This window comes from Manis pentadactyla, chromosome 9 (assembly GCF_030020395.1).
Source record: "Manis pentadactyla isolate mManPen7 chromosome 9, mManPen7.hap1, whole genome shotgun sequence".
In the NCBI taxonomy this organism is placed as follows: Eukaryota; Metazoa; Chordata; class Mammalia; order Pholidota; family Manidae; genus Manis; species Manis pentadactyla.
Genome location: NC_080027.1, coordinates 120,958,073 through 121,079,776, shown reverse-complemented (window position 1 = coordinate 121,079,776; position 121,704 = coordinate 120,958,073). Strand labels below are relative to the sequence as shown.

Sequence of the window (121,704 nt, the reverse complement as noted above, 5' to 3'; positions counted from 1 at the left end):
GACATTCTAGAGCTTTATTAATTTATTTAACAAATCATCAGTGATCAGTGATCACCTGTTTGTTCCATGCAATGACAAATTTCCTCTCCTCTTTCTGGAGTTTATTATTGGAAAGGAAAAAGTTAATAACAGGTCTGTAATCCATCCCTCCCTACTGGGGATGCCTTCCCTCTTGTGAATAATCTTGATCAAAACCATTTACTAGGTAACAGTTACATGAATGTTTATGATAAAGGAACTTGGAACGTCCTTTTTAGGGTCAATAGCAGTAGAGATAGATGAAATGTTCATAGTAACAGTAGTGATATTACAGGATCTAGAGTCCAAAGGCTCTGATAGAATGAAAATGATTTATGAGTTCTCCAACCAGGAAATTGAGAGACAGTGGTTGTTAGTATTACTAAATATACTGAGCTTGAACTGTATATCTGGAAGAGTAAAATAATGAGGGTGTAATTTCCTTGGAAAGATTTCCAGCACTTTCTGAAGTGTTAACCTTATTCAGCAATCATGCCATCATTTGTAGAAGACTGGGAGTGTAGCATCTTTTACAAACAGGTGAATGAACACCCTTATTGAGTGACTTACAACACTGATGTTTTTGTCAAAGTCCAAACCTCGGAACAAAGTCAGTCTATAATATTTGTAATAGTGAGGGCCCAACAGACACATAACATACTGTTTTTAAATGTAGCTGGAAACTTAACAAAAATATGAGGATTAGAAAATGACTATTTAGAGAGCGCTCCAGTGTTGGGTGATGGGTATTCTGTGTTGTGTTTATGTAGCCTTCATCATTACCACCTCTTCAGGGTCTTCACTGGGGGCTCACTGTGAGGAGTGCCATCTGGCCCCCTAGCTTGCCCTTGGGGACAAACCCATGGGCACTTCCTGTGGTTGTCTGGCAGTAGCTCATTCCCATGCTTTATGGTCTTGAAGGATCTACACCATTCATCCAACCTTCATTCATTGTCCTGAAGTCATTTGAGAATTGGACAGAAGCTAAGGATTCTCTCCCCAGAAAAGGCAGGTAGAGGTTTTGCATACAGCTCAGGGGGGGTCATTCTGAAACTCATCCCTGGACCTCAGGCTAAGAATGCAGGAGATAGATGATCATCTACAAACACACACACACACACACACACACACACACACACACACCACACACACACACACACACACACACACACACACTACCTCCCTTTCTTTCCTTTGACATGAAAAAAGAAATCAAGAGACATCCATTTGATACTAACTTTTTTAAGCAGAGGAAGAGTACACAGAAGATTCTGAAATGCTCACTTTTTAAAACCTGGGCATTGTGGAATATATAAGAATTTGAATGGATTGTAATAAGGTAGCATCACTGATCATGGAGAATATTTTTCTTAAAAACTTCAAGGCATGAAGTCTTTTTTCTTTTATTCTCATTAAGCCATTGCTAGCTCCATTACTTAACAACTCCCTTCAGAATATCTTTCTGAATCCCCAAAGGCATTTAAATACCCTTTCTTGGTTGTACCTTACCTGTGAAAACTAGGTCAGGTTCAATCGGTGAGTTTCTCCTCCCAGTTAAGTGAAATAATTTCAGAAGCATAGAAATCCTTGGGAAAGAGCATTCCAAATGTAACAGGGCCCAGCCTCAAAGAGCACAATACCCTTCAAGCATCCAGGCTGCTTTCAGACACTAGTTTGGTTATCTCTGGGCTTTTTGCATTTGTGATATGGCCTACTTTATTGATTACATTTAACTTTTACTTCTGAAGTTCTCTTTTCTTTCATCCAGTGCATTTTTAGGACTTATGGATGGGATGGGAAACAGTCTCTGTACACAATTTAATAAGTTCTATTAAATATTCTTTTCTGAATTTAAATTCCTGGGTCATTTCATGCAAATGCTGATTGACTCTTATTTTCCTGCATTCATCAGAGTTTCAGAATACAGCTGGTTTCAGCTGAAGGTGTTAGCAAACTGAGACTCACAGCACTTTATGTGTGATGGGAGGTTATTCTCACCTGCAATCAAGTGTGGAGCTAAGAAGTCCAGGACTGGAATGAAGCGTCCTCAGTCATGGAGGACCCAGTTCCTCTGTCCTGTTTGCTCCACATCCTAATGTGTTGGATGCTACCTCACAGTACAATAGCTACCCGAGCTACAGGAATCGTGGCTACATTCCAGTTAACAGGCAAGAGCACAAAGGGTATACCAACTCCTTTTAAGGATGTTTCTAGATGTTGCAAACAACACTGATGCTCACACCCCATTGGCCAAAGCTTAGTCAATGGCTCTATGTAGCTGCATGGCTGGCTGGAAATTTTTTTTTTTAAACTTTTGGTGGCCTTGTGCCAACTAATATGGGGTTTAATTACTAAAGAAGAATGGAATGGATATTGAAAATGAATAGCAATCTGCTTTAGAAGATAGTAGAGACTTTGTAGCAAGTCTAAAAGGATACAAGGAAGGCAGTAAGTACTTTGTAGCTATGCTGCCATCATTTAAAAAGAGTATTTTCATTCATCATGTCTGATTTTGCCATAGTGCATGTCTATCTTGACATACAATCAAAGCTTATTCTACAGGGTTTCATGAGCAATTTAACCTTTTTAAAATTTGTATTACTTTTACCCTCTGTAATCTCCATAAAGACTACTTTTCTGGCCCAGGTTTTTCGTGGTGAGGCATTCAAGAACTACCAACGCAATACATAACAAAAATATCTGGAGAAGCAATTTAAATCTTCTGAATTATCTTGACAAAGACCAAAGGGAATCCATCCAGAGCATACTGTAGAAATTCTTAAAATCATCTTTCCCCCAAATTCTTAACATCTTACACAGATGCCACAGTAGGAACGTCCCCTAATTCCCCACAACTCTCTGCCCAGCCCAGGCATGCTGACTTTTGTATTTCTACTCCTCGCCCTCATCACCTGATCCCTCCCACTAATTACTGTCTGCCCAGTCCCTTACCAAGCAATTACACCAGTCCGAGTACAACTTCTGCACCTGACCTATTAGCCCAGTTTTCCAGAAAACAATCTGGATAGATCAAATTGTCCTTAATATTCAAAAGTCTAGAAGATCCTGTGAATGCTCTTGTATTAATTTATCTAGCCTTGGACACTCATAATAAAACATATAATCCTATATGTGCAGTTCCAAAATCCAAAAAGCTTTGAAAACAAAATTTTCTTCTAATTTATTTGACTGCAAATCCTGACCTGAAGCATGTGAGGATATTAATAATCTCTATGTAACCCACTTAGTATGAATATTTTTACTTAGTATGAATATTTAATATTTCATGGAGAAATATTAGCAAGACAATATTATAAGCAATATAGTACGTTTCTAAAGTCCTAATAATCAATCATAAATTTGAAATAAGCTGTTGAGATGAAGAATTATTTCTTGTAAAAGTGCTATATTTTATGCCTATATTTATGTAGAAATAAAATTTTATTTCACTTTTAATCATTTATTGTACAAACATAATGTACACTAGATCATGAGGAACATGTATTCCTCAAGAAGCAGAATATGTGGTGTGTTAAGAAAAATCACTCAAAACCTGAAACTAGGCACACAGGAAAAAATTTTCAGTGGCTCACTGAATATTGTCTAGGAGACCTTTCTGGTATTGGTGTGTAATTTTGATTGACTTTCTATTAAGTAGGCTTTTTACAACTCAGTAAGAGTAGAGGTTAAATTTGTAGAAAATGGCTAGGAATTCAAGTTATTCTTTCTGAGAGCAATACAAATGATTTCTGATCATAGCAAAGCAAATATATTTTGTTCAATAGAGATTCAATTAATTTCCATCAGTTAGAAAAGCTGATGCCAAATATTAGTTTATTGCCTTGTAGGATATTAGCCAGTTTTGCATCTATTAGAAAAGTCATTTCAGAATAACTTTGATTGACAGACTATATAAATCTGTTCCTCAAATTCTTTGTTGTATTCATTTTATATTTACCTAAGTGACATGTTAACTTTTTGAAAATTATACTTTAAAAGGTGCTTGCACTCATATCAGTTGAGCAAAGATAAGGTATGGAAAAAACATAAAAGCAGTAAACGATAAGTTATCGGTATGGATTTGAGGGACTGTGGTAGAGTTTCTGGCTGTGTTCTTGTCAGTTATCCTGTGTTGCTCTTCATTCAGCAGACATTTCTGTTTTGCATTGTGGAGTACAGAGGAAGGGAATATAAACACACATGAGGTGTTGATAGAATCAGGACCTGAATACCACCTTTCGAATAAGCCCACCCACCGTCTCAGAGAGATCTGGGTGTCATCGTCCCTAGGCTACAAGCATCCTCCAGAGGACACGTCAGCAAGCCACAAGCCCACCTTTCCCCTGACCCCTCCCCTCAAAGAGCCACCAAAGCCCTGGCCATAAAAAGCCTCTTGACCTGTTAGGGACCCTCTTTCCTTTGGTCTGCTGGCCAGGAAAGGGGGGGCCCTCTCAGGTTCAGCAGTAAACCTGCCTGGACTGCTGAGTTCGCATCCCCTCTCTTCTTCCATCTCTCCCCTTCTCTATCCCTTTCATATATGGCGCCGAAACCCCGGAGCGGGAAGCCGAGAGCAGGGGCTCTTCTGCAGCCTAGGAAGCAGCTCATCCCGGGCTAATGCCAGGTCCTGAGAGCCTCCTGTGTCTCGCCCCGTTTCCCTTCCCTCCCTCACCCGACACCCCCTCGCGAACTCCAGTCCAGGGACCATCCTGCCAGACCTCAATCTACACATCCACCTCCCGCTGTTAATCCACCGCCGTTCCCAGGAGGGTCACCTTTTGGCCTCTCATCGGCTTCGTCTTGGCGCCAGGAGAGTTGGTCTGGGTCCCCTTTCCTTCATCCTTTCCCTTCCTCTGTTCTCCGGTTCTTCCTCTCTGTCCCCTCTGAGGACACCAGAAGGGGACCTCCTGCACTCGGACTGGGGGGACGCTTTCTTTCGGGGTGCAGGAAATCTGGGTCCAGGAGCCTCCGGCTGGGAAAGTGATCGCGGGGAGACGTCCCTGCGGGGTGCTTCCCAAACCCCGGCCCCCCTTTCTCACCCTCCCACAACGGGCAATTCTCCCTCAAAGACATCGGGAGACACCCCCCCAGCTGTATCCTATGTGATCTTTCCCAATAGGGATTTAATGGGGACGTTAAACCAAAAACACTTGTCTCTTACTCTACTTCCATGTGGCCTCAATATAAACTTAATAATGACTCACGCTGGCCAGCTGAGGGCAATTCCTATTTCCAAATTCCCCGAGAGATCTTATAACTTTCTCCAGAGGCCTGGCAAAAGGTCAAAGGTTCCCTAAATCCAAGCCTTCCCCCTCCCTCCTCTCTGATGTCCGCCGCCCGGGTGCCTCTTCTAGCCCAAGCCCACCCACCCCCACCCAGCCTCAAACACGCTCCCGCACTCCCGCTCCCCCCCAGTACCTCCCCAGACCGCGTCCTGCCCTCTCCTACCCCTCTGTGAGGTAGCAGGCACCGGAAGGCCCGTTTGTGTTCATGTCTCCTTTTCAATTAATGATCTGGAGCGTATTTGAACAGAAGATGGGTCCTCCTCGAAAAACCCGGATAAGTTCAACTATGGGCACCTAGGGAAACTACCCAGGGGGCAGGTGAACACCCAGCCCTCTTTACAAACCGCCTTTCAGAGGCCTTGATCAAATACACCAGCCCTAACTGCCCTGAGGGCCTTATTCTTCTACACCTCCACTTCATTGCCCACTTCATTCTTACCCAGATATTCGTGACAAGCCCCAAAAATAAGAAATTGGACCCAAACACTCCAGAAAGAGCTTGTAGATCTTGCCTTTAAAGTTTTCAACAACCGAGATAAAGAACAAAAAACTCAGAAAAACAGGCTAAAGCCAAATATCAGATTCTGGCCTCCCTAGTTCGACCTCCTGTTGACAAGCCTGCAAAAGGCTCCACCCGACACCTGCCTGGCAACTATTTTCCGCTGTGGCAGTCAGGGCACTGGGGCAGGAGCTTGCCCTGACCCCAGGCCTCCCACAAAGCGGTGTCTGCACTGCGCACAGTGGGGTCCTGGAGAACGAATTGCCCTCTAGGGAAGTCAGCCCCTCCCTTGAGTTCTGTCCCCTCCAGGCGACCAGACACATCTAGAGAGGACCTGCGGCCCTCGAGGCCTTGTTTTTGAAGACGGATTGACACGGCCCAGATGCCAAGCCCCTGACACCAGCAGATCCCGGGGGAACAGTGGTGGTGGCAGGAAGTCAGGGGACAGGAGCCAACCTCTCTGTGCTGACTGAATATTCGGGGCCTTTGCTCCCTTCCCCTGTCTTGGTTGTTGGAATGAAAGACTTAATAGAAACAACCAGCCCAGACCCCTCCTTTGTATTGTTCCTTGGTCAGTATTACTTTCCCTCACTCCTCGCTAGTAATCCCCCACTGCCCCACCCCCCTCTGGAAAGAGGCCTCCATGTGGGGGCCGGTGGGCGGCCCTGATTGAGATGCTCCCAGAGGGAAGCTGCTACCCCGGAGGGGACCAGAGTAGAAAAATTCTTATGTTAATTTTGCAGATTTACCCAGAGGACTGATAAGATACTTTTCCACCTCCGGATGGTACTGCTAAAAATCAATTGATTTAAAGACAAGGGCTTGTAAAAACTGGGCATTCCAGAACTTCCAGAAATTCACTTCCACTCCAAATGTTTCCGTTTTCTCCCATTATTTCAATTAAAGTTTTACTATTTCTAGTCCTCATATTCAACAATTCATTCTTCATCTCCTTGTCAAGTTTATTTGCTCCAGAACAAAAAATCCAACTCCAAATGTTGCTCGGAAGAGGATTTCAATCCACGCCAACGCTGATGAAGACGCACACCAGCAGCCCGGCACCTTGGTCGCCGCCGCCCCCTCTCCCGCGCCCTCGTCCGTGTCCGCCTCTGCCCCCACGGCTCCGGGACCCCTCCTCTCCCTGACAGCAAGGCACTGCTGGACCCACAGGCAGGGACAACGCGCCTACTCAGCAGGAAGCAGTCACAGAAGAGTGACTGACACCCACTTTTCCTTGAAAGATTTCAAGGGTCCGCATTCCTTGAGGGGTGAATGAGGTGGGGCAGAGACACCGGACAAGCATCGTGATTAACTTTTCCTGCCTATGATGAAAAATGCTGAGTTCTAAACAGTATAGTAAGAACAGGAGGAACTCCATCTTAAGGCTAAGATTCCATTTTAAAAAGCAGAGAATTGAGAAGATTCCTAGTATATTCTCTGGTAGTCAGACAAGAGCCCAACAGCCTGTCTTAAGGCAGAGCAGGCAGTCTTAGCTGATAGGCCCCCACTTCTTCGGCCGAGCTCTACAAAGGGACCTACAATCTCTCAACCTTGCCCCTAGCTGCCTGCTCCAGTATGTTGATGACCTCTTGCTTTGCAGCCCCTCAAAAAATGATTCTCTGTCCCACACTATCTCCCTCCTTAGGTTCCTGGGGGAAAAGCGATACCTTGTCTCAGAAGACAAAGCTCAGCTAGTACAGCAGAAGGTCGCTTACCTTGGTCTTGACCTCACCCCTACCACTCACTGCATACCCACCTTTCAAAAACAACTATTAATCATCTCCCTTTCCCCACCACAAAGCAAGAGCTTCTTTCCTTCCTAGGGTTTCTTAGCTATTTTAGACTCTGGATCCAAAATTTCTCACTCATTGCAAAACCCCTTTAGGAGGCCTCCCGCAGGAATCCCCAAGAAAGGGTGCCAGAGAGAAACTTAATTCCTGCTTCTTTCTGGGCTTTTAAGTGAGCCCTCCTCAAGGCACCTGCTTTGCTAATTCTAACAAACCTTTCTTTTTTAACCAGCAAAAAGGGACCAGCATGAGGACTACTCGCACAATCAGCGGGGGACTCCCTCCAGCCTGTAGCCTATTTTATCCAAACAACTCAACCTTGTGATAAAAGGCTGGCCTCTCTGCTTACAGGTCCTGGCATCAGCTGTGCTCCTTATCCCCAAAGCTCAAAAATTGCCCCCCTCCAGCCCCTACAGGCACACTCCTCACACAACCTCTCTGACCTTCTCAGCCACTGGGCTCTAACCCTTCTCTCGGGGCGTGTGACACTCTCGGCTTCTACAACCCTCACCTTCTACCCCTTGGGGCCCCATTCTCCTTTATCACCCTCCTCCTTCTTTTCCTTCCCTGCTTAAGTAACTATTCCAAAGATTTTTACAGGATCGAATGGCAGCCATCTCCCGGGCAACTACTCAAGAACACCTCCAAATGGACTTCCTGCTTCAAAATATCAGAAAACCTCTTTCATCACCCTCCTCTCAGCAGGAAGTAGCCAGGAAAAGAACAGCGACCCGTCTCCCTATACCCTTTAAAGCAGGAATGATAGAATCCGGATCTGAGTACACCCTTTCAAATAAGCCCACCCACCATCTCAGACAGACCTAGGTGTCATCTTACCTGGGCTACAAACATCCTCCAGAGGACACGTCAGCCAGCCACAAGCCCACCTTTCCCCTGACCCCTCCTCTCAAAGCACCCACCAAAAACCCTGGCCATAAAAATCCCCTTGACCTGTTAGGGACCCTCTTTCCTTTGGTCTGCTGGCCAGGCCAGGGGCCCTCTCACGTTCAGCAATAAACCTGCCTGGACTGCTGAGTTCGCATCCCCTCTCTTCTTCCAGGTGTAACCCCTCTCCTGAAATTGTTAACAGTGTAGGGTGGGAGAAAGACATGAACAAATCATTATAAAGGAATAATAATGGATGAGAAAGACAATAACATTTGAAATCTTGCTGTGTCTTTACACTTTATTATTAAAACTAACATAATTTTGTAGGAATTTTGCCCCCAATTTTCTAATGGGAACATGGACAACCAGCTAATTGCTACAGTGCTCATGAGCAAGGTGCTATGGGAGCCCCGAAGCAATTTTACACGCTTTAATTCCTGAGATCAAAGCCTTGCCCTCAATCCTCTCTTAATTCATTTGGTTCACTCTAGACTCAGCCCAAATCCTACCCCAGGATAGGAAGCTGGGTGCAGGCCTGGCAAATGAGGACAATGTGTTGTAGGACTTGGGAGTTCTTCTCAGATTGGGCATCAGTCAGGACCAGGTCCTTGTTGGGAAGTGTGGGTAAAATTGCAATATTTCCAGAATTCTCTCATCTGGCTTTAGTGCACCTCCATACAATGGGTGTTTCCAGGGGATGGAGAGGCGTAGTGCATCTTCATGTCAATAGGTAATTACAAGGGCAATCAAGGGCTTAGCTGGACAGAAGAGGTTGGGTGGGGATTTTTTCATCTGCAGCCTGGTTGCAGAGACACGGGAGAGCAGAAGTGGATGGCTTGTAAGAAGTAAACGGGTTTCTCCCACTTTATTTCTCCCTTTGACAAAGGTATTTGCCCTGGGATTTCCCCCGGAGTTACAGATGCCATAAATCTGGAAGGTCAGAGACAAGTAAAAAAAATACTTGACCTTTCACTCTTCCATCTGCTTACAGCCTTAGGACATCTGGGACCTGAGAAAGGGGAAGGAGGAAACACCCACAGCTGGGCTTCATCTGGGAAAGCACCAGGGATTGGTAATTCCCTCCTCCACCCCCAGTGCTGGATAGAGTTGCAGAAGGTGGACTGCGCACACTAGCAAATATTGACAGAAGAGAAGGTCACGGCAAGACCATTTGGCCCACGTCTGCTGTGGAAGGATAAGTCTGCAGGTCAACTGGATTTGCGTGAACAGAACCTGGGCAATTTCTATAACTGAGTCTTAACCCTGGCAGCTCTTTTGCCACCTCTATGTGTTTTTGCGAAGTCCCTCCTTCTACCAGCTTCCTTACAGCTGTTCTTATTCCCTGTGGTGGGGTTTTTTTTCTTTCTTTCCAGGGAAGGGGAATCAATACAACCCCATCTCTAGGAGACAGGTGGTTGGTCTGATCTTAAGCGAGGACAGAAGATCTGTTTCCGTCCAAACCAGGTGTCCGGGTTAATTCCAGCCTGGGTCAAGCATCACAAGATGTTTTTTCAGTTTGTGTGCTATTTCACGGTTGTGTGGCTGATTCCTGCCTCAGATGGTGCGTATGCTTTTCTTAAGCTCAGTTTTCAAGGCACTTGATACCAATTTGTGGATTATGAGGCATTCTGCCTAGGGTTTTAATGATGTTAGATTAATGAAATGTATTTCCTTTATTGAAAAATCTAAAATTACTTGGCCTGATGCTTTGTTTTTAAGAAGGGCTTAATTTAATTTAATAATGATTCTGCCCTTTGAAGTGGGTGGTTACCTGCTCACTTTCCCCATCTGTTCTGGGGAAAGAAAAAAAAAATCAACTTCAAAATTTTGAGAGGTCTTAACTGTTTAAAAACTCCAGGACTGTTATTTGGAAAGGAGATTGTTTCTTTAGAAGTGGGCAACTTATGGCTGAATTTGAGTGAAATTCCTGTTGTCCTTTTGAAAACAAAACTTTTGGAATCCTTGGGAAGAGAGGGATGTGGATATATGAACATGGAAGATGACAAGGAATCAGAATCAATAATCCAGCAAGAACACATTAGGAATGGACGGTCCTCACAACAGCACACGATGTGCCAAGTGATCCGTGTTCTTTCTCCTTCCAGCAGAGAGCTGTACAGCACTTCCCCCAGTGGACAATAGCATTTTTTTTGCAAAGGAGGTGGAAGGACAAATCCTGGGGACTTACCTTTGTATCAAGGGCTTCCACCTAGTAGGAGAGAAAACCCTTTTCTGCAATGCCTCCAAGCAGTGGAATGCCTCCACCCCCACCTGCCACTGTAAGTTTGGTGTCTGCTGCTTTGTGCATCTTGTCATCCTACTGTATTCTTTCACATCCTACCTCCAGTAGGCCACATTAAAACTTCATAAGGAATTCTCAACTTCTAGGAATCCATTTTAAAGCATACTCGTGGTGAAACTTCTCTTAGAAGGTACATAGTCAGCTCTTGAATAGTCGAATGAATAGACTCAGTCACCTCTACAAGGAGAGAATTTCTTCCATACATTAAAACTAATTTTTTGGGACTGTAATTTTAATATCATACTGCTTTAAAATGTTTATATTATAGAACATTTTAAACATAACCAAAAGACAGAAGAGTCGAATGAACTCACATATTTATCCCCCCCCTTCAACAATTATCAACACATGGCTAATCCCTTTTCATCTAGAGTTCTGCTTTGTATTATTATTGTTTTGAAGTAAATATGTCATATCATTTGGTTGCATCCATCACGTCACTTTTGAACTGGGAAACATTTATGTTCTCAATTTACAAGTGTGCTATGATTTAAGTGATTGGCTCAAGGTCGTAAAACTCATTTGTGGTATATATATATAGAAATGCAGAGTAGTTAGTCCATATTCTCTTTATTATTTCTATATTTAGGTATAGCTAGGTGAGTTCTCCCTTCATACCTAGAGTAAAGCACACCAATGTGTTCATCCTTTATTCATACAACCAAATTCATATTCCTCTGCATTCTCTTCTGTTTTTCCACCTGGGAGAAACAAAACAAAGTAAAAAATGATGAGTAATGTGGATATGAGGCTGGCTGAAAAGGAAGGAAGCACTTGCTCAAACAGAGGCTCAAGAATTTTGAGCAATGCTTAGTGTAACAGGATGATGAGGCTCTTGGTAATTTCCAGCTTCATGCTTAGTTACCTTTAGTAAGTTCAAGTGCCAGTTGTCATTCCTGTGCAAGCCCAAGACCTTTTCTGCCACATTTAGACCAACCCAGACTCATCCTGCAGTGATATGGTTTGGCATCATGTCCAGGTCCCTATTAAAAAGTATAGTTTTACACTAATATTGTAATATCTTGGTATGGTAGCTGGAGGTAACTACACTTAACTATGGTAAGTACTGTATATAATTATCGAATCACTGTGTTGTACATCTGGAACCAATATAATACTGTATATCAACTATATTCCGATTTTTAAAAATTTAGCTCTAATTTCTACTTACTCAGTGAAGCCTAAGGAGGTCCAGCCTTCATGGCAGTGAGCTTCAACCTTGCACTTTCAGCTCACGTCCTGTTTTCTTCTGCAGTGGGCCACTGTCCTGACCCTGTGCTGGTGAATGGTGAGTTCAGTTCCTCGGGGCCTGTGAACGTGAGGGACAAAATCACATTTAAGTGCAATGAGCACTACCTCCTCAAGGGCAGCAATTGGAGCCAGTGCCTAGAGAACCACACCTGGGTGCCTCCCTTTCCCATCTGCAAAAGCAGTAAGTGTCAGAGAAACCCGCACATATTCCCGAAGTACTGATCAGCAGACACCCTAGGCGCCCGCCACATCCCTGTGATGCTTTCCTCTTTTTTGCGTGGGGGAAGGGCTGAGCCTCCAGCAGGCAGCCAACGAGCAGGGGGAGCTCCCCCCAGAGCCCAGCCTCAACTCACTGACGCTTTCCAATGAAATGAACAGCATCCAGACAACGAGCGGCACCTTTGTCTTTTCTCAAGTAGGATCCCGTCCTACTAGATCCAGCACAGGGTTGGTTTGAGGCACCTTTTTATTTCAACATAGTGACTTAAAGTTTTTGTTTGAAAAATACACAAAAATGGGAAAAAAGGGACCATACTTCATCCACTGCAAAATTATATAAAATAAGAGTTGAAAGTACCTCCTTCTATCACTGTAGTTCACAGCTCTCAGAGGTAATTAGTAATCACTCACAGTGTTTACTTCATAACTTTATGTTATGCAGACATTTTAAATAAACAAACACGTAACTACATATATAGTACCTACAAAAAATGGGACTTTGTCACACATATTTTTTAATTGCTTTTTTTCATATAACACCATACATGGGATTGTTGTGCATACCAGTCTGTACAGTTCTATATCCTGCATGTGGATATGTCATAATTTACTCCACATCTGTCATATTGATGAACATTTATTTTACTTCTGTACATTTGCTATTATAAGCAATGCTGAAATAAATGTTATGATACATATGTATACACATATGTTTTTTTATGTGTGTGCTATTATTTCTATAGTATAGATTCCTAGGATGTTTGGCGTGTCATAGGATATAATTATCTGCAAAATACACTTAAAAGATCCAAGGAATTCTACTAAAAAGCTTACTTCCTGGACACAAACTAAATATTGAAAAATCAGTAGTTTTACTTCCTAATAATTATTAGATGAATATTGAAATGTAAAAATAATTCCTTTCATAAGATCTATATGAAAATTTACTGAAGGACCTAAGATTGAATTAAAGAAAAGATATGCCGTGATCCTGGCTGGGCAAGCTTGGTATTGCAATGCAATCCTAATCAAAATTTCAAATTGAGAAATCTGAAACAAAAGAATTAATTTCACAATCTCATTTGGAAGGGTACATACATCTCTAACACTGCAAATTTATTTATTTAAAGACTTTATTTTTTTAAGATAAATTTTAGGTTTATAATAAAACTGAGAGGAAGGTACAGAGATTTCCCATATGCTCCTTACCTCCACACACATGCATAGCCTCTCCTGTTACCAATGTCATTCACCAGCATAGTACATTTTTTACCAAGGATGAACCAACATTGACACATCATAATCACCCACAGTCCATAGTTTATTCTTGGTGTTGTACATTCAATGGTTTTGGACTTACGTATGATGAGATGTATTCATTATTTTAGTATCATACAGAGTATTTTCACTGCTCTAAAAATCATAAAAATCCTATGCTCTACTTATTCATCTCTCTACTTGCCTCACCCCCTCTCAACCACTGATCTTTTACTGCTTCCATAGTTTTACCTTTTCTAGAATGTCATATAGTTGGAATCATACAGCATGTACCTTCTCAGATTGACTTCTTACTCTTGTAATACTGATTTAAGGTTCCTCCATGTCTTTTCATGGCTTGATAGCTCATTCCTTTTTATTGTTGAATAATATTCTATTTCTGGATGTACCACAGTTTATTGATCCATTGATCCTCTGAAGGACATCTTGGTTGTTTCCAAATTTTGGCAATTATAAATAAAGCTGCTATGGATATTGTATGCAGGTTTTTGTGTGGACATGAGTTTTCAACTCCTTTGAGCAAATACCAAGGAATGCAAATGCTGGATCATATGGTAAGAGTATATTTAATTTTATAAGAAACTACCAAACTGTCTTCCAAAGGGACTATACCCACCAGCATTCCCACCAGCAATGTATGACAGCTCATGTTCCTCCACATCCTTGTCAGCATTTAGTGTTGTCAGTGTTCAGATTTTGGCCATTCTTAATAGATGTGTAGTGGAATCTCATTGTTGTTTTAATTTGCATTTCCCTGATAACACAATGTAGAGAACCTTTTTATATGTTTATTTGCCATCTGTTTATCTTCTTTGGTAAGATGTTCACTTAGGTCTTCTAAGCAGGTTGTTTTTCTTATTGTTGAGTTTTGGGTTCTTTGTATATTTTGGATAATAGTCCTTCAGAAGATGTGTCTTTTGCAAATATTTTCTCCCAGTCTGTGGTTTGACTTCTAATTCTCTTGATATATCTTTCACAGCACAGAATTTTAAATTTTAATGAGTTACAGCTGGTTGTTTCTTTCATGGATTATGTCTTTAGTGTTATATCTAAAAAGGCATTACTATATACAAGGTACTCTAGGTTTTCTCCTATGTCAGATTCTAGGGTTTTTATAGTTTTTTCTTCTACATTTATGCTGATGGTCCATTTTGAGTTGATTATTGTGAAGGGTGAAGGGTGTGTGGTCTGTGTCTAGATTCACTTTGCATGTGGTTGTCTAGTTGTTCCAGCACTATTTGTTGAAAAGACTGTTGCCTTTGTTCTTTTGTCAAAGATCAGTTGACTATATTTATGTGGGTCTATTTCTGGGCTCATTGGTCAATTTATTCTTTCACAAGTACCATGTTGTCCTGGTTCCTATAGCTTTATAGTGACCCTTAAAATCAGATCGATTTAGTCCTTTAAAATTTTTTTCTCCTTTAATATTGTGTTGGCTTTTCTGGGTCTTTTGCCTCTCCATATAAACTTTTTTGTTGATATCCATAAAATAACTTGCTGGGATTTTGACTGGGATTGCATTGAAGATCTAATATAGATCAAATTGAGAAGAGCTAATATCTTGACAATATTGAATCTTCCTATCTATGAACATGGAATACTTCTCCATTTATTTAGTTCTGCTTTGATTTCATTCATCAGAGTTTTATCATTTTCCTCATATAGATATTGTATACATTTTTTTAGATATACACCTGTATAGTTTTTCTTGGGTGCTAATGTAAATGGTACTGTATTTTTAATTTCAAATTCTTCTTGTTCATTTTTGGTACACCGGAAAGCAATTGACTTCTGTGTATTAACTTTGTATCTTGCAACCTTGTTATAATTGCATATTAGTTTCAGGAGTTTATTCACAACCCTTTGGATTTTGTACATAGACAATCAGGTCATCTGCAAGCAAAGTCAATTTTATGTCTTCCTCCCCAATCTTTGTACCTTTTATTTATCTTTGTTGCCCTATTGCACTAGGAAGAAGTTTCAATACTGAGATTCAAAAGAATGTGCAGAGAGAAGATCCTGATAATTTATTTTTTGGGAAATGATGAATAATGTATATATTTGTCTGTATCAAAGACAAGGAAACATTTTATCAGATAGTAAAATGTTCCACAAAGTTACTATAGTGAAATAGCGTTAAAGTGGCAAACTATTCTTGCTATAATTAATATAGCACTAAAACAGTCAAGAACTGACATAGAAAAATAATTTAAAATTTATTTTAAATTAGTGGGAAAAGTCAGTATTTAATGGTAGAGGGATAATTATTTACAAAAAAAAAAGAATTAGAACTCTACTCACACCATATTAAAAATAAATTCCAAATGGATTTAAATATGTAATCATAAAAGACAAAATTACTAAATTATTAAAGAAAATATGAGAGAATATGTTTACTATCTTGGAATGGTGAAAGTCTCCCTAAGGAGTAACCAAACCTGAATTCAAGGTAATGGACAGATGTAACTAAATTTTAAACATCAAAACTTCTATAAAAAAGCATATCATTAGAACTGAAAGATAGTAATAGGATTGAAGAAAATATTCGCAACATATTTGATGGCTGAAGGATCAATATTTCTAATATACAAAGACCCCCTAATATTGATTTAAGGTTCCTCCTCCCTAAACTTAAGAAGGAATAGATAACCCAATAGAAAAATGTCATATTTTAAGGATAGGTAATTCCAAAATTAGCCCCAAATAGCATTTATATTCCTCAAATTTATGAAAGAAAATAGAATGTTACTAGTAACTACAGAAATGGATATTTTAAACATAGACACAGGTTTTTTGCTGATCAGATTAGAAAAAATTTTTAAAAATTGATTTCATCTAAAATCATTCAGGCTATGAGGGCCTGGCCACTTACATGAATGAAAGAAAGTGATATCACTGTTTGGATGTATTTTGGCAATAGCTGTTAAAATATAATAGGCAATTTAAAAGCACAAGCTAGATCTATTCTTATTTAGGGAGTTCTGGGCTACTTAAAACAGACAGACATACTACATACAGTTAAATTATAAGCATATATCATTTACATCATTAGCTTGACACAGGTTTAAAGTATTTATTCCTTACAGGTCTTTTCTAATTTACTTTCCCTGAATTCAGAAGTTCATAATCTGAGCTCTGAAATGCAGGATCTCTTTTCATGTTCATTCATCATGTAATTCTAGGTGAAGCTCCTGAGGTCCCTGAATAAAGCAGATTCTTTTCTGTTTGGATACAAGATCCATATCATCTCCTTCAGTTCAAAACTGTGCTCTGAAAAATCACCAGGAAAGCCCTATCTAAACTGGAGTTTTTTGATCCACTCACGGAACTTCTTTTTCCTTTCTTCTCTACAACTTTTGTACTCAGTTTTTGACCTTTAAGAAATTATTAACTGTTGGAGTAATACATCTCTGTTGTAGAAAAATACAGAAAATAAAAAGAAGAGAACATTTCATTCCCCACAAGCCTACCATCCAGGGGTAACAGAGTACTTTGTTGGAGTATATAATTTTCAGACTTCGTTTCTGTTGACATATATTTGTGGATGTCTGTGTTTTGCAAAAACAGTATATCACACATGATCTTGTATGGCTTTGCTGTTTGTAGTCAACTATTTGTTTTGAAGACCTTTATGTTTCAATAAATATGTACCTACATTATTCTTAATTTAGCCTTTAATCTTGGTCAGCATGGTTAGCCTCATATAATCTCAGCGCTGAAAGGGACCTTAGAGATAATGTTATTCAACCTGTTCATTTACAGGTTAGGAAGCTGAGAGGATGAAATGGCTTCTTTAGTGCCACATGGTACATAGCAGAGCCAGACGAAACTCCCAACATTTAGCACCTTATCCAGTTCTCTTTCCACAACTGACAGACTCACCCTCTTTCCTCCCAGCTCTGTCTTCCTTTCTTTCTGAAGCTGTTGTCAGTTGAAATCAACAAGGCCACTGTATAAAGACAGAGTTTATTTAATGTCAAACTGTGGATCATGTCCTGGGAGGTTGGAAAGCTCTGAGTGGCTGCTCTGTGACCCTTTGTTTGGAGACAGTGTATATGCAGTCGACAGCAGGGATACGTGCAGGGAAGAGGGTACATTAATCAATACATCAGAGCAATGATCAAAGCAGTGTGTCAAGCGTACATTTGGTTAGTGTCTTAAAAGAACTGACTGTACGTTCTGGTGCTATCTATGTGTGAGAGGAGGCAAGGGTTAGAGTTGTTATTTATCCTCTTGAAGAATTCTGTTAAGGACGTGAGAACTAGATTTCCATTCAGTTCTGTCTTCTTCGACCATTCAAGGCTGTTTCTCTTCTCAGCCGTGGGTGAGGGGCTGCAGTTATCTTGCTGATACAGATGAGAGAGGCTGTGTGGTGTCTTCACAGCACAAGCGTAGTTGTCCTGGCTGACTGAGGGCCTCTACAGCTTAGCTTACATAGAGCTCTCCTTTCCTGTGGGACCACCATGGGGGACCATAAAAATTTCATTCTATTTCAGTCTCACACTGCATGATTCTCTTCCACTGGGGATGTCAACCTCCATTTGAGTCACACCATGTATCTTCTCCTACCTCTGCTTATGGTCTAATTTTCTTTTCTTGTACACTGACAATTAGCATCTCTATGACTTCAGCTTCCTTTCTTCAAACTCCTGCCAATCAGAAAGAACTCTCAGATCATTAATAACTCAGAGGATGAGCTGGGAGAGGTGGTGTTTCCCATGGACAAATATGAGTTTGACCAGAAGGAAATGAATGAAAAATGTGTCCCCAAATTCCCTTGGGCCGCTGTGAACACAGCAGGTGCTCGTATAGACACTTGCACATAAGGGGCACTGTTCGCTGAGCATAACCGGATTTCACAGCTGTCATTACTATCCCCCTACCTCTCAGGAGACTGTGGGCCTCCTGAGAACCCAGCTCATGGCTATTTTGAAGGAAGAGATTTCAACTCAGGATCTACCATTACTTATTACTGTGAAGAGAGGTAAGTGTAGGCAGCCTTTCAAATAGATCTTGCCCATTGACTAATATCATTGCTTGGACGAATGACCCGGTCTGTCTTAACCTCATCCCCCGATTTCCTACTGCTCTGGGAGGCTGAGCTCATTCTGATTTGGAGATCTGCTGTAGCCCATTGCCTGCTCCCCCGAGTCCCTAGAGGACAGACCGATCTTACTATTTATCCTTCTTAAACTGTTGCCATCTCTTCCCAGTAATTAAGACAAGATAAAAATACTAAAAATGTATGTTCCTTAAGAAACTCAGAACCAAAAACGTGAAGAAATACAGAATATATGGAAGTACAGAAACAGGATGACTCCGAGTCAAGATCTTTAAAACATCCCGATTAAAGCCTAACCTTCATTTAGACCGCCTGGTCACCCACTTTACAGATCTCCTAGCCTGTTCTTTCCTTTGCCACAATCGTAGTAATTGAGCATCATGTAGCCTCGCTGGCATTTTGATCTCATTATATGCTTCCAGCGGACTTTGCAGTCAAGTCTCATGTTTTTCTGAAGAAAAGCTGCAGCTCCTTCCGTGATATTTATTTGAGAGTTGTCTCTAGCTTTCTATTCCTTTTTAGTGCATAGATGACAGATCCTTTTTTTTAAGTTATTTTATGATGACGTGCATCCTCACCCTCCTTGCCCAAACACTGTGTGTAAACACACATACTCCGAATTTCTCACTTACCTGTTCTGAGGGTTGGCTCCTCGCCTGGGTCCTCTCCAGGTCCCCAGAGGTGGTTTTCCTTGATTACTTCATTGTAATACTGACATAGCTTGGACACACAGTAAGGCTCTGGGGGCAGGGAGATGGAGCCTATCACAGTATGAAATACTGAAATACAACAACACAAAACCAGCCTTAGTTGCCCCATTCAGAAGGTGAAAAGGGTAAGTGTGTTGCCATTCTAATTTCTGCTCAGGTACCGCTTAGTGGGTGCGCAGGACCGCCAGTGCGTGGATGGGGAGTGGGACAGTGGACTTCCAGTCTGTGAGTCGATTCAAGAAGCTCCACAGACTGAGTTTGAGAAGGCACTTGTAAGTAGTAGGCTGTGGTCTGTCTTGTTCACAGCCTCTATCTCCAGGGCCTGGCATTGCTCCTGCCACATGCTTGGGAAATATCTCTTCAATATGGCATGTTTTTGAATGGGTTGGCTTTGGCCTGATGGTAGAACAGGGTTCATAAACTATGAACTCACATTTCATATGTGGAGGCTCCCATTCACCACCATCATCATGAATATCTCATGAGACCCTGTTGGTAGGAGTTGCCTTGTGCTTTATAGACCAAGGTATGTAATTTAGAGTTGGCAGTATTGCTTTGAAAAGTCTCTAAAATTCTTCTAGACACCAAAAACACTGAACAGACAATTTTTCATTGAGACTCCTCTTTAGTTTATATTTATTACTGGGGAAATAGTTAGTATATTTAAATGTAAGTAATTCATTATATTAAAGACCTAGATTCATGGTTAAGCTATCCTGGTATATGAGTCGTCATTCAGGCACCTAAGCCTTGCTCACTGGCTTCAGGGTACAGTTGACCCTTGAACAAGTTTGAACTACACAGGTCCACTTGGATGCAGATTTTCTTCAATAAACATATTGGAAATTTTTTTTGAGATTTCCAACAGGATGAAAAAACTCTCAGACAAAGCATATAGCCTAGAAATATTTAAAAAAAAAGTTATGTATGCCATGAATGCATAACATATATGTAGCCTATCCTATTTTATCATTTAGTACCATAAAATCAACAGTAGGCTATTAGTCAAATTTGGGAGGAGTGAAAAGTTATATGTGAATTTTCAACTGCAAGGGAGTTAGTGCCCCTAATACCCACGTTGTTCTAGGGTCAACTATAAAAAGCTGGGTCTCAGTTCTTAAGTTGTAACTTAAAAATTTTTTTTCTTTCTTCAGCTTGCCTTTCAGGAAAGCAAGGAACTTTGCCAAGCTGTAGAGATCTTTATGCAAAGATTAAAGGAAAATGGTTTAACAATGGAGAAACTAAAATATTTTCTGGGAGTGAAGAAAGCTGAGTTGGAGGAAAAAATGTTGCCCTGACATATGCTAGCTGAGCAGACCAGAAATAAAAATACACCTATGAGTAAATTTTCCTCTTGGTTCTGAAATTGGTTTCAGATTTTTGTCTCATTGGACTGAAATGCAACTTCACGGTAACCAACTGCAGTTATATATATATATAAAATGCATGATGTGTGTGTGTGTGTGTGTGTGTGTGTGTGTGTTTGAGACTCAGGATGTGGAAAGACCAAGTGTGGTGGTGGTTTCTTTAAAGCCAGAATTAGCGACACATTAATGGGGAGTCTATAAAGAGAATGGGGAGCTCACATCACAGCTGAGTGTGTCCATCATATTTAATGAGACACTATGAGAAGGCAAAAATTTGCCTCAAAGTAACCAAAACTTTTAAGGCAAAAAATTAACCTCTCATTTTGGGAAAATAAGTTCAGAACAGTTATATGCTGAAAATGACCTATTGAGACAAAAATAAAATTAGAACCCAAACTCTCAACTGGGTCTCCCCTACATCCTGTTTATGATACCAGGTTTCAAATCTTCTGCAGTAATATTGCTTACTGCCTTTTAGGTGAAACCCAGTAAATTTGAGATGGTGCAACCCAAGAGAATAAATTATCTTCTCTTTTTTTAGAAGGCGGAAGAGACAAGAATCTCAAGGTTTTCCTGTCAAGGTGTCATACTGAGCTAATATGACAAGCTTCTCCCATCTCTTCCTCTGAACTCTACTCCAAACACATGGGAAATCTGGGTAAAATGCAAACGAAATACATAGGAGAGCTTGAAGTAATGGAAAATCTTCAGGTGAAGTTATAAAGGAGAATAAGAAAATGGACTGTCAAATAGCTCACAGTCTATTAACAGACACAAGATGTGAATATATATATAGACATACACACATAGATAGTCATTAATTCAGGTGGTTAGGATGGGATGAACACCTTTAACAGAACAGTGTGCCACACTATCAGACGTGAAGAGGATGACTTCTGTCTGGAAGGAGGAGGAGGCAGGAAAATCGTCAATGAGACCTCATAGTTATTTGGGCATTTAAAAGTGGCTAGGATTTAGAGGCAAGGATTAGGTAGGGCATACCAGGTAAAAATATATTTGAAGAATGGGTAAGAGACGCATAAGCTTTTTAACCAAGTAAATCTGCTCCTAGGATTAATCTAACTTGAGCAAAATGATTTTTAATTGGGATCTATTCATTATAGTATCGCCTCTATGATATATGCCACAAGACCTGTGAGCATTTGCAATATGCAATCTTAGGAAAATTTGTAAGAAATTATGGTACCTCAAACGTAATGTAACCTTTTGCAGTGAAAATTCGAACAGAAAATCTTAAAAATATAATCTTAAGTAAAAATAGAATACAGAATAACAAATACTTAGGATTACATTTATGTAAAACCTTTATTTTTGTAGAAAAGCAGTGGGCAATCATACACACAAGTTCAAAACAGATATCTTAGAATGATGAGAGTACAGGTGTTTCTTCTTTTAAAGTTGTTTTATGTTTCAAATCGAGTTATTAATAATGTTTTTTATAAAAGGACACTGCACAGGGCCAAGAAAAGATGGGAGCATGTTTAGGGAATAACCACAGCCTGAACTGACCTGGATAAAATACGGGAAATGATAGGACAGATGTCTGGAATGATATATTAAAGCCAGTTTATGGAGGGCTTTAAAGGGCATGTGAGAGAATTTATTTATTTGGGGGGTTATTTTATTTTATTTGGGTGTATTAGAGAACTTAAACTTTATTTGGTTAGCAGTGAGTAAAGACAGAAGACTTTCAAGCAGAGAAATGATAAGGACAGAATATAGATGATTTCTCTCACAACAGTATGTAGCATAGGTAGAAGTAAGAAAAGAACTGAGACAGAGGAACCATTGAAGGGGTGACTGCAGCAGGCCACACAAGAGACATGATGACCTGAACTGGTTTGGTGACAGTGGAAATAGAAAAGCAACAGCAGACATGAGAGACACGAGAAAATCAGAAACAACTTGTCAACGGATTAAATGTCGGAGGAAGAGGGAGGGAAAGGGTAGAAAGAGGAGCCTGAAATTCTATTCTTGGGAGGCTGGATAATGCTGGGGTCAGAAGGAGAAGCTTCCAGCATGAAAGTTCCTCCTTGGATGTACTGAGTATAAGGTGCTTGTAAGATGTCCAAAGGGCAATAAGAAATGCATGTCTGCCCTGAGGAGAGTAATCAGAGGTAAAGATAGAGTGACCGGCTAGGTCTCTTTTAGGGAGGAGTTAAAGCCACGAGAGCAGGAAAAATTATTAAAGATGTGAAGAGAAAAATTTTTACCCAGAAGAACCCAGGATGTATCTATATTTAGAGATGAGAGGGAGGATGAGGAGGTAACAAGTAAGGAAGGAGCAACGGGAAGGTAGGGTAATGGAGGCCAAAGAAGAGAGTCCCGTAAAGGAGGTGATCGGCAATGGCGGAGGCTGCTGAGACAGGGTAAGAGACGAGCTAAAGGGAATTTGGATTGGGAGGTAAAGGCAGGAAGATGCCAAGTTGGAAGGCACGATGGGAGGGGTGGGAAGTGATTAATGACAAAGAGTGGGCGGGAGATAAAGAAGACTCCTGAGGGACGTTCATCTCATGACAGAAGAAAAATGGAATTTGAGGTTTTTGGCAAGATTAAGGGAATATTTCAGGATGAAAGACCCATTGAAAATGAGAAAGGAGAAGAACAAACATCTCTTCTGAAACAAGAGAGAAGAGAGAAAATTTGAGGTGGATAGAAGGTAATGTAGAATATTTTTTCAGTAAAGTAGGAGGTAAGATCATCTGCGGAGAGGAAGATAATTTGGTGACCTGGAGAGAAAAGTCTGGAACACTCAGTGTGGTAAGTAAAGAAAAGGACTCCAATAGATGGAGAAATGGTATTTTGAGGATTCAGCTTAAAAGGTTTATTTCCTCCAACAACGTAGCTCTCAGGACTTTGTGCAATCTGGAATCCTCCTCTGCTCTCACTCTTGCCAAGCCAGCAAATCAGTCCCATCTTTATGACAGCCCATGTTCTCTATACCTCTAATATCATCCTCATTTTCATCTAATAATTTCCTCTTTCCTTTCAAAGCCCAGTCCAAGTCCCCTATTTTTGTCAAAACTTCTGTGTGGTTCAACTCCTTTTCTAAAACCTTCATGGGGCCTTTGGTGTTTCTCACAGAAAAAGGGAACTTCTCAGGAAAAATTGCTCTTTAATAGCAATCTCTTGAGCAAACAAGCTTAATGCTGAGCATGAATAATAGCTGAATTGGATAATGTCAGGGTTTGGGTTCCTTCCTAGATCTATGTGATAACAAGCATGGCTGGCCCTTCACTTCATTGCTCTGACAGCACTAACTGATAGACCAACTTGGTGTCCAGCATGTAGTAACGGTGGTGTGGTGGTAGTTAACATTTATTGAGTACGGACTGTACATTATATTCCAGACAACTCGGCACACTGCAGAAACTCAGTAAGTGTGTTAACACCCCCACATTTTGTACTTCCTTGGGGTGGGATGGACACCAGTACAGGGCCATGCTATTAGTCACTGAGCCCCAGGAAAGCCTGCTGGACCAAGCATCATCGAAAGTGGACCACTTTTCTGGATGGATCTAGTCCAAAGCCTGCTGTATCTACGGTTTCCAAGCTAGCTGGATTGTATCTTGCATAATTCTCTTGTGTTTATGAAAAAAAAAATAAACACAGAATTCTGGCATCAAGCTCATATTATCTTTCCACTTAGGGGAAATGGTTGGCAGAGAAGAAAATAAACGATTACAACATGTTATCAAGAAAGGGCGCTAGTGAAGAGGAAGGAGATTAGGTAAACACTGCTTTATTTCTGCTGTTAATCATTCACTGGGCCAGTAGAGAGAGAGTCTCTGCCTATCCATTTCCATTCAGCCATCTCTGTCCAGCCAACCACATGGCTGGAATTCAGGGACTTTGTCGTGGCGCAATTACTAGCCCACTTCGAGGTATTCTGGTAAACTCCGATCTGAGGAGGAAGTAGGAGTATTAGAGATCAAAGCAGTTTTCTTCCTTGAGAAACTACCCAAGGCACCTTGATAGAGCTTTCTACTTCTTTCTCGGCTACCTGCAGGTCAGTGGATTACTGGGGTACCTTGGGCAAAAGGCTGCTGGTTTGGGTCAGGGATAAGACAGAGACAAAGGCTTGGAGGTATGTTTGGGGCTTGGGGAGTACTGTGTTAGGGGTAGTGTGACCTGGAAAGTACTTTACACCCTTTCTAAGACTCAATTTTTAAATTTTAAATGGGGGATAATAATGCATGTTCATAAAACAAATGAGAGCAGAAAAGAAGTAAAATGTTGTTCTTGTTATTTGTATCTTAAAGACGAGGGTGTTGGTTTTGGTTATTGATCCTTTGCCATCTCTAGACACAGCAGTTGAGGCAGGAGGTAAGCCAGACCTTCCACAGGGGTTCACAGGAGACCTGGTTTTCATAGTTTGCATTCTGTAAATGGATGCAGTTTCTTTCGGAGATTTTATTAAGCCTTCCACATCTCCAGTGAAAACCTTTAGATTTGATAATAAGGTGACATTGGTCAGCTTCTAGTTGGTTTCTGAAGCTAGAAGCCTTAGTTGCCCTCACCTTCTTTGTCTTCCTCACTGGCCCAACCTAGCCGTGTTAATGACCCCTTCTTAAAATTCCCTTCTCCCTGGGATGGGCAGGACACAGTACCATTCTGGTCCTCATGTGCATTGCTTAATCATGCTTCTCTTAGCTGACTCCTGTTCTGTTCCGAAACATCGGACTGCAAGGAGAGGGAACAGAATCCAGAAGACGCAGAGGCATCAAAGATTTGTATTCAGTGTGCTGATGCACTTGGATCAATATGAGCACAGAAGCAAAGAGCTGATAGGAGACAGGGGGATTCTAGGAAGAGAGGGGAGAGCGTGGGAGGAAGTTCTTTCTAGAGTCTCAAAGTGATATGATTGAGTGTGCAGATGTAAATAAGGAGACAGTCCACCTGAGACTGGAGGTACTGGAATTTTTAAAGTGGGAGTTTAGACAAAATAAATACAATAACCTCAGAAAATAAATTCTAATAGAAGGAGAAATTCAGGAGCTGAGGATTTTCCCAGAGCCTCTCAAACTGTACCGCCCTGGCCAGTGCTGATGGTATTTTTCACGAGAGACCAGCCATGTGGACAACAGCTCTGAATTGGTTTCATTTCTATAGAAATTTAAAAGGTGATGATGTCATTGAAATATGAAGGGCATTTGCTAGGGAAGTCTTAGCTTTTCAGTAGGCGACTAACAGAATTCTAGACTTTGTAGGGAAGGGAAGATGATCTAAGTTTAATGTCACCATTTTAGAAACAAGAAACTGAGGTCCAAGGAGCTAGTGCACCTTCTCCAAGGCGACAGAATTGAACTGTGGTATTACTGGGACTAAACCCAGGTCTCCTCAACGCTCAGGTCCTCGCCTCCCCACCGGCCCTCTGTGCTCTGCCACATCCTGTGCGGGATCTGCCGGGAGACCACGAGGAGCTGTGATGTTCTGCAAGGCTGCGCCTGGCCCACGGAGCCACCACACGTCCCGAGAGCTAGGGGGGCACTGAATCCCTGCATCACCTCTTCAAATTACAAAACACTTCACACGCATTATTTCATCTGTCCTCCGTGTGGCACTTAGTCATTCTCACTCTGAAGATAAAACTAAATTGAGTTTTGTAGTTTACATTTATCGAATAACTATTATATTGCTGGTTATAGGCAGTTGAATTAAACACCTGTGCCTACAAGGGACCCACAATCCACTTCAAGAGGCCAAACTGAATTGAGTTAAACAATACAATGTGGGGTTACAATTAAGGTATCAGCAAGGTACTAGGGGAGCATAGAAGAGATGGGTATTTCTTGGTGGAGTTGAGTTGGGCAATTCTTCACCAAGGAGAGACATTTGGTCTACACAGTGAATCAAGGGGAGGTTGGAGGTAAGGGCATTCCTGGACAAGAGACGTTATATACAAATGCCTGCAGGTGTTTAGAAAAACTCCAGGAAGTGTTTTGGGAAAGGCAAGCACCTTCGTGAGGTTGAGACAGTGTTTAAAGAAAGCAGCACAGGGAGAGTTGGGAGAAGTATGGGGATGTAGGGAATTGGGGATCTTTGCTTTTTCGGAATTTGACAGCATCAGCATGGAAGCTGGGTTACAAATGTTTGGAGGCTTTTGCAGTGGTCTAGGGTGGGGTAAGGGAAGTATGAGAACCTTTAACCTTAAAAGTAATATGGTCAGTTATTTTACCAGCAAAAAATGAGTTTGTCCTGGAATAACAGAGAATTGCAATTTCAGACATGCAAGCTGCTGCAAAACCACAGGCAAGTCCTATAAGCAAAACAGAGGAATGTTATTTTACAGAAAAGGAGGAAGTTGGGAGGGGTTCTTCTGAAGGCAAGTCCATGGGAGAAGAGCAGGAGTTCAGGGTGACGACCGTTTCTCATTGGCTGAGTTGTAGGATGGTTGATTTCACTTTATAGGAGATGCAATGTACGTCTTTTCCCTGTGGGGCTTGTAACCCATGATTCCTTCCTGTCGAGGGTTCTTCTGTCGGGCCTGTGATTGACGTGCAGTGGAATGGCTCCGCCTTCCAGCCCCCAACTCCACGTCAGTGGGGTTTCTCCTTCTTCATTTTCACAAACCTAAACCTGGATGGACTGCGGAAGTGGACTGCAGGGAGGGTGACACAGGCTGGGGCTGCTCTGGCCCACGAGACAGGATGTCATGACTCTGAATACGGAAAGGGGGCAAGAGAGAGGGGCTGGGCTGACTCAGGTTCTGGTTGGGAGGCTGGGGGGAACTATTACCCTAGCTGAGACAGAAATCAGGGTTCAAGTGTGTTGGAAGGAAGAGAGTGCATGTAATTTGGGATATGTTGGATTCAAAGTGTCTGGGAGATACAAATGAAGGAAAGACTGATCCGAGCCTTGGGGATCAATAATATTTTTTTAAAAGGTTTTTTGCTCAAATAAGAAATATAACAAGTGGTTGGCAGGAGCTCAGCTGGGCAGAGGGGGAAATTGGTGGGGGGTTGGTAAAGGACACAAACTTTCAGTTCAAAGATGAAGAAGGTCTGAGGATCTAATGTTGTAAAATATGATTACAGTTGATATACTGTATTGCATAATTGGAATTTGCTAAGAGAGTAGAACTTACATGTTCTCAGCAGAAAAAAATAAGTTCAGTATGTGAGGCAATGGATGTGTTAATCAACTAGATGGGTGGGGGGGGGTGAATCCTTTCACAGCATGCCACATCATGGTGATGTTCACTTTAAATATCTTACCATTTAATCACTTACACTCAGTAAAGTTGAAATTAAAAAAAAAAAGAAATCCAACAGAGTCAAAAGTTTCAGTTTACTTTCAGGATTGCAAGTGAAGAGGAGCATGTGATAATTTATCTTTGAATTTGCCAAGAAACTCACAAGTATTTATAACATTCAGAAACAGGAATGTAATTTAAATGTTCTTCCAGACAAAAAGCAATTTGCCAAGATAACTAGTTGGAATTACAGACTTTTTCAGGATGAAAGGTTGCCTTCAAGTGGCAGAGCAACAATATCTAAAGTCCAGGAGCCACTCCTTTGTTAGAAACAACATTTGCAAGGTCACTTTTATGATGCAGATTGGATCTGCATCTGCAGCTGCAGGGGAAGAGAAAACAGGTCCTCCTTATTTTGCTGAGATTTCTTTCACTGACTTTTAGAAAGGTCCATAGTTTGAAGGGTAAGCACTGGTATTCCACTAGTTAGCAACAAGAGTACAGCAGGCCTGAATGACTACAAATTTATGTGTGGGAGGGAATAGGGCAGAATATGATTTTTATGAACAACTGAGTATGTGAAACATGTAAGGTTTTGCACCTACAGGAGACACCTGGGCCCAGAGGCCTGTAAATGATTCATGGATGGTGGTCAAAGTCATGGGAGTAGATGTGTTCCTCCCAGGAGGAAGAACAGGCCCTGTGGGCACCAGCCTCTGCTCTGGGTGTGACCCTGGGTTTCTCTAGGCCATAGTGAAGTCCTGCCCCAGTTCATGAGCTTTCCTTTGCACTGGGGCTTCATTAAAGTCTCCTGGGGATGCAGCCAACCATTATTACCTTTATGTCATTGTTCTGATGATATTTTGACCCGAGGTCCTGGTCCTGTTAGCCACATGCCCACACCGATTCTCTCACTCTCTTCCCGAACATTTCTTTTGACTGTTAGTAATGTGCCATCCATGCATCAACCCAAGCCACCTCTCCGCAGTTCTGAGAGACATGTGTATTTATCATTTTCATTTTTTTCCAAAAGGAAATTGAAGCTTAGAGGAGATGAGTATCTTGCCCAGGGGCACAGCTCCCATGTCGTAGAACCAGAATTCAACCTTCATGACCTGAGTCTGATTCAGAGCCCAGGGCACATACTGTCCTCTTCTGTCCCCAGCACTGTGTCTGTGGCCTCTGTGTGAGGCTGAGTAACAGAAATTCCTCACCACAGTGTTAGGCTGACTTTTAAAAATCGCCTGCCATGACCTGTGGAGGGAGGAGAGCCAGTTTCTGTTGATGCGTTCCCTCTTTACTGCTGAGTGGTTGATGGTAGGATCATTCAGGTTCGGGATGGGGAAGAGCCTGGAGTCAGATCACCTGGGTCTGTTCTTATTAGAAACAGGTGTGCTTTGCTTTAAACTCAGTTACAATCTGACCTTGACAAAACAAACAGTAAGAAAGTAGATATGCACATGGAATAGTACTATTTTTCCCCGAAAGCATATTGTATCACTAGGTGCTTTTGAACGTGAATTCCACAAACATTTATTGAGCACTTTAACTGTGTGGGGTACAGAGCTAGGGACAGTGTGGGGCCGAGATGAACGAGAACTCAGCCTCTGACTTCAAGGACCTTATGGTCTAGTGGTGAGGACAGACTTCAGATGTTAGTTAGAAGCCATGTGAGTGTCAGGGTTATAAATGCTAAATTGTAATTGGAATCTGGAGATACGGAGGTTAGACCTGGAGGGTAGGAGGTGGTATTGGAGAAGGGATGGGCAGAATGAGGAGGAATTGAAGAGGCAGGGAGGAGAGGGTACATATGGGCTGTAGGGACAGGATGTAGGAGGTATTTGGAACTTGCAGAGATCCTGGTTGTCTGGGCCAGTCCTGGGCATGCAGGCTCAGCCCAGCTACTGAAGTGAGTCACCAGAAACAATATAAGTGAATGCCCACCCTGAAGGGTCAGTACATTGAAAGCAATTTGCTGAATTTATCAACCTATCAATTTATTTAACACTGTTTTAAGAAATACTCATTTTGAATGTATTCAGTGATTATAAGTATATTCTTTTTGAACATAATTACTGAATATGTTCTTTCTAGCAGCATTTGAAGTACTGTTATTTAATTTCTTGAAGGTAAGGAATTAATCTTATGGATCTATTTTTATAAATATACTTATGAATATTTTCTGAGTATATTTAATGTGTATATTTTTCATATGAATGTAAGTGCAACAATTTATATGGGAAAGTTTCACTTCATACTATTCTTGATTTTTTATAGTCAAATTCTATTTTGTCAACATATTGGTATTTTAAAAAGTCTCTTTCTTCAATTTCACTAAAATTCAATGAACATACCAAATCTACAGCTTATCAAAAGTTAAAAGAAATTCAGTTCCATAGGTTTTGTAGTTCATAACAATTTTTATTGTGTGTGAGAAATGTATCATAGTTTGCAAATTTCACAGATGATTTAGTGCACTGGTTTTCGTTATGTGGAGCTTGCCTTCCCCGCCACTGTCTCTAGTCTCGTCAGATTGCTGGGAGGGTGGGAGGTGATAGGGAGGGAGGTTCTAGGAAAAGAGGGGAGAACAGGAAAGGAAAGGTGTGTGTGAAGGCTTTTGATGCTGATCCTGGCTCCTCCCATACTCTGTAGATCTTTAATTTATTCAGCACAAATTCTATAAACATGTTTTTGGTAAGCAAATACATTTGATAAGTTGTTCATTAGTTTGAACTTACTTTTTGGCAGAATTGTCCCTGAAGTCATGTACAGAGCTCCTGGGATAGGATGTGGGTGAGATGGAGTTTCCCTCCAGCAGGTGGAAGAATGGCTTCATCAGAACTGAATTTGGGGAAGATAGGATCATATGAGTCATTCTCCACATAATGTGAAGGGCCACTATAAACCGTTTACCCCCATAATGTGGGACAGAAGCATCTTGGAGGGAGATATTGGGGAAGCTCTTTTTATTTAAATGGATATGTGCTTAGTATGAATTATGGTCACATGAGGATCATAGAATTATCTGGGTCTAACAAGCATCAGAATATAGGGTGAAATTCAATATTTCAGTGGGAGTTCAAGTCATATATTCCTTTAAGGAGAGTGACTATGTCTAATGTAAATTTAAGATCTATTGTGTTTTCCAATATAAGTGGTATTGGAGAAAAAAGTGTCCTCATGATTTTGCCTTAAACAAGTCTTTAAATAATGTAAGTACATTTGTCATGTATATTTTCTTTTTCTTTAGAGATCTAAATGTATACCGACATATATATATCTCTATATAAAAATATTTTTTCCAAACTGCAAACAGCTTGATGGTTTATTGCCTTTGTTGACAGCTGTCATGTGGAGCTCCCAACACTGCTTATAGTAATCCCACTCCTTTCCTCCATCTCATTGTTTTCCTGCATTTTGTTTTGTTTTGTTTTGTTTTACATCTGTTCCCTCTAACTTCCTCTGTCACTTCATTGGTCAGATCCCCTCTGTGGCTCACGAGGCTGATTGCAATACTCTTCTTAATCAACTTCCCTGTTCCTTGTTCCTTCCGTCTGTTCACTTCAGCCTGTCACATGTACATCTGCCATAGCGATCTTCTTAAAGGACATTGAGTCACTCCTTAGTTTAAAAACAAAGAAACCAAAACCAAAAACAATGGCTCTTTATTCCCCAGTGAGTAGCATCTATAAACTCCTGAACTTGATCCTTACATCTCATTCAGACACATCTACAGCTGCACGCCTAACAGCCATCTCTCCATCTCAGGCACCTTACTTACCATCCAAATTGAAGTATTATCTGCTGTTCCTCCAATATGCATGCATCCATTCTAACTTTTGTGGCATATCTAACTCAGATGCAACCGCCTCCCATCTTTCCACTTGGAATGAGTCCCTCTTCTAGGCACTGTGCTTCCCTTCCACAGAGGTTAACACTCATTGTCCTGTGTTGTGACACTTCCGTGCATGTCCTTTCTCTCATTCTAGGCTGTAATTTCCATGAAGACATGGCTTCCAGAGCATTTATCCTAGTGCCTTATGATTGCTTATTAAATTGAGTTCTTTCAACAGAAAATTGTTGAAGAAACATCAGGTCATGCCCCCCAGAGCTCCAAATGGGACCCTTCATAGAAAGGACAGAATGGGAGCCTGGCCTTTTTCTGGGCTGTGGAGAGTCTCTGATCCAGCTCCATTCCAAATGATCTTGGTCGCCACCCTATTGGCTACTGTTGTTGGTGAGTAGGAGGGAGATAAGCTCAGACTGGCAATAAACATTTAAGATCATGCACCCATTCACTTAAAGATTAACAGAGATTATTAAGCTTCTTAATAGAAATACAACTTCAGCAACAAAGGTTTATTTGACCAGAAATCTGGACTTTATTTGGGATTTGGAATTTAGGAGACATCTTCTTGACTCATTAAAGAGGCAGTTTTCTAGACACATCCCCCTAGAATTTATTCTCCAGAAATTTCCAAAACAATCTCCAATCATGACTTGAAGCAAATCTATACTATCCATCGGTCTGACTGAACAAATTTCATTGCCTGTGAGTTTATCCAGAATAGAGTGGGGAATTGAATACTTCTCCTGGGATCTTCTGAAAGAAAGGTAAACCAGTCTTGCATTTAATTCTTGCAAGGAGAGAAGGATTAAGATTTTTATGCTTCACGAGTTACATGCTTGTTCCTTTATAACATTCCAAATTCCAAAGGTGCGAAAAAGTACAAATTGAAAAATGTTATTTGTATACATCTTCCAGGCACCCAGTTTCTCTTCCCTGAGGCAATCAATATTATATAATGCTGTAATTTTTTTTTATTTTGATATCATTAGTATACAATTACATGAGCAACACTGTGGTTAATAGATTCTTCCCATTATCAAGTCCCCACCACATACCCCATGACGGTCACTGTCCGTCAGTGTAGTAAGATGCTATAGAGTCACTACTTGTCTTCTCTGTGTTGTACTGCCTTCCCCCCACCCGCCCCCCCATACATTATGTACACTGATCGTAATGCCCCTTATTCCCCTTCTCCCTCCCTTCCCTCCTCCCCCCACCCAGTCCCTTTCCCTTTGGCAACTGCTAGTCCATTTTTGGGTTCTGTGAGTCTGCTGCTGTTTTATTCCTTCAGTTTGTGCTTTGTTCTTATGCTCCCCAGATGAGTGAAATCATATATAACGCTATTATTAATGAACTAATATGTTTCTGTAGGGAAAAATGGGGGACCTCTGGCTTTGCACAAATGCATCAGAATCAGCAGATATGGGGACTCTGCTAGGCTGATGAAATCATTTTTGTTATCCTTTTAGGATAAATTATCTCATATATAGTAGAGAAAGGATGAAAAATGTCTCCTTTTATCATTGTCATTGTCATTATAATTTATCAACAACATGTTACTGATCACTCATTGGGTTTGCTGGACAATGAGGATTACAGGAGTTACTATTTTTCTTGATTAGAGGAGAAAAGAATGGTGTTTGTCCTAAAAATCATACCACTGAAGTATCCCGATGCTGTGTCCCAAGCCGTAACTCCGGGTGCTCTTGCTCATTTTGGCGCTCAGGTGACTGTGGTCCGCCACCGAATTTACACTTTGCTTCTCCCGTAATTAAGTTGAATGAGACAAACTTCAAAACTGGAACTGTTCTGAAATACAACTGCCGCCCTGGCTACAGTAGGACCAGTTCAAAAAATCACATTACCTGTCAAGTAGGAGGCTCATGGAGCGACAGCACTTTCTGTGTTAGTAAGTATGAACGCTTATTTTTCTTATTTGTGCTTTTTCCTTCTTTGCAGAGTTGTCTCAGGAACTAAGCTTTCGAATGCAAATGAGACTCTTTGGTCCCTAAGGGACCATCCAGTTTGTCAATTACTGATCTTAATGTACACAAGTGTGCCACTTTTTGAAAAACATAAACAAATAAATAAAAGAAAAATTATGAAAAATAAGTTTATCCTTTACAGAGTAACTCTAGTAAGCACTTCTTTTGGAAAGAAACTACAATTCAGTGTTAATATATTGAACAACAGATTCACTCCTTAGAGAATTCCAAAAACTAACGTGGATAGAAGGTAGTAATGCAGTTTTCAAAGAACCCTCATCCAAAATATATGCTGTGTTTGGAAGATGTGATTCACCCTCAGTTGAGAATACATTCTGCAATGGTTTTCCAATAGTAGAGGTATATAATCCATACTCCTTTGCTGTTTCTTTGGTGATGAAGGACATGCATTTTTTTTAAATCTTCTTAACAGATTTTATTTTTAGAGAAGTTTTAGGTTTGCAGCAAAGCTGAGCAGAAAGCAGAGCTCCCATAAAAGGCAACACACCCACAACCTCCGCACTATCAACATGCTGCCCCAGAGGGTACATTTGTTGACCCATTAGCGCATGCTGGTATGTCATTCTCACCCAGAGTCCCTGGTTTACATTAGGGTTCACTCTTGGTGTCACACATTCTGTGGGTTTAGATAAGGGTATAAGCACATGTATCCACCCCTACAGTATTATGCAGAATCGTTCCACAGCCCTAAAAATCCCCTGTCCTCTGCCTACTCATCACTTCTCATGTCATTGTTCAATGCTTTTTGCTATTGGATGTTTGGGGGCTGAATCTTACTGATCTCGGTAGTGATGGGAGAAAGAAGGTCCAGATGTATTCAGGTTCTAGGCGTGGGCTGTTCAGCTGTGAGTGACACTGGGGTACATTGTGGGACCTTAGCCCAGCTGTACTTAGATAACAGGAGAGCTTCCTCTGGACTGTCCAGATCATGGGGGCCTCAGAGCTGGGCCTGTGCAGGTCTGAATACTAGCAGTGTGCAGGGAGAAAGTGGGTGCCAGAGAGGAGCAGGTGGGCCTGGCGCAGAGCCTCTGAAGGCCCCACTTGTACATAGAGCTGGAAGGACATGCATTTTTGAGTGGCCTAAATTCAAAGTACATCCACAGGCACAGAATGGAACATAACTAGATACCTGCTCAGTGTGTTCAATCTTGAACCATAGACTCCATCACCACAGGGATTTAACTGAGCAGTTTTCTCTGTTGGTAAAATGTGGACCAGAAAGAAGTGCAATCAAATTTTGTATACATTGTTCCTCCAAAATAAAAAATCAGTGAGTCAAGATCAGAAGTAAGTTTGAACCACCGGGTCTTTCTGGAAGTAGAAGTGAAAGCTCACTCCGTCCTCTTTTGTAATACTGTCCGTGAGTACTTGGAATCACACTGATCATCATTTTGATTTTCTCTCAGAGAAACGATGCAGAAACCCTGGAGAATTACAGAATGGGCAAGTGATAGTTAAGACAGATTATTCTTTTGGATCACAAATAGAATTCAGCTGTTCAGAAGGGTGAGTGTGAACCAATCTAGAAACAATACTTTTCTTTTGAATTAATTAAAAACCATAGCTACTGTGCACACATATTTCACAAGTAAGACTGATGTAAAAAGGTGTGCACTGAGAGTCTTCTTGAGTTCATCCACTCTTCTCTCAAGTCTGATGAGTATGTTTATAATCATTACTTTAAACTCTTCAACAGGTAGATTGCTTAATTCTATTTTATTTAGTTCTTTTTTCTGAAGTTTTCTCATGTCCTTTCATTTAGGGCATATCCATCTCTGTTTTAGATCTGCTTGTTCTGTGTTCACCACTCATTTTTTTTGTTTTTGTTTTTGCTCAAGTTTCCCCTGTCATCACTCAGTTGGCTGTAGTTTGTCTTCTGGTGATTTCTTAAAAAAATGTTCCAAGTGAAAATTATTCCTTGAGCTCTTGCAGGTTCAAATAATATATGAGACTTTAATACTTAAAACATAACATGGTTGGAATATTATTCAACCATAAAAAGAAAAGAAATTCTGCCATTTGCAACAACATGGATGGATCTAGAGGGCATTAGGCTCAGTGAAATAAGACAGGCAGAGAATGACAAATACCATATGATTTCATTTATTTGAGGAATATAAAAACAAAGCAAAACAGCAGGAACAAAGCAGCATTAGATTCATAGACACTGAGAAGTAGCTTGTGGATACCAAGGGAGATGGGAGTCGGGGAGGAGGACTGTTGAACCACTGTGACCTACATTTGGTAATGAAAAAAAAAAAAGAAGATAGCATGGCTGGGTATAAAATCCTTGGCTCCTACTTTCTTTTCTTGATATCTTATAGATACTACTGGATATCTTTTTCTAGTGGATGTTGCTGTAGAGAGCTCTGATGTCAACCTGGATTTCTGACTCTTATACGTGACTTGGTCTTTGTTTGACTGTTCAAAGATATTACTCTTTTTTTTTTTTTTTGTAGATAATTATTTTTTATTGAAGGGTAGTTGACACACAGTATTACATTACATTAGTTTCAGGTGTACAACATAGTGATTCAACATTTATATACATGACAATTCTAGGTACCAGCTATCACCATACCAGGCTGTTACAATATCTTGACTATATTCATTACATCCTGGTTACTTATTATTTTACCATTGGAAGTGTATAATTTTTTTTTTTTTTGTGAGGGCATCTCTCATATTTATTGATCAAATGGTTGCTAACAACAATAAAACTCTGTATAGGGGAGTCAATGCTCAATGCACAATCACTAATCCACCCCAAGCCTAATTTTCATCAGTCTCCAATCTTCTGAGGCATAACAAACAAGTTCTTACATAGTGAACAAATTCTTACATAGTGAATAAGTTACATAGTGAACAGTACAAGGGCAGTCATCACAGAAACCTTTGGTTTTGCTCATGCATTATGAACTATAAACAGTCAGTTCAAATATGAATACTCATTTGATTTTTATACTTGATTTATATGTGGATACCACATTTCTCTCTTTATTGTTATTATTATTTTTAATAAAATGCTGAAGTGGTCAAAGATATTATTCTTTATCTTTGAAATCTAATAATCCTACTCTTAGTTGTTCTGATGCAGACCATTTAGTTCAATATTTTGCTGCTATGTTATGTGCAATTTTAAGCTGCACATTAACATATTATTTTATTTGTGTGATATTTCCTTGAAATACATTCCAAAATAGCTGTTTTATTCTGTTTGTGTTCCTTCTTCAGTTTATATGTTGATTCTCTGCTTGTCATCTATGTCTAACATTGTTCTCTAATCTTTTTTGTTGTCATTTAATTTTGTTTTATTTTCTCACATTTATCCTATTCCCCTCATTGTGTATGGCTTCCAATAGAGAAAGTGGGAAGATCCAAAACTAAGGTGCTATTTGAACACTTAAGTGTTCTTATTGGATTAACCAGAAGCAAGCAATGCTTTTCACTTGATTTCCTGGCTAGGTAGGAAAAATTATGTTTTCAAGAAACTTCAAAATAAAGAAATGGTTAATTATCAATGTATTTAGCCTTATTAAAAGACTCATTTTTCTTTGGGTCAATATTAAATAAATTCCAGGGGGCCTCAGATTGCTGATGGTCACATTTATATTAATGTTCAGTCACATTGTAGGTTTTTTACATGATGGTAATACAAGTTGAAATCATTCTAACAATGCTTTCTTTTCCTGTTACCTTAATACATAGATAGCAGTAAGACAAACTGGAGAAAGCTTAGGATTTGTCAAGAGCTGTAAAAATGGGAGTCATGAACAGGGAGTTAATGATATGTGGGAGGAGAAGTCAGAAGGAGGCTACAAACCAGGGGACATGAGAGTTTGGGGCCGGGAGCACAGTTGGTCCTCTCATCCAGAGAAAATTGCACAACACACCCAATGAGTCTTTTCCCTACATGGTCCAGCTGGAGCTCTGGATGAGCTCCATGCCTGACATATAGTCAATGCTCACTAATAGATCACAGGATAAAAGAACAAATGAACACACATGAAACATCTCATTGCAGTGACAAAATTTTACTGAATGGAATGCTCAATGGGAAGTGTTATCTGAGAATACATTATTTCTTTATTTTTAGTATTGAGCAACAAGTCTGTTTGCTCAGATCTTTTTATCCAGTTTAACTTAGGGTAGGAAAATTTCCATTAAAATCTTTGATCCTTTTTTGTTTAGATATATCTTAATTGGCCCAACCACCAGCCACTGTGAGATCCAAGATAAAGGAGTTGACTGGAGTGATGATTTCCCGCAATGTGTGAGTAAGTAGAGCTCTTCTGACTTGACTATAAACCTAGACCATGTCAGGTAATGAAACTCCTGTGTCTTTTTGGTGCTTCTTGGACTCTCCGTGAGAATTTACATCATGAATGTTAGACTTGTAAGGATGCCTTACTTGATTATTTTTTCCTCTTCACTCACCGTCCCAGTTGCCAAGTGCGAGCCTCCTCCAGCCATCCGCAACGGGAGGCACAGTGGTGGAGATGAAGACTTCTATCCATATGGCTCTTCTGTAACCTACAGCTGTGACCCCGACTTCTCGCTGTTAGGCCAAGCCTCCATTTCTTGCACAGTGGAGAATAAGACCCTAGGGGTGTGGAGCCAAAGCCCTCCTACCTGTAAAAGTAAGTCAGATTGAATTGTTGGGTTCTTCTTTGAATTTTTCTTTTTTGATTAAAGGAATAAGAAAGATGTATTTATTGGGGGAAATGGAAGATTCAAAAGCAAATGGCTGCAATAATGCAGCCATTTATTTGGTCAGTTGATTCTAATGTGTGACATACCAGTATACAGTATCAAGCAGCACTAAAATCTCACTGACTTTGTGATGTAAAAGTTGGTTTTCATTCATACTGAGTCTGTTGCATGTTCAGGTGTCTCTCTTTGGCAGCTATTATATATTATTCTATCATCCTGCTCAGAAATCCAGGTTGCTTTGATTTTGTGGTACCTCCATATCAAAATGTGCTTTCTAAATCTTGTCAGTAGAGAAAGAGAGAAAAGAAAATTGTTCCCTGGCTTTTAAAAACTTTTTCCTGAAAATGACCACATATCACTTTATATTGCAGCCTTTTGTCCAAATCTCATGTAATGAGTAGACTGTATGTACACTATGAGAACTAGAAAATATCATCTTTTGTCTGTTCAGGAAGAGAAACCGGAAATACTGGTTAGCAGTTGTAATGTCAACCACAAATGCCTACAGAGCAGCAAAACCTACTAAACACAGAAGGTCACCAGGACAAAGCAAACAGTAACTGAGCCAGAAGATCTCTTATACTGTTGAGAGTTTGCTAATCTAAGGCATCTTCCTTTGCTACTGTCTACACAGTTTCACTTATTATCCTGACTCACCACAGGACATAGTCCAATCAGGGAATAGTGCAAACAGTTAAAGATATCTGGGGTCTAGACTGCCAGAGGTGGAAATGGCAGAGAATGAGGCCAGGGTTTGAAGGACCTGGTCTATTACTCGCAAGGAATTCAAAGCTAAGGTGAAGAGGAGACATTGAAAGGCTTTAACCAGGGGAGTAAATGTCTTGCATTTCAGGAAGATAACTCAGGCTACAGAGTGGACAACAATTTGAAGTGGGACAAAAGTTACCCCATGGGCACCTGTTGCAGCCACCCAGCCAAGACGTGGAGGTGACTTCACTTTCTAGGGCAGTGGGCCTGGAAAGAAGCTGAGGGATCATAGAGGACTTCCGGTGGCAGGACTGGCAGGACTCCCTGATGGACAGCTGTGGGGCGGGACAGTTTGTTCTTTGCTTGTGAGAGCGCCGATCTCTGATGCCCGGCTGCCCCTACTCCATGACCACCGTATCATTACCCTTGGTCACGGACCCACTCCAGAATCATCCAGGGAAGGGGAGGATTTTTTATAAGGGGAATATTTGAGGACTTCAAGATCGGTGTTCCTTCTGGGTTTTACAGAGCTAATTTTTCTTGAGGAAATGAGGAAGTTGGCATTATTCACAATCATCTCATAATGGAACCAGCATGATGGGTTCTCATTTTACCAAGGCTTTTAAAAGGTGAAATGTGTTTTCCTTGTATCTACTTGACATAAGTAGTAATAGCCTTATCACCATTTCTCTTTTACAACCCACTTGTCTTTTCCTATGATTCTTTAGAAATCAGCTGTGTTCAGCCAGAGCATAAAAATGCAAAGATAGTCTCTGGATTTGGACCCATCTATACTTATAAGGACTCTATTGTATTTGACTGCAATAGAGGTTATATCCTCAAAGGCAGCAGTTTAATCCATTGTGAAGCTGATAACAACTGGGATCCTGTTCCTCCCACTTGCGAGATCAGTGAGTATGGACTGTGAAGAAATTTCATTGTTTAGCATCTAAATATATTCAGAAATGTTGGTGGAGGCATACTCCTATGCCTAAACCCATTTGAATCACAGAGAACATTTTAATTTAGATCAATAATTGTTTTTATTGTTTTCTTATTGGTAAAAAGGATGATTACAGTACACTGTGTAAAGTCATGTAACATCATGCAAGGCTGCCATGTACAGTTGTGTGGGTTGGGCACCCTCCACCACTAAAGGACACATTCACATTGTAGGCATTAGCATATTTATTTCAACAATTCAATAGAAATTTCAGTTGATAGAAAATTGTTTTGTATTAACAAAATTATGATAATTGGAAAGATAAATAGTAAAGTGTCCTGAAGAAAGAAATGCTAACTTGCAAGTTTTAATAACTTGCACAAAAATGTGGTGTGGACTAACTATGATTCTGACACTCTGAAGTTATCAACTCGTATGGATCATTAGAAATGGTGTGGTGTTAATAGTAATAATGATAACTTGATGCTAAGGTAGGTATATAACAATATTAACTCATGTGGGAATAAGGAGTTACTATGAATGAGTACAAAGTTTCTTTCGGGTTAATAAAAATATCCTAAAGTTGGGTAGTGGTGATGGTTGCACAACTCTGTGAGTATACCAAAACCTTGGGGTTGTATATTTTAAATGGGTGAATTTTAGGTGACTTCTGTCTCAATAAAACTGCTATAAAAGAACCTTACCCTCTATGCCATTCTAAATGTTTGAAGATAAAAATGTAATAAACATCCAGCTCAGCCGATGTTTGTATCGTATTTCCCTATCATATGCTTCAGTAGCATAGGAAAGAATGAAAAGGACCAGATGTGAGGTCTAGAGTCAAAAGATGCTTGGACTTGGCTGGTTCTTGCCGAGCCCTAAATGATAAGGCTGCTGGCGTCACCTGGATAAGGGAAACCATCCATCCTTAGTTAGGACACAAAATTAGATTTGTTTGTCTGCAGTAGTTCTCCAGTCATATCTACCTAGTAAGCCCAGGGCTTCAATTCAGAGACCAGACTTTCTGGAGTGGATTGAAGAACAATGAAGAGGATTAACATTTTGGGTAGTTGGCACAACACACAGAAACTACTTGGTAGTGCCCTTCGTAGGAACCTCTCTGGCGTCGTGCACGTTTAGGCACATGTCCATGTGTGTTGGCTGGTGTGGCTGATTCAGCAGCTTGGCAGGCCGGTTCCCGGGTGAATGAGCACATGACACCCATTGATAGGACAGGCTCGTTGTTCACTGTCACATCCCTTGTAAGTGTCCTCTTCCCTTGTTCTTCTTTATGAACAGATAGTTGTACTGACTTACCATACATCCCACATGCTTCCTGGGACGTATATGGTTACAACCAGCCAACAAAAGAGGAAGTATATGAAATTGGGACTGTGCTTAGATACCGCTGCCATCTTGGCTATAAACCTGCTGTAGACAAGCCTACGACTGTGACTTGTCAGGGGAATTTGGAATGGTCTCCATACGTAGCATGCGAGGGTGAGTTTCTGTTTTTTAAACCTTTTTGTATATTAAATGTCCACCATGTGCTAGGATTTTCTACCTTAAATGAATATAATTTATCCCTCAAGATGAATTTAGAATGATATTAACTGAACAGAACTATTATTGTCAGAAGGGGCTGTGAAGATCTGGGAGTTCAAGGAGCTGGGAAATTGTCGTCTTACCCTGTCCTAGTTCACAATCAAATGAGACATAAATAGATACGTTAAGCATTATGCGACAGTATTAGCTTCATTACTGGTAAGGGTAGAATGGAGACGATAGCTCAGCATCGCCAGGGTCAGACCTTCAACCCAAGCCCTTTTCTCCCCAGTGTAGCCTTTAGCGTGTTTGGTAGATGGGAGTCTGTGAAACCGATATGAACTCAACCAGCTGCAAGGTGCCTCGTGCCTCGTGCATCTTGATTCATGGGACCGCAGACTGAAAGAGCTGGGTCTAGTGACCTGCTTCTAGAAGCCAGATTCTGACCCCTGACCCAGCATTCTTGCCTCAGTAGGACAGAAAGGAGACTTTCCCTGGTCTCACTAGTAGAAAATGGCTCTTCTCTCTTTGGAGAGCATGAGTGAGGGGCTGAGAGACAGAGGGGATGTCATTTTACGGGCTTCAGTGGAATTGACCACAGAGGGAGAAAAGGCTTCCTTCTACACATCTGTCAGAATCTTGACATTTTAGAGGTGAAGACACTGTGGTCCAGAATGTAGGGAAATTCACTCTCCAGATCAGAATTTGAAAAATGTGTGAAATGCACACATAATGAAAAATGGTGATTTAGATCAGCCTGTTGAAAGGTAACATGTCACATTAGAACTTAAAAGTTTAACTGCAGTTATTCAGACTCATTTTGGGGACGTGAAAGGTTTTAACAAAATTACTGACTTAAAATATAATATTTAGCAAAAACAATTGCCATCACTAAAATAACAGCATAGCAGTAGGTGCAAGCCTTTGAGGATCCTCTTTAATAAATAAAAAACAATGACATGTAATTAATACACTAATTTTTTCTATGCAGATGTAAGTTGATTTACATATGTTTAAAAACCTGTTTTTAATCATGTTTGTTTTACTCATTACTTATATTTAACTGTTTAATAAAGGATTCTTTAAAACCATTTAAAAAGGCAGAAGTGAAGTGGTATTTATCCCAGTTATCTTAAAATCTGATTAATTATGAATCTGGACTCAAGACTTAAATATTTGTGTTTTCTACAATGTAAAGCATTACATAAATACTGTTACAATTTAGGAACTATATGAATGTTGGATATTTTTATTATAATTTGTAAACAAATGAATGCTGACAGTGTTTGAATATGCCCCAAAGACCCCATTGTAGTGCTGGACAAGCGCCTGATATAGAAATAGAGCATTTTATTCAGTTCTGAGGTTTTATCTTACATAAAACATTACCAAATTCTATCTGAAAGTATTTCTACTAGTGAATAAAAAACTTATATCTTTATTTCAGCTCTTATTGCATTAAACATGAAAAAAACTTGAATAACTGTCTCTCTTAAATGTGGTATTAACTACAAGAAAATCCTGGCCATAAGCGATAATTTAAACTTATTTCTAGGCATTAGCTGTCAGGTGGATACACATTTTTTAGAATATGATGTGACTGAGGAGATCCGAGTTAATAGAGAGCTTAATGCTAATATAACCCTAATTGAAACCATAAGGAAATGGATGTCATTTGTCATTGTTTTTGAATAATTTTGAAAATTTACATTTTCTTGCAGGTTTAATCCAACCTCTCATTTCCAAGGCTCCTAATGAAAATACTGAGGTGGGGGGAAATGACCAGGTTGGAGTCCTTTAGCCCATCAGGGACGGGAGGGCAGATGCAGGGTCTTGGGGACCCTTTTCTGCCATATCTCTGAGCGATGCCATCTTCCAGAGGTAGAAATGAGATGATTAGCCACAGGGGCCTCCTCCTGGTGATTTTACTAACCATTAGCCTCATTTATTTATTTTTTATTTTTTAGAGACATGTTGCCCAGTACCACACCTGAAGAATGGCAAAATCACTTTATCTAGGAAGAGTGGCTCCAATCATAGCTGTGACTATTTCTACAGAGATGTGGTTTCATACACATGTTATGAGAAATACGAGTTTGAAGCTAACTGCCGGGAGGATGGCACGTGGAATCCCAAAACACCAACATGTGATGAGAGTAAGAGCTTTGTAATTGTGTTATTTTATAAGTTTCTTCATATCAAAGGGATGGGTTATTAACAGAGGTTTTGAATTAGGTAAAAAAAATTGTATACCCTGTGTGAGTTTGGAGTGGATAAACTCGTTGAAACGCGTGGCCCCCTGGTCTAGCTGTCTTTTTTCCCGCATTGCTTGTTCCCATTCTCTCCACCTGACTGTTTCCTTTTCTTTTCTGAATCAGTGAAAATAGCTCACACCTAATAAATAGATCAGCTAGACTTTTCAATTACTACCTTCCGTTTCTTGGTATTTATTCTCTTTTCTTCTCTCCCTTTTGGTCCATGCCTTCACCTGCAGTGTAAGGCCCTCCAAAATGCACTGGAACCTGTCTTTCTGAACTTGCTTCCTTTCTACTGCTGCCCCTAAGCCCTCCTTCAGACTGACCCCCAGGGTGAAATGCCTACCTCTCCCTCACCAAGAGCACCTGTGTGCTAAACACAGTCTTCCCTTCCCCCATTGTGTTTCCATAGCTCTACCTATTAACGATCGGAAACAATCACTCCCACTAGGAATAGTGATTCCTCTTCTTGCTCTGTGGGTAAGAAGCCTGCAGGAGCCCCAGAGTGGCCAGGCACTAGATGCAGCTTAGAAATCAGTGGGCATCTTCTTAAACTTCTCTGGTAGAAGTGTTCCCTCTTCACCAACCAGGATTTTTCAATCTACAGATCCCAGAGTCTCAGGGATGTGAAACACAATTTCTCCACGTGGGTCACTTAGCGTGTTGGTAAATCGTCTTACCATCTTACTCATGCCTTCGTCTCTTGGTTCCTGGCCCTGTGCATTTTATTTTATTTTACTGAAGACTCACTACCATATAAAGGTTGACCTTTGATTTAAAGTGAATACTGCATCCTGGAAGATATTCTGAAGAAATATTGTGGAGTCCCATCGTTGTTAAGTATTGCCTTTCAACCGGCACGTCAGCTGTGCCTTTAACAGGCCATGCCAATGTTCTCACGGGTCTGTGGGTGCTGGCTGATGCAGTCGTTGATATATGAGCAGTGCATTCCGTGGCCGTGCTCCCAGCACCACACCTTTTTTTGCTGTGAATGAGGTCTTGTAGGTGCATGTAGCAGGATCTTATGTCAATTGGTTAGGCTCTCAAATCCTTCAGATGACAGTGTTGACTGAGTCCCAAAGACAGGAAGGGTACACCCACGTCTGGAAGAGTTGTCTATTTCTGTCAGAGTAAATAGCTGTCCCTTCTAGGTGGAAGGATGTCCAATATGGTCAACCTGCTACCAGGTGGCTTTTTAGTTGTCTCAAGGGATGTGCTCAGACTAGGGCCTTAGCATTATTGAGGTTGGAGGTTCAGAGACAGCCTGGTAGGTGGGAGTCCGTGCTGTTGGGCCCTTGCTTGTCCTACCACTTCACTCCTTTTCCTCTGTGACAGCCAGTGACAGGATGACTGACTTCAACTGGCTGAGTTATTTCCTTCTACTTGGTTGTTTAATGCTGTTTCTACTGAGGATGCTCCATTGATTTAAAACAAAACCTTCCTACCTACTGGCCACTCCCATATGTCCAGATACCTGCTTCTAGCCCAGATCTCATTGTGTCCAGTCTTCTAATCTTTGTCCTTAAGGGCTCTGACAGAAAACCATTCATTCCAGGCCATGATTCCTAATTTAGTCTATCCTTACGCCACTTCTTTTTCCAATGAAAAGAATGACCAGAAGTACCACCTAATGCTCTGCCTATCAGGAAGATTTCCCCTTACTCCTGTCTTTGTAGACCACCCCCAATTGGGTTTTAATGCAGCTTGCACTCATTTTAGCTTGCAGACAAAAATACACATCTGTGAACCAGGCTCGCACTTTCCTCTCTGCAGCTCTCTGTTGGTTGGTAGTAATGGATACCACATATAACCATGAGCGTGAGCTAAGGCAGAGGCATTTGTGCAACTGTGATTAGGGCACAAAGATCTGGGATCCCTGTTTGTGCAGTTTGCTTGTGCCACCTGGTCCTGCTCATGCTCAATGCCAGATGTACCACTTTTATTTTATCATGCATCATGGCCTGAATGGCCTTATAATTTGATGGGTCTGAATAGACCGAGCTCATGGTGAGTGATTCTGTCACATAGTCACTTCATGACCCAATGTCAGGAGCTGTTTTTATCAGGACCAAGGAACATGCCAAGAGTTATATTTCAAGAAGCACATCATTCTCCGTAGCAGTGCATTCATCCTTGCTTCAGGATCTTAAGGGTCTATGATGTGATTGTCCCAGTGGCATCTGCATATTTTACTACTACAGCCACCTTCAGGGCACTAGATTCTGCAGAGTCCTGAGGTCCAAGCAACAGGGATGATTTCACGGCAGACTAGACCTACTGCCAAGGCCTTTGCCAACATGGGTCCTATTCAAGCTCAGCTGTCTTTGGTTGGAATAGTGTTCCCAAATATGGAGTATGCTGTCTTTAGAATCTGGAAAGTTCTACTAGGCATTTTGTTTCCTTTTTCGTGGGGTGATGTGCGATTTTCAAAAATTTGATTTTAGTTTGAATGGGATAGCCTAGTAAGCCTTAAACTCTGGTCCTCTAAAAGTTACACTGATATGGCAGACCCCAGAATCTTTACATTCAGTATTCTGAGGCCATCATCATGTGAATTGGAAAAACTCAGTCTTTCCTCTACCTCTTGTGTTATTCCGCCATCTGTCTCTTTTACTACTCACACAGAACTTCCATGACACTTCTGGTGACCAGAAATGTACAGATTTTTCCCCACAACAAGGAATTCTCTACAACTCCTCCTGGGTGTCCTATAATTTCATTCGTTCTGACACTATCTACCTGGAGATAGTGTCAGATCTCATAGGCACCCCCACTTCAGATGTCAATCGCAAGTAGCAGGTCTGCAGGTTACCCCCAACTTTGGTCTGACTTGGCTACAAATTGAAGATTCCTTAACTCCTTTCTCAGGTTCTATTTATTTGCTAGTGGCTCACAGAACTCAGGGAAACACTTACTTGCACTTACCAGTTTATTCAAGGATACGACAAAGGATACAATGAAAAGCCAGATGAAGAGATACATAGGGTGAGGTCTGGGAGGGTCCAGAGGGCAGGAACTCATGTTCCTGTGGGGTTGGGGTGCATCACCCTCCAGGTACAAGGATGTGTTCATCCGCCTAGAAGCTCTCTGAAGTCTGGACTACTGGGATTTCATGGAGGCTTCCTCATGTAGGAATGTCAGTTGTTGACTTCATTCCAGCCCCTCTCCCCTCTCTGGAGGATGAGACTTGGTGCTGAAAATTCCGAGCTTCTATCATGGCTTCGCCTTTCTGGTGACTAGTCCCCATACTGAAGCCATCCAGGAACCCACCCAGAGCTGCCTCAATAGAATAAAAGATGCTCCTAACGCCCTTAGCACTTAGGAATTTACTAGAGTTTTAGGAGCTCTATGCCAGGAACTGGGGCAGAGACCAATAGATAGATAGATAGATAGATAGATAGATAGATAGATAGATAGATAGATAGATAGATAGATAGATAGATAGATAGATAGATAGATAGATAGATAGATAGATAGATAGATAGATAGATAGATAGGTAATGTGTATTTTTTCTCTATTATCTCACATCATGCTAGTTTCTTCTTGCATATTCAGTAGAATTAACATGATATCGATGATATATCAGGATCAATATGATATCTTTAGATGTCCAGATTGTCATACTATCATCAGACTATTATGATAGGGGAAGGTGAGATCAATATGATATCTTTAGATGTCCAGATTGTCATACTATCATCAGACTATTATGATAGGGGAAGGTGAGTTACCACAGGCCACAGATAAAACTGCAGATGTATGGTCTTGACCCTTTCATGTATACACAAACTGTTTCTGAGCCTCTCTTTGGATAGGATGGAAGAGAAGGCTTCTGCTAAATCAGTGACCTCATTTATCTGAAGACAGTCTGTGTTAGCAAAGATACCTGTGACTACAGTAGGGACTAATATTGAGGAGTTTCCAATAATCTACTCTAATTCTCCAGACCCCTCAGTATAAATTTTTAAACTTTACTTTTTTGCTTCAAAGAGGAGGGCAGTGGACAGTATAAACGGCTTCTACTCGGGCTTCTGGAATCTGATAGTTCTTATGCACAGGCCAAGGGCCCAATGTGCAGTTGGGCCAATTTCGTTTAAACCCATTATACTTTCAGAAACAATGGAAGTAACCACCAAGTGGTCTAATAAAGGGACGTGATGGCTTCCCAGCCTGAGCCTTACAGCAGGGCAGTACGGGCCTCGGGTCTGGCTGAGTGTCCTTCAGGCAGAGAAGACGGAGGGACGGAAGGAAGCCCCCCACATACCACACAGATTCTGGGATGCGTCCTTTCCTACATGCTACAAGCTCAAGCTCTCTCACTTTTGTCTCCCCATCAAGGTTGTGATTTTCCTCCTATCATTGCCCATGGACGTCATAAACGAATAAACACATACAGCTTATTCAAAACTGAGGTTGTGTATGAATGTGACAGAGGGTACACTCTGGCTGGACCAGCCAGACTCTCCTGCAGTTCCTCACACTGGTCTCCTGAAGCCCCTCGGTGTAAAGGTAACTCCAGCTCCCTTGGCAGCCGTGGCTACGTGGGTGGACATGTCATGTGAGGACTGAGAGTTAAGTTTCTTCCCTGCCAGAGGCGGTACAGAAATATTTCATCTGATTTGATTTAAGTAATGACCACATTCACACTATATTCAGAAAGCGCAAAGGGCACCCAGAGACATCAATCTCCCCTACTTCTTTCTCCAAGTCGCAAAATCCAGCCTTCTGGAGGCAGCCCCCATTCCCATTTCCCTGTGTATGGCCAGAAATATTCTACAGGTGGTACATTGTCTCGGAGGGCGTAGCCCTGGCCTGAAGCTTGTCTTCCTGGGAACTGGCCCCAGCCTGCATGCGGGCTCTCATGGGCTAATCCCAAGCATGGCATAAGTGGTATTTCCATCAGAGCTTCACGCAAGGCGCTGCCCGCTCGTGACGGAGCATGTGGTGGGGGGCTCCTAGTGTGCCAACCTGCTGTGGGCAGGGGGATCAAGAGCGGGTCAGAGTTTTACATGAACACAGGTGGACTCTCAGTTTGCCGGCAACAAGTCCAGGGATTGTTTGCCTCCACTGCGCCCACTGCCCCCAGGAGGGTGACAGGCGGGAGGGGAAACTCCATAGCTGGCGTCCTGCAGGATCAGGGTGCAGGGGGTGACTGCTCCGAGAGCTGACAGCCTGGGGTCACATGCCTTTGTCTATCCTTTCATGTTATTTAAGAGTATTAGGACCTTGGACAAATTTTTAACCTGTCTGTATCTCAACTTTGTCCTAGATAAAATGGGATAATAACAGTCTTCACTCACAAACTGAGACTTACATGTGATCATCAGATAAGATGCTTAGCCTATGTCTGATATGTAGCCAATGCTCAGTGAGAATGTTAACTAATGTTTTTGTTGTCAAACGGAGTGAAAAATGAAATAATTAGCAGCACCTACCGTAGCTCATCCTTGTAATCCTGGCCTGTTACCATGTCCTTCCCCTGATGTTTCCAGATTGCTTAAAACTGTGTTTCCATTGCAGCTGTGTGTGTGAAGCCAGAAATAGCCAATGGAAGGCTGACTGTGATTAAGAATCAATATTCTGAACCTGACACCATCACCGTGCAGTGTAACTCTGGCTATGGTTTGGTTGGATCCCCAAACATCACTTGCTCAGAGAGCAGAACCTGGTACCCCGAGGTGCCCAGGTGTGAGTGGGTAAGTGGCACAGCCCAAGGAGGTCCCTGTGCTGTCCGCCCCTGAACATGGTGCCTCCCAGAGCTGTCACGGCCTGGCACGGTGCGATGTGACTTGTCAGGAGTCATTCCTGAGGCCTTCAGAGGCACACTCTGGTTTTGCCTTGAAGCGCTCGGGTCTGTCAAGGTGGGAAGTGTTCCCAGGCTCTCTTGAGAACAGGAAAACCTGAGGCCCTAAGTGAGGGGGGGCCTCAGCCCTGGGGTGTTCCCTAGCCCTGGCTGCTAACTTTCCCTTTCCTAAACTATATAATATACTGTGTGCCATTCCTGGAATGGTCCGCAGAAACGGCCTCTGTCCCCACAGAAGTCTTCCAGAAGCTGCCACAGAGAAGTTCTGTGTCCCTCAGGGGAAGGCTATGGGGGGCCCGTGGTGTTCCTAGTTTCCTGCCCCACCACCTGGCCTGGGGTTGGTCCTCGTCCCGATCCTGATCCTGTAGTCTGTCATCGCCACGATGCACCGCCACCCCCTTCACGATGTGGAGAGAAGCCTTGCAACCACCCTCACCACCTGTGTCTCTCGTAGGTGTACCCCGAAGGCTGTGAGCAGGTGCTTGTCGGCAGAGCACTCATGCAGTGTCTCCCAAACCCTGAGGATGTGAAATTGGCCCTGGAGGTGTATAAACTGTCTTTGGAGGTTGAACTCCTGGAACTGCAGAGAGACAACGCCAAGAGATCCACTCCTTAGGCTCCACTCGGAAGATTTTCCCCAGAGAGGAGGCAGAAGGTGCCCTCCTGCCTTCCATGCACTATGCGTCACGTCAGTTTGATGACTCTGTTATCCCTTTTGCACCATCATTCATAGTAATAACTATCTAGAAAGGATGACTTGTTAATGTTTAGTGCTTTGAGATTGTGTAGTTACTGATTATTTTTTGTCTCATGTTTTTGCTTTTCTGGACATAAAGTGCACATTTTTTCCATTAAAAATTTACATATCAAACTATCTTGTCTCTGTGTTCATTAGGACTCTGTGGAACAAGGACCCTAAACAAACCCATTATGCAAAGGTAACCCACTTATGTTACTGTAGGGACCTTGGGAAGAGGGCTCTGGTTCCTCGCAGCACATGTCCCCGGATCGCCTGTCCTCCACGGCCCCACATGTGCAGATCACTCCGGTCGCAGCATTTAGATTCAGTGTCATCGCACCCCAAGTCTTGTCCATTCTTCACCATTTGAAAGGCGTCGAGCCCTTTTCCAGGCCCCCATGCTCTTGGCCTCTGTCTCACTAAGGCTACCTCTCAGTTTTGCCTGAATCGAAGGGAATTTATGTTTGTGTCTGACCTTATCCCACCCTCAGAGAGCAAACCCTGAAGGAGTGATGAACGTGCAGCCCCCGTGGCAGCCCCCTGTGTGCTCCCAAGCCCTCCATCGGCTTTGTTCTCCATTCTCCTTAACAGAAAATCAAACTGGCTTGAGCAACTATCCCACCCATGGGGAGAGTCCGCATCCACCACTGCCTATCTCGGGGTGCTCTGGAGACCACTGCCTCTCTCGGGGTGCTCCGGAGGGTTTATCTTTCCACTCACCACTCCCACCAACTTTGCTCCCTCTGAAATCTCACTCACATCTCAGCTACTCTGGTTGTCTCCTCTTTTGTGCACAGATCTCTATAGGGAATATTGGCCTTTTTTGTTTTATTTCCCCAGACACACTGCAATGAGGCTCTGCTGTGCTGCAGGCTGTCACTGAACTTTCCATATAACATGGGCTTAAAGTTTTAGGAAAACCTACTCACCACGGAAGGCATCATCTGTCTATGGTCTTTGAAGCCATTACCGGCTCCCGCTCCTAGAAATTCCTTTTGGTTGATGCTTATTCTGGTTTCTCAGGAACAAGGATTTGTGGGTAACTAGTTTCCATGGGAGGTGACCCCAGAGAGCAGTGTGAGTAAATGAGTCGTAAGAAGGGAAAGGAAGAGCAGCGTAAAGAGGGTGCATTGATGAGGAGGTCATTGCCGTTGCTAATAGAAACTCAATCGTGCTGACCACCCTCTAAAGCATGTGGAACACAGTTCTGACTTATCCTTCCAAGGATGAGGACCTCAGGTATTCACCCACCAATTTCCTCCTCGTGCTGGTGAAGGCTTGCTCCAGGAGTTTGCCTTCCAAGTACATCTGACTCTTAGTGCGGGTGAGCTGAGAAGGTTCCTGAGGATGGAATCACCACCAGGCAGACACACGGTGACACCATGGGGCTGCTTGCAGTCACCTGCAGGGTAGGGGTACGGGCAGAGCGCAGCTGACCTCTTCCACAGCCGCCTTCTCTCCATGGCTCTCTGGTCACATCTGTTCTAGTCTATCACCCTTTCCCGACCCACACCTCTCATTTCCCTTTACCAGAATCCTCCGTAGTGTGTTTAGCCATGTCACTGCCAACTAGGGGCAAGCCCTGGGAAGAAGAATGTTTTACTGACACAGAGAAGATGGTTTGGATATTGGGATGGGTTGAGAAATAATAATTTTTCCCATATTCATAAATGAAATTAGGATTCCTATTATCTTAAATTACCTTCCACACCATTTTACTAGTGGATTAGAATTGAATAGCTAAGTAGGCTTATATTACCATATTATGAATGTCTTCATATGACGTATTATCTACCTCAACCATTGTTCATCTGTACAGGAGAAATAGTTGAAGGTTTTAAATGCTGATCCTTCATGTTTCCTTTCTTAATATTCCTTATGAGTTTATAAGAGCAGTGCAGAGACTTATTTTCACACTGATACAAATTTTCCTCCATTTTTTTATTCTTTTATTTAAATATTTTTAAAATTATCTAAAATAAGTGCATGCATGTCCAAACAAATATTGAAACAATAAATGTGGATATAAATAGCTTGACTCAATTTCCCTCTTCTTCCCTTTTTTAAATTTTAACTTTTGTATGTAATTCTATAAATTATAAGCCACATTACAAGTGCAATGATTTCTTGAACTATCAACTTTACCTTTAATTAATTTAAATATATGAATGTTTAACAAAGTGGTGTACTAACTGGACCCACACAATTACTTTTCCCTAGTCCCAGAGAACTGCTGTCACGTCTTGCAGCAATATTTTCTGGTATTTATCAGCATTTTTAGATAGTTTATTTTTCCTTCTTTTTTCATGAATGATCCATTTATTGATTACAAAGATTCAATCTTCTAATTTAATTATTTGATTTTCCTCCCTTGTTCTTCCAACAGTTATTGCACAATTTTAGGTAAATCAATAACTGTGACATGTTATAACTGCATTGAACCACTGAATGAACCAGTTGAACCATTGAACCAGTGTTCTGTGAGCATGTTTCCTTTCTTTCCAACTTCCTTTTATTTTATTCTGCTGTTGACAGTGCCCTTTTTAGTGGTATTGTTTGCTTGCTTGCTTATTTTCTGTATTTCTATTTCCATTTCATCCTAAATGCTCCAAGAGATTTTTCAGTGTACCAAAATTGTTCCAAGGTTTAGAAACATCACATGCTTATCAAATCCCCTCTCTGCCCCTAGACCTTTCCCCCAAGCCTTCCATTCTCCCACTTGGTCTTAGTTTGGATCCCACCAGAAGCAGACTCTGAAACTAAAATTAATGTGTAAGTAGTTTGTTTGGGAGGTGCAGGTGACACCAGGAGGTGAGTAGGGCAGTGAGGCAGGGAAGGGAGGGAAACCAAGAAGGGATGTTACCAAGCGAGTTAGGGTGACTGGAGCCCAGTCCCAGGGGAAACTGGTAAAGAGGTTAAACTCACACCTCAAAGAACTCACCCTAAGGCAAGGGGACTAGGTTATTGATATAACGTCCATCAGTTGTTAGCTGAGATCTGCTTCTGCAAGGTGTTAAATTACCTTCCTTCTGCTCAGTGAAAATCAGAGTAGCTTTAAGTGGTTTTGGAAAAAGTCTGGGCAAAAGCAAGCAGAACCGGCAGCTGGAAGTTGTCCAAACTGTGCTGAAGTGGTAGGGCCCTAGGGATATTGACAGCACGTTGGACGGTGTCTGCTACACGCTTCAACATGCAGTGGATGCTCTCACATCTGCAGACTCGCTTTGGTTACTTTCTCTGGTTCTTGGATCCATGCTTTTCTCTTTTATGATTTTCATGTTGCTAGAGCCCATCATTTAGGAACTACCTGAGAAATGATGCATAGGAAGTAAAATTTTGTGTCCTAGCATATGTGAAACTATCTTCATTTTCACACTTGATTGGTAGTTCGGCTGGGTGTAAAGACTGGCTTAAAAATAATTTTCCCTCTCAATTTAAAGCATGTCTCCATTATCTTATACTTCCAGTGTAGCTTCTGAGAAGTCAGAGCACATCCTGACTTCTGACCTGATTTTTCTCCCCACTCTGGAAGCTTTTCAGTATATACTTGTTACCCACGACATTCTAAAATACCATGTTGATGTACTTTGCTGTATTTTATCTTAGCATTCATTATGCCAGTTCTTGATGAGCCCTTTTAATCTATAAACTCATGTTCTTCTTTTCTGAGAAATTTTCAAATATAATTTCTTCAGCAATGTTTCTTCACTGTTTTCTCTTTATGGAAATCCAATTAACCTGATATTGGCTCTCCTCACTGACCGTCTACTTCGGTTATGTTTTTCTGACTTCATTTTTACTCTCAACCCTCCACACACTTTTTGGGAAATTTCCTTGGTTTTATATTCCAGTACTTTTGTTGAATTTTTCAATTTCTTTTGAGAATATTTTATAATATTTTCCAAATGGTTTTTATTCTTTTCTTCTCCATTAAAAAAAAAATAGTATCTGGTGTAACTCTAGGGGGAAAATATGTTCCCAGCCCAGGGCAAATAGCCTTTGGAGCCAAAATTAGTTAAAGGGAGAAAGAAAGTGGGAGAAACCTGTTTATTGCTTTCAAGCAGATGCCTGCTTCTGCTCACCAGTGGCTCTCATGACCCAGCTGCAAAAGGATCCCACCACGCCTCTCCCATCCCAGTGCGCACTCGCTCCCGCCCACCTATGGACATGGAGTTAGATTACTTCTCTCCATCCCTTGGAAACAGCTATTGACATGGAGATGCACTAAGCTCAGGAGAGAGATTTTGGAAATATTGCAATTTTACGCACTCTTTGTCTTTCTACCTAGATCCATTTGTGTCTCCCTGGAGCTATTTGTAATAGAGAAGTGCTATTCTGCAACTTTGTTTATAATCATTGGTCAATTGTTCTTTTTTAAGAGTGAGGCTTGAATAATCTCATTTGAAGTTCTGTGCATCTGAATGAGTTTTGCTAACAGTAGGTTTGCTTGCAACAAAAAGGAACAGTGAGGCATTTTTAAATAAATTGTGGTCCTATCAGAGACTGTTAACTGTTTTCCTTTATTAATCTCCCCTGTTTATTTTAAGGAAGAGAATCACTTCCACCATTTTAAATATCAGCTGGGCACATGGCTCCTCAGCTAGAGCCTCCTTTGAAGCAAGCTCTCAATGGGTGTAACTTCCTGGTTGCTTTGGTAAAAAGAAACTTCTTGCCCTCCGTTTCCTCTTACCTCATGCTAAGGGCTGAAATGTTGACAGGGTGCTGGTGAGCCAATTTCCGCCATATTAAGGAGGACAGCACCCAGGTGCTGTTGAAGCAACCAGAAGGAAGGGATGTGGTCCTTGGCTGACCATGTTGGGCGGAACAGCTGACCGTTCTAAGTGCCCTTATGCCTCTTCTTTAATGAAAGAAAAATAAAGTTCTACAGGGTTTGAGTCACTGAGTTTTTAGGTGTCCTGTCTCCTCAGAAGTATGGGGTGGAGAATCTCCAAATACTAGTGTTTATTAATGTTTTCTTTGTCACTGTCCAGTTTCTCCAAAGGAACATCCTCCAGTCTTCTCCCTGCTTGTTTACAACTTCAGTTCCTACTATGTCAAATGAGGAGATTACTGCTTCTATGCTCTCTTTGAGTTATATTTTCTTCCTATACTCCTTAGCCTATTTCCACCACCACATGACTTTTGTACGATTAACATGGAGGAAACTTTAATTCTTTCCTGAAATAATTGCTCCCATCCCTAGAGGGCAGAGCACTTACATTTGTTTCCTTGTTTTAGGTGAATGCTACACCTTCCACTGGGACTAATTCCTTTTTGAATTTCTCCCCGAGATTGGCCTACCGTGGTGCTAAATCAATATACCATGAGTAAAAAAAAAAATGTATCAAGTTACATGAAATGTGAGTTTGGTGCTGAAGTTTAGTTTGGCCTGAGAGAAGTTAGCTACAAAAACTCTGCTGCCAACTATTTGCTTTAAGAAAACAATTTAAAACTAATTGAGTTACTTCTGTTCTAGGTTTAATAATCACAGGGGTAATGAAATTGGTAAACTAGAGGCTCTGCCATGAAAAATTGTAACTGAAGGAAGACTCTCTTGATGGTACTGTCCATTTCGTATTTATGGGAGCAAAACGTTATTTTCTAGGATTCCTCTGAATCCACCAGTTACTGTCCCTTGTCCTTCATTCCCACCAATTTTAGGTAAATAACCAGCTTTTTGATAATGATAATGAGCCTATTTGCAGATTTAAAGATGTGATGAATTGTCCTTTATTCAAAACATATTTAAATACTCTTGAGTGAATTTATTTAAAAAATTTTATTTATAATTTTTTTTCTTGGAAACTTTAAATGTCATCTAGCTCAGTACCTCAATATCTATTTTTAATATATGCCAAAATGTGCATATGTCAGTCTGGGTCCATTCAAGAGTTAGAAACCAAATAATGATTTAAAGAGGGGACATTTAATATAAAGAGTTATTCGATCATGGTAAAAGAGTAACTACTGGAGATAAGAAAACTCCATATGGCACCCTAGGGCTGTGGGAAGGTACTCAAGGAAGGGCAGACTTCAAAGGGGAACCCCCTTCCCAAGGCCAGGGTTTAGAAGTCATTAGAAAAGCTGTAATTGCAACCGCCGAGATGCCAGGAAAGTTCACTAGTTACCTGGACCAGAGCTAGTCTACAGAAACCAATCCTCCAGAAAGCAGGCTGGTCATAAGTGGGCTGAAGCCTGTGACTACATGTGGGCCTGTTCCTGGCATAGGGCACTGGAGCATTTTGTGTCTCTCAGGTGAACTGTACCTAGTGACCAGGTGGGCAGGTGTGCAGACTGATAGGGAACCCTGTGGCAAGCTTGCCAGGCAGAGATGGGGTGCAGGCAAGTGGCAGCTGGTGACCAGGTGTGCAGGCCTGCAGACAGAAGGCTGTTGTGGCAAGATGCCCGGAATGGTACCCACGTCAGGAGGACCACAGGAAGGTGATGGCCATCCAGTTCAGGGATGCAAGGTTGCCATGGACCTGTGCATTCTGGGCACATGGCTGGGGGCAGGATGCCACTGGATATCCTCCCACTCACACGGCCAACCCCCTTAAAGCTGCAGGAAACAGCAGGAGCGTGCTTTCTTCCAACGATGTCCCTCTAGCCCCCTCTACTGAGAAAGGTGAATTAACATCATGTTCTTTGTAAAGCAGAAATGTTTAAAGAAGTCTGTTCCTTATCTCAGAGCAGCAGTGAATGGTGAATTCAGAGCCAGAGAAGGCCATACATTGGTAACTGGCACAGCATGATAACTTAAAGTTATAAAGATAAAAATGCAAAGCCAAAACTACTCAAGGATTATAGAGAGTTAGTCTTATGGAGAACAAAATGCCAGAAAAGTAGTGGCAAATTTATTAAAAGTTAGATATATATATATATATATATATAGTAATTTTGTTTGAGTTTATTTTCAGGCAAGGAAGAAATGGGAAATATGATTATGTATTTCCTATTGTTTGACATAAAGAAACATAGTTCTGAAAAATGGAACTTTTTTGCTCTTACTGAAGTAGATAATATTAAAAAAGAAAATTAAAATTTATCTCATGGGTTATTTTATAAGGAACAGCAAATAACATAACGGAAAACGTCCTTACCAATTACGGAGCTATTCTCCCCCTAGCCAAACACATGAGCCTTTATTAGAACTAAGTTGATCTATTAAAACACAGGCTGAGATTGATGCTTTTTCAAGGAGTTAAGCTACTGATATTCAGACACATCGCTACGAAAGCTTTATTTTGAAGCAGAGACTGTGGAACATATAGAGAAATGAATGAATAACATCTCTGTTAGACTAATGGTTCCCCAGTTTTCTGCACATGAGAATCACCTGGAGTATTTAAAAAATAATTCAGATCCTTGAATCTTTACCAGATGTATCTGATTAGGGTATAGGGTCTGGGAATCTGCATTTTAACAAGCACAAGGCATGTTTTGGGAACTGCATCACCCAAGGTTGCAATCTCTCCCTGGGGACACCCCGACTTCCATGGATAGGTTGATATAGTTGTTCAAAGACCCACCTTCCTTGACTCAATCCTGGATATTTTTGAAGGGTCACCCCATCTTCAGAGTACTCTGTGTATCCATTGAATCTTCTGGCACAAATCCTTCCCAGTTCAACTTCTCCCTCCACCCAGTCCTGCACCCCTCATTCCTTACGGGCACTGTTCCTGAAAGGGCTCCTCAGGAATCACAGGCATGTGAACCTCCATCTCAGAGTCTGTTTCCCAGGGAACCTAACCTATGACATGTTCACTGAGCATTTGGATTTCTTATTTTTTGATTTACTTGTTCTATGCTTATGTTTTTGTTTGATAGCTCTATTTTTGGAGTGATTTGTGAAGTCACTTTTCTATTTATAGTTTATCTTTTATCTTTGTATTTTATATTTATATCTATCTTATATTTAAGACATTAAGTCTTAATCGTTATATATGTTTTAGTTATTTTTCATAGCTTTTCATTATCATCTCTAAAAGAGTTTCATAAAAGAGTGATGTAAAAAATCATATTCCAATTAAATATTTCTTTCTCCCTTTTTCCCAGCTTTGATGTAAAGTTTAAAAGCATTATACTGCCAAAGTTTATGCTCTTCACGGATATTTAGAGTGCTCCCAAGACACATTTAAAAACAGAAAATCATTAGGTAAAAGTAAGCTATCAAGGTTGCCCAGAATCAGATCCATGCGGAAGAAGTTCCAGAGGAGCAGGTAGGGAATGAAACGGCAAAGGGCCAGAGTGAGACTCAGAGGGAGCACCTGGGGGTTCTTTCCCCTACTTCTGAAGTTTTGTTGTAAAGAAGAAAATATTGGAAATCTCATTGGCAAACACGTAACCATCCTCACTTATAAACTGCAAAGCCTTCAGAGGGTCTGACTACAGCAAGAGGACACTTGTAGTCAGAACACCTCATTATGGTTAATATTTGAAGAAGCAAATATTGAATAATAATATTTGCATCATGTTTTAATTACCAGCAACACACTTGGCTTTAGAGTACAATTGATATACCCATGTGCTTAGTTTTTGAATCAAGTCTGAATTCAAACCTTTCGAGAGTGTTTGGAAACTAGAACAATCTAGAAAGATCAAGTGTGACTCAGTCTGTAGGAAACTATGGTTCATTTCTACAGAACTTCTTATCTTATCCAGCCATTTAGTTTCTGTTCACCTCTAAAACGTATCTCTAATTTGTTCCCTAAAGCCGTTAGTCCTCAGACCATCCCAACTTCCGCCTACAGAATCTGTTTCTTCACGCCCCACCCCCTCCTTGCCTTATTACTTCTTTGCATGTATCACCCCTCTTCTGATGATTAGTAGCCATCACTTCCTGTCTGTCTGTTAATTTGTTTGCAAAATAAGAATGTATCCCTAATTATTAGTGTTAATTTGTTATTTCTTTTTATAAATGGGATCATGCAATCTGTATGATGTTGTATCTGAGTTCTTTTGTTCATGTTTGTGAGATTCATTTACAGAGTGTATAGCTATACTTGGTTCATTTTCATTGCTATATATTATTCCACCATGTGAGCATACTACAACTTACTGATCCATTTCCTGAAGGGTGGAATTTAGACTGTTGCAGTTCTTTGGCTATTACACAACTATGAATATTCCTGTATGTGTCTTTTGGTGCACATGCTGGTTGTAGAGTGTGTTTATTTAACTTTTATAGATAAATTTCCAAAATCTAGACTTTTATCTTGGCTACGCCACTATATGTATGACCATTGACAGTTACATCAACTTTCTCTCCCTTGATTTTGTTTCTGATAAAATGGAGAGAATGATAGTGCCTACCTCAGAGAGCTAACAAATAAGTGTTGGACATAGGCATATTTGGTAACTATTATTATAATTATTAATATTATTGTTAGAAAAAGAGTGGGTGGAAAGAATAATCTGCAGTATCTATGTATAATTTGTATTCAGTATTTTTCTCCCCTAAATATCCTGACCTATAGTTGGCATATAATATTATGTTGGTTTTGGGTGTATAGTATGGCAATTTGACAATTAGACACTCTACAAAATGTTCACCACAGTAAGTGTAGTTACCATCTGTTAACATACAAAGATATTACAAAATTATTGAATATATTCCCTAAGCCATACTTTTCATCTGCATGACTTACTTATCTTATAACAGAAGTTTGTACCTCTTTATCTCTTTCACCTATTTCACCGGTCCTTCCAACCTCATGGCAACCACCAGTTTGTTCTCTGTATTTATGTCTATTTCTGTTTTGTTTGTTTGCTTGTTTGTTTTATTTTTTTAGACTCTATATGTAAGTGACATTGAATAGTATTTGTCTTTCTCTTTGTGACTTACTTCATATAGCATAACACATTCAAGGTCATCCACGTTTGATATCTTTTCCTGCACATCACAAGATGCTCAAAAATAGATTTTCGTATCTTTGTATCTAAAAGTTGAGTGTTGGCCTGGAAAATTTCATCATTCACTGAAACTAAGTATTTGCATCCCATTGTAACACTCATTCAACAAAATATGTGCCTGGAGGTACTCAAGGATGAGTGAATATGTGGCATACATTTAAGGCTTTTCTTTCTTATTATTCCTTAAAATTGTGGCCTACCTAAACTTTACTGTTCACTGCTGGTGAGATTGGATTTAATGTGGGTATCATTCATGTGTTGTTTAAACTCAGTGATAAGAGCTAGCTCTTAACTTTGGCACAGTCTGATGAGTTAGTAGTGCTATTTTTAATGCTCTCATATTTCAGGAAAATAGGTTGAGATTCCAGGACAGGAAGACCTTATAGACCCAGCTTTCCTAGCCTCCAGTTCTACGTTTTTGTGCAATGAACACTGTGTTTATTATTGGATAGGCCAGTTGAAATGATCCTTCCAACTGTCCTTCATAATAACGGTAGGCAAAGGAGAAAATAAATTTTATGACATGTTATCAAATTCAAGGACTAGCTAAGGGGAAGGAGGAAATTAAATACACAACTGCTGCTTTCTCCTGCAGTTAATAATTTGCAGGGGCAATTCACTGCTACTCCTTATCCATTCCCGTTCCTTCCCACCTGACCAGCCAGCCACCAACCACAGTCCAGGAACTCAGAGGGTTTTCAGTTGAGCGTTTGCTTGAAAGCCAAGGATGTTATGATAAATTCTGACCTAGAGAGGGAGTAAGAATATCCGAGATCAAAGGTACTTCATTCCGAGAGAAACAACTCTGGGCAATACTACAGTCTTCTACTCACTCAGATCCCGCAGGTCAGTGACTTACTAACTTCCCAAATTACCATGGGGTCAAAAACTGATGTTTTGAGGAGTGTAGGCTTCAGAGGATAAGGCAGAGAGATAGACCCCCATGTCTGTTAATCAGAGATCTTTCAGGAGTACTGTATTTTGTAGTAGAAAGAAAATAGGTTGTGTGGCTTGTAAAGTACTTAGTAAATTTTGAAGCCAAACTGTTAACTTATAGATGGGGAAATAATAATGCCTACCAATGAAATAAATTGTGAAGTTGAGAAGTATTAGGTGTTATAGTTACTGATTCTGAAATATAAGTGCGTTGGTTGGTTCTTCTGCCTGCCTCTGACGTCCAGGAGTAGGCGCAGGAGGTAAACCAGGTTTCCTGGAGTTGGGAGTAGTTCAGTGAGAAACTAGGACACAGGAAGCCTGGTTTAAAGAGCCAACAATTAGCAACATTGTTATGTTTCTCTTTGGAGACTTGTCCATCTGCCATCAGTCTTTGAGAGCACAGGCGTTAGGTGTGATGATAGGGAATCCTGTAACCCTCTAGTCAGTCTTTCAAGCAAGAAGCCATAGTCCTCCTCACTTCTTTTCTCTCTTTCACTTTCCATAATTGGCATTGTCGCTTCTTTCCTGAAATTCTCTTCCCCTTGGACGAACAAGGCATCATACTATCTTGCTGTCAATTCAGTTGCTCAACCATTCTTCTCTTTGGCTGACTGTTACTCTGACCTAAACCTATAGTAAGAGGAGAGTGAAAAGTAAAGTAGCTAGAATAAGCAGAAGCATAACAAATTAACTCAAAATGGATCTTAAGCTTAAATTTAAGAGCTGAAACTATAGAACACTTAGAATAAAACGTAGGAGTCAACCTTCATGACCTTGGCATAGTCAATGGTTTCTTAGAAATACAAGTAACAAAATAAAAAGATAAATTGGACTTCATCAAAATTAAAAATGTTCGTGCTTCAAAGGACACTATCAAGAATGAATAGAATGACAGTATGACATGGAATGACACAGAATGACAAATGATTTGTATCGGGAAGATATAAAGACCTTTTACAACTCAACAATAGAAAGATAAATAACCCAATTAAAAATGAGCACATTATTTGAACAGATATTTCTCTAAAGAAGATTACATATGGCTAAGAAGCACATAAAAAGATGTTCAACATCATTAGTCATTTCATTACATAAATTTAAGTCAAACCCACAATGAGGTACCACTTCCTACACACTAAGATGGCTAACTTTAAAATGACAGACAATTATAAGTGTTGGAGGAGGATGTTGAGAAACTGAAACCCCTCACACATTGCTGGTGGGAATGTAACTGTTAAATGACGCCGTCATCTTGGAAAATGGCTTGGCAGTTCATCAAAATGTTAAATACAGAGTTATCATATTATCCAGCCATTCCACTCATCAGTATATACCCAAGAAAAAATGAAAACATGTCCATACAAAAACAGTACTTGAGCCTTCATAACAGCGTTATTCATAATAGCTCAAAAGTGGAAGCCATAAAATGCCTATCAGCTGAAGAATGGATTAAAAAATGTGGAATATCCATACTACAGAATATTATTCAGTCATAAAAAGGAATGAAGTGCTGCTACATGCTATGGTATCGGTGAATCTTGAAAACATTATGCTAAGGAAAAGAAACCAGTCACAAAAGACCACATACTGTAGGATTCATTCTATATGAAATGTCCAGAATAGGCAAACTGATGGAGAAAAAAGTAAATGAGTGGTTTCCAGGGCCTGGGAGAAGAGGAGAGTGATGGCTAACAAGTATAGGGCTTCTTTTTGGAGTGAAAAATATTCTAATATTAGAGAGTGGGCGTGGTTATACAACTCTGTAAATATACAGACAGCTCCTGAATTGTATACAACAAGTGGATGAATTTTATGGTATGTGAATTATATCTCAGTAAAGCTTTCATAAAATACATGTGGGAAGGAATAGGGCACAATATGATTTTTTATTAATAACTAAGTGTACAGAACATGTAAGATTTTGCACCTGCAGGAGATAATTGGGCCCTGCAGTTTGTGAGTGATTCATCAGTGGTGGGAAAAGTCATGGGAGTAGATGTGCTCCTCCCAGGAAGACAGGTAAGGGTGAGGAAGGAGGACCCCCCAGGAAAGGCCCTGTAGGTGCCAGTCTCTGTTCTGGGTGTGGCACTCAGTGTCACTGTTACCAACGGCCACTGTGAAGACCCAACCAAAGGCTTCTGGCCCAAGTCCAGGGGGTTTTCCTCTGCACTGGGGCTTAATTAAAGCCCACCAATGATGCAGCCACCCATCACAATTTTACATCATTATTATAATGATGTTTTGATTTCTAGGGGTTCAACTTCTAGCAGAGTCACATGCTAATTCCAGTTCTATTACTTTCTTCCCTAGAGTTAACAATTGATAACAGCTCTAAAAAATGTTTACCGTGTTTCAGGCACCATGCCAAACCCTTTACACAGAATATTCTTATCTAATTCTCTCAACAATTCTAAGATACATGTGTAGTCATGGTTCTTATTTTATAAAAGGGGAATTTGGGGCTTGGAGGGATTGAGTATCACAGCCAGGGGCACAGTTCCCAAGTGGTGAAACCAGGATTCAAAGCCACCTGGCCTGGATCTGACCCTACATCCCTTGCCTGGCTGTATGCTGCCCTCCTCTGTGTAGAGCAATGCTGTCTGTGGCTCTGTGAGGTCGACGTACAGGGAGTGAAATAATTTCCTCACCACAGAGTCAACCACTGTCATCTGCCCTCACGCCCTAACTCAGCAGTGAACTATGCAGAGAGGAGAACCAATTTTCAGTCTCTTTCCCAACCTCCTTCTAATGGTCTTGTCCTAGTGCCCTGCACTGACTGGTTGATGATACAATGACTCAGTTTAAACATGGGGAAGGGGAATCTTGGAGCTGATAGTAAAATCAGTGTCAGTTTCTTATTAAAATAGAGATGTGCCTATCTTCAATACAAGTCAAATTTGACCTTTGGACACACACTAACCACAGAGATGCACATGAAACTTTTTTTCTTTAAAATGTATTTTGTCACCGGACATTATTGACTTTAAATTCAGAAAACATCTTTCTAATTTTTGAAGTCCATTACTCTGTTGCCACCATTTTAGCATTTTAAGACTCTTGCCAGTTTCACTAAATGACAACTTTAATACAGCTACTAAATTACTACTTATTGACAACTTATTATTTTTCTTTCTTTGGAAGATTTTCATACTTCTGAAAATTTCTGTGAGCTCTGAGTCATCTGGTTTTCATTACGTGCAACGTGTCCTGGCCACAGCTAACCCCTGGCTTAGAGGGAGGTGGTTAGGGAAAGAGAGGGTCCGGGGAGCACAGAACGGGGACCCTGACATTATGCGGCCAATCACCTCGGTTTGACAGGGACTGTCCCAATTTTAGTACTGGAAGTCCTGTGCCCCGGGAAACCCCTCAATCCCAAGCAAACTGGCACAGGCGGTCACCCTGCGGTGGAGAAGTGGGGCAGTGGGAAGGCCTCAAGAGCCTTGGATTTCTGTGTCTTCACATTTTTAGACCAGGCTGACTCAGTCATTATAAATCCAACATAAGTTGTTATAAACAAATTGGCTATTGTGTCAAGTGAGATTTGTTTTGGAGAATTGAAAACTTGAATAGGGCACTTTGGATGGGGGATATGTGTGTCTGCAGGTAGTAGGAGATGGGGCCTGGTCAGACCTCAGGAGGTGAAGAATCTGACATGAGTGTTTACTCAGTGCAAGAGTTCAGCTGCTGCGTGGAGTGTGAGGGGCGCCATCAGCTGCCCCGGGGCAAGGCGGGCAGGGGCAGCCTTGGGAGGAAGAGTGAGAAGACTGCCTCAGCTTAGGTGGGCACCTGTTGGCATTAGTATATGGGAAGACCTCATTTGATTGCACCCCGCTTTATTACACCACTTTTTTTTAAACGAATTGAAGGTTCGTGCAACCCCGTGTCCAGCAAGTTTATTGGCACCATTTTTCAAACAGAGTTTGTTCACTTCATGTCTCTCTGTCACATTTTGGTAGTTCTCACACTATTTCAAACTTTTTCTTTATCACTGTATTTGTTAGGGTGATCTGTGATCAGCAGTCTTTGATGTTACTATAGCGATTTTTTGGAGCCCATGAACCACCTCCATGTAAGATGGCAAACTTCATGGATAAATGTTGTGTTCTGACTGCTCCACTGATCAGCCATTTCCCAGCTCTCTCCCTCTCCTTGGGACTCCCTAGTCCCTGAGATACAACAATATCGAAATGAGGCCAATTATAACCTACAATGTTCTCTAAGTGTTCAAGTGAAAGGAAGAGCCAATGTCTCTCACTTTAAATCAAAAGCTGGAAACGATTATGCTTAGTGAGGGAGGCGTGTTGAAAGCCAAGATAGGATGAAAGTGAGGCTTCTTGTGCCAGTCAGCCAGCCAAGATGTGCATGCAAAGGGAAAGTTCTCAAAGGAAATTAAAAGCATTACTGTAGTGGACACATGAATAATAAGAAAGTGAAGGAGCCCTATTGCTGATAAGAAATGTTCAGTGTTCTGGATAGAAGATCACACCAGCTACAACATTCCCTTAAGCCAAAGCCTCATCCAGAGCAAGGCCCTAACCCTCTTCAATTCTAGGGAGGCTGAGAAACATGAGCAAACTGCAGAAGAAAAGTTTGAAGCTAGCAGAGGCTGGGTCATGCGGTTTAAGGAAAGAAGCCACCTCCTTATATAACATAAAAGTGCCAGGTGAGGTAGCAAGTGCTGACGCAGAAATACAGTGAGATCTTTTTCCAGAATTTCTAGCTAAGATCACTAATGAAGGTGGCTACCCTAAACAACACATGTTCAATGTAAATTAAACAGCCTTCTATTGGAAGAAGATGTCATCTAGGACTATCACAAATAAGAGAAGTCAAAACTTTGTCTTCAAAGCTTCAAAGGACAGGCTGACTCTCTCACTCGGGGCTAATGCATCTGGTGACTAAGTTGAAGCCAATGTTCATTTACCTTTCTGAAAATCTTAGGGCCCTTAAGAAGTATGCTAAAATCTGCTCTGCCTGTACTCTATAAATGGAACAGCAAAGCTTGGATGACAGCACACTTATTTTCAACATAGTTTACTAAATATTTTAAGCCCACTATTGACACCTCCTGCTCAGAAAAAAAGATTCCTCTTGAAATATTACTGCTCATGGTCACCCAAGAGTTCTGGTGGAGACGCACAAAGAGATGAATGTTTTCATGTTCGCTAACCCAACATCCATTCTGCATCACATGGATCAAGGAGTCATTTCAACTTTCTAATCTTATTACTTAAGAAATGCATTTTATAAAGCTATAGCGGCCATAGACAGTGAATCCTCTGATGGATCTGGGCAAAGTCAATTGAAAACCTTCTGGAAAGGATTCACCATTCTAGAAGCCATTAAGAACATTTGTGATTCATGGGAAGAGGTCAAAATATCAACATGAACAGAAGTTTGGAAAAGTTGATTCCAACTCTCATTGATGATTTGGAGGAGTTCAAGAATTCAATGGAGGAAGTCACTACATTTGTGGTGGAAACAGTAAAGAAAACTAAAGTTAGAAGTGGAGCCTGAAGATACGACGGAGTTGCTACAGTCACATGGTAAAAGTTAAACGGATGAGTAGTTTCTTCTCATGGTTGAGCAAGGGAACTGATTTCTTAGGATAGAATCTGCTCCTAGTAAAGATACCGTGAAGATTGTTGAAATGACAACAGAGGATTTAGAATATTACACCAACTTAGTCGATAAAGCAGCAACAGGGTTTGATAGGAGTGACTCCAATTTTGAAAGAAATTGTGCTGTGGGTGAGATGCTATCAAACATCACATGCTACAGAGAGATTGTTCATGAAAGCATCAATTGATGGGGCAAAGTTCATTGTCGTCTTATTTAAGAAATTGCCACAGCCACCCCTGCCTTCAGTAACCCCCACCCTGATGGGTCAGCAGCCACACACATCAAAGCAAGACTGCCTGCCAGCAAAACAAATAGGATTCACTGAAAGCCCAAATGATGGTTAGCATTTTTTTAGCAGTAAAGTATTTTTAAATTAAGGCATATACATTGTTTTTTTAGACATAATGTTATTATACACTTAATAGACTACAGAATAAATATAACTTTTATATGCACTAGGAATTTAAAACATTTGTTCGACTTGCTTTATTGTGATGTTCACTTTTACTGTGATGGTTTGGAACTGAACCCACAATATCTCCAAGGTATGTTCGTATTTAGGGATGAATGGTAATATAAGACCATCTCAAGCTAAGTCAGGTTTTACAGTGAAAGATGAAAATCTATATTTCACTAAAATTAATTTCAGCTATCACTTTAGATCGAAGTACTATTAAATAAACAGGACATATGAGGGTTTTTCCTCTAGTTAGGGGGTAAAAGATGGCCTTACAGGGACCCGCTTTAGAGAAGACCCTGAGTGGTGAATGACCGGAATTGACCCCAAGGATCATTTCTCCTGTTGACAGTTACCATAAGGAATTTGATAAATGATAGAGAGAGAGAGAGAAATAGAGATGCCTCCTTTCTTCTGTCTCATCATTTTTCTTGCTTTTACTTGTTCTGCCTTCCCGAACCCCTCTGCCATGTTCTCGTTCTGATCATCTCTGTGGCTCACCTGGCTGATTGCAATAATCTTCATAATCCATCTCCCTGTCTCCTCTCTTGTCTCTTTCAATCTATCTTGCCCCCATTTGCTGTAGTGAGCTTCCACAAGCACAGTAGCCATCACTCAAAAAAAAAAAAAAATCAGTGGCTCTCCCTTCATTTCCTAGGTCCAAAATCCTTATCTTCTCACTGAAAACTCAAACCCAGTTCTAATCTGCCTCTCTATCTTTCACTATCTTCTCCTTATCATGCATTGCTTATCTTCCAAACCAACTGAAGTAGAAAGTCCTGCTGCCCAGAAATAACCTTTACCCTCTCTCTGCTTTCTCAGGTTTTGCTTTTGGCATAAAATGTCCTGTATTCCACATTCCAAAATTTCACAGCAACATCTATGAGCTCAGATGCAGGCACCTTCATAAACCCTCCCCCTGTCTCTCTGCCTGGAAGCTAACTGGCCTCCTGAATATGCTCCCGAAGTGGATAATGTAAGATGCCCTTCATGGTCACTATTTATGCTTAAAGTCTTTGCTTATATACTCAGTTGTAATCTCCTTGAAGGCATGGTTTCAAGTGATTTGTCCTAGTGGTTTATGACAAGTGAGAATTCAGTAACTATTAAATTGAGTTCTTTCAACAGAGAAATATTGAAGCAACATCAGATCATGCAACTCCCAAAAGTTCCACATGGGTCCCTCGAAAGGAAAGAGAATATGGCAGCTTGGTCCCTTCCTCGGCCGGGGAGAGTCTCTGATCCGACTCTGTTTCAAATGACTTTGGTTGCTACTCTCTTGGCTACTGTTCTTGGTGAGTAATGGAGAGACAAGGTCAGATTGTCACCATACAGCTGAGGTCGTCGGCACACCCTATTTTAAGAGATGTCTAATAGATAATCATCTTTAACCTTGTAGGGTGTATTTGACCACCCAAAATTGAGAGAAATTTGCTATAAACCCACATAAAAAAAGCTGATTATTATAAATATCCCTGATATTCCCTTTTAGAACTTCCTCTCTAGGAGCTCTCCTAACAATCTAACCTCAAAGCAAATTAGGAATTGGAATAAATACATATTATCTGCCAACTTGACCGTGAGGAGCTTTCACTGCTTGTGTGGTTATTTGGAATATTGAGCAGAAGTGGGTGATTTTGTTGGGCTCCTGGCATCTAACTTAGTCCTTTAGTTAATTCTTTCCACGGAAGAAGAATTCGGATTTTATTTTTCAAGGGTTTATAGCATCTCCACATTGTGATGCTTTTTGAGAAACATTTTTATTTGTTAATAGGCAATCTATTCAAAATCCAAAAACTCTGAGAGGACATTAATGAGATGCCTCCTTCTCATCCCTGACTCCTGAGGCTCTCTGACATAATGCTCTTATTAATAAAAGACATGTTTCTGCTCAGGCAAGCAGGTAGAATTACATGGCATGGTATAGATGTCACTATTTTGAATATGCGGATGTGGGGAACCTGATAAAATGGTGAAATTCTGCTCTGTTCATCCATTTCCTAATAAATTATAACATATACAGGAAAGAATGGATGAAAATTCTCTGCCTTTTTTCATTATCATTGTCAACAAACGTGTAGTACTGATTACTCACTGTGTTCATCGAACAGCATGGTAACAGGAGTTATGATGAAAGAGAACAGTATGGTCTCTGTTCTAAAAAATCTTCCTGCTGAAATATTGAGATGCTGTGTCCCAAGCTATAACCTGATGCTTTTTGTCATTTTCGTGTCCAGGTGATTGTGGTCCTCCACCTGATTTACTGTTTGCCTCTCCAATAAACAAGTTGCATAAGATGGACTTCAAAACTGGAACTGTTCTGAAATACACTTGCCATCCCGGCTATAGTAGAATTGGTTCAAGTCGTGTTACTTGTAATGCTAAAGGTTTATGGGACTATAGTGTCTTTTGTATCAGTAAGTATCAACATTCATTTTTCTCACCTGCATTTTTATTTTATTAGGGAAAGTTCTCTTAGGAACCTAATGAATTCTTTAATTCAAGTGAAAATCTTTGATTAGTCTTCAGAATTATCGTGACCTATATACTATTTGGAAGAAGTCAGTGGGAATGCATACTGAGATATTTTTTCCAACAGTCAGGGTATGCAATCTATTTCCGTCTTCTTCTGTTTCCCTGTGACCCAGGGCATATATTTTCAAGAATATCCATTTGTGTGGATAACTAGTCTACATATCACAGTGATCTAACTGAGCAAACAAATCTAAGTACATTTCCCCCTCTTCTTAAAGTGTATCAGAGAAATGGGTTAAATATTAACATCTATTTTTCCTCAAAATAAAAATTAATAAGACAGGATCAGAAAGAAGCACTGAAAAAAAATCTCTGGGTTTATCTTGCAGCAGGAGTTACAACCCATCAATCAGACATTTTTTTTTCTAATGCTGTATTTTGTTCATAATTGTAACCCTAGTCATCATTTTAATTTTCTTCCTAGAGAAACGATGCAGAAATCCAGGAGACTTACCCAATGGGAAAGTGGAAGTTAAGACAGATTTTCTCTTTGGTTCAGTTATAGAATTCAGCTGCTCAGAGGGGTAAGAATAAGGCAGCCCAGAAGCAATCTTTTTCTTTTCAATGAACTTATATAAATAGCAATGCATTCAAATGTTTCAAGAATAAAAATGATGTAAAAAGGATTCTTACTTCCACTGCATTTCATTCCTCTCTGCCCTTTACAGGAAGTGACTTGTTAGTTTCTGAGTTAACTTTTTAGTGTTTACGTATGTCAATACAAGTGAGTACTCATATTTTTATTAATACCTTGTCTCCTTTACTACACAGAGGATAGCTGACTGCATATATTGTTTTGAACCTTGCTGTTATATTTTTCACTAAGCAATATTGCTATGGATTGAATATTTGCATCATCTCCAAATTCATGTGTTGAACCCTAATTCCCAGTGTGATGATTATATTTGGAGGTAGAGCCGTTGGGAAGTAATTAGGTCCACAAGAGTGGGGCCCTCCTGATGGGATTAGTGCCATTATGGTATTCCATTATAGCAACCCAAACAAAGACAAATATCTATTGGAGATCTTTGATATTCATGTATAGTTTCCTCATTCTGTATATGTCTGTTTACGGCTGTATAGTTTTCCAGTGTACGCATCATAGTTTATCATAGTTCATTTAACTAAGCTAGCATAGTCCCTATTGATAGACCTGTATGTGTTTCCAGTCTTGTGTTGTTACAAACAACACGCTGATGCATACTGTCTTACTGAACCTGCTTAACTAGTTCTAAGAGGTTTTTTGTATTGCATTTTTTAGGTCCCTTGCTATTTTCTACTTACATGATAACATCATCTGCAAATAGAGGCAGTTTTTTCCCTTCCTTTCTCATATTTGTGACTTTTAATTTCTTTTTCTTTCCTTATTGTGCTAGCTAGAACTTCTAATACTATGTTGAATAACAGTGTGAGAATGGGCATCCTTGCCTTGCTCCCAGTCTTGGAGGAAAAGCTTCAGCCTTTCACCACCGAGGGTGTTAACTCCGGGTTGTTTGTAGAGATGCTCTTTATGAAATGAGGAAGCGATCTTTTTTTATTCCTAGTTTCCTGAGAGGTTTTACCATGAAGGGGTTTAGATATTTTCAAGTGCTTTTTATGCATCACTGTATATATGATCACAAAAGTTTTCTTTTTAACCTGTTGGTAGTATGTACTCTATTGATTAATTTAAAAATGTTAAACCAGTTTTCCTCAAATAAATTTCACTTGGACATGGTGTATGATTCTTTTTAGGTATTGTTGGGTCGATCTTCTAATATTTTGTTGAGGGTTTTTGTGGATAAGTTTATGAGAGGTATTGATCTAGAGTTTTCTTTTTTGTACTGTGTTTATTCTTTGGTATTTTATTTTGTTTTTGATATTCGAGTGGTGTCTTTTATTCCACGACGACCTCTAACAGTTTTATCTATATATATATGGAAATTATTGATTTCCACATATTCATTTCACATTTCAGGAAATGTCCTGAGTTCCCTTATTATTTATAACAGCATTTCATCTGGATTCTGTTGGGATTTTCTGCCATACAGTTATATAATAAGAAAATAATGAAATACTATTACTTTTTCCTTTCTAATTTTTATATTTCCAATTCCCTGTTCTTTTATAATATGCTAGCTATTTTACCTCAAGTAAAACACTGATCATGGACATTGCTTTCTTGTTCTTGACTTTAGCACAAATGACTCTAGTATTTCTCTCCTAAATTTGGTGGAGCTCCACCTCCTCTGCTTCCTAGTATATCGAATATTTTTGCCAAGAATAATTGTTGATGTTTTTCCAAGTGCCATTGTAATGTCTACCAAGGTATGTTTTTCTCCTTAGATTTATTAAAATCATGTATGTATTAGTTTGCTCAGGCTAGCATAACAAAACACCACTGGCTGGATGGTTTCAACAATAGAAATGTATTTCTCACACCTCTTAAGACTGGAAATCCCTGATCAAGGTCTGGAAGGATTTCGTTTCTGAAGACAGCCCTCTTCCTGGCTTGCTAATGGCTGTCTTCTCACTATGTCCTTACATGTCCTTTCCTCTGTGCATCCACATGGGGAGGGAGGGAGAGAGACAGAGACAGAGACAGAGAGACAGAGAGCGCGCTTTCTGGTGTCTCACCTTATAAGGATTCTAATCCTATTGAATCAGGACACCACCCTTAGTCCCTCATTTAACCTTAACTAATTCCTTACTCCAAATGCAGCCAAATCCTGGGGGTTGGGCTTCAACATACGAATTTTGAGAGGACGCATACATTCAATTCATAAAAATATATTTTACATTAGTTTATTCTCTAATTTTTAAGGTTCTTTTCATTCTTGCAAGAAGCATATTTGCTCATGGTATATTTTTCTTTTAACTTCTGTGTGATATTTTATTCAGGAACTTTTCATTGATATTCAGGGTAAATTGGTATGTGATTATTTATTTTTAACATAAGAAGTCCTGGAAGAAAGTCTGAAACTTGTCAGGATCAAGACTAATGAGATGATAATCAGGAATTAATGGTTTATGAGAATAAGCCAAACTCTAGCACCAAAGGAAGATTCAAATTAGAGGTCAAAGTGGTTTTCTTATCCATGATTTGTCTGGATCATTTATTCAAAGGAAAGCATATAACAAATTCAAGTACGTGTTTACTGTTTGATTTGTAGCTTGCTAGGGAAAGAGCATTTGATGTAAGTGGAGTCCTAAGATTTGGGGTGCAGAACCTGTCATTTACTTTATTGGCTATGGATGTGTATCTGGTACTGAGGAAAATCTTAATAATGTGGTTCAAATGAATGAGTGAATAAAAGATAAAAATGAACCAAATGAACAAAATGTGAACAAATAAGTCCTCCTCATTGATACGATGAAATGTGACACCAGGTCGGCCCACGTGGTGAGCAGTAATTGAGACAGCACTATGTTTTCATTTTAAAATATTGAATTCCATTTGTCCAAACCTCACTGGCAATTCATGTTTAGAGTATGATGAGCTCCACTAAAATCTCTGACCTGTCCTCTTCAGATACATCTTAATTGGCCCAACCACCAGCCACTGTGAGATCCAAGATAAGGGAGTTGACTGGAGTGATGATTTCCCGCAATGTGTGAGTAAGTAGAGCTCTTCTGACTTGACTATAAACCTAGACCATGTCAGGTAATGAAACTCCCGTGCCTCTTTGGTGCTTCTTGGACTCTCCGTGAGAATTTGCATCATGCATGTTAGACGGAAGGATGTGTTCCCTGATTATTTCTTCCTCTTCACTCGCCATCCCAGTTGCCAAGTGCGAGCCTCCTCCAGCCATCCGCAACGGGAGGCACAGTGGTGGAGATGAAGACTTCTATCCATATGGCTCTTCTGTAACCTACAGCTGTGACCCCGACTTCTCGCTGTTAGGCCAAGCCTCCATTTCTTGCACAGTGGAGAATAAGACCCTAGGGGTGTGGAGCCCAAGCCCTCCTACCTGTGAAAGTAAGTCAAATTGAATTTCTGGGTTCTTCGAATTTTTCTCTTTTGATTAAAGAAATAAGGAAGGTGTATTTATTGGGAGAAATGGAAGGATTCAGGGCAAATTAATCAAGGCAATGATGGAATCATTCATTTGTTCAATGCATCTTATGACATGTTATATCAGTCAGGATAGCATAGGCTATGCTGAAGTAAACACCAAAATCCCAAGGTTTTTCTGCAGTGAAAAAAATTTTTTTCTTGGCTCCTTTGTGTACTGCTAGCCTGGGAAACCCTCTAGGGCAGCTGTCATTTAAATGATAATCTGATTGTTTGGAACTTCTGACAACTCCACTTCAAAACTTCCACAGTCAGTTCATCAGAGGCAGAGAGCAAGTTAAAGGACTGCCGGGCTCCTAAGCTCTTAGATCCGGAAGCCACACCTGCCACTTTTAATTACAGCCTTTTGCTCGGACCTGGTCCCTTGTTTCTCCCTGGGATAAAGGAACTGTTTTTCCTGGCGCACATACCATACCTATATGGCAAATAAAACCATACCAATATCAGCAGGTCAATAGTAAAAGGCCACCAAAGAAAGTACTCCCTCTGACTTCTATAAGGAAGCCAGAAAGGATGTTATGTCAATGATAATAATAATTAGTAATGACTCATTTTCCTGGTCTGAAACATCTTTCTTTACTACAATTAAAGCTCCTTAAACAACCAGTACCACTTCCTCTTTTGACTCAGTGCAGGGCTGAGCCAGTGCTTCAGCAAGAGAGTTAAACAGCGAGGAGTTCAACATGCCCGGAGTCTAGACTGAAAGAGGCGGATGAGGCGGGGCTTGCACCCGGCTGGTCAGCAGGGCCAGGTTAGGAAGGGCTTTGTGTGCCACCCTCAGGAACTCACAACAAAGGAGACCTCAAAACATTTTAACCAGGGTAGTAGACATGTTGCATTGCAGGAAGCTAACTCGGGCTGCAGAGTGGACAGCAACCTGAAGCGGGACCAAAGTTACTCCGTAGGCACCTGCTGCAGCCATGGCGACTGCAGTACTAACTCTTGTCACCATGCTGTCCATGACACTGCTATGACTTATTTTAGAATGGAGCTTTGTGCCTTTTGACCCCTTCACCCATGTCACCCACACCTGCCTCCACCTCTGACAACCACCCGTCTGCTCCATCTATTTGGCTGATATTTTTAATGATAAAGTTGTAGAAATTTATCCACAATGACTAACCTGACAGGACATCATTTTAATGAAATTCTGAGGAACTGATAGGAGGATATATATATATATATATATATATATATATATATATATATATATAAGCTTTAAAATATTTTCTTTGTACCTACTTGATATATACTTGTATCAGGTCATCCTCAGAATATTACCAACCTTGGCAGTCATATCTGTCTTGCCTTTTTTCTTGTATAACTCAGACATCTATTCTTATACTTCTGTAGACATTGTCTGTCATCAGCCACTGGTTCCAAATGGAATCTTCGTCTCTGGATTTGGACCTCTCTATTCTTACAGAGACTCTATCGTGTTTAACTGCAAGAAAGGTTATCTCATGAATGGCAGCAGTTTGATCCGTTGTGAAGCTGATAACAAGTGGCATCCTTCTCCCCCCATCTGTGAACTCAGTGAGTATGGATGGAAAGAGCTTCAGTGTTGGTACCAGAAGTTTTTCCAGAAGCATGGGTGGGTGTATGGTGCTTACAGGCACAAGCCCACTTTCATTCCAATAATCATCTTAAATGAAATTAGCACGTTATCTCTAGTTTTCTCTTTTTAGAAGAAAGATTCTTACTAGTAATTTCAGTGTTATTCAAAGGATTTCATTAAATATATATGTGTATCATATAGTTTTGGCACCAGTGACAGCATAGATACTGCAGATTTATTCATTTCTTACAAAAATGTCCAGTAGACAATAGTAAAGTGTCTTATCATAAGAAAATAAACATATGAGAAATTTTTGAAAGGTAGAAGTAAAATTCCTTTTGGACATGGTGCTGTACGGGCTCCTGTTGCCCTTGAGACCTTGAAGTTGTAAATACGTACATAACAGTCATAACATTAACTATACTTACTGTTAACATTTATTGTTTTCCATATAGCAAGCACTGTTTTAAGTTCATAACGTGAATTCATTCGTTTAATATTTACAATATTCATTTAACTCATTTAATATAACAATTTTAAGAGATAGTTATTATTTTTAATCCTATTTTAATGATGAGAAAACAGGGGGATGAAGTAACTAGCACAAGTTCATGTTATTCATGGGTGGAAGCCACTGTTACGTTGTGGTTTACCTTCTGCCATGACAAGAACTTAGGTGGCATCCAAACATGTATGATGAGATTCAATAAATACACAACTTGATAGACACATATTCCCTCTTTAATTCACATGGACCTTTGGCAGCAAGTCGAGTAGAAAAAAATGCAAGACTGAAGACTCAGCTATAAAATTAAATGGGGCTTGGTTTAAATCCAAATCATGAAGTTTCTGGGGACAGTCATAACGTCTAGGGCAATGTTTCCTATTGTAATTCCCCATTAGGCAAAGAGACAATCGAACATTTGGTTTATCTAGGAGCAAATTTTTTCTGTATATTCTCAACGATCCTAGTGCTTCCCCTGGAGTTAGACCATACTGAAGTGCGGTGAAGTGGAGGGAGAATTAAGGTCCTGTACAGTTGGCCCAATACCTAGAAACTTCTTTCTGCCCCATGGCATGCTCCTCAACTGCAACCTCTCTGGTGCCATGGCATTTAGTGCTTGGCACTAGTTCATTGGGGAGTGGTGCTGCTGGGTCTGATCCTACAATCCTCAGCCTTTACCATCTGGTTTCTTGCTGAATGCATATATGATATCCTTGTTGTGGTGGCAGGCTCTTGGGTCACTCTGCCAATCTCAAAAACAGTTTTCTTTTACCCTTATGTTTTTTTTTTTAATGATCAGATAGTTGTATAGACTTACCCAAAATTCCGTATGCTTCCTGGGAGAGAAGGGCCTGCAACCTAAGAAATCAGGAAGTATTTGAAATTGGAACTGTGTTGAAATATCAGTGCAAGCTTGGCTATAGACCTACTGTGGATGAGCCTCTGACTGTGACTTGTCAGAAAAATTTGACATGGACAACTTCCAAAGGATGTGAGAGTAAGTGAACTTTGTTTTGTGTGTGTGTGTGTGTGTATTCTTTTGCTACTGAAAATGTTGAGCATGGGCTACAGTTCTGTACCTTACCAAATATAACTGATCTCTCAAAAAGTATGTTCTAAATACTTTTACAGTTAGTTTACTGGAATCTTTGCATATTAGTACAGAGCTATTCTAAAGATCATCCTGATGACTGAGAGGGCTGAAAATGATGCCCATAATACTTCTGTGTCCCTTTAAATTCAGTATTAATTGAAAAACAAACTTGGATGTCAAACATAAAAATAATGGTATCAGCTTTATAACTGGTAAAGCTGGAATAAAGAACTCTGTGAATTATGGCCTAAATTGAGTTTTTATGGCTCTTGCTTCTCCATTCCAGATTTTGGTTTGTCTGAAGAAAAGTCTGTGAGCCAAACACTAACACAACCAGCTGTTTTATATTTGTTTAGTCATTAGTGAGATTAGATAGAGCTGGGCCTCTTAGTCTAACTGAGAAAATATATTCTCAGGAGGCCAGTCCTGCCAGAGCTTTGGCCAGGCACCAAATACCCACAAGAAGAGAGTCAGCCAGTCTCTTGAAACTTTGAAGCCTGGCATGACTTCTCCTCTATTGCTATTTAAGTCCTAGAGAGCATCTTCTTCCAATAGAAGGCTGTTTCATCTGCACTGAAAATCTGTTGTTTAGTGTAGCCACCTTTATTAATGATCTTAGCTAGATTTCTGGGTGACTTGCTGTACCTTCTACATCAGCATTAACTGCCTCACCTTGAGCTTTTATGTTATGCAGATGGCTTCTTTCCTTAAGGCTCATGAAGGAAACTAGCTAGCTCAAACTTTCCTTCTGAAGCGTTGTCATCTCTTTTAGCTTTCCTAGAATGGAAGAGAATTAGGGGCTTGCTCTGAATTAGGCTTTGGCTTAAGGGAAATTTATGATAACCATTTCAACATATATATATATATATTTTCTAATTCTATCACCTATGTCATTTTGGGGTCTGTTTCTATTGACTGAGTTTTCTCTTCATTATATTATATTTTTCCCTGACTCTTTGTATATATAGTAGTTTTTAAGTTAGATACCGGACATTTTGAATTTGATCTTCTTGTCTGGATATATTTGTATTCATTGGAAATCTCCTTGAGTTTTGCTCTAAGATACAGTTCAGTTATGTGGAAACTGATATTCTTGAGGTTCGCTTTTTAGCTTTGGAGGGACCATTGAAGACCTCTACTGAGGCAATATTCTTCTGATTACCAATTCCCCATGACATATGGGGCTTTGCATGCTGCCTGGTAGGAACATGAACTGTCCTCAGCCCTGTGTGTGCTCCAGATATTGTTCTCTCTGCTCCTTTTGGGTGGCTTGTTACCTGCCACAGTTATTTTTTTATATGCAGAACTGATCAGTATTCAGTTGAAACTTGAGGGGGATCCTTTGAATATCTCCAATGCTCTCTCTCTGATCAGCTCTTTCCTTTCCATCACTCTGCTTTGAGAATGATGACCTCTTTGGCAGCCCTGGACTCCCATCTCTGTTTCCTTAATGCCTTAAGAACATTCAGGAAAAGCAGTAGCCGCCCCTTGTTCCTCCTCTCTCTGTGCTGAAGCCTGAAAACTCTCCAGCTGTGGCCATCAATGGGCTTTCCTCATTTGTTTCCCAACCATTAAGGATCACTGTCCTGTATTGCTTGATACTTAAGGTCTAAAGGCATCATTTCGTTTATTTTTTCCTTTATTCCTTTTATCCTTTTTAAATTGTTTCAGGCTAGAAGGTGAATCCTATCCCTGTTATTCCATCTTGACCACGAGCAGTAGTCCAAATAGAGGCTCTAAAATAGTTCTTTCTCTTCAATTTTGCATGAAAAGAGAAGAAGCCTGTCCTTATTCATTTCATCCTTTGTATTACCTCTGAAGTTGATATAAAACTATGAAAGTATTACTTTTTTTCATCCTTGGGAATAGAGAAAAAGAGGTCTGCACAGGTCAGTAAAGCCTTCCCAGGAGATAGAAATTAACAGGCAGCTTCAAAATGAAGTAACCACAAGGAAGATCACAAAGAGATGAATTAAGAATTTACTTATCGATATCCATGAAAAAATTTTGTAAACTAACATTTTATTCCAATTTTGCTTAGCACCTAAGTTTTACATTTTTAGTGAAGACTAGCTTACAAAACTGCATAGTATACACACCATGTGACCCCATGAGAGAAAAAAAGAAAATAGAGCATTATCATTATTACAGATATCTACCCTGTGTCTCCAGCCAGTCACCAACCCCACTTTTCTGCCCAAGTGTACATGTTTTGCTGACTTCCAACAGCCACTTTTGAACTTTATATAAAAGAATGATTTGGTCTTCTGTATTTTTCTTCTTTTGATTGACATTATGTTTGTGAAATTCACCCATACTATCGCTTGGAGCTGTGGTATGTTTTAGTTTTATTTCTGTTTAGTATTTTCTTTTAAAAATACTCAGCTCAGCTATTCATTCTATTCTTGATGGGCATTTAGATTGTTTCCAGTTTAGAGATACTAAGAATAATTTTGCACCAAGCATTCTTGTCTATGTCCTGGGTGCACACATAACATGTGTGTGCTAGATAAATATCCAAGAGTGAAATTGCCATATCATGGGGATATAAATATATGTAAAATTAGTAGAAAATGCCAGATGTTTCAAAATAATACTCTATATGATTTTGTTAACCTTAACAAAACAATCGTTTATTTTACCAGTAAAGACAAGTTTATCTGGTAATAGCAGAGAACTACAATTCAGTTCATTCAAGCTATGGAAAAACCATAGACTGTAGACAGCAAAAGAGAGGAACACTCTTTTATAGAGGAAAGGGCTGTGATGGGAGGGCTGTTCTAAGCAAAAAGTTCACTGGAGTAAACTGGAAGTCCCAGGTATTGTGACCTCTCATTGGCTGGGTCATGACAGTCTCTCACTGGCTGGTATTATGGGGAGGCGGGAGTGGAAGGCAGAAACCCTCCTTCCTCCTGCTGGGGAGTAAAGTAGCTAACATGGTGTGCTGTCCATCTCTTTCCATGGGGACTGAGATTTAGGAGGAGTGATGGGCCTGACAGCTTTCCTGCAAGGCCTCCTGACGCCATGTCAGTGAGGTTTCCCTTTATTAATTTTCATAAGTTTAACCCTTGATATTTGTTGAGACTTGCTTCATTGCAAAGCATATAGTTGTGCTTTGTAAATGTCCAGTGTGCACTTGAAAAGATGTGTAGTTTGAAAATTTGGGGTGCAATATTTTACATATGACAATTATATCCAGTTTGCTAATGACGTTCAAATCTATATCCATTTCTATACTTACTTCTTGTCTGTGGTTCTATCAGTTACTGAGAAATGTTTGTTTGTGGATTTGCCTATTATATTTTCATTTTCTATAAAAATCTTTTTTTGCTTTACATATTTTAAGGCTATTATTAGATGCATCCGAATTTAGAGTGGTGTATTTTCCTGGTGAATTTAACTTTTTATCATTATAAAATGACCCTCTTTATAACTGTAATTGGTTTATCTTTAAATTCTACTTTTATATTATAGCTCCAACAGCTTTGAATTAATGTTCATGTGATTTATCATCTCTTAGTCTTTTACCTTTAAATTGTCTGTAATTTATGTTTTAAATGCATTTTGGAAGTAGGATATAGTTAGGTATTTTAATCCTATTTGGCAGTCTCAATGATTTAATTAGAACATTTGTGTTTGGTTAATGTTATTATTGGTATATGTGATTTATCTCTACCATCTTACTATTTATTATACTTCCTGCCTATTTTATACATTTTCTTCTTTTCTTGACTTCTTTTAAGTTGCTTTTTAAAATTTTTCCTTTTTTTTTAACCTGGTAGTTTCTTACTATTTATATACTTTTTATTATTTGTGTGTGTATGTGTTTATCCTAAAAATTACCATATCATTCTTACTTTTTATTTAACATAACTTACTACTTTTATTTCTTCCTGGGTTCCTAGCCTTAAAAACATTTAACTTGATTTACTCCCACTTAATTATATGCTTCTTGTGTGTGTGTTTCAATTCTATGTGTGTCTTAAATTCCATAACCTATTATTACTGTTCTTGTTATTATTGTTTTAATAAATCAATTTGTCCACATAACTACTATTTTTATTGCTTTTTATTCCCTCCTAATTCTTATATCTGCCATCATTTCCTCTTCCCGAGGAACATTCTTATTTCCATTATGAGGGTCTGCTGATGATAAACTGTTTTCTTTTTGCCCCCACGTGCCTTATTTCACCTCAGTATTTGAAGACATAATTGGATATTTTACATATTGGGTATAAAATTTTCGATGGGCAGTTATTTGCTTGGGCCATTTGAAAATTTCATTCTATTGTCCTCTGCTTTCAATCGTGTCTATTAAGAATTTTGCTGTTGGTTATGCCTTCGATCTTTTCAAGGTCCTTTGGTTTTTCTGTCTGATTACTTTTAAGATATTGTCCTTGTCTCTATTTTTCAGCAGTTTTTCTCAGATATGCCTGAGTTAATTTCCTTGTGTTTATCCTGCTTGGGATTCACTGGGCTTCTAGAATCTGAGCACTGATGCTTTTCTTTGATTTTTAGAAATTTTCAACTTCAAATAAATCTTGTCTTCAAATACAATTCCTGCCCTATTTTCTCTCTTCTCTCCTCTTGGTACTCCAGGTACATTCATGTTTAGCCTTTGTACTCTGCCTTCTGACTTGCCTAGCCCATCATCACCAAAATCAGTGCCTCCTTTAAAGACTTCTAGTGAAGAAACAAGGTCAGAGGGAAGTCAAGTGATAGCAACTCAACAGTAACAGTGACAACTGGGAGAAGGTTCTTGGTATAACTCTGGCCCAGTTTCTTTTTTTCTTCATTTCTTATTACGGTAAGATCATTTAAAATTAGATTAGCCTTCTTGACAATTTTTAAAGCATACAGTACAGTACTGTTAACTTTGGGCACTATGTTATACAGCAAATCTTTAGAACTTATTTATCATACATTACTGGAAACTTGATACCTGTGGAACAACTTCTCATTACGTCTTCCTCCAGTCCCTGGCAACCACCATTCTATTCTCTGCTTGAGTGTGACTATTAAAATCCTTTGTAAGGTGGAATCAGATCTTCCCCACAGACATTTTCTCCTGGTGATTTCAATAACCACGATCATCCCTGTTTATCTATCAGGGGTATGCTGCCCAACACCAAAGCTGGAGAATATCAGAATCACACGTGGAAGAAGACATTTCTCTGATAGGTGTGTCTATGCCTATGAAGACCACGTTTCATATGTTTGCGATGATGGCTATTACCCTGTTTCTCCTGATGGAAAGAGTTCATGCCGAGCAGATGGCAAGTGGAGGCCTGAAATGCCAGCATGTGAGCCGGGTAAGACTACTGAGAAAAATTTTTATAATTTATTTCCCAGATTCCTCAGATGACTCCATTTTGTTCAACAAATGTTCAAACTACTTAAAACCAGTGGGTAATTCTTCCGAGAAGTATTGTGAAAAGGTGGCCACAGATCCATCCCCCTAGCACTGTGCAGGGCAGATACAGACAATGTATATAGTATAAAAAAACACACACACAATCACCCCCCTGAAAAAAAACTTAGGAGTTTTCTTGCAGGAGAAAATAGTGGAGCTGATAAAGTACCCCAAGGTCTCATTTTGTCACCTCTGCATATATAGTCTGTAAGCACTACGGCCAATGTTCTAGTAAAGATGGACAGCACCCTATAAACCTTTCTATATATAAGTCGAGAGGACAAGAATCACTTACATAATTATGTAACAACGGAAGTTCCAAGGTTGAGGAAGTAGGTTTGTTAGAAAAGGGGAACCTTTGGAGCCTAGCGGCTTTCGCTGCTCCAACTCAGACTTGCTGAGCCACCATTCTGTTAACGTACCAAAGAGCAGAAGAAATAAGTACCTAGGGCTTTAAGCATCTGTCTTTAATCAGAATAAGACACTGAAAATGTCATCTTTATAGAAACATCTTCATTATGAAAAATTCCTCGCATCAATATGATGGAGACTACCGGGTATCATGGTTTGGGTTAGTTTGAAAGCAAAGCTTAAGAAAATGACTTGGGTTCCAGTAGTTTATCTGGAAGTGATCCCGGGAAGTGGGAGTGAGGAATGAGAGAGAGGATGGAAACGGAAAGATGAGCATTGTAAACAGCAGGGGCTCAATTCTTTGGGACCACTGGGAACTCTAAGGAATGCCTTTCAAAACTGTCTGCCTGAGGGATGGGAGACGGGGATGTTTACCCATTGCTTTCTGTCCCCCCTTGATTTAGCGTTGCTCTGAGGGGCAGTAGCTGTCCCTCAAATCCAACTGTGCTTCTCCAGCTTCAGAGAAGGTTTTGAGGCAGAAAACCTGAGAGACTCACAGTGAGTCTTTCTGTAGAACACCATCAGTATAAAGCTGAGCTTGGGTAATGAGACTGTGGTCAGAGGTGATCCAAAGGAATGTGACACGGGTACGAAAGCCTTCACAGTGTTCAGATCTGCTTATGACCCACATTAATGGTGCTCTAGCACTGCCTCCTGAAAGCAAAGACTGGCCCCAATCTCTTAAAAATCATTCTAAAGGAGAGTTGGTGGAGTGTCACGTCTGATTTTGAGGCTATAATTGGTGCTAATAATTTCCCTTTGCTATCACCCATTCTAGATTTCCCTCAACTTTAGTCAGCACTTGAGTTGGTCGGGATTACTTGTCAGATAGGAATACCCAGAATTTGATGCCTGAGGAATGAGACTTTGTGGTGTCTTGTGACTGACTATTCACTGGTAATCAGGAGATACTCTAGTGAATCTCCTGGGTTCCAGATATATTCTTTTCTGCCCCAATTATATACCAGCCATCCTAGCTCTTCATGATCACAATTACTCTCCCACCGGTATAGCATTTTCTCCCCAAGCTGCCCCAACAGCATCAGGAGTCAGATGCAGTTACGCAACAGTCATAGCTTCAGGGTCAACAGAACACTTCACTGTCCCCTAGTAGAATTGTTTTGTCCCTTTCCCTGGGAAGCAGAATCTCTAATCTCGAAGGGCCTAAAGTAGCAAGTAGGAAAAGTACATTATCGAAGTAGATCACTGGGATTAATTGCAAGGAACATCAGCCCTATGTCCACTCTTTGGTTTTTGGTTCTGTGTGTCCTAGCTATTGAGCACGCAGCTGTGCACAGGCAGTGGCCACTGGTTCCATGTATGTACTGCATCCTGCAGGACAGTGTGCCCACCTCGCAGGGTGTCATTCCTGAGTTCAGGCCTCACCTGAATCTTTAGGACATTATTCCAATGATTTATTAAGCTGTCTCCTTCCAGGTAATGCATTATAAGGCAGGAACAGCGAATCCTATGGCCGGGTTCCCATTGCCACATCTTCCCCATTAACAACCTTTTGGAGCCTTAAGCCTTTCTTCATTCTGTTAATCCAAGATGAAACGTTATCCCACATCTCATCTAGCTATCCAACCTTTCTACCCAACTTTCCAACCTTATTTCCATCCTCCCTTAGGAAATATTTTTTAATATCCTAGCTAATAATTCTTTATCTCTCATCTTCTATAGCATTTACCTTCTGTACTAATCTCTTGGTCCTTTATTATAAACTGGCTGATTTTATGGTTCAACCATTCACATGGCTCTATTTTATTTTTCTCCAAACCTTATTCAATGCTCAACATATATTTTTTCAGTCCACAACCCAGAATGGCCCATGGACACCACAAAGAAGTTACGTATACATATTTAGACATATTTTTTTATGAGACTTAACAGCCAAGGATTTTGTATTGCTTTACCTGTTTTCTTCCTATGTCCAATGCTATATGTTTAGAAATAGTTCTTCCGATGTCCACTCTACATGTTAAATTCTCTTCCCTCCTCCAAACCCCAGCTTTAAGCTCTATTTTTCAAGGCTATTTCAATGAGTGCTATGATGCTCACTAATCTCCCATGTCTTTTATTATTATTATTTTTACTCTGAAATCATTTTGGACTTAAAAATTTGCAAAACCAGTACAAAGTATTTCCATATGTTCTTCATTCAGATTCCCCAAATGCTAACATCTAACAAAACCACAATACTATTATCAAAATAAGGAAATTAACTGATATAATACCATTATCTAATCTACAGGCTTATTCAAACATTTCATCTTGTCCCAGTAATCTCCTTGGTTTGCTGCAAGATCAAGCATTCCATTCAGTTTTTTTTTTTGTAACACGTAATTTTAAAAAACACTTCATTGTTTTAGAGCAGTTTTAGGTTTCTAATAAAATTGAGGAGAAGATACAGAGATTTCTCATCCATCCTATGCCTCTACACATCCATAGCCATTACAACATCACTCACCAGAAAAGAAGATAATACCTTATCCTGAAGCTACATATGAACGTCATGAAGGATGTATGAATGTCAGGGGCTGGCTGGAGAGGCTAAAACTTCTGCAAGTTACTTTAACCTTCTCTATGTAAAGGTAACACTAGCTATATCCACAGTCCATTGTAAAAAGAATTAGAAAAGATCTAGAGGCAATGTTTCCTGTTAATCAAAGGTAGCACATAAATTTGGTCTTTTATTTATTAGCTAGTTTGAATATTTAAGTCCCTCCTGGTAAACGTTAGAAAGTCGTTAACAGATTTGAAAATGAACTTGACTTCCCACTCCTGCCCTCCGTAGGCCGAACTCACTTCTTTTCCAGAGGTACCCAGTACTACAAGATGCTTCGGTATTTCTTCATGATATTTAGAGATGATGTCATTTATCTAAAATATCTTTGAAACTGTCTTTATCTCATGGAACTCTAGTAAAGTTTTCATGAGAATTTCATGAGTTAATTCCACCTGTCCAAGAAAAAGAAATCTCAAATGTTAATTCCCAAATCATGAAGTGTTAGACGTCTCCACAAAAGATTCATGATGGCCACCATGTCTCCATAACTTTTCCATTTCCATTTCTGACAATCTGATGGTGCTTCTGCTGGTAAACCTGCTGTAGATGAATCAGAAATGGTTTGTCTCTTCAATGTGCATGGTATTTTCATCATTTTGCTAATTAGTATTAGTCTCTTCATTTAACCCAGGAAGATTATGAGGCAAGAACAATGAACAGTACATACCTAAGATCATATGCGGGTCAAGGCCGTAGGACGTAAGAACTGAGAGCAAAGATTCTGCCACTTTAAAGCTATGTGACACTGAGGACATTACGGAATGGTTACAGTTTATTTGTTGGTGAAATGATGCGAATAATAGTGCCTAATTCAGAGAGTGGTAGTGAGGATTCAATGAGATAAGGCCTGTACACACACTGACGCTTCCTCAATAAACATTAATGACTGCTATTGTCATTTGTATTATTACTATGTTACTATATTGTGAAAAATGAAAGATAATATAGAACAACTTTCAGGGCCTCAGTATAATTTATGAGCAGAATTTCTCATTATTTTCATTATCCAACATAATTTCTCATTATTTTCATTATATGCTTTTTAATGAAAAATATAGTATGCTGAAAAATATGTTTCCATTACAGCCATGTGTTTGAAACCAGAGATAAAGAATGGAAAGCTGTCTGTGGATAAGGATCAGTATGTCACACCTGAAAATGTCATCATCCACTGTGACTCTGGCTATGATTTGGTCGGTTCCCAAAATATTACTTGCTCAAAGAACAGAACCTGGTACCCAGAGGTGCCCAAGTGTGAGTGGGTAAATGACACAACTCAAGGAAGTTTCTGTACTGCTGACCCCTAAACATGGTGCCTCCCTCAGAGCACTGTCCCAGTCGGCAATGGTCAGATTGGACTTTTGTCAGGGTGCATAAGTAATTTACCAAAATTAGCCCTTTCAGCCTTGAAGCACTGCGGTGAACTGGGAGAGGCAAGTTTTCTTGACTGCAGCCAAGACCTCCAGGCTTGATGGTTCCACAGATCCCGATGCCCTGACCCCCAGCTCTGCATTTTATATAATAAATGCTGAGGGCTTGTTACATTTCTCGATGGTCATTAGAACTGTCCCTCAGTTGTCCTTGTAGAGGTGTTCTGGGTCTCCTCTGCAGCTCTGCACCCTTTCTGCTTCAGCTGTGCCTGGTTGCTGCTCAAGAACCGACCTGAGATTGGCCTGAACATGAACATTGGCTAAGATGCAGTATCTTAGTGCATCCATCAGTCCTCTGGTCAATTTCACTTCTCACCAGTAATGCCTCTCCGAATACCCCATTTCTTTACATCACTTTTAGAACATCCTTGGAGTCTGTGAGCAAGTCTGGCAGGCAGGCATCTCAAGAAGTGTCTCCCAAGAAGATGGGATGTGAAAATGGCCCTAGGGCTGTGTACATTCTCTGGAATGTACAGTCTCTGGACGTTGAATGACTGGAATAACAGAGAATCAGGTTTAAAACCACTAAGCAATTTTTTTAAAAAGAAGAAAGAAGAGGGTCATTTTTGACTTTAAATCAGAATCTCCATTTGATAACTTTAATGTTCCTTAAGCACCATCACTCATTGTAATAAATGTCTTGGCTAGAAGACCTGGTTTATGCTTATTGCTACTAAAAATGTGTAATTATGGATAATCTAGACTTTTGTGGTTCAAGTGTTTATGCTTCTGGATTCAAAATGCTGGTTAATTAAATAATCATCTATCAAATATCAGATTGTCTCTGTTGTCATCGTGGTCAGTGTGTCCCATTCAATACACAAATGTACAAACTTCCTTTTCTCTTTTTCTTTTTTGGTACCTCAGAAATACTGTAAACCAGGGAATTCAAAATGTGTTTATAACATTATCCTTGCTTGAATGCTTTCATTTCATATCCCAACAAATCCAAAACCTAACAATTCTTCATCTACAGAAAAAGGTACAAAAGTCACTGGATCCTCAAAGTAAGCAAACTTCCGTAATGAGAAACTAGATGAAGAAAAAGAACATTGCCAAAATTGCAGAAGTCCTTTGGTGCCCCCTTCCAGTTAGTTACCAACTCACCATTGTACCTCTGCAAAGATTTCCATAATCTTCACCTTCAACAACACAGATTGGTTTATTTGACTTTATGGAAATGTATTCATCCATTATGCATTCTTTCTTTCACACCTTTTTTTGGCTAAATATTGTTTGTGTTATTTATCCATGTTGTATGTAGTTGAGGTTCATTCATTTTCATTTCTGCTAAGTATCCCACCAATGTATGAAAATAACAATTTACTACTTATCTATTCTACTGTTGCCAAACATTTGGATTATTTTCAGTTTTTTTGGCTATCAGCATCTTTGCACGTGTTTTTTTGCTGAACATATTTATTTTTCTTGAGCAAATACCTGAGGGTGGAATTGATGGGTCATAAGCAGTATGTTCATTTTCCAAGTTGGTTGGACCAAATCGCATCGTCCACTGCAGAACATGCCAAGTTATTTGCAACACTTGCTGTTGTTTGCTTATTTATTTGAGAAATTCTGTTGGGTATGAAGTGGCATCACATTGTGCTTTTAATTTGTGCTTCCCTCCTGACTAGTGAAGTCGATTGCTTTTCATGTATTTATTGACCTTTTGGATATCTTTTTATTGTGAAATGCTAGTTCAGGTCTCCAACTCTAATTATTTGTAGGCATTTTTAACATATTCAGGAAAAAAGAGTCCTTTGTGAGAGTATGTATTAGCAAAGATCTTTTTCCTGCTCTATGGCTTGCCTTTTTACTTTCATAAGGTGTCTTTGGATAAACATAAATGCCTAATTTTAATACAGTACTACTTATCAAGTGTTTTCATTTTGAGGTTTTTTTTTTTTTGATCCTGTTTAAGAAATCTATCCTGAAGGCCTCTTGGCCAGCTCCCATGCCAGCCTCCACCCCCCTCTCTATCCCACAGGGGCACATGAGGCCAAGCCTACCTCCTATGGTCACTAGGTAGTCCAGTGCAGCGCCTGTCCCCACGGTAGACTCCGTTCAGGGCAGGCATTGACCCAAAACAGAATGCTCAGTTCTTTGTCTCTCTGCACTCTTAGCTTTAGGATCTAGCCTGCTTCGACTACTGTTCCAGCCAAATTTCTCCCTAGAATGTAGTTATTCTGACTCAGGTAGTAGATGAACATTGTCTGAGGGTCTGCTGATGTGTGCCAGGTGCTGAGGGACAGTGGTGAGTAAATGAGCACGTGCTCTGGTGGAGGTGACAGTCCCAGGCAAGAGCCAGACACTAAACCTTGATCCCATAGGTAAAATGCTCAAGTCACAACTCTACTGTAAAGAGAGGGAGAGTCACATTTAGGGATGCTGGTGGAGCATCTTAAAGGAAGGGTCATTTGAAGCATCAGTGTCCCCAATACCGAAGCTAATTTTATTTTCCAGAGATTGTTCTTACCACATAAAATACCGTTTTCATAACACAGGGATTCTGTTCCCTAATGTTTGCATTCTAAAACACTCTGTTAGATTATGACTTCAGAAGCTTATGAAAGCGCTGTAGTAGGTGGCAACTATCCCATAGACTTCTGCAATCCCAGCTGTTAATTGCTTGGATTCTGGCAGTGCCCACAACAGGAAGCCAAGCACAGCCACACAGAAACGAGAAGCAGTATCTTAGCCCAAGCGCTGGGTCAGTCAGCTCCGGCTGGTTAGCACTCGTAAAACCCCCCAAAACGAAAGCAGTAGAGAATTGCCTTATACAGGTGGCAAAACCTGGATAACTAAATGGGGAGGTATCAGGACAAAGTTCACTAGAAGTCCTTGAAAAACAGTTAAATTCAGCAGAAGAAAAGTAACGGACTCGGATGAAGATGGTTATTGAATTTAAAAGTTAGAGACTACAACTTAATGGAACGATTCTAGGACAGATCATACTGGCAGAAGTTGAGCTTTGATTAAATATTAATTTTGTTTACTGTCTATACACTTTAAAAAATAAGTTTGTAATAGAAAAAAGGGGAAAAAAAGTGAAGAAATGTACAGCTGCCCCAAGGTCACGAATGTATTTGCCCCATTACTTTCCTTTAGGAGATTAAGAATTTTACTTTCACAGAACTATGAGCCACCTGAAATTTTTATGGTGTGAAGTAAAGAAGCAGGATTCATTTTTTTCCCGCATATATATCCAATTGACCCGGCACATTTTATTGAAAAGAACTTCCTTTCCCCTATTGCCTGTAGTGTCAATTGACCGGGTATATTTGGGGTTTGTCACTTGACTCTCAGTCATCAGCCCTCACTCTATTTGGCTGTCTTATACAAATACCACAATGCCTACTACAGCTTTAAATAAGTTTTGAGATCTGGTAATGTAGGTTGTCCAGTTTGTTCTTCTCCTTGTCTTATTACTTCTCCATTTTCTCCTTCTTCTACGGGATTGCTTTTCAAGCTTTTGATCCTTTACATTTCATTTAGAATCAGCTTATCGATTTCCATCAAAGAGCTACTGGAATTTTAAATAGGATGTCATATACCTGTAGGTCAGTGTGGGAGGGACTGACATCTATGCCAGGTTATACCTTGCAGTACATAAATAGGGTATGTCCCTACATTCATTTACATTTTTTATTTATCTCCTTAGCTTTCAGTGAAGAGCTCCAACACATCTTTCATTAGATTTAATCCTAGAAACCTGGAATTTTAAATCATAGTTTATAAAAATGTGTCTCTATCTTTGTTGACAGTATAGAGTAAAATTGTTTTTGATTATTGGCCTTGTATTTGGTGACTTACTAATTTGAATACATTTTCCATGTATTTCTTTGGATTTTCTAAGTTCCTAAGTATGCCACACCTATGAATAAGAGCAGTTTGCCTTCCTTCCCTTTCCTTCTGCCATCCATCTATCTTCCATCTGTCAATCCAATGAAAGATATCCTATTTCCCTGCATAATAATTAAACCAGAAGTTCCATGTCAAGTGGAAGTGGTGGTAGCAGTTGTCTTTGTTAGTGAGCTCAGGAAGAAAATGTTTAATGTTTTACCATTTTGTAGGGTAATTGTTGTAGTTTTCTTTGTAGAAACTCTTATCCAGTGCTAATTCTTGGGAGATCATACAGGGATTTGACTGGATAGAACAGGCAGTCTGGAGCCATTTCTGCCATAGTAGAAGCAGATGGTTCCTAGGCCCATTCTCCTAAGTGACAGCCTCAGGATCCTGCACAGTCAACTTTTGCAGTTTGAGTTCATTAAATGGAAATTAGTTTGGCAAGTGCACAGAGCTTGGGATTTGAATGAGACTTGGGTTCGGAAACCGACCTCGCTACTGATGAGAAAGGCTTTGGAAAGTCTGAAATATCAATTTCCTCATCTGTATAACGCAGCTCTAGTAATTACCCTCTAGTTTTGCTTTAAGAAATTAAAGGCAATGATGTAAGTAAAAGTTGGGAATGTGATTAATAAGCAGAAGCTTCTAGAAAATAATCTGTTAAATTATTTAAATGACCTCTTCTGTCTGATTGAGTAGAAAACTGCCATCTTTCATTGAAATTTTATTTGATTACAAGTAATGAGTGCATTTATTAGAGTAACACTATGCAATACCGTTTAACTGAAAGCATTATGTAAGTGTAAGGTGTTACATTGCAAATTAGGAAATAATTGTCTCTGATCAATGAGTCTTGAAAGGGTTTGCAAGGACCTGCAGGCTGCATGTAGGGTAGTGTGGTTATAAATGCAGATATCAGTAATTACTTTAGCTTATAAAAGGAAATTGCCAATAAAAAGGAGTTTTTCTTATTTATCTTCCAATATGATTTTTTCCTTAAAAGAAATACTTTTTAAGACGTTTTAAAGAATATTTACATGCCTATCCCTTATACCATCTATCAGAGCATTTAATGTAGGGCATTTGCACAGATCTGTCAAATCACTCAACAGACAAGGGATTTCACCAACAGCTTTGCCTATTGAGGGGAGACTGTGTTTCCTAATCATGGGATATTAAGTATTTTCCCAGTTTTGATGACACAAAGATTACATGCCAAGCAGAGGGAATGTGGAGTCCCAAAATGCCATCTTGTCATCCTTTGTCAAAATTAATTTCTAGGGCCCCAACATGATGCCATGCCCTTCAGGTTTTATGAACTTTCTTAATACCACAGAGTGACTTCATCCTTCAGTAACAACTTTCTGCCATCTCTCTGTAGTGATGCCATCTTCCAAGGTTGGGAAAGATTATTAGCTATAGACTACTACTACTAATAATAATAATAAGAACCTCCTCATGGTGATTTTACAAAGCATTAGCCTCATTTTCTATTTTTAGAGGTATGTTGCCAAATATCAGAGCAGAAGAACAGCAAAATCACTCTACATAGAAAGTGGCTATTTCTGTGCAGATGTGGCTTGATACACATGTTCTGAGAAATATGTATTGGAAGCTAGCTGCCTAGAGGATGGCACGTAGAGCCCTAAAACACCAATATGTGGTGAGAATAAGAGCTTATGGAATTATGTTCCATTTCATTAGAAGTTTCTTCATATCAGAGTAATGGAGGTTGTTAAGGGAGATTTTGGATTAGATAAAGGAATATGTATGCCTTGCATGAGTCTTGGAATGGATAAACTTGTTAAAGAGCCCTGCTCAACCCCGTCTAACTTTCTGTTTTTCTACCCCATTGGTTGTTCCAGTCTCTTGAGCTTCCCTGTTTCCTTTTCTTTTCTGAATCAGGGAAAACAGCCCACATCGAATAGATTGGCTAGACTTTTCAATTATTGTCTTCTATTACTGGGTATTTGTTCTCTTATCTGCCCTTCCTTCTGGTCCACCTACTTTAACCTGCAGTACAAGACCCACCCAGATCCATTGGAGCCTCTCTGGACTTGCTTCCTTTGTTCCTTTTTTACCTTCTGTACCATGGAGCATCATCACACTAACTTCTTGCACATTCAGTAGCATCAACACGATGCCATTGATATACTGGGTCAATGGGGGTGCTCTGGGGATGTCCAGATGGTCGTTATGTCTTCAGACTTTATTATGACAGAGGCAGGTGGGTTATAACTCAGGGCTAAAAAAGCAGATATATGATCTTCACCCTTCCATGTGTAAGCAAACCACTTCTGACCCTCTTTTCTGATATGATGGAAGAGAAGATACACCAGCGGGCTCATTTACCTGAACATAAACTAATCTGCTCCAGCAAAAATACCCTATCTGGAACAAGGGCTGCAGTATGGTTTAAAATGTTGTTTTCAATTGTCTACTGTACTTCTCCAGAACCCTAATTTTTGTAGTAGACAGACTGTGAAGTAGATGACCACTCCTGTATCTTTAGTTCTTTATAGTGGCACAAACTTCCCCATTTTCCTCCTACACCTCACTGCTTGATATGTTACAAAATTTATCTTCTTTAAAAATTTGCCTTAAGACAGGCATGTGGGTAGTATAGTATCTTTGGTTAGATAGTGGCTGCTGCTAGATCTTCTTGGATATGATAGCTATTACCCTGTAGGCCAAGGACCTAATGTACGATTGGGCCAACTGCCAATTTGGTTAACCCCATTATACTTTCAGAGACAATGGAAGTAACCACCAAGTGGTCTAATAAAGGGACGTGATGGCTTCCCAGCCTGAGCCTTACAGCAGGGCAGTACGGGCCTCGGGTCTGGCTGAGTGTCCTTCAGGCAGAGAAGACGGAGGGACGGAAGGAAGCCCCCCACATACCACACAGATTCTGGGATGCGTCCTTTCCTACATGCTACAAGCTCAAGCTCTCTCACTTTTGTCTCCCCATCAAGGTTGTGATTTTCCTCCTATCATTGCCCATGGACGTCATAAACGAATAAACACATACAGCTTATTCAAAACTGAGGTTGTGTATGAATGTGACAGAGGGTACACTCTGGCTGGACCAGCCAGACTCTCCTGCAGTTCCTCACACTGGTCTCCTGAAGCCCCTCGGTGTAAAGGTAACTCCAGCTCCCTTGGCAGCCGTGGCTACGTGGGTGGACATGTCATGTGAGGACTGAGAGTTAAGTTTCTTCCCTGCCAGAGGCGGTACAGAAATATTTCATCTGATTTGATTTAAGTAATGACCACATTCACACTATATTCAGAAAGCGCAAAGGGCACCCAGAGACATCAATCTCCCCTACTTCTTTCTCCAAGTCGCAAAATCCAGCCTTCTGGAGGCAGCCGCCATTCCCATTTCCCTGTGTATGGCCAGAAATATTCTACAGGTGGTACATTGTCTCGGAGGGCGTAGCCCTGGCCTGAAGCTTGTCTTCCTGGGAACTGGCCCCAGCCTGCATGCGGGCTCTCATGGGCTAATCCCAAGCATGGCATAAGTGGTATTTCCATCAGAGCTTCACGCAAGGCGCTGCCCGCTCGTGACGGAGCATGTGGTGGGGGGCTCCTAGTGTGCCAACCTGCTGTGGGCAGGGGGATCAAGATCGGGTCAGAGTTTTACATGAACACAGGTGGACTCTCAGTTTGCCGGCAACAAGTCCAGGGATTGTTTGCCTCCACTGCGTCCACTGCCCCCAGGAGGGCGACAGGCGGGAGGGGAAACTCCATAGCTGGCGTCCTGCAGGATCAGGGTGCAGGGGGTGACTGCTCCGAGAGCTGACAGCCTGGGGTCACATGCCTTTGTCTATCCTTTCATGTTATTTAAGAGTATTAGGACCTTGGACAAGTTTTTAACCTGTCTGTATCTCAACTTTGTCCTAGATAAAATGGAAATAATAACAGTCTTCACTCACAGACTGAGACTTAATATGTAATAATCACATCAGATCCTTAGCCTGAGTCTGATATGTAACCAATGCTGAGTGAGAATGTTGACTAAGGATATTGTTGTCAAACGGAGTGAAAAATGAAATAATTAGCAGCACCTACCGTAGCTCATCCTTGTAATCCTGGCCTGTTACCATGTCCTTCCCCTGATGTTTCCAGATTGCTTAAAACTGTGTTTCCGTTGCAGCTGTGTGTGTGAAGCCAGAAATAGCCAATGGAAGGCTGACTGTGATTAAGAATCAATATTCTGAACCTGACACCGTCACCGTGCAGTGTAACTCTGGCTATGGTTTGGTTGGATCCCCAAACATCACTTGCTCAGAGAACAGAACCTGGTACCCCGAGGTGCCCAGGTGTGAGTGGGTAAGTGGCACAGCCCAAGGAGATCCCTGTGCTGTCTGCCCCTGAGCGTGGTGCCTCCCAGAGCTGCCCTGGCCCACCACAGTGTGATGTGACTTGTCAGGAGTCGTTCCTGAGGCCTTCAGAGGCACACTCTGGTTTTGCCTTGAAGCGCTCGGGTCTGTCAAGGTGGGAAGTGTTCCCAGGCTCTCTTGAGAACAGGAAAACCTGAGGCCCTAAGTGGGGGGGGTGCCTCAGAGCCCTGGGAACACTGGCTGCTAACTTTCCCTTTCCTAAACTATATAATATACTGTGTGCCATTCCTGGATGGTCCGCAGAAACGGCCTCTGTCCCCACAGAAGTCTTCCGGAAGCTGCCACAGAGCAGTTCTGTGTCCCTCAGGGGAAGGCTATGGGGGGCCCGTGGTGTTCCTGGTTTCCTGCCCCACCACCTGGCCTGGGGTTGGTCCTCGTCCCGATCCTGATCCTGTAGTCTGTCATCGCCAGGATGCACCGCCACCCCCTTCATGATGTGGAGAGAAGCCTCGCAACCACCCTCACCACCTGTGTCTCTCGTAGGTGTACCCCGAAGGCTGTGAGCAGGTGCTTGTCGGCAGAGCACTCATGCAGTGTCTCCCAAACCCTAAGGATGTGAAATTGGCCCTGGAGGTGTATAAACTGTCTTTGGAGGTTGAACTCCTGGAACGGCAGAGAGACAAGGCCAAGAGATCCACTCCTTAGGCTCCACTCGGAAGATTTTCCCCAGAGAGGAGGCAGAAGGTGCCCTCCTGCCTTCCATGCACTATGCGTCACATCAGTTTTGCAACTTTACCATCCCTTTTGCACCATCATTCATAGTAATAACTATCTATGTGAAGTATATTTGCAATGTTAGGAAAACTTATTTACCATGGAAGATATATATAAATAAACAAAAACTTGCTAATGTTTAGTGCTTTGTGATTGTACAATTATTTATCATTTTGTGGCTTATGGTTTTGCTTTTCTGGACATAAAGTGAACATTTTTTTCCATTAAAAATTTACACATCAAAAACTATCTTGTCTCTGTGTTCATTAGGACTCTGTGGAACAAGGACCCTAAACAAACCCATTACGCAAAGGTAACCCACTTATGTTACTGTAGGGACCTTGGGAAGAGGGCTCTGGTTCCTCGCAGCACATGTCCCCGGATCGCCTGTCCTCCACGGCCCCACATGTGCAGATCACTCAGTCGCAGCATTTAGATTCAGTGTAGTCTCACCCCAAGTCTTGTCCATTCTTCACCATTTGAAAGGCGTCAAGCCGTTTTCCAGGCCCCCATGCTCTTGGCCTCTGTCTCACTAAGGCTACCTCTCAGTTTTGCCTGAATCGAAGGGAATTTATGTTTGTGTCTGACCTTATCCCACCCTCAGAGAGCAAACCCTGAAGGACCGATGAACGTGCTGCCCCCACAGCAGCCCCCTGTGTGCTCCCAAGCCCTCCGTCGGCTTTGGTCCCCATTTTCCTTAACAGAAAATCAAACTGGCTTGAGCAACTATCCCACCCATGGGGAGAGCCCGCATCCACCACTGCCTCTCTCGGGGTGCTCTGGAGGGTTTATCTTTCCACTCACCACTCCCACCAACTTTGTTCCCTCTGAGATCTCGCTCCTACCTCAGCTCCTCTGGCCGTCTCTCCTGTCTTTTGTGCACAGACCTCTACGGGGAAGATTAGCTTCTTTTGTTTTATTTCCCCAGACACTGCTGTGAGGCACTGGTGTGCTGCAGGCTGTCACTGAACTTTCCCTATAACACAGGGGCTTGAAGTGTTAGGAAAACCTGCTCAGCACGGAAGGCATCCGTCCATGGTCTTTGAAGCCATTACTGGCTCCCGCTCCTAGGAATTCCTTTTGGTTGATGCTTATTCTGGTTTCCCCTGAGCCAAGGATGTGTAGGTGACTAGTTTCCATGGGAGGTAGCCCAGTAGAGCACTGTGAGTAAATGAGTAATAAGATGGCGAAGGGAAGACAGATTAACATGGAAGCATGAGTCAGGAGGTCATTTTTGTTTCTAATGGGAACTCAATCATGCTGACGACCCTCTGGAACATAATTCTGAGTTGTCCTTCTGGGATAAGGACTGGAGATCTTTATCCACCTACACCCTCTCCTCACCGGTAGAGGTTTTCTCTAACAGCACTGACTCCCAGAACATGTGACCACACTGCAGGCCACCCAAGCACCCTCCTGAGGATGGAGACTGTGGTAGGGTAACCGATGGCTCTCTGGGGCTGCTTGCAGTAATTTCCAGGGCAGGGATGTGGATGAATCCCCGATGGCATCTGCTACAGTCCTCTTCTCTGTAGGGCTCTCTGGTGATGTCTGTTCTGGTCTATCACCCTCTCTCTACTCACATCTCTCCCTTATCAGCCCATTGCTTTGTTTGCTTTTAGTTAGCTCCAACACAATTTCCTTTACTTTTGTAGAGCGGGTCATGTAGCTTTCTGTCTTCCAGTGCACTTTGGGCCTATAGTGGTGTCTCTTCTCATCTGCATTCTCACAAATCAAATATTGGCCAAACCTGTCTACAAAACAATTAAAATTACAAAGAAGTAAAAAATACGTAACCCATTAAATATTCGAGTTTCCCCTTTTTGGTCCAGGACATGAGGATGTGGCATGAGGTCCCAGGATGCCTCAGACATGTTCTCAATGAAAGTGCATCATCATCTGCTCATGTAGTTTACATGTCTTGTGCATTATGAATTTCGTGCTCCCATTTTATTCACTGAAAATATGATCTATATAAGTAAAAGAGACCTCTAAGAATGTAGGTGAGACTAAGAGGCCTTCAGAAGCCTTATCAGAAAATTTAGAAGAGAAACTTGTTCAACCTGGTGTTCTCATCAAGGGTCGGAAGAAGAGGAAGGAAACAGCCTGGATAATCTCACACCAAATATCCAAAACCCATTTTAGAACATACAGAAAAGTAACTGCCATTACTTTTAACAGAAGCGATGGTGGTGGATAAAGATCTCAAGTCCTCATCCCGGAAGGACAACTCAGAATTTTAAAAATCTACTTACTTACTCATTGTGGGAAATGTGGCTCCAGTCGACCCCTTTATCTTGGATCTCACGAGACTAGTGCTCGGACCAACAGGCTACATCTGAATAAGGTAGGTCAGAAATTTGAGTGGAGTTTGTCCTACTCTAAACGTAAATTGCCAATGAGGATTGGACAAATGCAATTCAATATTTTAAAATGAAAATATAGTGCTGTCTCGATTACTGCTTACTATGTGGGCCAACCTGGTGTCAAATTTCATCATATCAACGAGAAATCTTACTTGCTCATATTTTGTTCGTTTGGTTCATTTTATCTTTCTTTCACTCATTCACTTCAACCACATTATTAAGCTTTTCTTTAGTACCAGATACACATCCATAGCCAATAAAGTAAATGACAGGTTTTGCACCCCAAATCTTAGGACTCCACTTACATCAAATGCTCTTTCCCTAGCAAGCCACAAATCAAACAGTAAACACATAACTTGAATTTGTTATATGCTTTCATTTGAATTAATGATCCAGACAAATCACGAATAAGAAAACTACTTTGGCCTCTAATTTGAATCTTCTTTCTGGTGCTAGAGTTTGGCTTATTCTCATAAACCATTAATTCCTGATTATCATCTCATTAGTCTTGATTCTGACAAGTTCCAGTCTTTCTTCCAGGACTTCTTACGTTAAAAAAAAAATTGTGTACCAATTTACCCTGAATATCAGTGAAAAGTTCCTGAATAAAATATCACACAGAATTTAAAAGAAGAAGATACCATGAGCAAATATGCTTCTTGCAAGAGTGAAAAGAACCTTCAAAATTAGGGAATATATTAATATAAAATATACTGTTTTTATACTTTGAATGTATGCGTCCTCCCAAGATTCATATGTTGAAGCCCAACCCCCGGGGAGGCTGCATTGGGGGTAAAGAAGTAGTTAAGGTTAAAGGAGGTAGTAAGGGTGGGTAAGGGAGCGGGGGCACTGATACAATCACTTTTATCGCTCATGAATATTAAGGTCTTCTTTTGGGAGGTGTTAATTCCCTGGTATTTTTTGTCTGCTGTGGGAGTAGCAGAGTGGCCTTCAATGGCTCTGGAAAAGGCCTGGGTAAACCAGTAGATAGTGGCTTTTGGAAGTTGTCCAGAGCATGCCTACTGATATTAACAGGAATTTGAGAGTGTTTGCTACACACTCCCACAGAGTGGATGCTCTCGTGTCTGTGTACTTGCCTTCCTGCTCTGTCTTGGCTTCTTGGATTCATGTTCTCTTCTTTCTTTATATCCTCCAGTTACTGGGATACTTTCTCAAGGGGCTGCCTAGGAAATGATACATAGAAGATGAAATGATACATAGAAGGTAGTATGTTGAACCCCTGCATATTTGAAGCTGTCTGTATCCAAATTCTAAATTGGTAATTCAGCTGAATGTAGAAAACTGGGTTAAAAGTAAGTTTCTTCTGGAACTTTAAAAGAAAATCTTATTTATATACTAATTTCCACTATTGCAATTGAGAAGTCAGGAACTGTTTTTATTAGTGATCATATGTGATTTTTTAAATCTCTTTTCTTCTCCAAGGAAAGTCATCTTTTTTCTGAGAAATGATCTTGGTATAGTTTCTTCAGTCATTTTCTCTTCTCTTTGTTTCTCTTTTGTCTTTATGGATGTACTACTGGTCTGATGTTGAACCTCTTTGTCAATCCTGTAATTGTCTTATATTTTCTTTCTGTTTCCCACACCATCATCTTTATCTCACCCCTCCCCCAAGTTCTTCAGGGATATTTTCTTGACTTTGTATTTCAACTATTTCTTTAATTTTACAAAATGCTCCCATGACTGTAAACAGGCATTCTGTTCTTTACGGATATAATGACTATTCATAATCTCAGAGACTATTAGTAATAGTTTCCTTGGAAGTTCTATTCTCTGCAAACTTCTGCTATTGATGATGATTGTAGATTATATGTTCACATTAAAGGGTGAGACCCACGTAAACTGGGATATGATTAGCAGCCTTTGCTATAACTCCCAATAAGTTCTATGTATATGGGGAGATTAGACAGGGAGCTGTTTTTTGCCTTATTGGGAGTTATAGCAAAGGCTGCTAATCATATCCCAGGATCCACTGTCCCCGACCTGCTTTAGTAATAGAACTACTGTCACCCGTTTAAATATCAGCAGGGCACACAGCTAGCTCCTCAGCGAGAGCCTGCCTCGGAGCAGCCTCTCAATGGGTGTGACTTCCTTTTCACTTCCTTAAAAAGGAAGCTGCTTACCTTCTACTTCCTCTTTTGCCCTATGAGGGCTGAAATGCTGACATTTGTGCTGTTGGGCCAGTTTCCACCACGCTGATGAAGACAATGCCCTAGAGGATGTTGGAGCACCAAAGAGGAAGGGGTCTCATCTCTGGATGACCTCCTTGGACAGAGCTGCTGACCAACCCGAATAAAGCCCCCTATTTACACTGCAACATCACTTCCGCCCTGTCAGCACTGGGAGCGTTTAACTTTCTTTCTTGAAATGATTGCTCCCATCCCTAGGAGTAGAGCAGCTGCATTCGTCTCCTTGTTTGAACTACAGTGTTTTTCCGTCCTCCATGACAATTTCATCTTTTTTAGTTCCCTTGGAGATTTGCCCACAGTATATGTTGAATAATTATATCATAAATAAAGAGTGTATGAAGTTACACGAGATGCTAATTTGGCAATAATATAGCCCAACAAAAGATGAGTTAAAAATTTCTGTTGCTAAATATCGTTCTCTGACTACAGGGACACAAATATAAGTGTATGATTTATTCTCTCTCCAGGTTTACTGAGAGAGCCTGGAGGGAAGGAACTGGTGAGTCAGAGACTTTCAAGTGAAAAATATATTTGAACGGGGAATATAGATTGGGCTGCCATTTTGTAGTGAGGGAAGCACAAGGTCCTAACAAATGATGCATATTTATGTAACCGAAAACTTTTCGTGCTGAAGAGATTTCTTAAGTAGCTTTTCATTCTTTTATGTTTATCTCAATACCCAGTACAAACTGAACAATTTCAAAAAAACTTTTAGAATATAACGGTTTATAGTAGATATACATAATTTGAACTTGTTCACATAAAAACAAAAAATCAAAATCATGTAAGAGATAGAAGTAAATTTACTAAAATTTAATTTCTGTTAGTAATTTTGAGGACATTTATTTTCAGTAAAACTGAAGTGGGAAATAGAATGAATCAGTTTTTTAATCTGAAAAAGAAACATTAGGTAAAGTTTTTTTTTTGCTGTCATGAAAATAGAAAAGGAATTTATTGTAGGGATTATTTTACAAGGAACAGTGAATAACATAATAGATAATGCCTTCAATTTCAGTTCATGTGTTCCTCAAAAAGCCAAATATACCATCTCTTTATAAAACAGATAATATAGTAAAACATGAGTCAGCATTGATACTTCTGTAAGGAGTTAAGTTACTGAGGTCCAGGCACATATGTGCTAACGATCTAATTTTATAACAAAGATTAGACCCTAGAATACAAAGAAGAATGAATAAATACTATCTCTCTTAAACTAGTCGTCTCCAGATTAGCTAGATTTACATTTACATCTATGATCCATTTTGAGCTATTTTTGCACTTCATGAAAGGTAAGAGTCAAGGTTCATTTTTTTTGCATATGGATGTCCAGTTGTTCTGATACAATTTGTTGAAAAGGCTATACTTTCTTCACTGAATTACTTTGGCATCTTCATCTACAATTAATTAACCCTATATGTGTTAGTGTATTTCTAAACTTTATTTTTTCCATTGAGGTTCAAGTCCATTCCTATGCCAATACACAATGCATTGATCATGTAGCTGTAGTAAGTCTTGAAATCAACAAATGTGAGTCTTTCAACATTTCATTCTTTTGAAAAGTTGTTTTGGCTATTGTAGGTCCTTCCTTGGCTTATCCACATACGTTGTAGAAATAGCTCATCAATTTCTGCAAAATAACTGTTGGAATTTGGATTGAAATGCTTTGAATTTCTGGATCAATTTGAGGAGAATTGATATCTTAATAATGTTGAACCTTCCAATCCATGAACATGGTGTATTACTCTATTAGGTTTCCTTTGATGAATGTTTTGGAGTTTTCAACTGCCATGCACCATATAGAGCTTCTGTCATTTAAAAAACTTTTTATGTTGAAATAATTATAGAGTCATAGAAAGTTGCAAATGTAGTACAGAGAATTCCTATGTACTCTTTACCTAGTTTCTCCCAAATGTTACATATTTGAGAACTATAATAATGTCAGTAATATCAGGAAATTTATGTTGGTTTCATCTGTGTGTATAATTTTTTGCCATTTTATCACAGTGTAGACTCATGCAACAACGACAGCAGTCAAAATACAGATTACTCCTTTACTACAAAGACTCCCTGGGAATATTCATTTATATTCACACTTACCCCTCTTCCCTGACCCACTGTCCATAACATTGGTAACTATGAATCTGTTCTCTATTTCTACCATTTTGTCACTTTGGCAATGCTTTACAAAGTAGAATCATAACGTGTGTGATCTTTTCAAAATAGTTTTTGTCACTCAGCATATTGCCCTTGGGATAGTAATACTTTTTAAATTTAAATTTCCAATTTTCCATTGCTAGTATATAGAAATATAATTCATTTTTATATATTGACTATGTGTATTGTGACCTTATTAAGTTCTTGGAGGTTTTCTATAAATTCTTTGGAATTTGTGGAATAAACAATTATGTCACGTGCAAATAAACACAGGTTGTTTCTACCTTTCAAAACCATATGCCTTTTATTTATTTTTCTTGCCTTATTACACTAACTAGGACCTCCAATATATTGCTGCATACGAATGATGAGAGTAGATACCTTTGCTTTGGTTACTAACCTTAAGAGAAAAGCACTCAGTGTTTCAGCATTAAATGATGTTATTTATAGATTTTTTTTTTACAAGCGTTTTCTTACTTTGATACTTCTCATTCCAAAGGTCAGAGAACAAATGTCAAGGTCCTACAAACTGCTAAACACTTGAGAGCCAGGTGGGTCCATAAACCCAGTGGGTCACTGTGAGATAAACATGAACTAGAAATCCTTTTATTGCCTGGCCCCTGTAATTCCTATTTTACCTGGGTTCATGGTGACATTTTCTGTTCCCAGGTATCAGAGATCATTCAGATCCAACAAGTCTCTAATAGGTCTAGTGCACAATTACTTAAGTGGTTTACTGATGGTTCCTTTGGGGAAAGACTGGAGAATTACCATATACACTCGCTATAGAGTTATTTGGAACTTCCTTATAGGGCTCTGTCTCCACTTTCAGTGGATTGGAGACAAAATTGCCAAGAAAGACAAGATAATTGGGCAAGATATCATGACTTTTTATTGGAGTGGTTGACCTCAGTCTTTGGATAATTCATTCTTGTTCTCTGTTGATTATATATCAAGCAATACCCATGTTAACTGTTACCCTAAGGAACACCATATTTTATTAACCCTCTTCATAGATTCCTACAGATCAGGGTGTTCTCTTCTCTGGCTGCATCCCAATCTTGCTCGCCTACATGCCTTACTCTAAAGAGGCACTCACTGTCAAGGTCAGTGCTTGTACAACCCTGAGAATGAGTGCCTTCTTTAATTTTGCATCCTAGGCACATCTCTTGCATCATCCTAGTCCTGGCCCTCCTGTATTTTTCATCCAACCAGCATCTGAAGATTAAGTGCTGTCACTTAGCCCTGCTATCCCAGGGTTCTATAATTCCTACTGCTCCTAGGTAGCCATGTTCAATAATAGCATCTCCTTCCATAAGATGCAGCCTACGGAGGGCCAGCCACTATTGAATTTCTTTATAATATTGGTTCCTATCACTGGTGTATTCTTTATTGCTCTGTAAATGGTACATGCCCAGGGTTCTTGTGAAGAAAATAGCTCGTGGGTCTTCTGGTTTTAGAAAATAGATCATTCTAATATATTTACTTTTCTGGGCCTTTGATCACTTCCTACTTAGTCTGCTGAGGCAGTTATGCCACCGCCACACCATTTCATGTTGACCATCATTTTTCCTCAGCTTCCAAAAGCATCCCAGAAGCATACACGAATGGATTTTCAGGGTTCCCACCAGGATGTTAAGTCCTGTGTTATGGGAGAATGTCCCCATCCTGACAAAGTCTCCCTCATCCAGCTGCAGGACATCTTTTCCTGGGCATACTCTCTGGACTCCTAACATGCTGGCTGGGCCCTACAGATCCTTCCTTTCCTCTCTCTCAGCAGGCCCAGCACAACCACAGTTCATGCTGAAAACTGGCTCCAGCTATTAGTTTAATGCCTAGAGGGTACCTGGGGGCTCATCTTGAGGAAGGCAATGTGGCTTTATAAGTAAATTGTCACATGTGACTCCTCTTCATGGTCTTCAAGCAATGGGGGCACTATCTTATGGCAAGGGGAAGTGGGCCAACGATACAGGTTTTTTTTTATTTAGGGGGGATATGGCATTCAAGGTTCTGCAGCGTATCTATCCAGATATTCTCCCGCCAAGTCTCAAGGCATCACTCCTTCCATAAGGACTTCCACTACTGACTTTTAGTAGGAGACTTGCTAGGGCTAGGAATTCATCCTTTATTGAAGTTCTACTATTATTTCATGATTATATCCTGAACCTGGTTCTTAGCATGATCAGCCTTCCAGCTATCTGAGATAGGTGTTTCTTTAAATACTAAGAAGGAGGGCTTCTGGCTTTCATACTTGGATTCGCATTGTGATTGATTGCCTTGAACTTTCATTTTCAGCTAAGGGACACTGAACCCACATCAGCAATACCTAGCCACCCAGTTTCATAACCCTTATTATTGCCATTTTCACTGCACCTCTCAAAGGTCAGAGATACTGCATAAGCTAAGGCATTTCCTCCCATCTGTGCCCCAGGACAGTTTACTAGGTGAAAATGTTCATAGTTGCGATGCTGCCACCAGCCAGAGCACCAGCACTCCACTTATCTCCAGTGAGGGAGTCTTGACTGCCAGTTGGCTGGTAAGTGATCCAATTCTAGACTCTCATTCTTAGAGTTTGCTTCCTAGGTCTATTTGTGTTACAAACTGTTGTCAGTCAGTTTCTCTAGACAAGATTCACATGCATGCGAATTTCTGATGGTGTGCTCTTCAGGGAAAAAATAAGCAACACTGTAAGGAATGAAACAGCAGGCTAAGGAGAGAAGGTTGTGAGCAAGGATGTGTTCTCGGGTGAATCATAGCCTTCACTGATCCATGGTGGGCTCTGGAGTGTCAATTGCACTACAGAATTGTCCAGACTTGAGGCAAGGAGTTGGAACTTTTGTATCCTAATATCATTTGGGCTGAGCTGCCCCTGGGGGTCAGGGTATAACTACGTACGTACATCAGGATGAGGTGGCTCCTGTCATCCCAGCACTTTCTTTGCAGAAGGTCACAGGTCTAAACCACTAAGTGCAGCGCTGGAAGCATCTGGAAGGTGGGCATACCACTGGGTAAATGATAACAGTGTTGATTTGTTCCCAGACAGTTGGTTCAGTGTCCTGACAGGACACCATACTGGCCAAAAAAAGTGGAAACTATTTCCACACTTAAAAATGCTTGGATTTTGGAATCAGTCTCGGGTTCAGTATTTAGCCACTATTAATTCAGCTTAGCCACTATTTATCTGGGAGGTTTGGGGGCAGTTTACTGAATATCTCTGAACCTGTTTCCTCTTCTAGGTGATGGGGAAGATGACAGCCCTGTCACAAGGTTTTCTGAGGTCAATTATGATAACTTTTGTAAAGTTCTGGTACACTGCATGCTTGAAGATTAAAAGCAGATGAATAAAAGTTTCTGGTTAATCATTTAAATTGCTTCTCTTTACTGTGGTTCCTCTTTCTAAAGGAAGCAACCATTTAGTGGACTCACTTGTTTTCCTTTCTCACTAGGAGCTGAAATTTAATTGTGCTTTCCTCAATCTTCCAAAGAAGTTCATTCAGTTATATTTTGTAATTCTTCTCATATATTTTTGAGAGATAAGCATTTTGGCTGTTGATGTGTAACAATACCAGATCAGCTGAGTAGTGAAGATAACTTTAGGACAATTACCAGACCTTACTCTTTTGTTCAGACAACTTAGTCTCTTCCAGGAACAGCTATCTGCAGTTGGTGGGCGAGATACAGAATCTAGGTCAGTAGTTTTATCTGTCCCACTTCAGGAGATTAAATTTAGGATATGATTGGGATGAATAGCCAGGCAGGTAAGGGAAACAGTCTTGGGGTTAACAATCTACAAAGAATAATACATGTGTTTTCCAGCCAGTCGTCTTTTAGTGCTTAGAGACAAAATGCTGGGCTTCGCCAGCATCATTCAGATATTCTGAAAATCATACTAGACCTGCCTTGCTTCTTAATCCATCATCCTCAACCAATGAGCTTTCAGCAATGCTTTTTCTGTGCTGCAAACACAGAGTATAAGAACTTCCACACCAGAATAGTTTCATAGATCAAATTATCTGGTGTTTTATGCACATCAGAAACCCAGGAATCAGGGAAAATAATTTCCCACCAAAGTATTGTAAGAATGAGTATTGTTTGGACTAGATTCCTGACTACTTGCACACCTAGAGACTTGTATTTCTCTGTTCTGGCTAGACTGTGTGCTATCTAGAAACAAATTTAATTTTTTAGATTTTTTTTAAAAACCCATTCTTCTAAATACCCCTGATTGAAAAAACCACTTCCCTGGACAGACACCACTTCTCAGACATTTTATTTTCTCTCATGCCTTGACTTCTAATTCCTGTAGAGCCTGGCACGTACACTGTGCACCATGAGTTACATTCCTCTGTGCCCTGTGCTCTTATTTACTCAGAGAGGAAACGTGTATATCCAGAAAGGAACTCACCGTGCGCCCCATCCAAACAGCAAGGCGGTCTTGGGGCTGCAGCAGTAAATACAGACAGAATGCCAGTGGGCTCTTGCACTGAGCTCCAGACTCTGCTCCCCAGAAAGGGGGCCTCATCAGCTCACCCCCGTCAGAGCTGCGCTCAGCACCTGGCTTTCTAATCACTCCCCCTGACCTTCCCCTTTAGTGACCCACAGTCGAGGCTTTGCAGAGGCTGATTTCCTTGGTTTAGGCACCAGTTCAGCTCTTAGAGGACTTTTCTTCATCTTGGTTCAAGGTGTCAGGGGACGCAGAGCCCAGTGCAGCACGTCTGGAACTCTACCTTGCCCCCCCAAAGTGCACAGTACTTCCCCAACACTGTACCTCTTTGTGGTCTTGACCCTACAGTAGTGCCCTGCTGGCCTGTGTGGTGAGTACAGGGGTTAAGGGGAAAAGGTCATTTCTCTAAGATAAGGAGAAAAATACCCAGTTAAAAATGATCAAATAGCGTTAAATGGTGGTAAGTCATAACTTTTTTGAGAGAGTGCAATAAATGATGTATTAATAAAACTGAACAATTAAAAAATATAAAAGATATTCTAATTCAGAGAGCAGCTGTTATTATATCTAGGATAACAAAGTGTTGCCATGCAAAAATCCCTGTGAGGAATGATCTTTAATTTTCAAGTCAATTTCTTATATTTAAAGACTCTAAAATGCTTAAAACAAATTAACTTTTCATATAGGTTAATGATGCCATTGACAATCTTCGTTACTGATGGATCAGAAAAAGAATTTCCAGCCATACAGCAAAAATATTTTCCATCATTACAAATACGGAGTAAATTTTCTAGAGTAAAAATACAGGGCACTTTGTGGATTGTAAACTATTATATAAATAGAAAGCACTGTTATTGAAATGTTCCGACATGTTTTGCCAATAAATGAGAAAGGAAAGAGTTTGAGAGAACTTAGCAGAACTGTTTGAAGACCGGTTGTTGTGGAAATTAATTAGTCATTATACTATTTTAATGGAAACATCCTTTAAGCTAAGTGATGTTTCTTCCTCTTTTGTTAATTCACATTTTTTTTTATCTGAAGGAATTAATTTTCATAATAAATTTAAAATATTTATAAACATATTGCCTGAAACGAGCTATCTTGGCATAAAATGGAGGATTTGGGATGGCTTAGAGGGAAAATCCTGGCACTAAAATAACAGCTGAAAGGTTTTGTGTGAGCTAGCCTATTAATTTAAAGATGTGGAAGCCATGCTTTCTTCATCACTGAGAGTGGTGAGGGGAGGAGCATGGATTTATTAAAGAAGTGTCTATATTTGGAAGATGATTTTTCACTTCCGATGCATGAAAATTATTGAGGGACAGCATTAACTTAGGTTATAGAGTCAGTGCAGGTTAAAGAACTTTATGCTCAGGGGACTTTCAGTGCCCCCATTTCATCTCCGGGTGCCCCTCTTAGAGTCTAAAGCAGTAGAGGAAGCCCTTAGCAAGCTTGTCAATAAACTTTCCATTGCTTCTTCCTGTTTGTTCTTCTTGCGCTTTCTTTTCTAGTCTTCACATCTTCCAACGATCCATGGCCCTAACCCTCTGAAATGGTGTTTAATGCCTGCCAGGTCTGACCTGGATCGCCCTCTCCAGTTCTGCCTACTGACATTTCAATGTCTTTGGTTTGGGCGAGGGAGTTAAAGAGTTTTCTAACTGGTTCTGAGCCACCTACTTCATCACTTATATGGAGCTATTATTGACTTTGTAAGTAAGAAGAAGGGTTACTTTGGCTGTTCTTTGGCCTAATTTCCATTTAAAGGCCTTTAAACATCCAATGATGCCTTATAAAATACATACTCAATGATCACCACCGAGAGCAGAAAACAGCAATATTCCAGGAAGTACCAATGGATTTTGAACTGACACAAACAACTGACTTATAAACTGAATTTAATCCCTAACTTTGATGTACGTTACTGGCAGTCTGTAGCTGCGAACTTCTGTAGAATGTGGCCCCTCTAAGTTGTGTTCCCTTTTCTCTAGAATGGGTATGATGGCCATACTACCTTAGAGAATTAATGTGAGAATAAATGGTATAACATATATGAAATGATTAACACAGTGTTTAACAAGTGGTTAAGAACTCAATAAATCACTCCTAGTGATTTGGTCAAGGAAATGATATATGCCTCAGCAGTGTGAGTTAATAACAAGTCCTATAAAACAGGAAGAGTCCCTCACTCTGAATTGTTGGATAATTAAACTCTAGCTCATTCTTTTCCACCCTTCTTTTTCACCATTCAAGATTGCAGAATATTTCCCAGCATTGCTTATGGATCCTGTGAAGACGTGGGTTCATTTTTATCCTTTACTACTGTGGTGAAGTGTGAATGTGATGAGGATATGTTCTGGTTGGAGAGGCTAAAATCACCTGCAGAAATTCACACTGTCTCCAGCTCCTCAATGTAAAGGCAACTCCAACTTTACTGATGGCTCTTGGTAAGAAAGTAGGAGCTCCATGAAAGTTCTGATAGTAGAGTTCTCCCAGCCGGAGGTGGTGCTTAGAATTTTGTAGTTGATTTATGTATTCATTTTGTGTAGTTAATATTTGCCTATGGTATTATATCTGAAAAGTTTTAAAAACTTTAAACTTCCATCATTCCAGTTTTATCTAGTTTCACCCAGTTTATCACTCTTGAGATAATGTGTTACCAATGTGTATGTTGTCAGAGGTCATCTAGAAGGCCACTTTCTGCTGTTTTTAATAAAAGTTTTAATTTAAATGTAACATACTACAGAACTATGTACAACTCTTAGGTGTACAGGTCAACAAATAGCACGATGTGAACCTACCAGGAAACTCTCTCCTATGGTGAGAAGCATTATGATTACCAGCACCCTGGGAGTGTTTCCCATGTCCTCTCAGTTACTCCCAACTCCACCCCAAAAGAGGTCACTATTCTAACACCATCGGTTACTGTCGCCAACACCTTAACTCTGTATAAAGGAAATCATACAGGTATTCTTTAGTGCTTAGCTTCTTTCTTCAACATTACGTTTTGGAAAATCATGTCTTACAGGTAGTGGTAGTTTATTTTCACTGCTTTATAATAGTTCTTCAGATGCATATACCACATTTGATGTATCTTACAAAGTTTGAGATTTTCATGTTTTAGGATGCTATGAATAATGCTTTTTTGAACATTCTTATGCATATCTCTTGGTACAAATGTTTCTGTTAAGGATAAACTCAGGACTATAGTTCTTATGCATATCTCTTGGTATAAGTGTTTCTGTTAAGGATAAACTCAGGAGTACAATTATTCCTTCATAGAGTGTGCAAATGTTCACCTTCAGCAGGGGATGCTGAATTTTGTTCAAAAGTGGTTATAACAATTTACACTTCCACCAGTAGTGTGTGAATGTTTCAGTTTTAATAAACTAATGTTCTAAATTCCACCTTAGCTCATTTTGTCAATCTTTTCCTTGATGTTAGAGACTTTTGTGTGCTGTTTAAAAAATATTTGCCTGCAATAAGACAACACAAATATTCTATGTTATCTTCCAGAGCTTGATTGTTTTACCTTCGCACTGACATCTGCAACCTACTTGGAATTTCTATGTATTTATGGTGGAAAGTAGAGATCAGGGTTTGTTTTTCCCCAATGGATGATCAGTGCACCATGCACTAGTTATTAAATGGACTGCCGTTTCTGCACTGTTTGTTATCATAACTCAAATATCAATGTACATATAGTTCTTTGTCTTCATTTAGAGATAGCAATTTTTAAGTTGAGAATATTGGTGAGGATTTAGCAAAATTTTAGTGAGCACCTCCTTAAATTTGAATGATGAGTCTTATGGATAACTTCCAAAATCCTTGAAGTATCTCATGCATGCCATCACCTTCTCTCAATGAAATTGACCTGATAGGAGATTTCTGGTTGACCGCTTAGATTAGGGGTGCCTTTTTCAATCACATTGCTAACAGCAACTCAAGGGGCAAATGACCCATCATCGTCTCCATTCAACCAGGAAGATATCAAGGAGAGGAGAATAAAAATTACATACCTAAGATCATGAGACCAGTGAGGTTTTGAGATGTAGTAGTTTTGAAAACTCAGATTTTAGGACCACAATACCAGGGTTTGTATCATAGCCATGCCACCTAAAAGCTGTGTAACCTTAGGCAAATCACATAAACTACCTGCTTCTATTTTTTTCTTTCTAGCAAAACAGAGATAATAATAGCATTTCATGTTGATAGAAGTATTTACAATGCCATGATAATAATTATTAATTTTATTGTTATAATCATGCTGTAAGTGGAGGTAAAGAAAAACTCTCAGTGTACAATTATAATTCACAATCAGTATTTTTCAGCCCTCAATATTCACTAATGTAAGACCTAATTCTGAGAATCACAAGATGATCAAAACTGTGTTTCCATTACAGCTTTATGTCTGAAACCAAAGATAGAAAGTGGGAATCTGTCTGGGAATAAAGACCAGTATGTTGATCCTGAAAATGCCACTGTCCAGTGTGACTCTGGATATCGTGTGATTGGCTCTCCAAGTATCATCTGCTCAGAGAATGGAACCTGGTACCCAGGGGTGCCCACATGTGAGTGGGTAAGTGGCACACAGTTCAGGGTGTGCTATCACATTCTAAAAATGAGAACCTGTCCCAGAGCACTGCCAGCCAAGATGAAGGAGATCTGGCTTTTGTCAGGATTCATTTCTGAGTTGTGTGAATCACTTTTGGAATCAGCGCTTTCATCCACAAAACACTTAGTGAGCTTGTTAAGACAGCGTCTGACTCTCTCATTGTACAGCAGGAGGAACCAAGCTCCGGGAGGGGAGGGGCCCATAGATACAGGTGACCCGGCCCCTAGCTCTGTATTTCCTACCGTGAAAGCCATGCTCTTGCGTGTCCACCAGATCTAGTCCTCGGGTGCCCGTGCCGGGGCGCCGCGGTGTGTTCCGCAGAACTGTCCTTTCCCTGCTCCGGCAGGTCCTCATTGATGCCTGAGCTCAGCGCCAGAGGCGGAACGCTGCTGAGACACAAAATGATCTTTTTATTTCTTTTCTCAGTCCTGAGGAGTGTCTTGATACTTGAATTTTGCTGTCATGCATGAGGTATCCTGAAGGAATGTGACACTTTCACGGTTTGGAAAAAGCTTCTCAAAATTCATCCCTTTCTCTCCTTTAGGACACCCATAAGGGCTGTGAGCAGGTGCTAGCAGGCAGAAAACTCATGCAGCGTCTCCCAAGCCCGGAGGACATGAAACTGGCCCTGGAGTTGTACAAGTTGGCTCTGGAGATTGGACAACTGGGCAGGAGAGAGACTTGAAGAGGACTGCCAGTTAGGGATCAGCCCATCTAATCCCCTGACCCCCCAAGATGGAGAATTAGGTACAGTTCTCTCATTAAGAACTGTACTGTTCCTTAAGTACTGTTATTTGCTGAAAACAGTGTCTGCGTTAGGCACGTCAGTTCCTATTCTTTGTGCCACAGAGAATGTGAAACTTTTGATTTATATCTTAGCTCAGCTTAAGCTTCTGTGTTCCTGAATTTGGTCGAACAGCAGAAATAAATAATCACTTGTCAAAAATCCAATGTCTTTGTGTTCACTTTGATTCCTGGATAATGAAAAATTAGTGCCGCATACAAATCACTACCTGTGTTTCTCTGATTAACTTCCTTTTCTGTTATCATCTATCTCAGGGTATACATGGTCTTTGAAAATACACACCTGTGCCTTGTGTGAGGCACCCTCACCCTACTTCTTCACTTCCTACTCACCCTCTGGTGCCAGGTCAAACATCACATCTCCTTGCTAGTCTTCTCTTTTTTCTACCTATTTGACATCCAGTACTTCAGAACCTCTCACTTTCTCTTTATACTTTAGGGACATGCAGTTTTGCTTGACAGCCCGTCCACCCAATAACAACCAACTTGAAAGTCTTCAAAAGGCTGATCTGTGTGTAATCCCCAAGTATCCCAAGTATCCCCAAGTATCCCAACTCTTTTATTCAATATTTTAATTAAAATGGCCTTTGTATCCCTTGTAGATTGGATTCCCCCAAAACAGACCCTGACAAGAAGATTCATGTGCAAGTAACTGATTAAGGAAATGCTCCAAGGAGAAATGGGAAAAGGAAACAGGTGGACAAGGCAGGCCAGGGGTCAGGGCGGCTGGGCAGGTCTACAGAGGGTGGCTTAGCCTTGTCCCAGAAGGGAACTCGGGACTATAAATTGGTTTAAATTTTGTCCCAATTGCAGGTAAAGGAACTGGGTTTTCATTCTGTCATGCCAGTGAGTTATTGGTGGAGGGCCATCCAGCTCTCCCTCTGTGAGAACAAAACTATCAGGCAGCCTGAGGGGAGTCTGTCCAGCAGAGGAGGTCTGACCATGAGAAATCCAAGCACACAGAAACCTGCAGAGGGGTGCAGAGAAGTGGGGAAATGATCTGAGGAGGCCGGGTGGGCTGGCTCCTCAGTGACTATTCCACACATGTCCCTCTTACAGCTCTGGATATCCTTGGGAACCTTATCTTTCTGACAGTCACCTCTTCCAATTGTTTTGCCTCCTCGGAAATCTCATTTGCACTCATGCTTACTTACCTGCTGTGGCTGGGCCCTTGGTTCTCCACTGCATCTTGATCAGTAATAGAGGACATCGTCTCTTCCCCTTGATTTCTTCAACATAGCACTCACACAAGAGAGCTATGCAGCAAACTTCAGCTAAAGCTTGAGAGTCAGCAGAAGGGCACATGGCTGGCGACACAAGACTGGACTTCCACTTTGAATATTACATGCCTGTGATCTGAAAAGGTTGTTCAACAAAATTTAAAAAGGAGATCTGAATATCTAACTGGCTTTATTAAACAATCCATTGACCAGGCAGGATCCCATCTAGCAGGCAGAGGGAAACTCCAAAGAGCAACAGAAAAGGAAAGTTTTTTTTTTAAAGCCCTGAGAGGGAGACCATTAAAAAAAAAAAGGAATTTAGTAGCAAGGAGCATTATTTAGGTAAGGTCACCCTCCTGAAAGGGAAGGGTCTCCCAGGGCTTTACTTCCAGGAAATTCCAGTTTGGCTGATTAAAGGTTGCATTACTGAGAGGATTGAAACTGCAGTTCGGTTACGTGTTAAATCTTGGTTTATCGACAAGGGGGTCTTAATTTTAAGTGACTCGGTTATGCCCCTGTGGTTTTTCTTCTCAACAGTCCCCCCCTTTTGATCAGACTCTCAGCTGAATTGAGATATGTGATTAAAATGTAAGGCGTTAACGCTGCTCTCAGCTCCTGCTCTGTAGGCCCCCAGCTTCTGTTCATTCTTTGTTTTCGGTATTCATAAATCACGATGCTTTGTTTCATCTCCTTGATAGTCAAGTTATGACTTGAGGTTCACAGTTTTTTAATCAGTCTTCCTCTTTGTTCTTTTTCTGATGTTCCAGTCTCGGGGAGACCATTGGTGTCGTGGTTAGAGGCTGCAAACATGCATTTAAGGCTTTTGAGAGACTACAAAGTGCCAGGGAGATTTTTAAGGTTATTAGAAGTAGGATAATTCCCAATATTTGGAGAACACTTTGGAGTCCTGGGAGGCTTGGGGATTGGTAAGGATAGGCAAACTTTAAATGGCCACTAGGGCTGCATTTCTAGTTCTGTAAAGATTTGCAATATGAGCACAGTCGCTTTTCATTTCTCAAAGAATTGGGTTGTAGCCTGGATGTTAAAGGACAGATATACTCATCCATCTATGTTGGAATATTTATTTAGATTTTAGATTTCCCTTGGCTATTCAAGGGAATAACAACAGTTTATCAGAAAATCCCTTAGAGACTTGCTAACTCTGGGAGGGGCTCCTAAGGACCTTCCTTCAAAGGCAGATATGGGGGTGTCTGTAAGGTAATTAACTTAGTGAACTTTTGTTTGTGATCATGTTGTGGATAAAGTGAAGGTTCCTGTGGCAGGATTCTCAGCTGGCCCTGGTTGGCTAGCTCACTGCACACGTGTGGGCAATGCATCCTTATTGACTCTATATAAAGAGCCCTGCCCGGTGCTCTGGACGGGGGCAGAGACGGTGGAGGATTACAGACATAAATCTAGTGCTCGACCTACCACTGGATAACAAGTTGGGTATAAACCTTTTCACCCCAAGAACATTCTACTGTCATTTCTTTGGTCACACTGAATCCATAGTGAACTTGCCTGGGGCTGAAACCCACTGGCAGGACAGTTTGTGATCATGTAAAGGCAACTTAGAGGATCACTAGAATGAGTGCTCAAATGAAGGAAAATAGAGAAAAATGGCAAGAATTACAGAAGTATTACAGTCTTCTGAATTAGGTACGTTTTGTATGTAAAAAAATTTTTTATTAGCTTTTTGTAGCAAAACTCAATGAGGGCATTTTTGGACTTTTGAAACCTTTGCTTTTATGTGCATTTCTAATTGGAACATTCCTCATCACAACCATTGCAATTCTAGGTTGTTTTTAGTGAAATTTTGCCAATTCTGTAAAGGTTCACCACTTCCAGGACCATAGCTTTTAGACATAACATAAGCAGGTAACCAGAAACTGAAGCATTTAACTCTGGGTTTTAAGGGTTCTATTTTATTATTATTTATTACTTAGTGTTTTTTCTAAGCCCTTCCCTCATGTATACATTAATAAAAACTTGTAGTGTGGAGGAAGAGGAACTGTGGCCACCAGCAGTAACCACAGACCTGGTGGCTGGGGAAAGGATCAAACCAGCAAACCTCAAAGAATGGGGACTGTGGACGGATCGCAAACGGAGAACTGCAGCTGCCACCAGTAGACTGGAATCAAAGACCAGAGTGTAGAAGTTACTGCAGACTGGCTGCAAGAAATCCATGCAGGCATCCCCAGCAGTTCCCAGCATGGGCTGAGCCAGCGGACTCCAGCCAACGGGGACTGTGGACTGAATTGGGAAAGAGATTCCATTCCAAACACCTGGGAACTGTAGACTGAACCAAGGGCTAAGGACTGGCTCTCTCTGTTAGAGCCTCCTTTCTGTGTAGACTGACCCTTAACCCTGGATGAGAAAGCCAATTAGATGGGGAGCTCAACTGAGACGAACCCAGCAGCCCTTGGAAAGGGTGAGAAGGACAGTGAACTCACAGGGTTTATGCAGTGCCAAGCCTGTGTTCCTCATTGTCCCCAAATGCCATCAGAAGTTTGATTTTGGTCCTGATGCTGCCATCAAATCAGTTCAACAAAATTCAACTATGTAAATTTGAATATGTAGTTTGCCCTGTTAAAAGATTCATGAAACAGGCAGCATCCCATCTAGCAAGCAGAGGGGTGCTCTAATGAGCTGCAGAAGAGGAAAAGTTTTTAAAGGCACAGAGAGAGCATTAAGAAAAAGGAATTTATTAGCAAGGAGTGCATTATTTAGGCAAGGTTCCCCTCCTTAGAATGAAGGGTGTCCAGGAAATTCCAGTTTGGCTGGCTAACAGTTATATTCCTGAGACAGTTGAAATTGCAATTGGGTTAGGTGTTAAATCTTGGTTTACTGATAGGGGGGCCCCAACTTTTAATGACTTTCCCTCTCTTCTCTCTCTCCATTGGCCAGTGTCATTTAATTTTATATTCTTGATTACTTTATGGTTTTAAATAATGTACCTAAACCTCTATTATTTGTGTGGTTTTTCTTATTAACACAAGCATTGCCGTCCTCTGCCACCAGGAGTATTTCCTGGCTGACTCTCTCTGCATGACACTACAGGCCTCTGGTCTTTTCTGGTCTGACACTTTCCCTTCTCCAATCTCCTTGTCACATTTCATCCATTCTTGTTCCCACTGCCCCAAAAACCCTTTTCCTTCACTTCATTAAGGAAAACACTTCAGCTTTCAATTTTCCCCTAGTCTCAGGGCTTTTATGCCCCAAAATTCATGAATGTACTTGTGTTTTTTTCTTCTTCATATACAACAGTAATATACACACAGCAGTAGTACAACTCCTTTTGGGTTCCTGGACACAATTCCAGTGTGTGTGTGTGTGTGTGTGTGTGTGTGTGTGTGTGTGTGTGTGTGTGTGTGTAAGGAGGTCTTCCCACATACTACACAAGCAATTCTCGCTTACCAGGAGGGTGTCCGAGAGCTCAACTCAATTCCGATGCTATCTGCCTGGGGCAGCACCAGATTCCCAGGTTAAGGGCTCCGTCCCACAAGATTGCCCTCCACCCCCCAACTCCAGACCCAGTCAAAAGCCCCAGGCAGTTACCTGTTCTCCTGACCAACTGGCTACAGATTGGAAGTTCCAATAACCTCCCCCTTAGGTTCAATTAATTTGCTAGAGCGGCTCACAGAACTCAGGAAAATACTTACATTTCCCATTTTAAGAAAGGATACGGTAAAGGATACAAGTTAACAGCCAGATGAAAAGAGACATAGGGCAAGGTCCCAAATGAAGGAGCTTCTATCCTAGTGGAGGTTGGGGCCTGGCTCAGTGGCACATGGACGCTTTCTGGGTCCCCAGAGTTGCATGGTTCTCTGACAGAAAAGCAGCAGGCAAGAAAGAGATATGTTCTCCTGGGTTTTTGAGGGCTTCATTGCATAGTCACGATTGATTCAGCCTCCAGCCCCTGCCCTTGGGTGGGGTCCAAAAGTCTCTCATTCACATGACAAGACACCCATCTTACCTTTAAGGCTCTGAAGTGTTTTCAGGAACTGTGGGTGAAGAACAAGTGTACCTGGGAAATATATATTTGGTCATCTGAATGACCAAATACATGTTTCTTGTAACTCATTGTATCGCAGGACTCTGAAACAGAGAGCCATCCATTCCAGGTCTGGGCACCAAGCCGTAGAGAAGATTCAGGGGAATCTGAAATAAGAGTCATTTGTATTTCCTTCCCTGCAGTTTCTGTGGGGGTCAGTATGATGACATTTTCATATTGGTGTGAATTACACCACAGTAGTTTTATTAATTCTAAATTAATTAATAATTATAATTATGAAAGTAATATATGCATATGAAAAGAATTGAAACATTACAAAGGCATTTATAAAAAATGAAAATAAAGTTCTTCCCTCTTTCTGCCACAGTCATATTCTGATTAGCCTAATCATTCTGAAGAGGATGCACACACCATATCATTTGGCTTTTATCTCCAAACTGTATACTTTGATTTTCTGCTACAAAATTATCAACTTAGCTTCTATTTTGCCTCTCTTCTCTCTCTCCATTGGCCAGTGTCATTTAATTTTATATTCTTTCCTTGATTACTTATCTTTATGGTTTTAAATAATGTACCTAAACCTCTATTATTTATGTAGCTTTATTTTTAATAATTTATTAAAACAATACCAGTAAATAATTAAAAATCAAATAACCCAAAAAGACTTGTAATGAAAACTCTAGTATTCTGACCCGTTCATTCCCACCCTTTGGTCTCATTACCTCAAAATCACTTTCAACTCTTTGAACTCTTTCTTAGGATATTTATCTATGTATTTTCAAATAATATTCTTATTCTACTCATGTTTATTTATTATTTTTAACCATTGTGTACTGACTTACTATCATTTTAGAGAGAATAGAGTTTAAGCCCCTTACACATCATCTTTTCGCACAGTGTAGTTATATTCCACTCCTCGGTTAAATTGATTCAGTGTTTACATTATTACTAAGCAAATCTTGGTCATTGCTAAGCCATAACCAAACATTGATCTCTGAATATATTTCCTCACAACTCTTTAATTTTTATGGCATTAATAATTTATCTTGTTTTCTGGTTGAGTTTTCTAGGTCCCTGTTGCTGATTCTTGATACATGCTGCAATAGATCTGTCACAGTCTAGCAATATATTTCCTAATGCTCGGTCGCACCAGCTGCTGTTGAGATCCCACACACCTCCCCACCACCGTTCCTGGAGACTTCCTTCCCAGGCCCTCTAGTCGGCGGTTCTAAAATGAACCGTTTGCTTTCATGTCTTAGGTCTTCCTTTTGTTCTCTTTTTACTCCAAGCCCTCATCTGTTTTATTTCCTCCTGGTTTTGCTGGAATGTATCCTTCAGACAGTACCCAAGAAAAGGTGCCCAGGAAGTAAATCTTTGAGTCCTTAAATAAAATATCTCCACCTGCTCGCTCCCCCCACGCTTACAATTAATTACTAGATTGCTTGTTTGTAGAAGTCTAAGCTCTCCCAGAATTTTGATGGCATTTCTCCATCGTCAGGTACCTCCAGTGCTGCCACGGAACAACCTTTGATACAAATTTGATGACTTCCTCTCTGTCTCTGTCTCTGGGGGATTTTTGTATTTTTTTCTTTTCATGCATTGGCCTGGGTACTTGCTCGGACTTTTTAAATCTGGAAATGCATGTGCTTTAGATCAGGGGAAATTTTTAGACATTTTTTTCTGTGATTTTCTCTTTTTATTTTGTTTCGTCTTACTTGTGTTTTTTCCCCCCACCCCCCCATCCTTAAACTCCCTTCAGTAAAATATTGCTTTAATCTTTCTTTTCTGCCCTACTTCCCATATCTAGTTCTTTGTGTTCTACTTTTTGGGAGATTTTCTTGGCTTTGTATTTTGAAACTTTTATTGAAGTTTAAAATCTTTATATTATATTTTAATTTCCAATAGCTTGTCCTTGTTCTCTATGTATTCCTTTTAAGTAGTATCTTATTCTTTCTTTATGGATACAATATCATTTTTTCTGTCTCTGAAAACATTAATTATAGGATGGAGTTTTCTGGCACATTCTCTGTTCTCTGCTCATATGAAGGATTAGGACCTTAAAATACTGACTGATACCTCTATATGCATAAGTGAGGCATCTCTAATGGGGAACTTCTTTGTAGCATCATGGACTGCTACGTTTAGCTATTTGTCTGCTTGTTCTATTTTTAAAGGGGACTTGTATTTACAGGTCTTTCTTTTGGGAATGTTTAATTCTTCCTGAGAAGATTTTTATACTGCCCTCCCTGTTAACCTTAGTCTTTCCTCTTGAGTCTCTAATATGTTATGTACTTTGTAAAATGAAGAAATGAGTGCTTTTAAGTTTATGTTCAACTTCACTGCCTTATCCATCTGCCAACCTATATGTACATACTATTATTTTTATATTGCATTTTGATACCACTTTGATTCCATTGGTTATCTATGACCACTACCCATTAAAGACAGGAACTACCTCTGTCATATACTGTACTTACCATTTCATTTGTGGGCTTAGTTCACAGTAAGTCTTCAATAACCATCTCATAAAGGAATGTTTGAAGTTCCATGAGCTACAGTTTAGTACAAAAGATTAATTTTTAAAACTCTCTGTTAAATGTATTCATTTTATAGTGCCACAAACCAAAAAAAAAAAACACGTGATGTGCCCCTTTTCTGAGTTTAACAGGAGAGCCCAGGGCTATGAAAAGGGCCAAGAATAATAGGTAATTTTGAGACAGAACAAAGCTAGAAGACTAATACTGGTAGATTTGAAGACCATTTATAAAGGTATGTTAATTAAGACAGTATGGTGTTGGTAAAATAGAATCAAGCAGACAATGCAGCTGAATAGAGATTTCAGAAATATATATAATTTATATTTACCTTAATTGTGACAAATGAACTTAGTGTAGTGGGAAAGGATATTTTATTCAATACATATTTCCTAGGTGAATTGGAAAGCTACATGGAAAAACTCTATCTTGACCTCTACCCAAGAGAAATCCAAAATAGATTATAGATCTATTTATGAAAGGTAAAAAAATAAATAATGTATATATTCATGATCTTGAAGTAGGAATATATTTCTCATATACAGCATAAAAAGCATTATGAAGGAAGTTATAAATTGTCTACTATTAAATAAGGATTTCTATTTATTTAAAGACACTGATAAGTTTCTCCAAAGAAGATGTACAATGGCCAAAAAACATATGAAAAGATACTCAGCAACACTTAGCCATTAGGAAAACATAAGTCAAAACCACAAATGACATACTACTTCCTACCCACCAGGGTGACTATTTTTTTTTGTAATGGAGAAAAGCAAGTGTTGGGGAGGATATGGAGAAATAGAAATACTCATGCATTGCTGGTAAGGATGTAATATGCTGTTTAACTACTGTGGCTAAGTTTGGCAGTTCCTCAAAAAGCTAGTGACCATACGATCCAGCCATTCACTCCTAGCTTACACAGAAGATAACTGAAAGTATATATCTTTATACAAACACACACACATATGAATGGTCAAAGCAGCGTTCTTCATAAAAAGCCAAAAAGTAGAAACAACCCAACTAAAGAATGGATAAACAAAGTGGTACATCAATGCAATAGAATATTATTTGGCCAAGAAAAAGAACAAGGTACTGACACATGCAACAAGACGGAGGAATCTTGAAAACATTATGTTAAGTAAAAGAAGCCAGACACAAAGACCACATACTATATGATTCAACTTACAAGAAATGTCCAGAAAAGGCAAATCTCTAGAGATATAAAGTAGATGAGTAGTTGGGGATGGAGGAGAGAAGGAATGAAGAGTGACTGCTAAAGGTACAGGTTTTCTTTTGCGGGTTATGAAAATGTTGTGGCATTAAATAGTGGCAATGGCTTCAGTCTTACAAACTGTACACTTTAAAATGGTAAATGTTGTGGTATGTTAATTGCATCACATCTCAAAAAAGAAAAGCCACTGAATGGGGCTGAATTGTGTCCCCCTCTC

At 40.3% G+C, this 121,704-nt stretch overlaps 4 protein-coding genes and 1 long non-coding RNA gene across 8 annotated transcripts; 4 read left to right on the top strand and 1 right to left on the bottom strand.

Moving 5' to 3' along the window:
• The first annotated feature begins 9,630 nt into the window (after positions 1-9,630).
• C4BPB (complement component 4 binding protein beta) lies at positions 9,631-20,642 on the top strand. 2 transcript variants are annotated; one of them, XM_036909832.2, is made up of 6 exons: positions 9,631-10,035; positions 10,583-10,753; positions 12,032-12,208; positions 18,415-18,508; positions 19,454-19,568; positions 20,451-20,642. In XM_036909832.2, exons 1-6 carry the CDS (start codon positions 9,978-9,980, stop codon positions 20,592-20,594), a joined length of 759 nt encoding a protein of 252 aa, XP_036765727.1. In that variant the 5' UTR covers positions 9,631-9,977; the 3' UTR covers positions 20,595-20,642. The 2 variants fall into 2 exon arrangements, with proteins under 2 accessions (XP_036765727.1, XP_036765726.1); XM_036909831.2 differs by having other exon boundaries at positions 9,633-10,035; positions 10,580-10,753.
• A 3,801-nt stretch (positions 20,643-24,443) lies between these two features.
• LOC118924742 (C4b-binding protein alpha chain) lies at positions 24,444-50,574 on the top strand. 3 transcript variants are annotated; one of them, XM_036909852.2, is made up of 13 exons: positions 24,484-24,693; positions 26,866-26,936; positions 31,953-32,116; positions 33,456-33,638; positions 35,142-35,241; positions 37,927-38,012; positions 38,181-38,375; positions 39,885-40,067; positions 41,399-41,599; positions 43,612-43,800; positions 48,239-48,409; positions 49,421-49,596; positions 50,158-50,574. In XM_036909852.2, exons 2-13 carry the CDS (start codon positions 26,872-26,874, stop codon positions 50,317-50,319), a joined length of 1,875 nt encoding a protein of 624 aa, XP_036765747.2. In that variant the 5' UTR covers positions 24,484-24,693; positions 26,866-26,871; the 3' UTR covers positions 50,320-50,574. The 3 variants fall into 3 exon arrangements, with proteins under 3 accessions (XP_036765748.2, XP_036765747.2, XP_036765749.2); XM_036909853.2 differs by lacking the exon at positions 26,866-26,936 and having other exon boundaries at positions 24,444-24,693; XM_036909854.2 differs by lacking the exon at positions 26,866-26,936 and having other exon boundaries at positions 24,689-24,771.
• Positions 50,575-61,063: 10,489 nt separating this feature from the next.
• Positions 61,064-95,936, top strand: LOC118924743 (zona pellucida sperm-binding protein 3 receptor-like). Its single transcript, XM_036909856.2, has 11 exons — positions 61,064-61,197; positions 68,495-68,661; positions 69,604-69,783; positions 70,326-70,425; positions 73,413-73,498; positions 73,665-73,859; positions 75,309-75,491; positions 76,818-77,015; positions 82,223-82,423; positions 86,591-86,766; positions 95,670-95,936. Exons 2-11 carry the CDS (start codon positions 68,520-68,522, stop codon positions 95,829-95,831), a joined length of 1,623 nt encoding a protein of 540 aa, XP_036765751.2. The 5' UTR covers positions 61,064-61,197; positions 68,495-68,519; the 3' UTR covers positions 95,832-95,936.
• A 9,072-nt stretch (positions 95,937-105,008) lies between these two features.
• Positions 105,009-112,629, top strand: LOC118924745 (C4b-binding protein alpha chain-like). Its single transcript, XM_036909859.2, has 4 exons — positions 105,009-105,163; positions 109,322-109,515; positions 111,472-111,647; positions 112,228-112,629. Exons 2-4 carry the CDS (start codon positions 109,506-109,508, stop codon positions 112,366-112,368), a joined length of 327 nt encoding a protein of 108 aa, XP_036765754.2. The 5' UTR covers positions 105,009-105,163; positions 109,322-109,505; the 3' UTR covers positions 112,369-112,629.
• Positions 112,630-116,819: 4,190 nt separating this feature from the next.
• LOC130684968 (uncharacterized) lies at positions 116,820-120,271 on the bottom strand. The gene is made up of 4 exons (XR_008999421.1): positions 120,200-120,271; positions 117,684-117,868; positions 117,406-117,534; positions 116,820-116,861 (listed from the first exon to the last, which is right to left on the bottom strand). It is a non-coding gene; the product is annotated as an uncharacterized LOC130684968 (long non-coding RNA).
• Positions 120,272-121,704: the final 1,433 nt, after the last annotated feature.

Excerpts from the sequence above, each read along its gene's own strand:
- C4BPB (XM_036909831.2), top strand. The coding sequence starts at position 9,978 with ATGTTTTTTCAGTTTGTGTGCTATTTCACGGTTGTGTGGCTGATTCCT. Across the intron at positions 12,209-18,414 it reads CTTTCCCATCTGCAAAAGCA|GAGACTGTGGGCCTCCTGAG; the intron begins GTAAGTGTCAGA and ends CCTACCTCTCAG. Across the intron at positions 19,569-20,450 it reads CTGAGTTTGAGAAGGCACTT|CTTGCCTTTCAGGAAAGCAA; the intron begins GTAAGTAGTAGG and ends TTCTTTCTTCAG.
- LOC118924742 (XM_036909852.2), top strand. The coding sequence starts at position 26,872 with ATGAGTTTGTCCTGGAATAACAGAGAATTGCAATTTCAGACATGCAAG. Across the intron at positions 41,600-43,611 it reads TCCATACGTAGCATGCGAGG|AGACATGTTGCCCAGTACCA; the intron begins GTGAGTTTCTGT and ends TTTATTTTTTAG. Across the intron at positions 43,801-48,238 it reads AACACCAACATGTGATGAGA|GTTGTGATTTTCCTCCTATC; the intron begins GTAAGAGCTTTG and ends CTCCCCATCAAG.
- LOC118924743 (XM_036909856.2), top strand. The coding sequence starts at position 68,520 with ATGCAACTCCCAAAAGTTCCACATGGGTCCCTCGAAAGGAAAGAGAAT. Across the intron at positions 68,662-69,603 it reads TCTCTTGGCTACTGTTCTTG|GTGATTGTGGTCCTCCACCT; the intron begins GTGAGTAATGGA and ends TTTCGTGTCCAG. Across the intron at positions 69,784-70,325 it reads CTATAGTGTCTTTTGTATCA|AGAAACGATGCAGAAATCCA; the intron begins GTAAGTATCAAC and ends TTTTCTTCCTAG.
- LOC118924745 (XM_036909859.2), top strand. Across the intron at positions 111,648-112,227 it reads GGGTGCCCACATGTGAGTGG|GACACCCATAAGGGCTGTGA; the intron begins GTAAGTGGCACA and ends TCTCTCCTTTAG.